Source organism: Rhipicephalus sanguineus, chromosome 7 (genome assembly GCF_013339695.2).
Source record: "Rhipicephalus sanguineus isolate Rsan-2018 chromosome 7, BIME_Rsan_1.4, whole genome shotgun sequence".
NCBI lineage: Eukaryota > Metazoa > Arthropoda > Arachnida > Ixodida > Ixodidae > Rhipicephalus > Rhipicephalus sanguineus.
The window spans coordinates 75,023,364-75,167,542 of record NC_051182.1 but is presented as its reverse complement, the minus strand read 5'-3'; the positions used below and the strand labels follow the sequence as shown (position 1 = coordinate 75,167,542).

The window sequence follows — 144,179 nt, the reverse complement described above, 5'->3', positions numbered from 1 at the left end:
TACTTCTAAAAAATTACAATGATTTATAGCGAAGTGGGTTCCTCGCAAGTGCACTTGTAGTGGTTGCCAAGGAAGCCCATAAGCGCATGATCCATTGCCTCGGGGTCTCAGTAAAGTTCTTCGCCCCCCCCCCCCCCCCCTTCCGTCTCTCTCCCACGACCATGTGTGTTATACATCATGACGGGAGAGGGAAATAGCGACCGGGCGTCACCCAATGCAAATTACGTAACTGGTGGGCCGTTGAAAGATTCCAACGCATTACAAAGGGCTGAGCCATAATTCTTCATCGTCATCAGTCGTCGCGTCAACAAAGTGCACAGAGTGCCTTACAGACGTGTAGCTGTTGCTTGGCTTCTCCGCAGAATGACGAATAATGGCTTAGTAGGTGCTTCCCAACTTCACAAAAATTGTGATTTATGGTGTAGTGGGTACCTTTCTAGTGTACTTGTATTATAGCCCCAAGAGAGCTTAACGGGCTCTAGAAACGCCGCTCTTCCAGCTTTCGCTGTGACTGTGCTGCGGTTTCAGCGCAGGCCTCGCGTTTTTTTCGAATACGAATCCAATACGAATATCCACCTTCGAATATCGAATCTAATATCGAATATCAAAGGGAAAATGCCTCCACAGTGACAATATTTTATTTAACATGTAGCTATTTGAAAAAAAACGTTAACAGCCTGACTGGCCACATAACATACACTGCTATCTCCAGAACACAATGTCCAGGCTAGCACAATGCCCATCACAACACAAGCAAATATCACGGCACAATGAAAGTAATGACTAGATGTTATGATGAAGAAATATGAGTTGCTCCACATGATCAGGCAGCAGGCGCTCCCTTCCAACAGAGACACCCCCCCCCTGCCACTGGAAAGGCACGCTTGCTTGGAACAGAAGTGGCTGGTATAGGGAGGTACATGGGGCAAAGCTTTGCCAGACCGGGGTATCTGAACGTGCCTACAGTCCGCCACCAATCACATGGGTCACTGTCTTTCTTCAGAAGTGGTCCCGCATAGTGAACGAGTGGTAGTGCAGCACGTTACGGCCGCATAATATTGAAAATGTACGGTTACATATCGCCAACAGCGCTGCACGTCCTAGATGCACCAGCAATAAATCATACGTATTGGGGCGCTCGTCGCAGGCAGATATCGTGCATCCGTGTACTTACGATGTTTATCGCTCCTCTCGGCAACGTTTTTAGCTATACGAACACAGCAGAAATGTGGAAGACGAGTTATTTTCCGCATGATAATCGAATCGCATGTTCGAATGTTTTGAATATTCGAATACACGATTTTCGAATCGAATACAAATAATTCGAATGTAATATTCGACGAATATTCGCAACTTTCGAATATTCGCACACCCTTACTGCTTAGCCTTGCTTCAAAGCTTCATAATAGTCTTATGGGAGTAACATTTTTTTAATGATTGTCCCTCTGCCATCAGTATTGCATTGAGTTGACATGCACTGATGTGACTGAATAAGCCTGGCACAGCTCACACATCTTCAGCTGGATGAGAATATGAATATAAAATCCAGGAAAGTTCAAAATGTCACTAATTATGCGACAAAATTGTCACTAATTAATTGACAATATCGTAAAATGCACTGACTTCACCATAAACGCTGTCACTTAGCAGACAACTTTCACATAATATGGTCATAATAATACGTCTGCAACATAATTTATTCGCTCTAGTCCAACCTAATGACGTAATTACCCTATGGTATACTGTTTCTTCTTTTGTCTTAGAGACGAACAAAGTGCGCAATGCAAAATAGTTATCGAAAAGTATTCCCACTTATATTAGGGTGTTTTGGAATAGCGTACGCCAGACCCGTAGCCATAGGGGCAGGGAGGGAGCGAAATTCTGATGGAGGAGGGTGTTTTACCGAAAATGAATTATGAAAAAGATTGGCCGCGTATCTGCGTGCTTCGCTGCAAATGTCGTCTAAAGACGATAGAAGAGGCGCTGCGTGAGATATGGACGCCATCTGGCAATACGTCGGGAAATACGAGTGCTGTGTTGCGGGCTGGTAGTCCCGGCGAGGCGGCAGGCGAAGACCGGCGGTGACCAACGCGACAGGTGCGGTCGCCGGCCAGCCCGAACACGCTGTTTGGCGCGATGCGCCGAAGGAGAAGAAACGTCCGCACTCAACGAGTACTCTCCACAAACTCTCTTACTTACACGTCGCCTGGGTAAAACAGGAATGCCAGAGCGGCGCACCCTGTCATCCGTACAATGCAATACTGAACCGAAACCGAAACACAACATGAGCTTGTGCAGAGGGCACGGAGGAAGACAAGTTTCAGCGCAGTCGCATTTTCAGCGCACCTTAAGAAACTAGGGTTGTAACATTGTAGGGCTAGAAGGACCGTCACGACGAAAACCTGCCTCCTCAGTCGTATTCGCCTAGAACGTTGGTGTGGCTTCGCGTTCCCTCCTCCACTCCTGGCCTTTCCACAAAGCTACTGCCTAAGTACGAAGGCCCCTACCATGTCCTACGTCAATCATCCCCAGTTAACTATATGATTGAGCCTGTTCAATCATCTACGGACCGCCGTCGTCGCGGCCACGAGACTGTTCACGTCGATCGACTGAAGCCGCATTATGACCCACCAGTTGTACCTGTTCCTTAGGTCGCCAGGATGGCTCCTTTTCCGCGGGGGAGTGATTTGTAACATGGTAGGGCGCAGACAAGAACGCCTGCGAAAGAAGTAGACGAAGACGGTTGTTGTTGGCGCTCGCGCTTGCTCGGCTTGGACCGCTGATCGCTTCAGCTGTGGCAATCTTTTAATAAACGCGTTACTGTCTCAACATTAAACGCATACCATCAAGGTCTTTAAAATTGCGTATCTATGTATTTTCTGTTAAAGGAACACACCGCCTAATACTTACCTAGTGATGTTGCGCCTCAGATATGCGTAATGTTTGCATTTTAATCAACAATGTACACAAGTATGAACCTAGTAAGCCGTTCACGATGGCTGGCCCTTGGGCAAGTGGTTCAACTTTGGCCGAGTGGCTGAATCGAGGGACGTGCCGACAAACAGAAAGACAGACAGAAAGAAACAAGTTACCTGACTCCCCGTGCTACACCCCCCCCATTTCCTTTTTCTCCCCTCTTCTTTCTTTATTTTTTTCCTCATCTATTTGGGAAGTAAGATGCTTTAGTCAATTTGGTTGTTGTTTTATAGTTGCTCGGTAGCGTACAGTGTATTACCCCAGCCAGTAATTGCGTCTAGCGTTTGTATAAGTTACACTGACGCAATTTATAAGTATCTAGTTTATAAGTGTCTCTCGCGCTTGCGTGTACAGGTTCAATAAACTTTCCTTTGTGAAAGACAGACCAAAATCTCTGCGTTTAAGTTCCCCAAGAAAGACTATCGTCTTTAATACACCATCTCCCGCTAAAGGAGACCATGAGGCGATGCGAAGCCAGAGCACTTGCACGATCGCGTTCCGTTGGCGTTCGTTGGGCATGCTACCGACCTCGCGTCGTGCAACGCGAAGAGGGACGCTACGCGCGTCGTATCTTCCATCTAGCCTGGCCGTTAATTCTCACAGGGCGAGCGGGGAACGCGGTCGACAGGCGGGGAGAGGGGGGCAGCGTAGGAGAGGAGAGAGAAGGGGAGGGGACGCGCATGCGCTCGAGCTCATCGCGGCGTTGCGCAGGAGAGAATTTCGGCATTTCTAGCCCGCGTTTCAGAGGAAGAGTGGAAAGGGGGAGGGGAGAGGTGGAGGGTAGAGGGAAAGTTGAGATGCGAAGTGGACAGGGAAAGGGGAGAGGGAAGGGGAGAGGGACAGGAAAAGTGGAGAGGGGTAGGGGAGAGGGAGAGTGGAGAGGGTGAGTGGAGAGGAGGTGTGTGGAGAGGGTATGCGCATGCGCAGTAAGGGTGGTCACGCCGCACACCACCGGATTGAGCTCGGCCTTAAGATACTTCGCATCTAAAATAGGCGTTTTTCTAAAAATTACACCATCTCCCTCTAAAGGGGACCATGAGGCGATGCGAAGCCGGAGCGCTTGCACGATCGCGTTCCGTTGGCGTTCGTTGGACATGCTACCGACCTCGTGTCGTGGAACGCGAAGAGGGGCGCTACGCGCGTCGTGTCTTCCATCTAGCCTGGCCGTTAATTCTCAAGGGCGAGCGGGGAACGGCGTCGACAGGCGGGCGAGAGGGGGGCAGCGTAGGAGAGGAGAGAGAAGGGGAGAGGACGCGCATGCGCTCGAGCTCATCGCGGCGTTGTGCAGGAGAGAATTTCGGCATGTCTAGCCCGCGTTTCAGAGGAAGAGTGGAAAGGGGGATGGGAGAGGGGAAGTGGAGAGGGGAGGGAAAGTGGAAAGGGAAAGTGGGGAGAGGAATGGGGGAGGGTGAGTGAAGAGGAGAAAGGGGATAGAGGTAGAGGGCAAGGGGAATGGTGAGGGGGAGTGGAGAGGAGGTATGTGGAGAGGGTATGCGCATGCGCAGTGAGGGTGGTCACACCGCACACCACCACCACCACCACCGCCGGATTGAGCTCGACCTTAAGATACTTCGCATCTAAAAAAGTGAAGGGCGCAACGAAGGGCTCCGGAAGTTTCGCCTATCTGTTTTTCTTTAACCTGCACTGACACCGCAGAGTGCACAGGCGTTTAGCGTTTCGTCTCCACCGAAATGGTACCGCCGCGGCCGAGATCGAAGCCGCGACTTTCGGGTCGGGAGCCGAGCACCGCAACCATCGTACAACCGAGGCTCACAACTACAACTGAATCAAATGAAAACAAAAGTTAGCCTTAATGCACACATGACGGAGTGATGACCGCGGCCTCTCGCTTGTTTATATTTTCTGAAAGCATGCCGCCGCAGTCACGCTTTATGGCAAGCAATGAAATTGTATAGCACAAATTGTCTTCATTGAGGCGTACCCGCTCTTCCATAGACTGGCCGTGCGAAGCGTGTGCCTTCACAAAAGCTTTTTAAACGCGTGTCAGGCATCACACGTATGTGCGCATAATGATTTTCCATTCTGATTTTTATTGTACTTTCCACGCGACACACTGTGCAGCACTACACACGTGAGCGACGCGAAACTCAGAACACAGAAGCACCACTTACCGTTCGCATTTCCGACTGTGCCTAACCAGGTGCTGGCCGAACACGCACACACGAAGGTGCAAGAACGCTTGAGTCTCCAGACCATCATGAAACCAACACGAACACGCTCACAGTACGGGATGTTGCACTGCCGTCACTAAATGCCGTTCACGTCCAGCGTTGAGATCACAGTCGCGCACACAAAGGACACGGGCATGCACAGCCGACACAGCTGAGCAATTCGGAAACTACGATGACCGGGCAACGGGAGAAAATGCCGAAGGTAGCGACGGGCGACGGCGAGACCTCGACTTTAGCACGCACGCGCACGCTTCTGCTCTCCTGGTGTGCGTGCGTGTGTGCGTGTGTGTGTGTTTTATTTTGTCTTTATTCGCTCGCGCATGCGTAGTAAGGTTGCGTAATCGTGTTTCTCTCTCGGCGGTGCATGTAACAGCCCTCCCGTTTAGCGACCGCTTGAAGGAAATCGCGTTTATATATATATATATATATTATATATATATATATATATATATATATATATATACACATATATATATATATATCTTTTTTTACGCAATTGCGTTAAAGAGCTCGTTTCGCAGAAATTCCGGTGTCGGCGGCGTCGGCGTCATTGGTTCTGAGCGAAAGAGCCGCGTTGGAACTTGGTCGTGAGCGAAAATTCGAGGTAGATGCAAAGAGAGAGAGGGCGTTTGCGCTTTGGCTTTCCTTGCGGCACTATGTATATACGTCTCCATCGAGAAGCGAAGGCAAGATACCGATTCAGAAGGCGATAGTGTGTGTGCGTGCGTGTGTGTGTGTGTGTGTGTGTGTGTGTGTGTGTGCGTGCGTGCGTGTGTGTGTGTGTGTGTGCGGGCGCGCGCGCGCGCGCATGCGTGTGTACGAATATCGCTGTCGCGTTTTAAAGGCGAAACGTAAGAGTCCCCCCCCTTTTTTTTTCCTTTCTTTCCTCGGGCTTTCTGTCCACAGCATTTTATTGCGTACGCTGCGGCGTGCCGCCTCTAGTCAGTTTATAACTAGGACCTGACTCAGAGTGTGCGTACGTGTGAGTATAATCGCGTACATTTATGATCGCATATTCTTTGTGCAAGTCAGCGGTCTTCGTCGCGATAAGTTGACGGGGAATGTATCGCCGTCTCTTCATCGATTGAGCTACTGCCAAAGATATTAGACTGCATGAACTTTTATTTACAGCTCCATATATCTGGAGAGTTGCAAGACTAAAACAAGCTCTGAAACAATCTCTTATATGGCAAGATAGTAAAACGACCTTTTACTCTCTCGTGTAATGCGGGAGTGAAACAGGCACTTTACTCTCTTTCGCATGAAGGAGTGAAATGCCTTTTCACTCCTGGCAAAAGAGAGTAAAGTGCCTCCCTGAGAGGGAGAGTATAATGAGATCTGCGGGAGTAACACAGCTCTTTACCTCTCACTGCAGGAGTTTCAGTTTTTAGAGTGCGGAGAATACACATACGCAAGTTTCGCCACCTGAAGATACTTGTCGCACTGGTATCTGTGAATTTTCGGAGAGCGAAACATGCGTCATGTATGGCGGAACACTAAGAAGCACACACGTCTATCAATTTACGCGATAGACGTGTGTGCTTTAGAGGTGCGGCGCGACACACGACAAAACGAAGTCGGATTCGAAAGTGTCTACGGTCGTCTCTGTGAGTTCGTGACGCGGCGCAACCTATTTATTGCGTAGTGCACGCGGAAACACACAGCGATGATACAACAACAGAAGTTTCAAGCTCTGCATACTGATTGTAAACCACTTTGTAAATATATAGGCCTGTGACAAACTAATCAAGCTTGCGGTGGCTCGTAGTGTGGTAGTTAAGTGTGTGCTGTGGGTGATTGTGCTCATGAGTTCGATTGCTGAGTCGCACGTACTTTGTATGCAGATGTCCCACTTGTGCGTAAATGAATTGACGTTCATCTTGTCATTATCCCCAGTGATGAGCATTACTGAAAATATTCCGTTAAACGGTGTTATTTTGCCAAAATGTCTTTTTTTTCCCGCAACCGCTTTAGGATTGCGTATGACAGGACGTCACGCGTAAGCGCTGCAGGGGGTACGTAGCCGGAAAACTTCAGACCTACAATCCGGCATAAGCTACCCCGAGGATGTCTATTCTGAGATCCGCCTACGGTGCCGCATTACGAATTGACTTGCAGCGGTCGTAACTTGAATGGATTGCCTGCCTGATGGCGTGGATTTTTGCGAGGATTTGACTAACAGTGTAATGAAACACTCCCAGCGCTCCGAAGCACCACACCTGCGTACACATCTCTCCCTAAGAGAGTGGTAAGTGTCTGTTTTAGTGTACGTGTTTTATTCGCGAGAGCTTTACGCGTTTGTGTGTGTGTGTGTGAATACGTGGACATGAGCTTGTGTGAATGTCGCATATTTTTGCGGTCGATTACAATTACACCAAAACTGTTTGAATGCGAATGAGATGTGCCGGATTTTCATTCATGTATTCATTCATTCATTCATTCTTTGTTGTGGGTATATTATTTGTATCAGTGGTTCGTTTCGTTGAACCTGTCCTATGCTTGCTGAGGGGACACGTTTAAACCGCAACATTCTAGGCATTTTCATTCTCTTGCAGTCGTTTGGTTAAGGGATTAAATTGAAATTTAAGGTTCTTTTCTGCAGTACTTTTTATTGGGTAGGTAACGAGTAAAGTTATTTGGAAATGCATCAGAGTTCAGCAGTCCAACCAGATCGAGCACGATGGCTTTTCTTGATGATTCAATCTCGATGTGCCCTTAACTATTCGGCTCCATCGGCAGTGCTTTGGTGAATTTCATGAAGCGTACCTTAAATCGTAACTCGTCAAGAGTCGTGTACTCTATACCGCGAGTACTATAGTTCACCACCGCCACGGTGGTCTAGTGGTTATGGTGCTCGACTCCTGACCCGCAGGTCGCGGGATCGAATTCCGGTCGCGGCGGCCGCATTTTCGATGGAGGCGAAAATGCTTGAGACCCGTGTGCTTAGATTTAGGTGCACGTTAAAGAACCCCAGGTGGTCAAACTTTCAGGAGACCTCCACTACGGCGTCTCTCACAATCAGATCGTGGTTTTCGGACGTTAAACCCCAACAATCAATAAACTATAGTTCGCCAGTGAGCCAGAAAATAGTGGTCTAAATTATGTACATATTTTCATGCGAGACCCGCATTTCTGGGCTCATTTCGTGCTGTCGCCAATAATCCGTGAGAGAAGATCACGCCATCTTCGAAGTCGCGCTCGTGGTTGTTCCGAAACGCCGACCACGCCAAAGGCAGAGTAAGCGCGGCGCTCTGCAGCGAGCAAGCGTTCTGGCCTAAGGATGGTCCATTATCTCTCGTGTTGCACACATCAGCTGCAACACTGTGGAGGCTAGGGAGGCTTCTTGCAGTAGATGCGTACACCTTAACACTTTCGTGACTTAAATACATAATATAGCGGAACAAAACAAGAACAGAGAAAGAAGCACACAGGACGACCGCTAGATTTCAACTGGAAATTTTACTCTGGACACGTGACATATAAAGTGTAAAAAACAACATATAAACTGATGGAAACGTCACCATCCTGTCTTCGCATCAAGCTGCACGTGCCAAGCTACGCGTCGCGCATGCGCGCTTCCAAGAAGCCAATCTCCTTTTTCGTTAGGGCAATTGAGCGCACACATACACACCTTTCTGCCTCCCTGTTTATATACATGGCCTCACAGATCTCACGTCGTATCTGGTCATGACCCCTTCCCAACACCCGAGTTGCACCAAATGCTGGGGCGCACCCACGCCGCTTACAATGATCGGCCAAATGGCCCCCCGCGGCAAGCGATGAAACCGCTGTTCGATGCTCTCTTAGCCGGTCATTGAAATAGCGCCCCGTCTGTATCACGTAACATTTTCCGCAGGACAAAGGGATACTGTAGACGACGCCTTCAACACAGGACACGAAACTGGTAGCGTGTTTTTTCGTGCATCCTTGCCTTCTATTCTCATTCACAGCAGGACACAGCCGCATCAGCTTACCCGGTGCAGTGCATAGCACATCAACACCGCATTTCTTGGCCACTTTTTTCAAACGATGCGTAAGCTGATGAATGTAGGGCACCCCTACCCGCCGAATACCAAGTCGGCTTCGGTCTTCTTTTGTGGAAGAACGTGCTTCATTCCTTACTTCTTTGAGAAGGCTTTCTGCAACAGAGGCCACCAGTTCACGGGGGAACCCTGCGTCTGCCCAGCGAGACACTTGCGCCTGCACGCTTTCCGCGACCCTGTGTCGGCAAGACTTTTGTAGAGAGCCGCGCAGACAGTTCATCGCTATGCCACGTTTGACCAACTTCGAAAGCGCCGAGCTATAACTCAAAAGCCGCTTTTTAGAGCGGGGCTGATACGCCCAGCAAACATGGTCATCAGTAAATCGCATATGCACCTCTAAAAACTGAATACAACCATCCAATGGCAACTCATAGGTGAAGTTGAGTCCTCTTATGACTGGGGTAGGGCCCCTCGGGTGCACAGCGTAGGATGCGAGGTCGTGGCATCCCACCGCTGCCACCACTGTTAGGAATGAGGTTGCGTGGCCCATCGCTACCGCCACCGTTATGTTCCGATGTCGTCCCTCAGGCTCGCTGCTGGGAATACGCTTCGTTGCATCCCTCCTCTGGAACCACTGTTGGGACTCGGGTTGCGTGGCCGGTGCGAACACGGGTGTGTATCGTGCTCGGAGTAGTCAGTAATGGCAAGGTGAAGAAGGAAAATATTTTATGTACAAACTATTTACATATTTTTGCTACCAGGCAACATGACTGCCAGCCCGACCACGTCGGCTGGTTCGACTCCGTTCGAGTCGTTCTCCTTCTCCCATCCCCCCCCCCATTGGCGGACCGGCACGGCCTTAAATCGTCTAGCCGTCCATTGTCCTGTTGACCGTCCGCCGGTCGCAGGTGTTGGCTCCTATTCCAGTTCTCCCAGTTGCGGCGCGCTGCTAGAAGTCTCAATTGCGACGCGCTGCCAGAAGTCTCAGTTGCGACGCACTGCCAGAAGCCGCACGCAGGTGTTGGCTCCTATTCAAGTTCTCCCAGTTGCGGTGCGCTGCTAGAAGTCTCAGTTGCAGTTGGTGGAAGCGCCTTTGTCTGTCCCTTCCATCACCCCCAGGAATGCTGCTCTCAGTCGTTAAGCAGCGTGAAGGCATGACGACTGGTTTCAGATATCGGGGCCAGCTGGGCAAAGACGCCGTTTTCCCGGGATTGCAGACAAAGCATGCAGGGGTTGATCCCTGCTTCCACGTTCGTTCAGGTGCTCTGGCACAACAGCACCCCCGCCACAAAACAATGCATCAGGAGGACGAGCTGCTCCACGTAGCTCGGTTGAATTGATGCGGCCGGACACCAGGCTCATCCACGGCTCGAGGCGAAGCTCCCAGGATCACTGCTCTCGTGACATTCCACACGAACACTCAGCTGGCACGGACTCGAGGTTCCTGTGGATAAGACGAACTCGACAGGGCAACCATTGTCAAACTACACCCAAGGCTGTAAGTGCCCTCCGCACTCCCTCCAATTGCCAGACATGAATGAAACAAATCCTACTGACAACTAACGTTCCCGCTTTAAATAAAACAAGGAGAAGTGCGTATCTCATGGTGACAAGCTCAACCACAGACCTCAATTTCAGGTGTTGTTAAAGAAACAACTCCGAGGTAATGCAAGAATTGTAATTGTACTAAAGCTGCTCAGGCATGGAAGGTAAACAACCAAGGAAGCCAACGGAAGCTCAAAGGCTTCGCTAAATTCTCACTAAACGCTCTCAGCGTAAGCGTAACACACTAAGAACACAACATGGTTCTACTAACTATGAACTGAAATTGAAAATAAAGCTTACACCCTTCACATAAAACAATGTTGAACTACCCTTCGCCCTAAATGCTCATGCTAACTAGTGCAAAACAAAACAAAACTCAACCTACAGCAAGCTCTGTTGAAACAATTTTCAACTACAACGCTAGAAGATTACCCTCCAAAATAAAGACACTACATAGGTCAATATTACTGCCTCCACAGTAAACACAAACAAGTAAAATTAGGTTACGCTCGACAAACACCACTCTTTCACAATTAGCGGTCGTAGAAATCTTTACTCACGGCTAGCGTGTATTATTTTACGCCGTCCGCTCACTCCCATGCGGGTTACTGCTTCCGCATGTTATTCTTAATATTATGCCACTAAAGCTAGACATGTTCCCGTGAGCACTCTGTCACGCTGCACCCACATCAGGAACTGAATCCGCAAACGACATCCGTAATTGCACGTACTAGTGCCACTGCGAGCTTCTTCTCCGCGGATGTACGACTCACCTAGCTCTACTCTTGCGGTCACAATTCTTATAAACAACTAAGTGACTCTCGCGATAACCTTTCCCTCCCACATAGAACGCACGTGAAAAGAACAACAAACAAACAAACAAAACAAGCTTTCGCGTGGCTCTGCCAAAACTCGCACAAAGCCTAACCTTGCCTATTCTTCCCGCAAGCTCTCAGCTTAACGCCTAAGGTTCCGCTAACCACTCGTGGGACACCTTGACTTACTAGGGAGCTCCCGAACGGCGCACACAAAGCCCTGCGCCGGCCTTTCGTGTAACTGCGCACGTGTCATACGCCAACCGCTTGCGGGCTCCCGCTAAGTGACGGAAACAGCAGGCCTCAAACGCCAACGCTAACTCAGCGCACGCCACTCGAAAACTGCCCAATGTTTCCTTGCGTCCACGCATGACACGCAACGGAAACGCCACAAACTCTTTTCGTAGTCAGCTGTCGTAGCATTATTCAAGGCGCTCATCTCTTAAAGCCCTCGACTTGCTCTGATACGTGTCATTAACCTTCCGATAGCTAGCTGCACAACGCATATCGGCTAACAAACAAAACCACAGAGCGCTAAAGAAAACAAGGTTAAATAACAGTTAACTAAGCTATCAACACTCGCGGAAATAACAAGGAATACTAATTACTAACTAAAATTAACAGTCCAAAATTCCTTTCAACAAATCCAGGGTCGACATTCCTGAAAAGCTAACAGCTGTCCTCAACAACTTTTCAGGCGCACTCGCGGTGGTCGCGCCCAGAAGGCCATTCTCGTCAAGCGGGGTGTACGACACGCATGAAATTTAATCACCCCCTCGTCGAGCCCCACTACGTTCCTCGAAACGGACTTGCCTTTGTCGCCTCCTGCCATTTCGCGAACATCACCGACCACGCGGTTTCGCACCTGATCGAACGCTCCGCGAACAGAACAACGGGGAGTTCCTTTGCCCGCCGACCCTTTCCGCGAATCATGCGCTTCTCTTTTCTTTTTCTTTCGGCGGCTTGGACGCCTGCGATCTCGCACCTGATCCGACGCTCTTCGAAAAGAACAACGGGAAGTTCCTTTGCCCGCCGACTATTTCTGCGAATCATGCGCTTCTCTTTTCTTTTTCTTTCGGCGGTGCGAACGCCTGCGGTAGAAACCTGTCCATGATGGCAATCGCACTTCTCTTGCAATTTCGCGCCGACTATTGAACTTCTTTCTGAACCGCGTCGCGACCTTTGTCGCATTTCTTTCTTTCGGACGCTTGCTGCCTTTCGCACGCTTCTTGGTGCAGACTTTGGAGCATTCCGTCCGCCTCCGATGCTCATCAGCATCAACATGCTCCTCAGCTGTCTCGCGCTTACTGTCTTGATGATTGCGCATCAATTCATCCTCTGACCGATTCCACGTACAATGCGCAGCGCTCTTCTTTTCTTTCTGGCCTCTCGGACGCATGCGATACAGACCTGTCAGAGATGACAACGGCACTTTTCTCGCCTTTTCGTTGCGACGTTTGAAGCCTTTCTTCAAACGCATCGCGATCTCTGCCGCGTTTTTGTCCTTCGGACGCTTTCTTTTTGCACGACTCTTTGTGCATACTTTGGGGCCTTTGTCACTATACCTGTGTGCGCGACACCTCGTTGCGCTCCTGCCTCTACACGGCAGTGAAAAAGATGAGAACAGGCGGAAACCTCGGCGCCTGAATCTCATCGACATTCGCTTCCTCGCGATGCGCTTAGCGCACAATCTAGATCCCCGTGGGACTCTCAACTTGGGACGTTTCCTAGCACGCCCTTTTGGGAATTCTGGCCGGCCTTCAACTTGGCGTCTCGAGAGATACGGTCGTCGCGTTCTGCTAGCGCTTTAGCACGCTTACCGCTACTAGTCTCTTTTGCGTTCCCCTTTTTCTTTCGCCGGCGCCTTTTCCTCACTGAACGGCTCGGAATGCTGGCAGCTTCGACGCACGCGCGCGCAAGTACGCTGCCTTCGATATTCATCGCCAAAACCTCAGGCGGCTCAACTAGCCTATCCTCAATGTCGTCGCTAGGTGCCTGTACTCCTGACATAGCGACAGTCTCGACACTCTCTAACTCAGTTAGCTCGCCCTGAGATGTCTCTGTAGCTTCGGGTGATCTATCACTATCCTGGATAGCCCCTTTTCTCAGGCCTCCGAAGGCGGCCTCTGCGTCCTGCGCTTCGCGACGTTTCTCGACCTGTTGGTCTCCGCGGCGCGCCTCGTCTTGCGCCTTACGCAGTGCTTCATCCTCACGCGCCTCAGCTTCTCGCGCTATGTGAAGTGCCTCTTGTTCTCGCGCCTCCTTCGCTTTTCGAAGCGCCTCGTCCGCTCTCGCCCATCGAAGCGCCTCAGCCTCTCGTTCTCTCTGATGCGCCTCCTCCTCTAGCGCCTTGTGACGCGCCTCTGCGTCCTGAAGCGCCTCGCGACGGGCCTCAGCCTCCTGTGCCTCGCGACGCTTCCCGACCTCTTGGCCTCTGCGGCGCGCCTCATCCTTTTGCGCCTCGGAGCGGCTCACAATACTAGGCGCCTCGTCCCTCGTACTTGCATGTACGGAACTCTGTGGAGTCAAAGCTCCAAACGGCTGAACTGAGCTACCCTCGCGGTCTTCGTCAGTTATGTCCTGTGACTGAACGGCAGCCGTGACGCTCTCTAAGCTAGTCAGCTTGCTCTGAGGAGTCTCTTCCCTTACTTGGGCTTTATCACTGCCTTTCAGAGACCCCTCCCTTTGGCCTTTGCATTCGGCCGAACCTACATTACCGCACTGGCTGAACAACGTATCCTTAACCTCAGTTAGTTCCTGCAGGCCATCTGACACTAAGGCCAACACCGAGTCTTTCCCACGTCCGAGGCACTCTGCGTGCCTGTTGGCCATCTTTCCCCTTCCCCCATGCGTGCCCTCGTCCGATGTCCTAGCTTTGCGCGCATGACTCAAACGCTGTCGGAATCCTTTTGCTGACAAGCGACATTTGCGCAACAGCGCCTCTTTGACCTTGTCATACGTTTCCGCGTCCTTCCTACTGAGTCTAGCAATAACATCGGCGGCCTCGCACGGAAGAAGAGTTAGCAACTCTTGCGGCCAACTTTCGAGGGAGAATCCTGCCTTCTCGCACGTTCGCTCAAAATTAACAAGAAAGAGTGCGATGTCCTGGCCAATTTCGAACGGCTGCAAAAGGTCTTCCATCTTTACCGCCTCCCTCACTATGGAAACCTGTCTTGCGGCGGATATACGAAGTTCCAGCTCCCTTAGGTTCAACTCATGTTCCTGCTCGGCAGCTTTCTCTTTATCCCTTTCCTCCTTTCTAGCTCGAATCTCCTCATGAGCTTCCTGGGCCTCCTCGAGAGTCACCTTTTCTGCCTCCATAATCGGGAGGATCTGTCATTTCCGCTTGGCCGAGCCAACCGAAATGCCCAACCCCTGGCAAATTTCAAGGAGGTCCTGTACACTGAACTTGTCCATACTGACACTCCGCCTCGTTTACCCTCTACAAAACAAAGTGGTCAGGCCATCCAATTCTTGGCTGACCGAACAAAGTTACATGCCAACAACAAAACGTCAAAACCTGCTAACAAAGACTTGGGCTAGCTAGGTCTGGCAATAAGAGAGGTAAACTTCAGGCACTCACCACACCAGGGCAGCTGACGCTGGCCGATCCCACCGAGCTGCCATCCACTGTTAGGTATGGGGTAGCGTGGCCCATCGCTACCGCCACCGTTATGTTCCGATGTCGTCCCTCAGGCTCGCTGCTGGGAATACGCGTCGTTGCATCCCTCCTCTGGAACCGCTGTTGGGACTCGGGTTGCGTGGCCGGTGCAAACACGGGTGTGTATCGTGCTCGGAGTAGTCAGTAATGGCAAGGTGAAGAAGGAAAAGATTTTATGTACAAACTATTTACATATTTTTGCTACCAGGCAACATGACTGCCAGCCCGACCACGTCGGCTGGTTCGACTCCGTTCGAGTCGTTCTCCTTCTCCCATCCCCCCCCCCGATCGACGGACCGGCACGGCCTTAAATCGTCTAGCCGTCCATTGTCCTGTTGACCCTCCGCCGGTCGCAGGTGTTGGCTCCTATTCCAGTTCTCCCAGTTGCGGCGCGCTGCTAGAAGTCTTAATTGCGACGCGCTGCCAGAAGTCTCAGTTGCGACGCACTGCCAGAAGCCGCACGCAGGTGTTGGCTCCTATTCAAGTTCTCCCAGTTGCGGTGCGCTGCTAGAAGTCTCAGTTGCAGTTGGTGGAAGCGCCTTTGTCTGTCCCTTCCATCACCCCCAGGAATGCTGCTCTCAGTCGTTAAGCAGCGTGAAGGGATGACGACTGGTTTCAGATATCGGGGCCAGCTGGGCGAAGACGCCGTTTTCCCGGGATTGCAGACAAAGCATGCAGGGGTTGATCCCTGCTTCCACGTTCGGTCAGGTGCTCTGGCACAACAGTCCTTTAGAACAGTTTTTAAAAACATTTAAAACCCTATCGACAACACTGCCTCTGTCCTCGAGGTCGTCCAGTTCGATAAAAACTAAAAAATCATCATTGTATCAAGACTGCGCGCAGCGGACTTTGACCCAACGCTCCGGTGTGCTGCGCGGCGTCGTCTTCGTGTTGTTTTTTACCGCAGAAGTCGTCAGAGAGATATGCAACCACACAGATAAGTATGCGTGGATGCATACTTTCGAAAAGCCAACATAGAGTGAGAGGGACGCATCCATGGAGAGAGGTTACTGAAGAGAAGATGAGCAAGTTCGTCTCACTCCATTGTTACATGGAAATCGTTGAAGTCCCGCGCTTGCATTGGTGTTGGTGTCGACGACACATATTTTCAGGCCTTCGTCCACCGTCAGTGATGCCACGGAAAATGTTCAAGGCTTCTTGAATGTCTCTGATCCGAAGAAGACGACCGTCGTATCCCACGAGATTCTTCACCACGTGTTTTCTCTATTGCAACACATGATCGATTTTTCTACGCTATCTTTTAAACCCGTCGGAACCTTTCAGTGGATGAGAAAATGTTGAAAAGTGAACATCGGTATGGTATTCGGCAGTATATGAGCGAGAAAGGTCAAATCAGGGTACAATTATGGATTTGTGCTGATTTGGAGCAGGCTACACTGTCCATTTCAACAAATACACAGGAAAATTGAAAAATACCAGAACTGCAAACTATGCTAGGAAAGATGAACAAAAAAAAAATTTTCTCCGCAACATGCGCAGCCAGCCCTTGTTTCACTGCGTCAAGAACCTGCATCGCGCGGTGGCATGATAGGCACTAGTGCCTATATTCTTGTATTTATGTAAATAATCTTTGTACTTACAGAGCTTATATTTCCACTATTATTCTGCGAGGGCTTTGCGCTCAAAACGTATATTTCGATTTTTTTAATGTTTAACGTTTGCAGAGTAGCATTGATGTTGTTATGAATCTTTCTTTCTTTTTGATGCATTTTTCTTTGTTTGATATTTTTTATTATATTCGGAACGAATCCGTTGTTTGGAATTAATACTGTAGAAAAGACCAAATCTTCCTCTATCGTTTAATACCTTACACTTTAGGATCAATTATTTTCTGTGGCAGGAAAAAAAATCACAGATATCCACGGAGTGAATGATGATGAGTGGGCGAAGCTGCGGAGGTTCATCGGTAAACCGTGAGTCTTCCGTGAATTCTGCCCAGTACATCATCACCGACGTGAGATCGGGCGCGTTTATACTAAAGGTTCGATGAGAGTTATGACGACTAGCAGCTCACTTTAATTTTACAAGTACGCTGTGAATTTTCATTGTTTAGAAAACCAGTGCTTTAGAAAACATCTGGCGTCTTTCGTTAAGCAGCTGGCGTCTTTTCGTTTTGCTTTAGAAACATCTGGCGTCTTTTCGTTTTGCTTTTTAGAAAACATCTGGCGTCTTTCGTTGGTTTATTTCATCAATCAACGGCGTTTTGAACAAAATTTTTATTGTTTAATCACGCACCGGAGATATCCCACCAGGCACTACCTTGGAGGTAAACAATGGCTGCTAATGGGAATGAGAGACAGAAGAAGTCGGCTTTTAGACACTTCTACTTCTAACGTTTCCTGCTGGAACATGCCAATGGCTGCTAATGGGGAATGAGAGACAGAAGAATTCGGCTTTTAGTTAACGCGCAGGCTGCGAATTTTTTATTGTTCAACAACGCACAGGTGAAATCTCCCACCGGCACCACCTTGGAGGTCAAGATCTCGTACTAGCGTTACGACTGGTTAAGCATTACGAGGGACGAACGGGTGCCGCTTTAAGGAGCTTCGCCCCTAAAAAATCTTTTCTGGACTAGCCAAAAACAACCGATTTCTCCGCGGTCACGAAAGCGTTAAGAAATAGTTAAATGCACTGGCTAACCAGAATACTAATTCCTCCTTTGTTTGTACGGTGAGTATAGAGTAATGGAAGATGCTTGGTGCCGTACAAATGAAGAAACGCCTTTATGCGTTTGTTACTATGCGGCTGCATCGATTAGCGTCCAATCGCTTTCCTTTTCACTTTTTTTGCTCTTTAATAGGAAGCCCGACACGACGTATCTCACACAGGCTCCTGCTCATATCGCGCGAGCGTTTACAGCGACACAGCCGACCACAAGACGCGCGGAGTTATACATCTCGTTGACAGAACTTTTGCATAGCTTCGACAGCGTTGCACCCTATGTGTGAAAGGAGTGTGGCGACATTAGGATCCCTGCGCATTCACCACCGAGTGGGGTTATCCTTAAATTTGAAAGAAAAATACCACAGAAAAGGGCCAAATAACTGTAAGGACAACTAATTAAAACTAATTATGCTGACGCAAACGCTGGTCAGTTGACATCTGTGTGCGAAGCCTGCACTGAATTCTGGTGTTAATCAACAAGGAGTGCTTATTCTTTTACAAGCGATGCTGGTAATGAATGACCTGTCTAGCTATTGGTGTTCCAAAAAACCCTTCTCACCAAAAAAAAAACCTGCTCAGGATCCAATAAAGTTCGTTGTCTGCCTGCCTGCCTGTCTGTCTGTCTGTCTGTCTGTCTGTCTGTCTGTCTGTCTGTCTGTCTGTCTGTCTGTCCGTCCATCCGTCCTGATCCACTGGTGGCGCCCATACACGAAATAATAAACAGAACCACTTAAATGCGCTTTCCTGGTTGCGATCTTAAAGGGACTGTCTACCGTCTTTCATCGCGTTTCTGTTTTGTACCGCAATAGAAAGCATACCGTCTTAAGTGTAACATTACAGCGGTTTCTCTAGAAAGTGAGTAGAAATTATTAAAACAGAATTTTTCGATCTGCGTTCGGTCTTCTTCCATTGGCGTGAAACACGCCCACAACACAGGACGATTGACGATTGACGCCAAAATGGTGCGCCCTGTGGCTGTGCCGTACGTGCATGACCTCTACATTCGCCTCAAGAAGGTTGCCGGGAAGTGCGGCATTTCTGTTGTTTTTTCGGCACCTGGCAAGCTCGCACGCATGTCTAGTCGTGTGAATGGGGCTGAGAAGGCTGGCTGCACAAACAAGCACGCACAAATTTCATTCATTGCCATGTGGGTGTGGTGTATAGGATCTCACTCACCTGTGGAATGTGCTATGTATGCCAAAGTGGCCGATGCATAAGTGAAAGGCTGGGAGAGCATCGCGCAGCCGTCAATTCATTGGCGGGGAAGAAGAACGGCTGTTTGGGCTAGCTGGTTGAAATGCATATTGAAAGCAAAGAGACACGTAGATAGGACGGGCGCTAGACGTCAGCTGAAAATTTGCTAACACAAAAACGATGAAATTGTACAGACATGCGCAACAAATTCAGTAATGGGGGTGGACATTTGGCAGATCACTGCCGTAGGTGTTCCTGCACGCCTGCCTTTGAGGGCACCCGTATCTTGCACGACTTTGCTGATCAGCAAGCGCGCGAAAGCTATGAAGCATATTGTATCAGTTTAGAAGTGGACGAGTGCGTGAGTTCGCCGTTACTGGCGTTGCATGCAAAATAGATAGTGCATCTGAAGCGACATTGCAGATATCAGTGTTAGAGCGCCGTCTGCTCCTTATTGATGGTATTGCGCATGTCTGTACAATTTCATCGTTTTTGTGTTAGTAAATTATCAGTTGACGTCTAGCGCCCGTCCTGTCTACATGTCTCTTTCTCTTGTGTTTGTTCCGCTGCGCTTGCTAAGATGCACAGGCTCTGTCTTTCTTCTGTCTCTTTTTCGTGTCTGCTTACTTTTTCTATATCTTTCACCCTTTGTCCATTTCTTTCGCATGTTTTTCTGTCTTTTTCTGTTCTCGTTCTTTTTCTTGATTTCTATTTCTCTATTTCTCTCTCTGTATTTGTTCTGTCACCTGCCATAGTTATTGCATCCCACGCTGGACAAAACAGTGCAGTAACCCTGCATATTAAAAACGACGTGAAATGTCAGACAGAATAAAGGTACGGCGCAGAATTTACGTCCGCCTTTCGATAAATATGGGGCAAGGGGCGGTCGCCCCTCCTGGCCCCCCCCCCCCTCCCGTGCGCACGCCTACGCTTGGGAGCATACAACACACCATGCGGCCACCGCACGTGTATACATCATAACTGCTTTGCATTAGTTAATTACTTAATTTATGCATTTACTCATTTATTCCTACGTATATCAGCACAGAGTTTCTTGAAGGCCCCTAAGCAGGTTGCACAAGACATTTTAAGTAGACCCTGTAAGTTGTTGCGTGCCCAATTAAGAGCGTTATGCCACAAGAATGTTTCAATACAGCTCATTACGAGCCGACAAAACCAGTATATTGAAGCGGCGCGAAGCGATGATGCGAAGAAGCGAGATTGAAGTCCTTGCCGCTCGCTCCATGTAGCCTTCGCAAGCCAAGTCTATTCCCTGTCCTCTTCGGCATTGTAGCCGGAGGATCACATGACGCATACGCATGAGCACATCATGCGCACGCAACGTCACGTTCGCATGACTTGTCGAGCCAACCTGAGCCCCCGAGCACGCGTGCGGTGTTCGTTGTCTGTCATCTACTGCCTGGTTCTGCAGGGATGGACCCTTCGGTGCGCGCACGTTTGGACAGGCTGGCACGGATCATGGATCCTTACCGTGGCAGATAGCGTCGAATCGCTGGAACTGCTGTCCCAGACGATGCACCAAAAACGCGCCAAGCTTTATCATAGGCTGGCGCCTGCACGATGCGGAGGGGCGAGAACACGAACGCATGCGAAACGGAGGCAGATTAGCTTCGCATCTCGCTGTCATTCGAAGTAAAAAAACGCACACATTCCGCTTGTGTGTTTTATATTTCTCTCAGCTTTCATTCATCGAATCAAGCAACAGATTACACATACTACACATGTCGCCTCGAATAATTATCGCAGTGTCGCGTGCTGTCGCGACGTCAGAGCACCAATCTATATGTAGAGGAGTTACGTCATAGCACACAGAACTACGTAGGGCACAGTCATTTTTGCACGTGATCACCTCTATCTCGGGGCGCGCGCCCTCGAACGCAAGGGCAAGCTGCGTTCAGCTTTAAATTTGACCGACTTCCGCGGCGCGTAGCCACGGCCGCTAGCATAGCGTTGCAAATTTTTGCAGCCGTGAGCACTAACGCCCAGTGTATGCATTGCGCTCGTCAGCTCAAAATGCTCAGTCCTGGAGAGGGAGCCTTTAAGAAAATGGGTAAATAAATAAATTATAAATAACCTGCTCGCTGCACTTCTGACCAACAGAAATTGAGATGAAAGCGCTGTACGGCACACATGCTAAAGCAAAACATTTCTGCGCATTCCTCCACTTTGATCAAATTGATGTGCAGCCTTCTGTGCCATGTGCCACATAGCTTCACAGCTCATCCAACTTCACAGAGTGGAATGGCTCATGATTATTTTTTTTGGAGACGGGGATATGGATGCGGAACTCCTGAAAAGGACATCTTAGATGGCAGCATTGACATGACGCTTTTTCGCTCTTGTGAAACAAATACGGTCAGAGGTATTTCACCTTACAAGGATAGAGAAGCCAGTGCAGAAGCTGTGAACAACCTCATCCAATAAACCCACGCTCGAATTGTTGTTCGGGCGTCGCGGAAACAATGCATTTGAGACTGCGATGGCTTGGATTTGGTTTTTATTTCTTTTTCAAAAATATTCGTCTATTGTAGAAGAAAATCTCATATGGTCCATTTGGCTCGAGAGAACCGCGATTTCTTATCAAACGCTCGCCAGCCAATGACCTTGGCACAAGACAGTAATGGTGGTGATAAGATATAGGGAAAGTTCTGAAGACACACCTTAGAGCGGCAAACGTATATTACATGTGCGCCAGAGACACGAGGACGACCTATGAGCAGAAAAAGACCTTGCGCTTGGCCATTATAAACTCTTATTATATGGTGGATCACAGCTCCCACATTAACGATGCACGTGCTAAAATTAATGATCCCAAATACCGTATTGCGCGCCATCTAGTGAAAAATGTGTTTCCCTGTCAGCTATCACGATAATCCCGTCTTTAAACCTAAAAGAATTTTTTTGGTCTGTTCTTGATGACATTTTGTGAAAACGTCCCCTGTACTAGTGCTTATTTGCGCAATAAATCCACTGCCTTAACGTTTGCGTACATCAAGTATTGCGTCCTTACTTTGCTTCGCTGAAGTGAAGATGCGCTGTCTCGCGTTTTGGAATAATTGTCAAGAAATAGGTTACCAATTTTTAAACAGTTAAGTGTTTGCAACGTTCGTTCTAACTGAAAACAACGCACGTTAAATTTGGGAGCAGAAACCGCAGGAAGCAGATCCAGGTGACCGCGAAAAGAATAGTGAGACTTCGCCTGGCTGAGGAGTGTGTTTCTACATTCAGCGAAACGATATTCAGCGGCATCACTGGGTGACGCACTTGCGTTGGCATACAACAGGCATGCGCGCATTGCTCATAAAGTGCACGAGAGAGCAGTACGACGGTTATTCATCGGGCAGGAGCATTGATGAATGAACGTGCGTGGGTTCTCATCTGGGGCAAATTATTTTTATCTAATTATTTTTTTGGCTAGCCACTTCGAGGACTCGACTGATCCGTCTGTAAGGGCCAAGACGTGAAGCCGGATCCTGCAGATAGTGACACACCATGCTAACCAGCAGTGGAAGTTAATTAGTTTTCCCAACTTATATGAGTATTGAATGACTTCGGGGAGGGTGAAATGCCGGGTTGTCTATGATGACGATCGAGCAGACATTAGATGGTGAAATACCGGACTCATTCACTTCGTCGTACGGGCACCTTTTGCAACGTATCGGTTGAATGCGCAGTCAAAAGAGGAACTGACACGATTATGAAGCGTCGCATACAGGACATTTTTTTTATTAACACGAAAGTGTTTTACGCCGGGGTCCACCACGACTCCACTGACGTATTTCCGTCACGGATATGACGTTGTAAAATATAAAGACTAACAGTGGGCAAAGAAAAAAACCTCAATAAAAAGTTCTGTCACCGGGAATCGAACTTACGACCCCTCGCTCCGCAGCGCGCAGCGCGAAACGATTCGGCCACGGTCGGCACGCGTTCTTCGCAATGTTAACGCGAGCTATTTATATACGCCATTTATCGGTGGCTGTACTCGGATATCGGCGTCACAGCGAGTTTTCGTTATCACTAGCGAGATGGCGCGAAGGGCTCGAAGAGCGTAAGAAGAGCGCGCTTTAAACGTCGTCGCCGCTGCGACGAGCGCCCGCCTCTACAGGGCGTGCTCGCTCGTGCGTGCATTTATCTCGTGATCGCGGTGGTTCGTACGTCATGCGTTGAGAGCACGAAGGTCACTTGGCTCACTGCAGCGGCCGCTTTTGCGAAAGGAGCGCGGTGCTCACGCAGAAATAAGTTACAAAGGTGGCAGTTCGCTCTCGTCCTGGGCATGTTCGTTCCGTGCGTCCTTTCTCTTGAGCAGCGCCTTGCAATTTCGAGCTGCTTGCCGTTCTTCGCCTGACATTACGATTTGTTGATCTAGCATTCATTTCTTCGACCTTGGGGCGAAAGAATGCACAAGAAACGCTCAACTTCGTCTGTGGAGACACGTTTCGCTTTTGTGTTAACCGATTCCTATGACAGAGGGATCAGCCATGTTTTTTTTCGCAGCCGTGCTAGCACTCTCCACACACCAGAACCAAGAAACCTGTATATTTACACTGTAAAACATATGTGTAAAAGTACAGACATCTTTACAGAAAAAGTCTGTGGTCACACAGAAAATTTCTGTTATTCGTCGTTAACAGAAATATGTGCCTGAAAAAAAACAGAGAATTTCTGTCTTTCAAGTCGGCTCCTTACAGATGATTGATCACGTGTCTATTAGTACTTGAAAAACAAGTACAAAAATACACTGCACCAAGAAATAAATTGCTTATATTTCAGGAAGCAAGCCAACGGTAGCAATTATTCAGGGGCGTAGCCAGAATTTTTTTTTTTTTGGGGGGGGGGGGCTTCAACCATACTTTATGTATGTTCGTGCGTGCGTTTGTATGTGTGCGTGTATATATACGCAAGCAAAATTGAAAAATTTCGGGGGGGTTTGAACCCCCCGAACCCTTGGCTACGCCCCTGCAATTATTATTGTTTCAAGTAATATGCGTATTTGTATATGTTGCGGTCCTTGCTTTCGGCGCGCTTCAATGCACAGATTCAAATTTCATGCTGCATATGCCTAGTTTCTTTGTGGACTGGACCAACTGATGCCCCTCGTTCTTTGCTCGTCGACGGTCTGCTGCCATTGAACCAGAGCGCGTTGTTACAGTTCGTCCATTAGGTGAGTAAAAGTTCCCTTGCTGCTTTATGTGATTACTGAACTCTATTCTGTATTACTGAAGTGCTATAGATGCCTTGCACGTGACGTCATGGACGCCGCTTTTGAATGTGTTGGTATTCCACAATGGTGGTTTTGATGACAAATTGCGACAATTTGAAAACGACGTGGCAGGAGCGTCTCTGCGCGTGCGTAATGAAATAACCTGAGTGTGATGTTTTGATAGCATTAATGTGGCATCGCTAGCGTCGCGTCTCCACATGCTGCTGCTCCAACATACGGGGTTAGCCATCTATTACGTGATTATGCTGTTTCTATAGCGCTCGATGACACCGGCTCGTGTAGCCATACACAGTTAGCAAAGTTTTTTGAACTAGTGGTTCTAGAAATGCTGGTTGCTAGTGCTTGTGTCTCTTCTTTCGTATCCTTTGTAAAAGTTGTGCGCTTCCTACCAAGATGGACCCATGCCAACTGGCCCGATATAATTGTTTATTATGCTAGTGCACGTCGTATTTAGCGGTGCTACGGCGCTTAGCCGTGCGGCAGGTGGTTTAAATATTGGCAGGAGGTGTACGCACAACAGTACTGCCATTTGAAATGTGCCAAGCAGCTGCCCCGGTCGGCGCCGTATGCTTCGTTGTTACCGCGCAGAGCGTACTATCGTGCACGCCCAGTTCAGGCGTTGAGTGCGCTAGATTGCGTCACAGTGCAATGTCTTCGACCGTTGTCTTATCTGTGAGGGGCTAGTTTAGGCGCACCGAAGCAGGTGCTCCGCTAATGCTGCGATCAAAGAACGTGTTCGTGTCATGTGGCGTTTGTGGAATGAGTCCCATTTATGCGGATCGCGTGCGTCCTTAGCTTGCTATGATGCGTGATTTTTTGTTCTGATTCGTCTGCCTCGTAATAAATGGCCCTTTATAGTCCAGCGCAGCGTTCGCGCCAACCAGCGTCAGCAGAAGTTGGCGACGCCAGGTTCGTTGGTTTGTCACGTAACGTTGACGCGAAAACCTGGCACTCATACTCCCACTTGCGCGCCGCGCCGGCCGCGCTACGTCTTCTTGACGCATGCGCAGTTGAGCACGTCCGCCATCCCTTCGTCACGAAGAACGAAGCGCAGACACTGTGAAGTCAGGGTCTTTAGGTACACTGTTCTTTGGGTAACGCCGCCGGCGCGGAATGCAGCATGTCGCATCTCGCGCCGGCTGCAGCAGGGGCGCGGCGCGCCGACGGGGGCGGTGGTCGCGCCGGCCCTTGTGGTGTACTGTACGTTTGAATAGCGTAGCGTCGCTGTGCTGAGCGTGCGCAAGCATCCACGTGACGTCGAAATATAGAGTGTCTTTGACACTGGAGCGCTAATGTCCGCTTTATTTAATTGTATCGTTCGAGATTCCGTTTGATAATATAGGGCACTTTTAGCTGGGCATTGACGATCCGCTCCGGTCAGACCGGCGAATGCACACGAACGCGTAGAAGGAACTGTAGTGCGCCTGACACAGATAACACGCTAACACGTTGAAAGAACTGCAGTGGGCGTGCGCAGAACGATCGCGCGACCGGCGGAACGTAGAACGCATCTCTCGCTCCGCTCGTGAAGCAAACTGACCGGAACATGAAGGTGCGTCCACTTGGTTTCGCCGTCGTTTTGCAGCCAAGCTGACCGCGTCTCGGCAAAACGCTCTCGTAAAAAACACAAAATCTATGCAGTTCCCTGCACTCTCTCGGGACGCTACATCTGCGAGGGGCTGAGCGTAAGTGACGCTCAGCTAAAAGAGCCTATTATCATTTAAAAAGAGTTACGCGCCGCAACGCTGCAACCCGCTTCATATTTAATAGATTGAGAATTGGGGACGCAAGACGCTGGGCCCCCAAGCTGCATTGAGCAGCCTGTACTTGCGTTCGGATGATCGGCAGAGTTTGAGAATTGGACCAACGCAGGCGGCGTTGGGTCGAGCGCACGGAGCGCCATGCGTGACGAAATTAATATCATGCGAGATGCGGGCCATACTGCGCCGGGGCCCGCGCTGCGTCTGTCTCTTTTCGCCGGTGACCCAAGACGCCTTGGGGACCATAGTTTTCGATTTTTGCGTCTTGGGTCAACGCGAGCGCAAGAGCACAAGGGTGGCTTGGATTCTGCGCATGCGCCCTGGCGGCTCGCAAGCTCCTTTGGTCCCCAAGCTCCTTGCGGCCCCAATTCTCAAACTCTCTATTACCGCAACAATTCTGTGCCCTCTTCTATATGAACAGTACTTATCGAAAAAATGCAGTCGAACACGCATACATCGAACCACACGAATTGTTGTGCATGTCAAACAGCTGTAAAATCCCATGCAAATATGTTGGGCTAGTGCACGCAAATATAGTGCTCCTCTTCATTGCACGTGTTGTGCAGTGCACAACACGTGCAGAAAGTCCGCGCACGCGTAGCGTAGGGAGTGTAGCGCCTGTCTGTTGTTCCTCTCTTTTCTGTTTCCTGTATTCATTTATTTTTTTGAACTTTGCGTTCCTACATTATATGCGTGCGTGGCCACAGATAAGAATTTTTCAGTGCCACAGTCTGATAGAGTGTTTTTGCTCTCTTCTGGCTCACTGGCTTCTTTGATGACTGGCCTACCCACGCGCCTCTACGCGCTTATTGGTTCGCGCCTGGGTTCGGGAGAGTTGGACATGACTCCTCTGTTCCCAGTACAGTAGCGGCTCGGTAAAGATGTTCAGCTAGTTCGGCGTCGTCGGCAGACGCGCCAGTGAAAGCAGTGTCGTTTGAGACGGCGTCAGGCCTCAGCTTCTCGAACTTTAAATGCTATGCACAAGCGCTTTGTTCGAAGCCCGCTGGCTGTTCTTGTACGCGTTTCTCCGGCAGGGGGGAAGGGTGGGTGCTTTCAAGAAGTGACGGCTTTTGATGAATGCGCGCTCCGTCGAAGGTGTCGGTGACGCTGGATCTTGAATGTCGATTAAGCGCTTACTTGCTCGAAACACGCTGGCTCTTCTTGGACGCGTTTCGCTGGCGTGGGGGAGAGAGGGGTGCTCTGAAGAAGTGGCGGCCTTTGATGAATGCGCGCTCCGTGGAAGGTATCGGCTCTGTGATTTGACGGTGGATCTTGAATGTGGTTTACGCGCTTACTTGCTCGAAACACGCTGGTTGTTCCTGCACGCGTTTCTCTGGCGTGTGGGTAGGGTGGGTGCTTCGGAGAAGTGGCGGCTGTTGATGAATTTGCACTCGGTCGAAGCTATCGGTGCCGTGATTTGACATGTGGATTTCGAATGTGGTGGTCGAAGCTATCGGTGCCGTGATTTGACGGTGGATTTTGAATGTGGTGTAAGCGCTTACTTGTTTGAAACACGCTGGCTGCTCTTGCGCGCGTTTCTCCGGTGTGTGGGTAGGGTGGGTGCTTTGGAGAATTGGCGGCTTTTGATGAATTCGCACTTGGTCGAAGGTATCGGTGCCGTGATATGACATGTGGATTTTGATTGTGGTGTAAGCGCTTACTTGTTTGAAACACGCTGGCTGTACTTGCACGCGTTTCTCCGGCGTTTCGGCAGGGTGGGTGCTTTGAACAATTGGCGGCTTTAGATGAATTTGCACTCGGTCGATAGTATCGGCGCCGTGACTTGATGCTGGATCTTGAATGTGGTTTAAGCGCTTGTTTGAAACACGCTGGTTGTTCTTGTGCGCGTTTCTTTGGCGTGTGGGTAGGGTGGGTGCTTTGAAGAATTGGCGGCTTTTGATGAATTCGCACTTGGTCGAAGGTATCGGTGCCGTGATTTGACATGTGGATTTTGATTGTGGTGTAAGCGCTTACTTGTTTGAAACACGCTGGCTGTACTTGCACGCGTTTCTCCGGCGCGTGGGTAGGGTGGGTGCTTTGGAGAATTGGCGGCTTTTGTTGCATTTGCACTCGGTGGAAGGTATCGGCGCCGTGATATGACATGTGGATTTCGAATGTGGTGGTCGAAGCTATCGGTGCCGTGATTTGACGGTGGATTTTGAATGTGGTGTAAGCGCTTACTTGTTTGAAACACGCTAGCTGTACTTGCACGCATTTCTCCGACGCGTGGGTAGGGTGGGTGCTTTGGAGAATTGGCGGCTTTTGATGAATTTGCACTCGGTGGAAGGTATCGGCGCCGTGATATGACATGTGGATTTCGAATGTGGTGGTCGAAGCTATCGGTGCCGTGATTTGACGGTGGATTTTGAATGTGGTGTAAGCGCTTACTTGTTTGAAACACGCTAGCTGTACTTGCACGCATTTCTCCGACGCGTGGGTAGGGTGGGTGCTTTGGAGAATTGGCGGCTTTTGATGAATTTGCACTCGGTCGAAGCTATCGGTGCCGTGATTTGACATGTGGATTTCGAATGTGGTGGTCGAAGCTGTCGGTGCCGTGATTTGACGGTGGATTTTGAATGTGGTGTAAGCGCTTACTTGTTTGAAACACGCTGGCTGTTCTTGCGCGCGTTTCTCCGGTGTGTGGGTAGGGTGGGTGCTTTGGAGAATTGACGGCTTTTGATGAATTCGCACTTGGTCGAAGGTATCGGTGCCGTGATTTGACATGTGGATTTTGATTGTGGTGTAAGCTCTTACTTGTTTGAAACACGCTGGCTGTACTTGCACGCGTTTCTCCGGCGTTTGGGCAGGGTGGGTGCTTTGAACAATTGGCGGCTTTAGATGAATTGGCGCTGGCTGTCCTTGCACGCGTTTCTCCGGCGTGTGGGTAGGGTGAGTGCTTTGAAGAAGTGGCGGCTTTTGATGAATTTGCACTCGGTCGAATGTATCGGCGGCGTGATTTGACGCTAGACTTGAAATGTGGTGTAAGCGCTTACTTATTTGAAACACGCTGGCTGTTCTTTCACGCGTTTCTTTGGCGTGTGGGTAGGGTGGGTGCCTTGAAGAAGTGGCGGCTTTTGATGAATTTGCACTCGGTCGAATGTATCGGTGCCGTGATTTGACGCTGGATGTTGAATGTGGTGTAAGCGCTTACTTGTTTAAAACACGCTGGATGTTCTTGCACGCGTTTCTCCGGCGCGTGGGTAGGGTGGGTGCTTTGGAGAATTGGCCGCTGCTACCTCAGCCTTCGCTGCTACCTCAGCGAAGGCTGAGGTAGCAGCGGTGCTGGTGGCGTTCCCCTCCTCCTCACCTCTCTTTCTCGGTATTTCTACATTTATTTCTCTATCTTCCATTTCTTTCACCTTATCTTTGTTATTCTGGCTTCGTAGTTGTATCTCTTTCTCTCGCTCTCTAATCTTTCTGTCTTTCTTTGAGTATCCCTCTTTCTCTCCATCTTTTCCTTTCTGCCTCTTGTTATTCTCTCCCTTTCTTTTTACAGTACGTTTTGCTTTCTCCTCTTTTCCCTCCTCCTCAACACCGACATCTATCCTCCTCTCCATCACTTCCCTTTCCCACACGCTTGCTATTTGTGATCCGCTATAGCCGCTCGCCTTCGGATGGTGTGTACGCGGGTTCGAATCTCGCCTCGCGAAAAGCATTGTCCTCTAGAATTTCTTTCTCTGTCTATGTTTATTTGTCTTTCCATTTTTTTCCCTCGCTCTGTACTCGACGTCTCGCCGATCAGAGTTATTGCATCCCGCGATGGAGAAATCGGCACTTGTGTTTTTGGAGCGAAGCAGAAGATGAAGACGACGACGATGAAGAAGAAGAGGACGGAGAGAGTGTGTGCCGGTTCATGACGATGTTTTTCTCGAGACAGCGCACAAACAACGGCGAGCTAAAACAGCTTTGCTGTGAAAAGAAAGTAACACGGTCCTTTTTACGCATTTGCCTAAGACGACCCGATGGCAAAAGCCATCTTCTTCTCAGTCGATTGTGTTGACCCCTCCCCTTCTACTTCGCCGAACGCTATATGCACCTAATGTGGGTTGGACCAAGCAATGATGTCATGTGATGACGTCACAAATTTTGACGCCCCGTGACGCCATCACATGATCATTTCCTGCATCACTTGCGTTAACGCCGAGGCCAATTGTCACTTTTCGCGTTTTATGAGGCATCAAGGGCTGCCTTAATAACATCGTTTACCCCAGTGATGTGGTGATGTGACGTCATCTTAGCCAGGACTAGACTGTCTGCGATGCAAATGAGAATACGCGAGCTTTCTTCGGAGTTGCAGCAAGATTCTAGCAGTAAATAGGATGAAACAATGAAATGACTCAGGGAAAAATCTGGGGTTTAAAGCTGAACATTTTGACAGAGTTGCCTGCCTCGTTGGGTTAATTAAAACTTTCAAAAGGCTCGAACCCCCCAAAAATTGCAAAGCTTGCACGAAGCCACGCAGTGCTTGAAATAGTGAAACTTGACGATTCTGAAGACTAATCTGGTTTCTTCTAGGTTGTTTCTAGGCCTTAGCTAGGTGATGTAGGCTGTTTGTACGTTGATTCTCAGCGCAGAGAGGTTCGAGTTAAACCACAGGCAGTCACTAACACAACACGGATTTCCAAACTCAAGAGAAAGGAGCTCGCGCTGAAACCAAGCGTTCGGCACGGGCAAGTCGTCTTTGGCGTAGGCCTTCCATCGCTACGGGGTCTTCTCGCAGCCGCCGTTTCCTTTCCCGTTACCTGGTACTTCGCAGTCATTTATTTTTGGGCTAACTGCTGTCTTCCTCATTTATAGTGGCCGGGCCAGCGGTGGGTAGTGGGATTTACCCAATTTTAGTGGCACATTTATTGGGCTAACTATTCCCTTTTTGATCTTTAGTGAACGAGTGGTGAGTTCAATGGGATTTAAGGAGTTTCTGTGGCACATACCCATTTATGATAATTTTTTCGTTCTTCGGGCAAGGAACGACTTGCTAAGCAGCTTCGCTGTTTAGAAATGGGTTTATTTTCCGGCGTTTCGGAATCTACTCGATTCCTTCTTCATGGGGAGCGACAGCAGAGGTGTCGAGGTGCAACTTTTAACTTCTTTCACGCACCAGCTGAGGAGGAGGAGGGAAGGTCGGCGCGTCTTCTTGCGTGATTAACGGGGTTGTGGTTGCTGTGTTTGCGTGGGATCGGTATTCATGTACTATATAAAGTCCTTGAAATGAATATCCACCTTCGAGACCCACCTTGCTTTTACCAGAAATGGCAAGGAAAACATCGTGCCACAAAGCCTACGCCTACGCCGACCTGTGATTACCCCAGAAGGTCGGGAAGTCGTCTACAAGGCCGAGCGAAGACTGGCGACCGCTCGGACACATGAGTACCACGCTGTGCTCCGGAGAGAAGAGATGGACGCGTTCATCGCTCCACGGCAACTGCAACACCAGGTACCGAATCTTCTCTCTTCATTAAAATCTTATACATAAGCGACCGCCTCCTCAGAAGCCGCAAGACACCGCGCAGCCCAGGAGAAGAAACTCGCCTTTATTTCCAAAGAAACAAACAAACAAGATAATATTATTAATAATATCTGGGTTTTAACGTCCCAACACCACGATATGATTATTAGGGACGCCACAAACAAACAAGACATAATTGGCCAGCATCTTGTAACCAACCTATCAGCAAAGATTCTCACAAGCGAAGAAACTTCAATACTCTCTAAATGGCCAAAATTCAGTGCTACCACGCACAAATCCCCCATTCCGAAGGTGGTCGCCACCCTGGAGAACGGCATCCGAAAACTAGAACTCCGTGTTCGAGATCAAGTGCGACTCAAAGGAATTAGAATGATCAGCTCGACGCAGAACCACAAAAAATAAAGCAACTTGTCTTCGGATGAAATGAGCGCACTAAGAAACCTACAAAAAGACATTCTTGAAATACGAGCGCGTAACATAGACAAGGACTTAATAACACACGGACAAGCGCGGACGTAACCCACGGACGTATTTCAAGCAAGCAGAATGAATCACCAACTCCCCAGTCAGCCATTTCTACAAACAGACAACCATAGTAATCCTGCCGACGGACAAGGGCGTTCTCCTGAACACACGCGACTACGAGGACAATGCATCGATGTTGTTAAGCTCCCGTGAATACGAGAAGCTAAAAAAAGAACCCCACGACAGGAACACAAGAAGTACTCAAAAGAAGATAGCAGAAATATTCCGAGACAAACGAAACTTTCGGAACCTTTACTTCCAACTAATATGCTGAAACGGGTCAGCACCAGCATCCTACAACCTCCCGAATATTCACATATCCGGAGTCCCCCTACGCCCAATAGAAGACTTCTTACGCTCACCAGTGCGATCACTGTCCACTCACCGGAAAGACAAAGCCCCATATGCACAACGCGGAGGAATTTTTCGCGCTGACATCAAAGCTACGTCTATAGGACTATGATTGCCAAGTTTCATTTGAGTGGTATCTCTATTCACCAGCACACCCATACAACTTGCCGTTGCCGTGACCCGAGACGCCCTAGAACGCGACACTGCTCTGAGAGAAATAAGTCTTTTGTGTGTGGACAAGACCTGTCACCTCCTGAAATTCTGTCTATCAAATACGTATTATTCATTGAAAGGCGCATACTACAGGCAGATAAAAAGGAGCACAAATGGGGGCCTCAATCTAAGTGACCATCGCCAACATCACCGTGCCAAACGGCGGAGAGAGCCCTCACAACTTTTGCAACAAAACCCAGTCTTCCTCAAGCAGGGCTGGGCAGTATCGCGATATTATTTCAGAGATACTTTTGAGTATCTGTATTGCTGTATCGAGATACATTTGAAAAATGTATTTGTATCTCAGCAGTGAAATACATTTACGATGTATCGCCTGTATCGCGATACTATGCATGACACGGGGAAATGGGGAAATGGCGTTTTCCTTTTCTTTTTTGTGCCAAGACAAGCAGAGGTGCGCCGCCGGTCGCCGACAGATAGGGCGGGGATAGTTTCCCCTCAAGCACAGAATGGTCCACGTGGTAATGCGCGCGACGCCGCAGACGGCAGAATCGCGGGGGCAGTGTTGTCGGCCTCTGCCGACGAAAGTCGCTGTCTCTCGAGGTCAGTGCAGCACGCCTAATTTTTTTCGGGTGGCAAGCCATTACTTCGCGACCCCTCGCGCGGATACCCCTTGGAACAGGCTTTGCAATGCTTCGCGTATGTTCAGTTCTCAAAGCGGCAGCACTTCCAAAAGCAGTTCCCGTAGTCGCGGCGGAAGTGACTAGAAGATGGCTATCTTTGACGCGCTTTCAGCCATCTCTCCAATGTCAGGGTGCGTTCCTAAGTGATTACATGCGTGAAACGGTCTTTTGTGGTAGCAGGCTCCTCAACCGCCGGAGCCGACTTCGCCTGTTGCGGCTTTCTGAAATGGGTGCTGGTAGCGTCGGTGGTGGTGACAGCTTCATTGAAGCCGACAGGGTCAGACGGCTGAGGATTCCGAAAATGGGGACAGACTTCGGATTCCGAACAGTCAGAACAACCCAAGTGAGGGCGGAAGTGTTTCGGTATCTAGATGACCCGAGAAGAGATATCGCCGCGCTGCAGGGCAATACGGCTATGAAGGCGATATTTATTCACTATAACACGAATTTGTGCTCGCCTTTAGCGGTAGACAGACTTTTTTTCTTTCGTGAGTCTTGTGCAGAGGCTGAGCCGACGCTGTTAGAAGACAGCCTATTTGAGAAGCCTACACAGCAACCTTCTCAGCAAAGCAGATCTTCAAAATAAAAGTGTGCTTTTTCTCAATTCACTGGTGTTCATTAGTGATTCCAGTGATTTGCTTAAAGTGTGCCATTTCTTGCATAGCTTAGTTTGTTCGCCAAGTATGTCGATTTCGGTGTCCAATCCTTGTTGCTGTTGCTGTAAAATAGTGTATTTTTGTTGCAATTGATACTTGTAATTATGTCATTATTAGTAATTATGTACTTTGTCCACCCCCCTCCCCTGCAATGTCTTAATGCGCTGAGGGAATTGTAATAAATAAATAAATGAACTGAACGTTTCGATGCGCTGTAACTTTAATTACAACATCATGCAGCACTAATAAGTGTCTTTGCGTAGTATGAGCATCCTTGAAATAAAAAAAGTATTCCAGTATCAGTATCGCTGTAATTGCATTCCGCAATACTTTTTTCGTGTTATTGCAAAAGTATCTCCGAAATATCTCGTTACGTTAAAGGCAAATGTATCTCAGTACCTGTATTTTAGGCTTCCAGTTCATGTATTTCGATATCTGTATTCCGGAATACTCTTCTGAGTATCTCTGCCCAGCCCTGTCCTCAAGTACCTGGACGATTGTTTCGGCATTATAAAGGTATCGCAAGTCACCGACCCACTCAGCCATCTAGACTCCATAGAACCAGACATTCAGTTCACTATTGAGCGCGGGAAAGGTGTCACCCTTCCATTCGTTGAATTACTAGTCAAGTTAACCGGAGAATATTGAGTTTCTCAGTCTACCGCAAACCTACGCACACACGCCGCTACCTGCACTTTAATTCAAGTCACCCTGCAGGCCACAAAGCGTCGGTAGTGAACTCTTCAATACGAAGAACGGAAAGACGCTGCACATCGGAATCGGACAGAGGGGAAGAAACACCGCTTTCACCGAACTCCAAAGAAACGGCTACCCGCACCTATTCACGCGAGCTATTTATACACCATTTACCGATGGCGGTACTCAGAGCTAAGTGGCATTTAGCGTGTTCTCGTTACCACCAGCGAGATGGCGCGAAGGGCGCGCTTTTAAAAAGGTCGTATCCCCGCTTTTTGCGATGCGCCCGCGCCTCCTTTTTATACCTCCTCTTACCATCAGTACTTTTCCCTACAGGGCATGGTCGCCCGTGCGCGCACGCTTATCTGGTGATGGGAGTGGTTTGTACGTCCTGTGCGTTCACCGCAAATGTTGCGATCAAGTCGCAGAGTGCACGAAAGACACTTCGTTCGCTGCAGCAGCCGAGTTCGCGAAAGGAGCGCGTTGCTTAAACACAAAAAGTAAGAACTATGACAGTTGTTAGTTCGCGGTCGTCCTGAGAATGATTATGCATTGGTTTGGCGCGTCCTTCTTTATGTTTGACAGTGCTATAGCTCCCAAACACGAATATGCATTGTACGACTGATATATTATTGCACAATAGACGCTCAACTACCTCTGAGAAGACACGTTTAACCTTTGTGTTACACCGGTTCTGATAACGGAGGGATCAGCCATGTTTTTATTCCTCATTGCTAAATTGCTGTAATGGGCACCGCCAGCGGCGACCAACTAAGCCACCCACATTGGCTGTTGTGATCTCACAACAGCTTCTTCTGTGAAAACTGGTACCTGGTTTCAGCAGCATGATGTTCTCGTTGTGCTGAAACAACAAACACACATAAAGGAAGTAAAGCTGCTATAGGGGCTAGTTTGTGGATAGGGTTCATCGCCAGCTGCACACTAGCCTGACGGCTACTTCAAGTCACAGTTGGGTAGAGGCGCTACCCTGGTTTTACTGGGAATTAGGACGGCTCTGAATGCGGACATTGGCTGGTGCTCGCGGCTGTACTCGTATACGGCACTAAACCTCGCCTTCCGGGGAAGCTTGTCGCTGACAGTAAAAACGCAAACGCCCAGGCCAACAACGATTACGCCCTGCGGCTGCGGGATACTGTGAGCAAGCTACGCGCTCTCCCTCCGCGTCTTCCAGCACCACGGCTTGTCCATGTTCATAGTGATCTCCCCTCCCGCTCTTACGTGTTTGTAAGGCACGACGCCGTACAGCGTCAATTCCAGCCCCCGTATGATGGGCCGTTCAAGGTGGTGAAACAGGAGAAAAGCACATCACGATCGACAGAGGTAGCCGTCACGACGTGGTTTCGCTTGACCGCGTAAAACCAGCGCACGTGGACAGCAGCAGTGAAGTGCGGGCATCATCGCGAGTTCAACAGCCACAAGGACTACTGAAGAGGCCTAACCAGTCGTGAAAAGGTTCACACAGAGTGGATGGCGTACAATACCTCCGTTACGAATGAACTTACGAACCGCAGCTCATTGTTGACCCATTCACTAGTGGGGGAGTACTGTAGCGCCGCGAAACGGCGCTTCCGTGCGCAGTGCCCACAGCGCATGCACAAAGAACGACGTGAGAGAGAGAGAGGGAAAACAACTTTATTGAGAGTCCAGTGCAGACGCTGGGGTTGCCCCGCGCCACCCAGCCACTCCCCCGTTGGGACCGACAGGTCTTGCCTAACGGCCGTGTCGCGGGCGCACTGGACGGCCAGGATTTGGCCTTGAAGGTATGGGCTGCGCAAAAGTGGATCCCACTTGGCCCTGGTGTAACTCGGGCCAAGTGTAGCGGCCTGCCCGCAAGCGGTGCAGGCCTTTAAGTATTCTAACGACGGGTACGAATGGGTTTGAAGTGTAAGTGCATAAATGCTCTGTCTGTTCTCTATTGAGGTTTCAATGTGGGATCGGGAATGCCGGCCTTGCCGTGTAATAATACTTGGTAATCTCATTGTTTGTGGTTGGAGTGCCCTTATATGCCGCGTCGTCGGCGCTGGAGTCATCGCCCATGCCGAGAGCAGCGCGGTCGGTGAGCGTGCGCGCTGCTGTGTGGGCCGAATCATTCGGGTTCATGGCAACGCCCATTTCTGAGCCGATATGCGAGGGGAACCAGTATATGGTGTGAGGGACGATCCCATCTCTGGTGGAGGTGTTCCAGATCCTGGCGGCCTGTGTTGATATGCGGCCCTTTTCGGAGGCCCCGACTGCCACCTTTGAGTCGCTGGACAGCTCTTCGCACCGACCATATAGCAGAGCGAGTGCGATGGCCACTTGTTCGGCCACCTGCGGATTTGTTGTGCGTACAGTGGAGCAGCTCGTAGTCGAGCCTGTCTAGCCGACGCCCACCGCTGCGAACTTTTTGCCGTCTCGACATGCTGCAGCGTCGACGAAACTTGCACCTGTACCACCCTTTCCTAGTTGCTTCAGTCGAGCTGTCGCCCCCGCCCGACGACTGCTCTCATTGTGCACAGGGTGAGTGTTGCGGGGAATTGGGGCAACAGTGATGTTTTCTTATACATATTTCGATACACGCACGCTATTTGTTTCCACCTGCATTTGGTTGAAATCTAGTTGTTAAGTATGCGCCGACCGGCCGTCGTCTTGGACAATCTAGCTAACTGCAAGCGTTCCAGCGCTTCCGCTATCTCGGCCGCAGAGTTGTGCACACCGAGCGCGAGCAGGTTCTCGGTGTGTGTGCGTACAGGAAGCCCCAATGCTTTCTTGAAGATCTTCCTGATAAAAACATCGCCCACTCCGGGCTGTCCAGAAGGCCCGCGAAGAAGCCACCCGTCGCAGACTGGTGGTGCCGACGTGGACGCGGCCCGCCTCGGCCTAAAATCCGAGCTTCAGGGTTGTTTTCAATAAAGTTATTCCATCAATCAATCAATATCCCACTCCGACCTTAGCCAGTTGTGCATGGCAACGGTGTAGGTAAAGTGGCAGAGCACGAACGCATTAATGAGCCTTAACAAATTGGCCTCTGTGTCTCCCGGAGGTCCTTTTAACGAGTCGAAAAGCGTTGTCAGTCTTGGCGACGATCTTCCGGACAGCGGTGCCGTTGCCGCCCTTCGCTTCGATAAACATGTCGAGAATCCTGATGATGCCTACCCTCGGGTTTTCGTCCCCATCACTGGTGTAAATGTGTATGTCACTTTTTTCGACGGGTTTCTATCCGTTGTGTCGGGAGCCCCGTTCCTTCCTGTAGAGCACGAGCGGGTGACTTGGTGGGTGGGCATCTAGGTCCCATTGGGCGCAGGTATGATTCCACCTCGACGGCTGCCTTTTGCATGGCATCTTGCACCCGGCCTGCGCTGTAGCCGACGCACCAAATCGTGATGTCGTCGACGTAGATGGTACGCTTGATGCCATCCACGCTCGCCAGTCTTTTGGCTTTTGGACAGTCCACTCATGTAGAGATTGAACAGCACCAGAGAAATCATCGATCCCTGGGGTGTGCCTCGATATCCGAGCGGTACGTCTTCGGAGAAGAAGTTCCCGATGCGCAGCCTCGCTTTTCTTCCACACAGGAAAGACTTGATGTAGTTGTATAGCCTGGATCCAAGCTCGAGGTTCGTCAATCGTCTTCAGGATGAATTCGTGCTTGATGTTGTCAAAGGCATTCTTCAGGTTTAGGCCAAGAAGGGCCTTGGTATCTCTGGAGTAACCATCGATCACGTGGTGCCTAATGAGCATCAGTGAATCCTGCGTTGAAAGGCCCGCGCGAAAATCGATCATATTATACCTATAAATGTCGCTTCCCTCCAGGTAGTCCTTAAGTCTGTTGAGAATCGCGTGCTCTTCAATCTTACCTACACAGGACGTGAGGGAGATGGCGCGAGGGTTCTCGACACTAGGTGACTTTCCTGGCTTGCGGATCAGTACGGTCTCGGCTAGCTTGCATTCCTCAGGGACCTTACCCGTTTTCCATGCTTCGTTGATGAAAGCAGTTACACGTTCTATGGATGCGTCGTCGAGGTTTCTGAGGGCTCAGTTTGTGATCCTGTCCGGCCCTGGGGCCGACATGCGATTTAGCGTTTGAATCGCTCACCTAATTTCGATCTCTTAAAAGTCTTCGTCCAGTCCACGTGACTTTTCTTCGTGGGCTTCGGAGTGAATAAATGTTCAGTTGTTGTTTGGGACGCGTGTGGCTTATACTCGTTTGGCTCGACCTAGCCTCGCGTTCCACAGATATATTTCTGACTGGTGACTTCACTTCAAACGCCGTGTCTTGGGGTTTCGGAAAAGATATAGGTGGAAAACGCTTGCGCGAATAAACTCTTGACAATAACTTATCTCGTTTGAATTCACGCGTTGCTACATTTGTTAGAGGTCAATCTAAGTCGGCTAAAGATAAGACTTTTTGCAGTGCCTCCTTAAAGGGACACTAAAGACAATCAATCAATTGGTTTAGATCGATAAAGTGTGCTCTGACAACTCTAATGTCGTTAATTTGGCCATCATTGGTTTTTGAATAGAGGAGAAAATCGAGGTCACAGTTTCATTTTTAAATTTCGCGCCGAAATCACCCCGCGTGACGTCACGGATTTCAAAGTGTATTTATTGTATTTTGGCGCCATTGGCTCAACAAAATTACCCCAAACTTGGTACCGTAATCCTATGGCCCCCTCAGAGGACAATGTACTTGATTTTTACCGATTAGGAGCTACGTATTCCCTAGTAGGCGCCGTCAAAACATGTGACGTCCCGGCGGATGGTGCGGAAACTTCAAGGTGGCGTCGACACCCACATTTCGTTTTTACGTGTGTTCTCGCTTACTAAGAGTATTCTCGCAGCAAGCGTGGCGTTTTTGGTATCATGAAAGAGTACTAATATGAGAAAAATCGTTTTGCTCTTTAGTGTCCCTTTAATATCCTCGTGGAATACTTTACACAGAGCTACAAACACTGATCACCTTTCTATTAGTTTCAAAATTACCTTCCCGAGGATATTTTTAGCCGAAAATGTTCGCTTATTCGTAAATTATGTTAAATTACAAAGAGACTTAAATTTGGCTTTTATTCCTCGCAAGGACATGCAGGGCTATGAGCATGTGCGCGGTATTGAAAAGTTCAATAAAAAATTCAACTTTTGCATTAAACTCGGGCACAGGAGGATCTTTTAGCCCATGGTGGACTGCAGAATGTATGAGGGGTTATAGAAAACGAAAAGGAGCGTGGAAACTACTACTCAATCAATGCCCAAAAAATTGGTATGACTATACATGGCAGCAGATTTTAAACGCACAGTACGCAAAGCAAAAATGACTATGATAATAACGAATTTAATTGTCTTTCAACGTCTAAATAAAAAAGCGCTTTTTAGATTTTCACTTTCTAGAAAAATGATACCACCATCAGAAAATATTGATTCTTCAATTCTCTCATCTCGCGAACTCTCTCTATTATTAGGAAATGTTGCTAAAGAATTAGAAGATAGGTTCATGCCAGTTTTGCCAAAGCACATTGTACAATCACTTGCAAGTGCGGATTTCAATGACGTTACATTAGCAGAACTGGCTGGTGTAATAGGGCATTTACCTTCTAGAGCACCCGGACCAGATGGGGTGACCTCTTCACTGATGAATTGATATACGAAATATCCCCTCATGAAATCCGTAATGTGGTTAAATATACTTCGAAAAATTCTTGGATACCTGCAGACTAGAAGCTTTCCAAAATAGTTCCTATACGTAAAAAAACAGAGAATCGGGTTTGCTCTTGACAATATCAGACCAATTTCACTCACGTCTAACCTGGTTAAACTGATAGAAAGAGCTTTGAATGCACGAATAATGGAAATTATCCATGAAACTCAATACCAAACTCCTGTCGAATTGGCCTTATATATGGATGCTCCATATGGTGTGCGCATGGGGATTTGGAAAGTCGCATACAGCTGGCTGGGCGTCGGCGAGAATATTGTGCGTTAGTTACTCCAGACTTAGCTAATGTGTAGGATAAGATGGAGCATGCAATTCTAATACAACAGATGGAAGGTTATCGCTTTCCAAACTAAATAACCGCATGGGTTGAAGAGTTTTAAGGGAAAGAGAATTTCATTGCTTTCAAGGGCGTTGTGTATGTAGATGATATTACTTTATTCGCAACAAGTAGTGATTTGCATTCACTTTATCAGGCATTACAAAATTATATAAATACGATATAAGCATTACTTGAAAATATTAATATGACGTTAAGTGTCAACAAAAGCCTGCTTCTCGCGTTTTCGCTTATGGATCCTGTCAACATGTCACTGATGTATGGCCAAGAGATCATTCCCCAGGTAGGTTCGCTTAAATACTGAGGCATCATATATAATGGAACGTTAAATTTGAGAAGTCACATTGAACAGGTGCGTTCTAAGGCGACACGCGCCATGGGGTGGCTGCGAAAGCTCGGAATTAGGAAGACGGGGTTGCGAATAAATGCATTGATAATGACTTATAAAATGTATGTGCGGCCTATCACGGAACTGGGATGCTTATTATTTTCTGGCAGCGCGACTTAAAAATGAGACCCTTAATACTATCGGAAAGGGAAGCTTTGCGCTTGCGCCTTGAACTTCTCAAATTTGTTACAATGTGTTGTATATGGAAGTGCGAATACCATCTTTGTTAAGTACATCAAAAATGCTTACCGTTCAAACATTCTTAAATATAGACATTTCACCTCAGAGCCAATCACTTAACGATTTCATTAAGGAACCGAGCTTATTTTCTGAAACACAATGGTCGCGATTACACACTCCTCACATTATATTCATTCAAACGCTGCTAGAACCACTGAACGTAAAAATCAAACATATTGGCTCAACAAGTACTTTTCATTTAGGCCTTCACATAAAATTTGGTAACATTTTTCCTTCTTATGCGAAACAAATGCCATTTCGGTATCTAAATAATCAGTTAGGAGATTACTTTGCTCACCTCACAATAAAATTGGGACTGATGCATCCGTATCAAACGAAAAGGTTGGGGTAGGCATCTTCTCTCCTTTTCTTGACTGGTATTTTTTCGTTCGACTTCCAGATTATACACCTATATTCATTGCAGAATTATTTGCTATTGTTCTAGCAATACGCACACTTTCATCAAGGAAATCGGAAGCAGTTATAATTTATATTGGTTGCTATTTAACCAACAGATCCATGCTTGCGAAACTGTCCCGTCTCTGGGTCGCACCACTCGCTAGAGGAGTGTCCGTCACTCACTACTAGCACTACGCAGCAGCCCCATCAGTTAGAACTGGACCTAATCCGTGGACCTAACCCGTGGACCTAAGCCGTGGACCTAACCCATGCATCTAACCACGGCGGGTTTCAGGCCAGACGTAACAGAGACGAGTTCTTTGCTTGACACAGTTTATTGTGTCAAGCAAAGAACTCGTCTCTGTTACCCCTGGTCTGAACTCGTCTCTGTTACCCCTGGCCTTGACACAGTTTGTTGTGCCAATGCAAAAATATAAAGGTAGGAACGAAGCGGCGGAGAAGTTCCGCACGACAACGTTAAAACAACAACAAAATGGGAAGCACACGAGACTGAGAGTGATAAGGCTCGTATTCACCTCTCGTGGCTTTGCAAAGTCACCCACGGAAGGCCGGGCGGTGCGCAGGGGGTGATGGCGGCTGGGTGGAGCTGTGTTCGTCACGGCTCCCCAAGTCGAAAGGCAACAAGGCCCCCAAGAAAGCGACGCGCGTTCTTGGGGTCTGTAGAGGAGTCTCCCAAGAAAAGGGCAAGGAGGGAAACGGGGCATCTCGACTTCGGCCAGAGAGCAAAGGCGCGAAAGGCTGCGGGAGCGGCTCAATGCCCTCTCTCACGCAACCCCTCTCGCCGCTGCGCGTGCAAACGTTGCGTGAAGCCAAGGCGCGGCAGCGTTGAAGACAATGGGTTGCGCGTGCCATCCCACAAATTAGAGATTCTCTTTCCGTATGCTGTGCACGCTCTTCGGCAACAAATTTACCACTCATTAGTGTGTTTCATTTTCTAATACCGGCAAACTTGCAAAGAATTCAGTTGGTATAGATAACAAGCCACCGCGGGATATATCTGAATGAGATGGCGGACTCATTAGCCACACTTTCCAAGCGGATCCGTTATACCAGTTTTACCTTATACGGCCTACGCGACAGCAATAAGGTTTAGAAATGCTTGTTTCTGCAATGAAATAGTCAAATTATCGCTGGATAAATTCAGAGACTTCGCGCATCTAACATTTTGCTGGAATGAACAGTGGTGTGTATCATGGAATTTAGAAGTTACTTACACCGGATTTCACTCTGGAATTCCGTGGTTAAATTATTATTTAAATAAAGCTGGAATCAAGGCGTCATCCTTATGTCCCTTTTGAGAAGAAATAGAAACAATAACCATTACTTTTTATTCTGTCGACGATATTATAATCAGAGAAAAAGATACCTGGTCCCTCCACTTCAAAAGTTGGGATTAGGAATAAATGTTGCAGTAATTTTATCATTTGGCGCCACTACACAGCCACAGGAATGTCTGCTCTGCGGTGTTTGATTACCTAAACGAAACAAAATTATTACCATGACAGTAGATATTTATTTACTTATATTATTGGTTCCGAACCCGTCAATATGTTCGTCAAAATCTCATGTGATAGTCTGACCGCTTACTATTTTAGCATTTTAATGTATTAGCTATGTTTTATTTTCAGTCTAAACTTTAGAGTTTGTTTTTAGCTTCATAGGTATTTAACTTAAAGATCCTGCCGCCCGGTTCCTGAGGCGTGTCCTATCGACGGGATGCAGAAAATAGCGTTTTTTTATTTATTTCATTTTTTTCTTGAACCACTCTCTCTCTCCCGGTTCTTGGCCCATCCCCCTTTGCGGGTGAGTGCCATCACAGTGAGGACATAATCGTCATGAAACACGAGAGCTTCATAGTCGTTCAGCGAGGCCGGTTGATCGCAGAAACTTGAGCAGCGCTTTCGTCGCTTTCTGGTTGGAAGCTTGAAGCTTCCGGCATTCCGAAATTCAATGCTCGCAAAGCGGCAGGTCATTGAGGCGTCTTAACGTTGTTGAGAGGTGTTGTATCTGAGAGTTCTGTGAGAATGAAGATGGACGTGTGCAGCGGTTTCCTCGCTGCCACGGTGATCACAGGTAGCACCGTCTGCCATTCCAATTCCGTAAGCAAGGCTCTCAGTTAATGACCACAAGCCGCAGGCGAGATTTAACTATGCAAGCTTTTGGGCCAAAATCGTTATCCTCGACGTTTCTGGCCCGCCGTCTTAAACTGGTTCGGACGTGCCATCGCAAATCTAGCAAAAGTGACTGTGCCGCCTAAAGCGATCGGCTCAAAATACGGCCCCGACCCCGACCCGTCATGGTGGTCTACTGCTTGTGGTGCTCGACTGCTGACCCGCAGGTCGCGGGATCGAATCCTGGCCACGCGGCGGCATTTTCGATGGCAGCGAAAATGCTCGAGGCCCGTGAACTTCGATTTAGGTGCACGGTTAAGGATCCGATGTGGTCGAAATTTGCGGAGCCCTCCACTACGGCGTCCCTCGTAATCATATTGTGGTTTTGGGACGGTAAACCCAAACAAGAATAATGCGGTCCTGGAGGGCTTTACGCAGTCTTCGTTTGACGATCTTCTGCTGCGGAAGCTAGAAAGACGTGTTTGTAGCTTCGTTCGCCCTGACAAGATGCAAATCAACTAGGATTAGCGTTTAGCGGTAACGTGCCCCACAAGCTAATGCCTCCAAGATGTATCCATACGGAAACTGCGATCTAATAGACTAATTTTATTTAACTGCGACAGCCATACCGCTCTCTCCACGAAACCATTGACTATAGCATAAATTATCGTAGTGTCAAGATAAGCACAATGAGACTTCTTAGTACTGAACTGGTGCTCTTGGACTCCTTGCTGTCGCACATAATTGTATGTTTTCTCTCCATGTCGCAAATTAGTTCGAGTTGTGCGTTAAGTTAGTTCTTTTAACAGCGAAGCTGTTTAATAGCTGTGATATCTGTGTGCGGCCTATAAGAAAACTATCATCATCATAAACGGGAATGTGCCTCATAAATTGGGTAAATCCCACTACTCACCACTTGCGCACTAAATATGATGAAGGCAACAGCTAGCCCAACTAATGGCTGTGAAGCTAGGGTGGTGAGCCGAAGACCCCGAATACGTACAACGAGAGTATACTAGGGAACGGCAAAGGCAACGGCTGCTGCGAGAAGACCCCGAAGCGATGGAAGGCCTACGCCAACGACTCCGCGCCCGAAGATCTATGAGAGGTGCGAACGCTTGGTTTCAGCGCCAGTTTCTGTCTCTGGCGTTTGGTCATCCCTGTCGTGTCTATGACTGTCTGCGGTTAAACTCGAACCTCTCTGCGCTGAGAGTCAACGTAGAAACAACCTAGCATCATTTAGCTAAACCTCGCAACGACCAAGAAGCAACCTACAAACAACCTGCTTCACCGAGCTAAGGCCTAGAAACAAACTAGAATCAACCAGATTATTCTTCAGAGTTATCCAGTTTGGCTGTTTCAAGTCTTGCGCGGCTTACTGCAAGCTTCGCCAATTTTCTTCTGTGCCCTATAAGTTTTTCGTGATGCATTCACGTTTTCGATGCAGGATTCGTAGTTTTCTATTCGACTTTTGAAAAATCTGTTCTGCACTGTGCACTTTGGACCCTCGTGTCTTTGCAAAACAAACACAATAGATAATGCTTTGATTCCATCGTTGTAAAGCGCTCCCGCAGGCAGCGATTATTTATATTTGCGGGTCAAGGCCGGCAGGAAAATGGCACAGAATTTTAGACTACAGATTTCGCCGTGATTATACTTATTGCTATACGCACGAAATACGTACATGTAAAGCAAAACTCTTATCACTACAATAGCCAATGACCTCAAATGGTATTTCAGGGTCTAGAGATGGACAACGTTTACAATGCCGGGCTCCGAGGAACCACAACCTCAACTGCGTGCAAACAGTAACAAAATATGCCAGCGCAAGGCCATCAACACGTGTCCTTCCTTTTTCGCAGCAGGACGAAAAATGAAGGACACCTATTGTATGCTCCCTTTTCGCCATTGTGTAACCTTGTACTAAATATCGTTCGCTACATTAGCAGCTATATCTGGCACAAAAACGTCCACACGTTTCTGTGGGCTTGAACGTACACGACGGAAATCACGAACCATGCTTGGAACGTTACTTCTGAGCTTTATCATTGCATTTTCGACATGGTTCATTATGTAAGTGTGATTGCTCTTATCGCTTGGCCAGTGCCCTTATCGCTTAAACAGAAGGGGAAGAATAAGAGCTTTCGGGTCGGTCGCTATGCTCGAGATCAACTTTCGTTCTTTGACTGGTGCTAACCTCGATTTTTGAATACTCTAGTGCCCAAGAATAAATCGTTGTGAAACTGGTGAAGGTGCTGGTTATATTTGGTTACGTAGCCAACAACCTTATGCGCATATGCGCTCTATGGAACAGAAAGCTGCAGTATTTGTGCTTTTTTACGATAAAATAGAAACACTAACTCTACCTCTGAAGTAACAACCTATACAAGAGAGCTCCTTTCGTTTAGTGCAGGCGCCTGAAGCTCACCTCACATAGCGGGCCACACTCATGAAATTTAGTCCCCCAAGGGGCGGGACAATGAAGAAAGTAGAAGCGGGAGAGAGGTCTTAGGTTTTGAAGAAAATGCGAGCTAACTTTGCCATTTGAAGAAGGCTTTTCCCAAATCTCATAACCGGGTCATCTCTCTAGGGGATTTGGCGTCGGGACTCGGAAAACGCATCGATACCGATCTTCCGAATGACAAAAACTTGGACGCCGACTCTAAAATGTGGTTCTTGTTCCACAATTTTATTTTAACACATTGTGACCGCATGGCGTACCTCACAAAAAACTTGCTTGAGACCGGTCACGTCTGTGTAGCCTACCCAAGTAAAGCAATATCAACTGCAACGTGGCCCTCGGCAACCTCGGGCCACTAGCAAGTCATTTCTTGAGCCAGACACATTCGAAGAGGAGCTGGTCCGTTGGTCTTGCCTGTTAAGTTTCTTTCTTGTAAGGTTAGCTGTCCATTGCACCTTTAAGGATAACGGACACACTTATTAGTAAAAAAATATACATGGAAAGAAGGCAGTCATGTTCGCGCCGGGCCACTAGGAAAAGTCCGCGGGCCGCGTGTTTGAGTCCTCTGGTTTGGTATATCTTTATACAGTAAAACCTCGTTAGTAGAGAAAATCGGATAATTCGGACGTGTTCGCTGGTCCCGACCACCATGTGCGTTGTTTAATGGCATCAAACTTTCGTTAATATGGTCACGTTTGATTGCAGCTTTGTTTTGACCTGATGCAATGCGTGCGCAATGTCACAAAACTCAAACAGGCGGAAGCTGTTGAAGATGAAGAGCTTTGAGCCGCGGTCACTATGGTGGCATAAAACTCATTTGCTACATCGTGATGAACGAATGATCATATGCCGGCCACGTTACCTGCGAAAGAACTACCGTCACGTGCGCGTAGTGGTACGCAATGAGGGAGGTGTGTTGCGCAGGATGACGAAAATTCCGGCCTTTACACTGCTCTTATGCAAAAGAAGTAGAAGATTCATTATTCGTTAAGAAAATGAACGTTTATTGATTTATGAGACATTTGTTTATTGTTTTCTTGGTACTTTCGATAATTCGGCATTCGGTTAATTGCTATATTCTTCCGGTCCGGCGGAAATTTAATTAACGAGCTTAAGCTGCATATCTCTCTGTCCACTTTCCGACACTCATTTTCACACACCTGACAAGGTAGCAAAGAGTCTACTATTAATTAGCAGGTTAAACTCCCTGTCTTTCCTTTCCATCTCTCTCTCTCCTACTGCAATTACTAAGGTTGAAGATTCGCTCCGTGGATTTCATGAGCAACGGTTGCGTCGTCCGCGATGCCGAGCACCGCTCACCCATTAAGATTCGCCTTTCCGTGGTGTCCTCCGACACTCGCCGATAGTGGCTCCGTCCCTCACCTTCTCTGACTGGATCCCCCATTCTTTCCTACCATTCTTTTAATCTCTCCTTATCTCTCCCCCCTGAGAGCTACCGCTGAGGTGTCATCCACTGAGGTATACAGTTGCGGGGCTCCCCTTTTTCTTCCCTTCCTGTTTTTTTTCTTATTCGGAATCGCTCGAAAAAAGGGGGTTGAAGTATGGGTTAGTTGGTACAAAACGCTGGAAGAATGAATTAGTCAAAAGGACGAAGGGCAAGCAAGAGAAGTGGCACGCACAACGACTGGACTATCAACTGTCATTCATTCTTCCAGAACTGCAGTGATATTCTTTGAAATAATCCGCACAATTTGTGTAAGTCCTAGGAATAATGTCCTTTATTTATTGGTAGCGTTTGTCCCTATTAGAGCAATTATTCCGAGATAACTAGGGAACCACAAGTAAAGCACCGTCACTATATTCTACGTAATGTGTTTTTCAGACAACGCAAGAGACGGCTGTCGTTCTTCAAGAACCTCGGAATCCCAGGACCTACTCCAAGCTTTCTTTCAGGCAACCTGTCTGAACTGGTACATCAGGTAAAGCTTAATTTGGAAATAAGTTATTAAGGCGGAAGCTTTATATGCCTCACGCGACCGTGGCCTTGAACGAAAACCGCGGCAACGACACGAAAAGGTCCGAAAAATATCACGTGACCCTTTAGGCGAGTATCTGCAAAGTGGAAAAAAATATCGTATACATAAATATCCATAACCATACGGGACGGTGCAGCATGACAATGCAATTAGAAAATCGGAAATGTTCATTAGCAGCAGATACTTAGCGAAAGTTAGTGACATCTGATTAGTGAAATTGATTACGTAATTCATTTGGTGCAGTTAACTAGTCACTGTGAATCAGTCACAATGTGATGTCGTCCAGCAAAAATTTATAGCACGTTTGTTAGTGAGATTTATTTAATGAAATTTAATTAGTGAGAGTGAAGTTGCTTTGTGACTGGAAGGTGAAAGCTTTCGAATCACTAATGAAGAGTCATAAGAATGCATGAGAGACCCGGAAAAATTGTTAATAAATACGGGATTGGTTCATCATTTCAATTTGAAAAGGCAGGCTGTGCATCTGTGTTCCTTCGTAGTCCTGGCCGATTTCGCGCTATCCAATTTTGAAGATTATGAACCAACTAGCCCAGCAACGTATTCTATTAGGGCAGGCTTGAGTTCGTCATATTTGAAATGTAGGGCGCGACGACGACAACGGACACAAGGAAGTGTACACACACACGGAGCGCCTTTTCTTTTTTTGGCGCTCCGTGTGTGTACTCTCCATTTTGTACGTTGTCGTCGTTACGCCCTACACTTCATATATGCTGAACCAACATTCCCAATCTGCCATTCTTACTTGAGTTCTTGCCTTACTTGTTACTTGAGTACTTTTTTTCTTGAGGCCCTCCACCTCAAACAAAAATTTTGCTGAAGAGGGATGTTTTACCGTGAATAAATAATGAATAAGTTGTTTCATTCAAAAAATCAAGGCCTTCACCATGTGCCCCCCCCCCCCCGAAAAAAAGTCGATGCTACGGGCCTGCTTCAGTTCGTGTGTGCACGTTCCTAAGCCGCGCAGGTACTTTGGCCACGCAACTTTGAAGCATTAAGCAGCTTGCTGCGTCTAATCTGTTCGACAAAAATCGGGTACGAGAAATGATTTTCGAATGTAAGCGACTTTGCACCAATGTAACTATAGTAACGCCTCCTACGAAATTTGTATTAGCTGACACCATGCGTGATAAAAACCGAGATAGAAGACCGCAGATTGATTCAAACCATGAGTCTGGCCGCTTGGTAAGCCAGAAAACACACAAAACAAAACTTTAGGGGCCGAGGCCCTGAGGTTGCCGCGCCAAGTAGATGTGACGTCATAAAATTTTTCGGCATCTTCTAGGCTAATATTAATCACGTTATGTTCTGAAGGTGCCATGGAGTTAACAAACTTCAAAAGATTTCTTGAGCCAGTGCAGCGCCTCCTCTATCTTTCTGTGTCTGGGCGAAGGAGGTGAGAGCAATGAGAACCGGACGTTGGCGTTACTACGGCTTATAGCCGCCACGCGCCGCCACCGGAGTAGAACCGCCGTCACGCCGTCGCTCACGGAAACGCAGGCCGTGGCTGCACTCGCAGCTGTTATACCGGTCAGTTTTCGGCTGTATTTGCGCTGTTTGAAGTATATTAAAAACTTTTGTTAACGGGAGTCCTGAAGCACTTATTGCTCTGGGCAACCATTACATTTTCAAGGGATGTGTCGTTCGCAGCCATTTCATCGAACATTTGCCGCCATGGCTGCGATCGGCGCTGACTAACACTCCTAGGTTTACATTAACATATATACCCCATAATGTGGACGGGAAGATGACCGCCACCGTAGCTCAGTGGTAGAGCATCGGACGCGTTATTCGAAGGCCGCAGGTTCGGTCCCTGCCGGCGGCAAGTTATCTTTTCGTCCACTTTAGTTTCCTCACATTTATATTCTAATTACTGCAAATATATCCCCTCTACTTTCCTTGGCATTATTGTCTGCTAGTTCTCATTAATACACGCAAGCGTGAAGTTCATGCACTAAATAGCATGAAATGTCACAATGATGAACGTGATCACCCGTTCCCTTCGCAAAGTTTTTGAGAAATACATATTGTTGCACCGAGAGCAATCAACAGCTGGTGCCAGAAAATCAGGAATTATGCCGTGTGATCCCATTTTCAGAGCTTAAACAGGTAAATCGTGATGGTACGAAGCACTAACGAGAACAGCTGCATATGCCGCGCGCTTCCTGCAACACTGACCGATGTGTGTCAAGGGAACGCTGTTGTTCAAGTGAAAAGTCGTAGTGCTGATAAGCGTGACAAATGCGGCTTGTTGTCAGTTTTCATATATACGAAGTATGTGCACCGCAAAGAAATGAGGACAAGAGAAGACACATAAACGACACAGACTGGCGCTGACTTCCGACGGATTTTTATTGAAAAGCACGCAGCCAGTTTTTTATAAATGTGCGCGTGCTATCAAACAATCGAAAACGCGTCACAGGTGACCAAACGATCGATGTGTTTTCGATTGGTTGAGAGCACGCGCACATTTATGAAAACTGGCTTCGTGCTTCTCAATAAAATTCAGTTGGAAGGAACAGCGCCACTCTGTGTCGTTTATGTGTCTTCTCTTGTCCTCGTTTCTTTGCGCTGCACATAGTATATATCAAGACATGGACCATCTAGCCCATCAGCGTATTATTGTTGTCAGTTCTTGGGCTTCTCTTTGTATTGGTCGATGGTCTGTTCTATTCCTAGTAGCTGACTTCTCAGGTCCCTTTCTTCACTCTTCCATTTGACCTTCTCGGTAGTGAGCAAAGTATAGGCCGAATGTTTGTCAACCTGGACACTTTTGTCGCATGGGGCAGCCTGCTCAACCTTGTGCACGCATTGATTGTGACACTGCACAGGCTTATTATCGGTTGTTTCGCCGACAGCGCATCTGGTATCCATGGGATCCGATTCTTAAGCTTCGGGACGTAATGTCAGCGTTGCACATGGCGGCGATCGTGAGGCCGCGTTGGTATTGCTACAGTGGCGGTGAAAATTTTAGAGACCACGGCAGCGCATGGCATACAGCACCGCCGCGCCTTCTGGCGACTGGCTGCGAAACTCGAGAGCGCGCACTGGGCATGCGCGTCCTTTTTTTTTCCTGCCGGCCTGCTGATTCGCTCCCTTCAAGTGCGCGCACACCGGAAAGCCAGAAAAGGCGCAAGGTGTCACTTCCATAGCCGTCGCGGAAGCACCAAGTGATGATATATCTTGACAAAAAATACGTACATTGCAGTGCTAGGTGCGCGCCGTATTCTACGCCTTAGTCTCTGACGTTCCGCGCGCCGAAAACACGCATATGGAGTGTTTGGTCGATATAGAGACATCGCTGCTCAGTAATCTTAACACACATGTCAATTTTAGAAAAACTGACGCCATATATGCGTGTTTTCTACACCGCGGAACGTTTTGGACCAAGGCGTAGAAGGCGGCGCGCACTGAGCACTGCCAGTACAAATTACGTATTTTTTTCACGATATCATCCCTCGGTGTTTCCGCGGCGACTGCAGGAGTGACACCTGCCGCTTTTTCTGGCGTTCAGGTATGCGCGACTTGAAGGGAGCGAAAGGGCAGGCTGCCAGGTAAAAAAGGACGCGCGTGCGCAGTACGCGCTCTCGAGCTTCGCAGCCAGTCGCCAGAAGGCGTCGCGGTGCTGTTTGCCACGTGCTCCCGCGGTCTCTAAAATTTTGACCGCCACTGTACCATGTATAGTATTCTAGATAATATTCTAGTACAATATAGGTACATGCATTCGTTGACTGTTCGATCGCAGATAGTCACATTTAGCCATGCTTCGTTCACTTGTTAGCTTGGGCTGCAAACGTGAAAGGTAGTATTCAATGACTGAGGGTACTGCATCCTTCTTGATACACCGCTTAATACATTCTATGAAATATTCTGGTCGGAAATGGCGGCTACATAGTCTAGTGTAGTTTGAAGATGTATTAGGAAACCAATTATCCCGCCTAATTACTCCAAGTCACCTCTTTCTTACACCAGCGACAGCTGGAATTTCATGGAACGACAGCCCAATAGGCAAAAGCCTTACATGCCGCTTCAAACGCGAAAATTGAACGTCGGAGGTGTCCGGCGGCGCCAACACGAGTGATGCAGAAATCAGCATCACGAGATGACGTCACCATATGACGTCATAATGACGTCACATATTGCAGATATTTTTGACGTCATCGTGACGTCACAACGTGCCGTCGTATGATGACGTCATCACATTACATCTTCGCTTGGTCAAAGAAGGGCCGATCAACGTTACTAGAACAAACTCAGTTTAAAAGCTCCGCCGGAGAGGCGGTCCGCGTGGCGGTCGTGAGAACTAGTGGCGCTGCAGTCACGTCTAGCTCCCGCGGCTGGCGCTTGTTGTGATCGGCGCCGCCGATGTACGAGCGCACGTGGGTTACAGCGTCGTCTGCGCTTTGTTACCTCGTCATTTTTGCGACTGTTCTTGACCAGGCTTAGCGTCTTGTACGAAGACACGTGCATGATGTACGAAGCGTAACGAGGGCGAACAGATTCACAGTGCGGTATGCCGACTTGCTTTGCGCCGGGCTGCAAGAGCGGATACCGCAACGACGACTCCGCTTCACGACACTTCTTCGGACCTGCAAAAGACCCTACGCCATTCTAGCTTTGCATCGCAAAGATAGAAAGCTTACTGCGAAATGCAAGGTCTGTGACGTTCATTTTGAGAGTGACGGCATTGTAAAGCACTATCGTCGTGTCGTTGCGGGACAAGAAGTTTTGATCCCACGTGGAAAATGGGAACTCGCGCCAGGTGCCGTGCCGCGCTTGTCCCCAGTACTTCCACACCACATTTCAAAGCCAAAATGTTCGGGATTTAGGCGCAAATCCCCCCCCAAAACGCACGGCGTCCCGCGAAAGCCCAGTGCCCAATTTGGAGGAGCCGCCAGAAATAGAACAGCAAAACGAAAGGCAGGCGATTACCTATATACGCTACCGAGACTGAGAGTTGCATCACACTGACATTCGATTAGTTGTCAGCTGTCGCTATGCCCTCGAAGCAGTGGATTTTTGAGAGGTTTTACGACGAGGTATTGAACAAAATGTGCGGAATATTTTACACTCGCCGGCTCGGGAACGGGCTGCTCAGCGGAAAAATTTGACACGGTACACATAGAAAAGACGAGGACCAGCGCTGGTCCTCGTCATTTCTATGTGTACCGTGTCAAATTTTTTTGCGCTGAGCAGTTTAATAATGGAATACCAACTAGCCCAATCCCACACTTTGCTTCGGGAACGGAGACTTATTGTGTAAAAGATAATTGTAGTTGACGAGCAGTTTAACTGCGAAGTGAACGGCTACAGCACGAAACGCAAACGGCTGTCGTACAGTGTAAAGTGCTGCGGGCATGTAACATCTGCTCGGTACGGTACGGTACGGAGAACTTTATTTAAAGATCCGGAGAAGTGCCACCACTTAGGGTGACACCGCGGGCCTCTCCCACGTGGGGGCAGGTAGACCTAGCCTAACCGCCGCATCGCAAGCTCTCTGGACAGCCCAAAGTTGATGCTGATATTCCGAGCTCTTGAGGGCGAAGTTGAATACTGACGACTCTTCTAGCGACAGAGTACGCGCGAATAACTGCTCGATGCCCACATCACGGCCGATCTGTTCGAATTGTTTAAGGCACCGTAGAAGGATGCGACGTAGAAAGATGAGACACCGAAAATACAACTATCCGCTGAAAAAATTGCTCAGAGACGACATCTATTCGATGTAATTGCACACAGCGATTTCATTTGCCGAGTTCTCGCAAAATTTTCCGATTTTGGGTCAGTATTCCTTCAACAGTCGCGAAAACGTGTCTTGTAAACATTCCAAAGCATTGGTGATGCTTTTCGAGAAAGTTTTTTTCAATAAATTGTAGAAACATATGAGCACTGTTTTTCTAGAACCTTTTTGTATCTCGAGTAAGTACGCTTCTTTGTGCACTATAAAGGGTTTTACAAACGTGTTGGGTTGTTCTTGGTCTAGATAAGACGGCAGCGGCTAAAATTGTGGTGGTAGTTATAAAAATTACTCTGAAAACCCTCATTCGCTTAGAAACTCCTATGCTTGGAAGTTAAGCGCAATGTAGGCAGCTCAAATATTGTCACAGGGTCGTGACGTCGACGAAGGCAGCAGTCAGCAGGTCCGAGATGAAACTCTTTATTTGGCCGAACCTGTGGCCGGGAAACTGAAAGTCAAACTACAGCAATACACTGATAGCGGCGAACAGAGCGTCGACCGTCGATCAACTGACAAGCGGTCAAGCGCGTCGGCTTTTATACAGGCGCTATCGAACTTTCCAGCAGTATCGCTGGTGGCGGCGTTATCTCTCGGCAAAGCTGGAACATTCGCGTGCAGCGCGCAATCTTACCAAAACGATCTATTACAATCGCGAAGCTTCTCGAACACTGTTTCGCGGACAGCGTCGAGCGTTGATAACCGTCCTTGCTGGTCAAACCCGAATACATCAAAATAAAACAAGAAGTGGGCGTGGCAATATAAACCGAACATCGATTCTTAGCCAATCAATGAACAACGCACGCGGGCCAATGCATGCAGACGACCTTATGCATATCCACCTAAGTATCCATCTAACTAGTACAATAACAAAGTTGCCGCGCAGTTGCCGCGAGCGGCTGCGCGGCGGACCGCAGCCGTGGTAGCAGACGACGCGCCGATAGTGGCGCAAGACGGAACTGCAGCGCCGCTAGTTCTCGCGACCGCCGTTCGGACCACCCTCCTCCGCTGGCGGAGATACGGAGCTTTGAAACTGAGTTTGTTCTAGTAACGTTGGGGCCGATCGCAGAGGCAATGCATAACCAGCAAGCTTGCAATACCTCCGACCTTTGAGGCTGTAAGAAAACCACTTTAGGTGTAGAAATATCACGAAGGGGGGGCAGATGTTTAATACATTGAGTTGGAAGGAAAAAAAGAAGATGGCTATCGCCTGCCAGACGTCTTAGGCGAATGCATATGGGCCCTGTGAGCTTCTTTTCTTTATGTAGTAATGGTGAATGAAAAAAAGAAATACAATTGTTATTTCTTTCCGTTCGATTTGCTCAGAAGTGCACAACAGTACGACATATTGAGGCATGCGGATCACGTTGTTGCAAAAGCCTGAAATAGAATATAAAACTCGTATACTATCAAATGCGAGCCCCGTCACGGTGGTCTAGAGGTTATGGCGCTCGACTCCTCACCCGAAGGTCGCGGGATCGAATCCCGGGCGCGGCGGTTACATTTTTCGATGGAGGCGAAAATGTTTCAGGACCGTGTACTTAGATTTTTATTAGGTGCACGGTAAAGAACTAAAGGTAGCCGAAATTTCCGGAGCCCTCCACTACCGCGGCTCTCATAATCATAACGTTTTTTTTGGGTCGTTAAACCCCAGATATTGTTATTACTATCGAATTCAAATGAAAGTATCGCACCGACATCACGACCAGACACACTGCATGCGGATTACGTACCTGTGAAAGCTCGTGAGAAGCACGAATGCAATTAAATTCGGATGCAAACACAAATTCGTGAGTTTCTTAATACGCGAGGCGGTTCAGCGCCAGCATCCCATAATCTACTCGCACAGCGCCACCACGCCACAGTGGCGAGCGCCGAGCGGCGGTGCAGCGCGCGCTCGGCGGCCTAAGGAGAGCACACTCCCAGGCACTGAAAAAATAACGGAGGCGCTGGTCAGTGCAAGTCACCCTATAGAAAAGTACTTTAATTTCCGTACAATCACATTGTTTTATTGTGCAGAGCCTTTGCCGGGAAACTAAAAAAAGTCACAGTTTCGCCGCAAGTGCGAAGCAATGAATGAAATAGCAACAACGAGAATGTCACACTAAGAACGGCAAGCAGTTCGAAACGTTCAACGCGCTGCACAAACACAAAAAAATGAAGCATGAAAAGAACGCACATGTACACACAGGCAGAGCGCGCACTAACAACTGTCACAGTTGGAGCAGCGCGGTGCAAGTGTCGACTGTGCACAACCAACTAGCCCCGACTTTGGCTCTTCTACCTAGCAGCTCAATCCTTTCGCAAACGCTGCTGCTGCAGCGAGCGCGCGAGCATGGGTGACCACACCCCGTCGGTCAAAGTAGAGGTAGGAGGCGCGCACGCATCCAAACTCCAGCGAAACACTAGCGGGGCAGCGCCCCTAAAAGGCAACCTTCGCGCAATCTCACGGGTGACAGGGAACACGCTAAAGTACATTTGAGCTCGGCGTACCACCAGCGGAAAATGGTGTATATAAGTAGCTCGCCGTTAGTATGTTGAAGGGCGTAATCTGCGTGGTGGAGCTGTCTAACGAGCGTGCGGCGGAGTGAGGGATCGCAGGCTCCAATCCCCAGCCAGGCGCTTCGGAAAATACTTCTCAGTTATTTTCTTTGTTGCATATATATATATATATATATATATATATATATATATATATATATATATATATATATATATATATATATATGTATATATATATATATATATATATATATATATATATATATATATATATATATATATATATATATATATATATATATATATATATATATATATATATATATATATATATATATATATATATATATATATATATATATAGCCCTTCGCATGCTCCGAAAGTGGCCAAAATACTCATGAAACACCACAATATCTTGATTCAAAGTGACCGCCTGAAAGAAATTTTTACGGAACCACCCAGGGTAGTGTACCGCCGATCACGTACTCTACGTGATGCCCTAACATCATCGAAAATAAACAGCCGATCCAACTATGGTGGCTGTCAACCTTGCGGTAAAGCCCGCTGCAAAGTCTGCCCACGCATGACAAGTTCACATTCCGTAACTAGCAGCGCCTCAAACTTTTCTCTGAGAATCAACGGAGACTTTACTTGCGACAGTGCAAATGTTATCGACATGCTTGAGTGCTCCACGTGCCGCAAGCAATACTTCGGTCAATCCGAAACGTCATTCAGATTAAGCTTTAACAACCAGAGATCCCACGCTTCTAACCTACGTCATCTTCCCCTGTTTAAGCATGTCCGTCCAGATGCCAGGTCACTCCTTTGAAAAAATCAAAGCCATATTAGTACAGTATGGGATGAAAACTCATCATGACCGAGAAGTTCACGAATCTTGCCTCATTAACAAATTCAACTGTCTTGCCTCCGGCATAAACGAAAGCATCGGACGCGTTGTCTTTCTTTCTGTGTAATATTGTTCATCATACTGATGCGCTAACCTCACCTCCCCCACCCCCCCGCCCCTACAAACACACACATACCTTTTTGCATATTTTTAATTGCAGTGCCTTTTGTTCAAATACTGTATTGAAATCGTCTACTCCATTGGAAGTATAGCAACCAAAGGGACTGTTTAAATGTTGTGTATTTATGTTTTAGTACCGTAATGTGGCCTAACACGTGCGCATGACATTTGTTTTGCCACGGATGTTGCCCTAATCTCTCGTGTTTCTCTGTCCCCGCTTAATCGGTGTTGCTCTGCTTTTAATATATCCCGTGCGACGGCTCCTTGTTTCTACTTTGAGTTACAGCACTTATCTTGTCACTCGAGGTGGCATATGAAATATATTGTCACTACGGTTTGTTTTGAGTCTTCTGGCGTTTTTCTTGTAATGACCCTTCGGATTGATACCGCGATTTTCGTGGCACTTAAAAGCGGCATATTCCTTGTATGTTTATCATTCTCTGACGAAGGCCGTGCCACGGCCGAAACGTTAGGCATAAAGTATTGCAATAAAGTTGTTTCCATCCATTCTCGTACGTGCACCCTCTGCACCCCCGTATATATAGATATATATATTGTCACAAGGTAGCAGTGGGCCAGTGGCTCAAGGTGGTAGTGGGACCCACTCTGAAAGGGGGACAACAACGAAGTGCTGAAAGGACAGGCTCCGGTCCGCCATTGTCTCAGCGTCTATTTCTGCTTGTATATATTTGTAAATATACGTTTTCTTGTAACATTATTGGTGGAGGTGCTGGGTACACCTGCGTGCCTGCGTTTCCTCTCGGAAAACCAACACGGAACTTCGGAGCGGTCGTCGCCTCCCTTTCCCTGCAATGACTGACCGAGGATCACCGGCGCAGCAGCAGCAGCAGCAGCAGCAGCAGCAGCAGCCCCATGTGGTTCTCCTGCCTCCTCGAGACCCAGGAACCTTTTCGGGCACTGACAAAGACAAGGTGAATGTGGAGGACTGGGTCGCATTGTACGAGCGCGTCAGCGAGTATTACAGGTGGGACCCCACGTTGATGCTCGCCAACCTGGTCTTCTACCTCAGGGATACCGCACTCGTTTGGTACGAGACGCACGAGTCGGAATTAAGCACCTGGGACACCTGCAAGTCGAAGCTCATCGAGTTGTTCAGCAGGCCATTTGGTCGCCAGCAGGCCGCAAGAAAAGATCTCGAGTCCCGCGTTCAGACGTCGACAGAGTCTTACGTCTGCTACATACAGGACGTACTGGGTCTTTGTCGAAAAGCTGACGGGAACATGACGGAGGCTGACAAGATTGCCCATATCTTGAAGGGGATTGCCGACGACGCGTTCAATCTACTGATCGTGAAGGATTGCACCACCGTCGACGCCGTGGTCAAGGAATGTCAGCGTTTTGAGCAGGCCAAGAGTCGTCGCATCAGCCGCCATTTCGTTCGACTACCTAATACTGCAGCCACATCGACCTGCCAAGACCCCCCCACGTTCACGCAGGCTACGTCGTCAGAAAATGTCACCCGAATCGTCCGTCGTGAACTGGAAGCAATGGTTCCTGCTGACGTTCCACAGGCTAACGCGTCCACCGTATCGCTCATACAAGCAGTCGTACGCCAAGAGATTGCGAATCTCGGCATAGCACCTGTTTGCTCTATTCGCACTCCCGAGAGCACTCCTGCCGTCGTCAACCAGATCCCAGTGTACCCTTCACGCTACCGAAACCCTGCTGAATGGAGGACAACTGATGATCGGCCAATCTGCTTCCACTGCTCTCGCGTAGGACACATTGCGCGCCACTGTCGCAATCGGTGGTCGTCGACTTCCTGGAACACCGGGACATGGCGCCGATTTGAAGGCAACTCGCGCAGGCTTTCTCCTCGTTCCGATCTCCAGGCTACTGATGTCCACGTTCCAAGCAGGAGGTTCAGCCGATCCCCGTCCCCCCAAGGCCGTCGATCTCTATCGCCGCTTGTTCGTCGATCAACGTCCCCTACACGGTTTGGCCCCTCGACCTCGGGAAACTAGTCCATGCAGCTCCCGGAGGTGACGCTGCGACAACGACCCGGACTTCAAATCCTCTGTTGACGATTCCTACACGCCGAAACATTTTAGAAATCTTGGTGGATAACGTTACCGTTACAGCCCTAATAGACACTGGTGCACAGATTTCAGTGATGAGTGCTGCTCTCCGGGAAAAACTGCGCAAAGTGCTCACGCCTCCTGTTCAGTGTGCAGTAATAGTTGCCGATGGGAGCACATCTACAGTTCTTGGTATGTGCACCTCTCGCGTGTGTATTGCTGGCCGTCAGACCATCGTATTGTTCACCGTGCTTGCGCAGTGCCCACATGACGTGATCCTCGGTCTCGACTTTCTTTCGACGCACTCCGCTCTTATTGACTGCTCGACGGGCCTTCTTCAGCTGGAACTCCCTCTAGACGCCTACGTTGACCATGACGCTCCCAGTCGCCTATGTGCCATGGAGTTTGTGCATCTTCCGCCTCAAGCCGCGACGTACGTCCAGCTTATCCTTGATCCACCTGTGCGCGATGGTGAATATGTTGTTTCACCGATTACCGACGTCGTCTTGAAGTATTCTGTTGCCGTACCGCACACTGTGGTCACAGTATGCCGCAACCAGACTTGTTTACCTCTCTTGAACTTCGGTCTAACCACCAATGTGCTGCCTGCAGGTATTACGCTCGGCGTCGTGTCGTCACTGCAAGATTGCCATATCTCTCAGTTATCAGCAGGTGTTCCTAGTCACCATGCCAACTCGCTCACTGCACTCGACCTTGCACGCACTGACATTGAGAAAATGATAGCGCCCGATCTTCCGCCCACTGAAGCACAAGACCTGCGTGGTCTCTTGACATCCTATGCCGATATCTTCGATCTTGACAACCGCCCTTTAGGCCAGACATCGGTTGTGACCCACCACATTAACACCGGCGATGCCAACCCAATTCACCGGCGCCCTTACCGTGTGTCCGCTGCCGAACGCGCTGTCATCCAGAAAGAAGTCGAAAAGATGCTCGCCAAAGGTGTCGTCGAACAATCGGCTAGTCCGTGGGCATCTCCTGTCGTGCTTGTAAAGAAGAAGGACAATACATGGCGATTTTGCGTTGACTACAGGCACCTCAACAAGGTCACTAAGAAGGACGTTTACCCCTTGCCACGCATCGATGACGCACTCGACTGCCTTCATGGCGCCAAGTTCTTCTCATCCATTGACCTTCGATCTGGTTATTGGCAGATCGCTGTTGATCCGCAAGACCGAGAAAAAAACCGCATTTGTAACCCCAGATGGCCTGTACCAATTTAAGGTCATGCCGTTTGGGCTTTGCAATGCTCCCGCCACCTTTGAGCGGATGATGGATTCCCTTCTACGCGGCTTCAAGTGGTCAACATGCTTGTGCTACCTGGACGATGTCATCGTTTTTTCACCAACATTCGCAAGCCATCTTGAGCGGCTCTCCACTGTTCTCGAGGTATTCCGCAAAGCTGGTCTACAGTTGAACTCCTCCAAATGCCGTTTTGGCCGTCGTGAAATAACTGTACTGGGTCACCTCGTTAACGCAGCTGGCGTCCAGCCTGATCCCGAAAAAATTCGCGCAGTGACACAATTTCCCGTACCCTGTTCGGCTAAAGATGTCCGCAGCTTTCTCGGGTTGTGTTCCTATTTCCGCCGCTTCATCCGGAATTTTGCCGATATTGCGCGTCCTCTCACAGAACTACTCAAGAAAGACGTCAACTTTATTTGGGGTTCGCCTCAAGCTGCTGCGTTTTCGGCGCTCGTTACAGCCCTCACAACTTCTCCAGTATTAGCCCACTTTGATCCCACCGCCCCGACAGAGGTTCGCACCGACGCGAGTGGCCATGGGATTGGTGCTGTTCTCGCTCAGCGTCAACACGGACGAGACTGCGTCATCGCCTACGCCAGCCGACTGTTGTCCACGGCGGAGAAGAACTATTCAATCACCGAAAGAGAGTGCCTTGCTCTAGTTTGGGCAGTTGCTAAGTTTCGCCCATACCTGTACGGCCGCAGCTTTACTGTTGTAACTGACCATCACGCCCTGTGCTGGCTCTCTTCGCTCAAAGATCCCACGGGCCGCCTCGGTCGTTGGTCTCTCCGCCTTCAAGAATACACCTTCTCGGTGGTTTACAAATCCGGCCAACTCCATCAGGACGCCGATTGTCTGTCACGGTACCCAGTGGATCCACCCGACACCGCAGAGGGACCCGCTGAGTCTGGGGTATTCTCAATATCAGACTTCCTCGATATAGGTTGTGAGCAACGCCGCGACTCGGTTTTACGTCCCATCATTGACAGTCTGAGTTCCGGAACTCCAAGCAGTTCTCTACACTTGTACTGCCTTCACGACGGTGTTCTATACCGCCACAATATGCGCCCCCACGGCCCTGAACGCCTTCTCGTCGTGCCTTCCCATTTGCGGGCAGATGTTCTTCGCCAGCTCCATGATGAACCTACCGCCGGTCACCTTGGAGTTACACGCACTTACGATCGCGTCCGGCGCTGTTTCTTCTGGCCAGGCCTTTATCGCTCCGTGCAAAAGTACGTCAGCAGCTGCGACCTCTGTCAACGTCGAAAACGACCAACAATGCTTCCAGCCGGACACCTTCAGCCTATTGACATCCCCGCCGAACCATTCTACCGCGTCGGGCTCGACCTCCTCGGACCATTCCCCACTTCTGCATCCGGGAACAAGTGGGTCGCCGTAGCGACTGACTACGCCACACGTTACGCCATTACCCGCGCTCTTCCCACCAGCTGCGCAACTGATGTCGCCGACTTTCTACTGCATGACATCATCTTGCATCACGGCGCTCCTCGCCAGCTTCTCACCGACCAAGGCCGATACTTCTTGTCCCGCGTCATCCAGGACATTGTTCGTTCCTGTTCTACGACCCACAAGTTCACAACGGCATACCACCCGCAAACTAATGGGCTTACGGAGCGCCTGAACCGCACTATCACCGACATGTTGTCGATGTACGCTTCTGCCGACCACCGCGACTGGGACGCAACGTTACCCTAAGTCACATTCGCTTACAACTCCTCCAGGCATGACACCACAGGTTATTCCCCGTTTTATCTTCTGTATGGACGTGAGCCATCCCTCCCTCTTGACACGCTGCTTCCCACTGGCTCGAACTCGCCTGTCACATACGTTCTCGATGCCATTGCCCGAGCCGACACAGCACGACAGATTGCCCGAGAGCGCCTCACAGCATCTCAGGCCTCTCAAAAAGACCTGTATGATCGCCGACACCGAGATGTCTCTTATGACCCGGTTCCCTTGTCCTATTGTGGACCCCATGTCGTCGCATCGGTCTCTCAGAAAAGTTGTTATTTCGCTATGACGGACCATACAAAGTCCTGCGGAAGGTCACTTACCTCACATATGAAATACAGCGAGTCGCCGATTCAGTGCAGTCAACGCCAACGCCATCCACTGTTGTGCACGTCGCAAGACTGAAACCATATGTGCCGTCCACCTCACTACTTCCGTGACCAGCGCCGGGTCGGCGCTTTTACGCCGCGGGGTAGTGTCACAAGGTAGCAGTGGGCCAGTGGCTCAAGGTGGTAGTGGGACCCACTCTGAAAGGGGGACAACAACGAAGTGCTGAAAGGACAGGCTCCGGTCCGCCATTGTCTCAGCGTCTATTTCTGCTTGTATATATTTGTAAATATACGTTTTCTTGTAACAATATATATATATATATATATATATATATATATATATTCAGTGGGAAAGTTCAGTGGGTCCCGTACGTATAGGAAAACAAGAGGGTGCACTTACGAGAGAGCTATACTTTATGCCTAAATTCTCGGCCGTGCCACGGCCGAAGCGTTAGGCATAAAGTATTGGTTTCTCGTACGTGCACCCTCTTGTTATATATATATATATATATATATATATATATATATATATATATATATATATATATCTATATATATATATGTGTGTGTGTGTGTGTGTGTGTGTGTGTGTGCGTGTGTGTGTGCGTGCGTGTGTGTGTGTTTGTGTGTGTGTCGGTTCACAGGTTAATGGGGGAGATGAAGAAGAGGAAGCTGAGGACACAACAACCAGCCAACCAACCAACCGACCAATAAACAGTTGTTCTGACTGACGCCATGTCTCCTTCGTCACAGTGAGTCGACAGGATCTACCTCACCAGCATCATGAGCACATCAAAGAAACCGATCAGCCTGCCGAAATACACAGCGCCGAAGACGACGTCCCCGTGGTCAAATGGTTGCGCTTCTTCGAAGCGACAGCGAGCAACGTTGCCTGGTCCGAACGAGATCGCATGAACTGCATCAGCGAGTACCTGGAAGGTGATGCATTCCGCTGGTACCTCACCGAGATTTTCGACGTCGAAGGCTCGTGGGAAGGCATCAAGGAAAGCATGAAAGAGCGATTTGCTGAGCCCATCGGAGACCCATTCCGCGAATTCATGCTCTGCGGACTCAAAAAAGGGCAACGCGTCAGGCACTACTACGAGGAAATGAAGCGCCTTGGTCGCCTCGCGGAATTGAAGGACGCTCATTAATATCAGGCTTGACCGACAATGTGCCTGAAGAGATCGAAAGGCGCCTCGCTGGATTGACGCTATCTACCCCGGCCAAGTGGCTTGCTGCTGCACTCCTAGCGGAAGTCTCTATCCAAATTGATGTTTCCCCACGCTCGTCGAAGCAGCAACCCGTGCAACGGGAGCCTCATCCTACACGATGATGGAACCCTGCAGGATCAGTGCTCACCCGTCGCAGTGAGTGCCGATAGTGGGCATCTGCTGGTTTGTCAAATCAGTTTCACTGGCACAATGAGTGCCCTCGCCGTGAAATGGTGTCTGTTCTTGCTGTCAACCAGGGAAACGAAGAGGGCGGCCCAAAGGTTCACTAAGACGTTTTGGTGCACTTGTGAACGGGCACTAGGTGAACGCAACTTTGGATACAGGAGCCACCATTACCTGTATTAGTGACGTTGTGTTCAAAGAGCTCAAGCAGCAATTGGTCAAGGTTCCATGCATCAGTGTCCAACAAGTCACCTCAACAAAAAAACTTTGGGCCGCGTACACATACAATTGGAAATAAGGAAGATAAAGCAAGCAGTCCAAACACACGTTCTTCAAGGAATGAAGACTGAATTCTTGCTAGGCCTGGACAATGCCTCCTTGTTCAACCTTTCACTAAACTTGAACACCATGACTTTGCTTCAAGACAACGAAGTTCTGCAAACCCCCTTCGGAAATAAATGGTACGACTTCAGTGCGGATACATCCCAACTTCAGTCCGTTGATGTCACGCACCTTCCGACGTCGCAGCAAGTTGCTTTGAGAGTTGTGCTTCACAGTTACGAGGACATTTTCTCAAACTCTCAGATGGGCATCGGATGTATTGCGGATGAACGACATCGCATCGTCCTCAGCAACAACGTCCCGATTCACAGACCACCGTATCGATGCTCCCCGGCAGACAAAGTGGAAATTGTCAGGCAAGTGGACTTACCCGGAAGCAAGGTGTAGTGCGTTCCCTTTTTTTCACCATACACAACTCCTGTTACTCTTGTGGAGAAAAAAGGCGAAGGACCTACTCGCTGATGCTTTGATTACCGGAACCTTAATGCTGTCACTATGTCTGACTGCCAACCTACTCCCCGCATCGACGATGTGCTGGAATACCTGGGAAAATCGAAATATTTTTCAATATTGGATATTACATCAGGCTATTGGCCTGTCAAAATGAACCCAGAAGACATACCAAAAACAGCTTTCGTCACGCCGAACAGCCATTATGAATGGCTTGTTATGCCTTTCGATTTGAGGAATGCTCCTGATACATTCGAAAGAGCTACCAAGTCAGTGATAAGAAACATACCTTGGAGAATGTGGTTAATTACATTGATTATATCGTAGTTTTCTCCGACAAATTTTCTGAGCACCTACATCATTTCCAAGCTCTACTGCAAGCTCTAAACAACGAGAACATCAGACTAAATTTGAAGAAGTGTCACTTTACCCAAGATTGCGTTCAATATTTGGGTCACAGGGTGTCCCACGGTACCGTATCGCCTAAACGGAGCAATATAGAAGCAGTATTGCGATTCCCAAGACCAATATCTCCGAAAGAGCTGCAACGTTTTCTTGGCACCACCAACGTTTACCACCAGTTTATACCGCATTTCAGTGACATAGTTTTCATAATGACAAAATTGTTGAAGAAGTACACACCGTGGGAATGGGACGCTTCTTGCGGACAAGCTTTCGAGGAAATGAAAAATCATGTGACCGAAGAGCTAATTTTAAGAATATTTTCTTGCGAGAAACCACGCGTACTTTATTGCGACGCATCTAACGTCCGCATCGGTGCAGTCCTGAAGCAACGTGATGATGATGGCAAAGAGCACCCTGTCGATTATCACTCGCGCAAGCTACTAACGGACGAATTAAACTATGCCATAACAGAGCTTGAATGCCTAGCTATACTCGACGCTGTTGAGAAGTGGCACTGCTACCTTTATGGAAGACCATTCACTGTTGTCACCGATCACGCTGCGCTACAACGACTGAAAAACATCAAAGGTCCCCAGGGCCGTCTGTTTCGATGGCCTCTGAAGCTGTCTATGTATGACGTCAACATTGGGTACCAAAAAGGCAGCGAAAACATCGAGGCCGACGCATTTTCCCGGAGTCCTGTGGCTCAACTCCTGTCGTTACCAGAACTCCAAGGTTACCAGGATGATCAGCCTCGCTGCAAGTATACTACTGAAAATGGGTAACTATCGTGACACGCAAAGGAATTTGCAAAGTGTACGTTCCTCACAAGCTTCGACTGGAACTTCTGCAGAAAGCACACCACGCGTTTGGACATGTCGGAGTAAAGGCAACATTGGGGTTGTCGTCACCTCACTATTACTGGCCGGAAATCATCGCAGACGTTTCATCCTACGTCCGACACTGCGACATATGCCAGCGATGCAAGAAACATAAAACCAAAAGATTCGGATCCCTCGAGTCGCTACCACCCGCAGAACAGCCCTTCAATCTTTTGGCGATGGACATTACAGGTGGTTTTTCTCGATACGACTCTGCGAAGAAATTTATTCACTTGGCGATAGACCACGCTACGCGGTATGTCTGGTCGTTTCCCCACAAAAATGAAACATGTGACGCATACATTTCGTGCCTAACCACCATCTTCGCCGCAAGGAAGCCAAAGAAGTTAATTTCTGATCGTGGACCAGCTTTCACTGCAGGCAAGCTCAAACAGTTCTCTTGTGCTCGTTCTTAGTCTTTCCAAAGACAATAATGTCGTCGATATAAAACAACACGCCCTTGCAGCCCTTCAATATTTTCTGCATCATTCGCTGAAACGCGGCTGGTGCTGATGCGAGGCCAAAACAAACTCTGCGGAACCTAAATAAGCCTTCGTGCGTAATAAACGTCGTTATTTCGCGACTCTCTTTGGCTAATTCCACTTGATGGCAGGCTGCAACAAGATCCAGTTTTGAGAACCATGCTGCTCCGCTCAGCGCATGCAACAGTTCCTCCGTGTGCGGCAAAGGGAATCCATCAATGACTACTGCTTTGTTTGGCTCGCGCAAATCGACGCATAGGCGAATAGTTCCACACTACTTCTGCACAACCACTATAGGACACACCCATTCCGCAGTACTAACCCTTTCTATAATGCCTGCATCCAATAATCTTGTCAGTTCAGCCGCTAGTTTATCTCGCAGCGTCAGGGGTGTTGTCTTGTTAAATTTTTATGAGGGGGGAGTGTGTTGTGTAGAGTATAGGGGGCACTGTCAATGCTAAGAGCTGTATATAGGTGATTGCCATCAACATAAAGGGCAGTGCTTCCCCGTCCTTGGATCGGCTTGACTTATCACTCGGCACATCGCGACTCGGCGATATCACAAGTTCCTAAAGCGCAACAATGTCCACCAGTTGTTCACGTCCTCCCACCACCCTCAATGCAATGGCATGAACGAACGCACGAATCAGACCATCATGACACGACTAAAGTGCAAAATGAAGGAACAGCGGCAGAAGTCTTCGGTCAAACATTTTTTTTGGGCGTTGTTCAAGAATACAACAGAACCCCACACGAAGTAACCCGATAGCCACCATATTACCTAATGTACGGAATACCTTCTTACGAGACCTTCTTAGACACGACAAAGGAAATTGTGCAAGATGCAAGGAAGCATGCAGTGAAGAACACGCTCGCCTACCATGAGAAGAACAAGATCATTTATGACAAGAAGTTCCTGACACAAGATCTTCAAGATGGTGTGCTGGTGCTGTACGGAACACCTTGGCACCCAAACAAAGGAAAGCTCAGCTCAGTCATGCAACGGCCTTACACGATCCTTCGCAGAGTGTTTCCAGTCAACTATGAGGTCTACCGATGCGTGGCACCGTTAAGCAGAGATACCGACATTGTGCACGCCAGCCAACTACGCCGTTATTATTGTCCCAATAAGTTCACCCTCTCTCGGGGGAAGCGTGTGACGGTTCACCGGGTGAATGGGGGAAATGACCAAGAGGAAGATGAGGACAGTTAGAATAAACAGTTGTTCTGACATATATATATATATATATATATATATATATATATATATATATATATATATATATATATATATACATATATATATGTATATATATGTATATATATATATATATATATATATATATATATATATATATGTGTATATATATATATATATATATATATATATATATATATATATACGTATATATATATATATATGTATATATATATATATATATATATATATATATATATATATATATATATATATATATATATGGGTCATTCCATGCCAAGTGTCCCAGAGGTGGCGCTCGCACATCGCCGAATTTGCTCATAAAATTTGTGCCCTTTTCCTGTGCCACATAGAGTATTGTGGCAAAACAGTTTTGCTCGTAAAAAATTTTGACGATCATGGCGCCCCCTCGAAGTTCGCTTGTATTTGTTAAACTGTTAAACAAAAAATGATTTGATTAGATTTTTTTCACTACTTAACGATGTAGTATACTATCAAACGCCGCATGACGAGGATTTTTACTTGGACCGCATCAGTTTGAAAAATACGGTAAAACATGCGACAAATCGCACATTTTCTCTATTTCACAATTTTTTTCGGGAAGATTTGAAGTCTATTTGGTCCCTAAACCTTTTTGTACTAAAATACACTTTCTTGAAAATCTTACTATTATTAAGATTGGTTAGGGAGAACTCCACATAGCTCAAGAAAAAATCACGAACTTTGAAGATTTTCGTAGATTTTGAAGATACGCAGCTCGTTGTGAAACATAAAAATGTCGGAATTAATGAATAGGACAACTAAACAGAACCTCTGCGATAGTGTAAGCGTGGTTTCGAAGCTCAACACACAAAAATAGATTTTATACACATTTTTCCATTAGGCACAGTTTAACAAATACAAGCGCACTTCGAGGGGGTGCCATGATGGTCAAAATTTTTTTCGAGCAAAAATAATTTGCCACAATACCCCACGTGGCACAGGAAAAAGGCACAAATTTTATCAGCAAAATCTGCGATCGACGAGCGCCACCTCTGGGACACTTGGCATGGAATGACCCATATATGTATATATCAGAAGCGTGCTTGCTTTTTTTTAGCTAATAAAGAAAGCACACGAAATATAAAGAATAACACGTGACTACGCTCCCACCCGCAAAAGGTGGTAGCGCTGTCTTGACTTGTTACCTCACAGTGATCCTCTTTGCGGGTGCTGCTTCCTGATGCGCGCTGCAGTCTATTTACGTGTCATTTTTCAGGATCTCGCGGGCTTTTTTTTATTAGCCAAAAAAACAAGCACGCAATTAGTACGTTATTGAAAATAGTGCAGTTAGATGTCATTTGAACATGCCTGCATATTCCTCATCAACATTTTAATGATTAAGTGAGTATTTGTCGGGTTAGCAACAAAAGTAGGACTAATTATCCAAACCTAATTAGGGAAAAATTAGTAGTATCTACTACAGCATACTGGGTACAAAATGCACCTGGTCTGCTTCGCATAACGACGTTTGTCTTTTTTATCGTGCTGCGTAACACTTGGGACACCCTGTACATACATACATACATACATACATACATGCATGCATGCATACATACATACATACATACATACATACATACATACACACACACACATACATACATACATACATACATACATACATACATACATACATACATACATACATACATACATACATACATACATACATGTAAATATACGAAACATGACGGCAACGGCGACGCCGACGGCAAAAACCAGCCGAGATTGTCCATATAATTGCTATCGCAATAAAAAGAACTCTGACATTCAAATACTCTTCTCGTAGTGAATATTTGATGGCGAAATTAACGACTGTCGAGTTCCCAAACGATAATTTTTTTATTAAGTGCATCTAAGGAAAGGTTTGTTCCAAGGCGTGGCGCCGGCTACTCCCCACTTTCGCACAATAGCTGCCGTCGCAGAGTAGAGTACAAGCACAAAATGATACAAAGGCACATAGAACACTCACGCATTCAGTCCCAGGTGTTCTATCACTACGTGAAAACCATAAACTGATTTTGTGTTTCATTGCAGTATCCCTTTAAATGTTCTATCCGTCTTTACGACTATATTACGGCTGCCTATATCGTACCTCCATATTGAGCTCCCACCGTTGTTGGTTTGTGCGTGCAACATCTAAATGAACAATACCATATTTGACTCATACATGTAAGAGTGGCTGTGTAGATGCATTAGAAATTCCGTAAACCTTTTAATTCGACGTCATAACATGCGAAATGACAAATCATTGGTGTGCAAAGCCTGAGATCCCGGAACCAGCGTATCGGGAATAAGGTCGTCCATACTGTAATTCAGTTTTCAGAAATCGCTTCTAGTCTTTGAAATCCTGTATTTCCAGTTTGATGTTTGAGGTTTAAAGATGTACAGTACTCACGGACTGAAACGCGTGAATTTAGGGACAAGTAACGCGCATACTTTTGTTTCCACCGCCTTCACTTCTGGTCATATCGGCGTAGTTTCAACTCGAACTCGTAGATCAGAGCCAACACTATATTTAGAGACGAGAGTCTTCGCGACATGATATGGTTATCTCGAGCAATTGCGCATACCAGTCGTTATACTAAAAAATTTGATGTCGCGTTTGAATCCGTGAGCACTGTACATGATAATCTCTCTGCGTAGCGATCACGACTGTTACCGATTCTATTCTTAAACTCAGTCTGACTAATATAAACTCAGACTCACACTTTGCGCCAGCAAACCTGACACAATGCTATTTGCAGAGCGGTTTTTTTACCACACCACGCATGTAGTGAATCTCCAATAATAATAGTATATTTTGATTGCCTTTTTTTAGGGGCCACTGGTTATATGCAAGGAATGGTTGGAGAAATACGGAGACATCGTAGGGTACGTGTTATTCTTGAATTTATTTATTTTTGGTTGGGTAGGGAAATCTTCCTATCTAAAAAAGACCGAAATATGCGCAAAATAAGTAATATGCTCTTCTTAAAAATATCTGAATAGAAGGGGTGCATGTTTTTTGAGTGGCATTCTTGCCCAGTTCAAAGACTGTGCCCCCCTTTCCTATTTATTACAGTTATTGGTTCGTTGACTATTATAATATGCGTCGTCCGGAAGCATAAGTATTATTCTGCAGTACATATTAGCGCGATAGCGTTAGAGAGCTCGTTTCGCAGAAATTCCGGCGTCGACGTCGGTGACGGCGTCGTTGGTTGTGAGCGAAAAATCGTCCATGACTGAACATTCAAGTTAACGGTGAGCCATAACGTGCTCATATTTAATGGAACCCGAATCGGTCTGGTAATACATGCGAACTATCGGTTATATGTCAGCTTACAATATTTAACACCTAAGCTGTTCATGGTCGACCATTTGCGGGCCGAGTCGGCGTATCGCAGCTCCTAGCGGGTATGTGCCACAGAAATTGGGCAAGCCCCACTATTCTGAAGCTGCCCTAAAATGAAGCTCTCTATAACTAGATGAGAGCGCCCGCCGAGAGCAAGTGTGCGGGGTGTCCAGCAGAGTGGTGGTTGCTTGATTGCACAATGGCGAAGTTCAAGTTGAGAAGCCTTTCTGAGCTCTACCATAGTCAGAGGAACCCATCCCTACCATAACACCCTACCACAATCAGAGGAACGTGCGTTGACATTGTCCTTGCAAAACATGTGAGCCCAGAGCTAATAGGCGTGCGTAAGGTGGGGGGGGGGGGCAGGGGGGTGACCCCCCCCATGGTCACCTATGGGGGGAGGGGTGCAAAGTCTGTCCCAAACCGTGACGCGGTCGGACCCGTCCTGTCATTGTTTAGAGAGCACGGTTATGGCCATGCAGATTGTTCACGATAATAGCGGCCGAAGTACCCTGATGTTGCATTCCTAGAACTGTTTACTTACTATCTTTACTATCGGAAAGCCAGGGATGAAAGGTAGGTCAATGAGGGAGGCACGTCATCGCTTGATTTTCATTTTTATCAGCCATTGTGAAGCATGTTGGACTCGACTAATGAGGGGAAGGTGGGGGGAGCTGCGATGTAACATTGCCTCCCCCCCTAATGGGGAACGCTTATGCCTCTGACTGTACACTGACCACAAGGTTGTCATTTTGAAGTGTAAAGGCATCGGGAACCTATGCAAGCCGTTTAAGAGACCCTCAGTACGTGATACATCGGTGGGTTCAGCTCGAGTTTGCTAAGCAATATATCAACTCGACGTGGTATCGGCACTGGGAAGGACATCCAAGCACCGTTTATTAAAAGCAACTCCATTACTTTAAATAACAGCTATGTTATGGCACTGCGATACCGGAAGAATTGTTAAACGAGGGAAAATGAACCGAGAAACATTGGGAAGGCACTTGCATTACATGGGAAAACAATAGCGCTTCAAAGGAGATGCAATACCAATGCATCAGGGGCGTAGCCAGACATTTTTTTCGGGGGGGGGGGGTGTAACCATAATAAATGTATGTTTGTGCGTGCGTTTGTATGCGTGTGTGTATATTTGCGCAAGCAAAATAGAAAATTTTCGGGTAGGGGGGGGGAGGGTTGAACGCTTTCAACCCCTCGCGCCTTCGCTACGCCCTTGCAATGCATAGAAAAGCAGTGGCATGACGGAGGGAATCACCACCATCGCTATTCAGCCTGCCTTCACGAAGTAGAGTGGGAGCAATTTTTCCACACAACTTGCAAAAATGCAGCCGTGCGACATTGTTCTTTAAACAGTAGAAACTACAATGACATTAGCTGTTTGCCGAGTCGTAATGCCAGTCTATGCCTTCATACCTTGAATGCAGTCTTTTTTTAAACCAAGTTATTTTTTTTTTCTTTAGCGTGACATTACGTTGTGTTTGGCTTTTCAGTTTCTACAACGGTGCTCACCCGTTCCTTATCGTGAAGGACCGTGAGCTAATCAAGAAGATCCAGATAAAGGACTTCAACCATTTTCATTCCCGAGGGGTAAGCATTAAGTGTTTACACTTCGCGCTTATCTGATCAGGCCCATCAATAAACCCCCGTCCAGAATTTGTGTTACATTCATTCGGCGGATTGTTTAAAGAAAATGGCGGCAAGTACTTCGTCGCAACATTTTCTTTTCTTTTCAGAAATGTTGCACATCCCAAGCAGTACAAAAATCGGTGTGAGATAAGCACCACTTGATGCCACGCTTGCACTAGTGCTTTATCACTTCAATTAGCAGCTAAAATTAGCGTTTTATTGAATATATGTCTCATGTTACTAGTTACCACGGTTCAAGAATGTCGTTTCTCAGAGCGATTACCTGCTGTGAAAATGAGTTCTGCGGAATCCCGCAAGGTGGCGGAAGGGTAAAGAAAGGAAAACTGACAACCACCCGTATGCAGCACGAAGCCACAAGAAAATCCATGTGGATTTGTCAAAAAAGGAAGCTTCTTAGTTGCCGAAAAATTCGTCCTGGTCCGGGGATGGAACATGAGAGCAACGCCTTTCATTTTTAGAGCGCACCTCTTAGGCGCCCGTTCCTGCGTTGAGCGGCGTCGCCGTTGGCGTCGGCAGCGTAACCGATAGAGCGAACGAGGACGAAAGAGAGCGAACGCGGAGTATGTCGATCGATATCCCGAGCCACTGGCCTCTAACCGCGCTTTCTTCCGCCGTCACGCGCGCTGGCCCCTCGGTCGGAGCTCGTGCGCATGCAGGGCTGGCACGTGCAGTGCGGCTGGCTTCGCTTATCGTGACTGGGCTGTCGGCTTTTTTCTTGGATCGCGACACCTGCAATGGACAGAATGTTGTCCGTAGCACTCGAGCGCTGTCGGCGTTTCACTTGATTCGCGACGCCTGCAGTGCACACAGTGATGTGCTTAGCGCTCGAGCGCTGGCAGTTTTTGTGGTAATCTGTAACGAATATTACAGTGTTACAACTGCGGATAGCCAAAACTTCAAACACAGTTGGCGTTGTCCCAACACGAAGCTGCGCTCAGTATTCGCATTAGGCAGTATTGTAATCGTCGCTGCATTTTTTTTTGCAACTACGAAGCTTTCTTTCTGAGAAATACGTATAGATTTTCTTGTGGCTTCGTGCTGAATGCGCGTGGTTGTCAGCTTACATTTCTGCTGCTCTTTCGTCGTGCTCTCCTTTTCATGGGCTTCTGCGAGCGCTGCAATGGTGCTAACGTGGTAGTTGATGCATCCTAAATTGCATGATAAACCTGCGAATCGGTCCTGAGCTAATAAAATATTCTGCGCAACGTGAACACCTCTGTTATCCCACGTGGTACCGCACACAACAGTTTTCAAATTTATGGTGCACACTGACAAGTCCATATTATGTTAGACTTCATTGCGCCTTATAAAGTGTCGATAAGGCTTGTCTCAACACACACAAAAAAAAGCTGGGCGAGTCGGTTTTGATTCATATGCGAAAAGGCGTGACGTTTTGAAAAGGGCACACAGAATGAAGTTGCACATGTTTCGCTGATTCACCATGAAACTGGGGTGGCCTTTCTCGGACTTCACGTGAAGTGATTGTGCTGTGCGTTAGTGTATCTCTTAAGGGCATAGTCCTTTGGGGTTTAAATTCGTTGGCTTTCGGTCGCACTCGCAACAGATTTTTCAGGCAACAAAATTGTAGGAAGTTCGGAGCAGTGGGAGGCACAACTTGCGAGCTCCGACCCAGGGGTGCACTTAACGCTTCTGAGTCAGGTTATGCGAGCGGCGCAAGCCAGTGGGGCCCTGGACTTGGGGCCCCAACCAACATGCTCCTGAGTACCCCCTTTTCTACCCCTTCCCTCAAAATAAAGTTTTGTTCTTCTTCTTTTGGGGGCTCGGCTTGTGGTCCGTGTATCTCATGTGGCGTGATCACGCTTACAACCAAGTGCTCAATACAGGCCTAAAACAAGGCTAGCAATGCTCAAAACCGGGTTACAACAAACGAACAAGGTCTAAAATAAAATAACAGAAAAAAACAACTTAACTGCAATAATTAATCTAAAATTGCTAAAAGCGCTTTAGAAACAGGCGGCTGACACCCGCGACACGCAATAGAGGGCGCCACCGTTTTGCCGAACGCGAGATATAGCTCCGATATCGCGCGCTCCATGCCAATAGCGGCGTTCCATGCCGCTAAAGCAATAGCGCTTCTCCATGCACTTCGTTGCTACACCTGAAGGGTGAGACAACCTGACGGAACTCGCTGCAGACCACACGTATATCGACTGCCGTAACGAGCAGGAAGTCGATAAAGCTCAGCAAAAACATTGGGGGACCCTTAAGCTTCGCCTTTAAGAGATGAACGCGATAGCGAAATCCGGACCCTAGTGCGCACTTCAACCACTAAGCGCATACTTATTAACCTGTGTTGTTACACAAAAACGCACACGACACACACACACGCGCACCTCACTCATGCCTGGCCTCCCTCGTCGTCGAGCATCAATTGACACAGATGCCGCATGAAGTGTCGCAGGTAAGGTAGACTGTGTAGTGCATCCAGTTGCATGTGCTTGAAAGTCCGCGTCGTTCTGGCTTGTTCGTTCACTAGTTCACGAGAATGTCTCACCAGTAGCCGCCGATGAGCAGAACTGGGTAGTTTGGCCACTTGCCACTGCCGATGAGGTAGTCTTGGTTGTGCACCCAGTTGCTCGTGCTTCAAGGTTAGCATCGTTCTGGCTCGGTAGTTGTGGAACACTACTTGACATGCAGTGGCGTACCAACTCGTTCGCGAGTGGGGGGCTGGCGCCGTTCATTCTGTCCGCCGTATACAGGGTGTTTCAAGAAATATGTCCAGTATTTTTTTGAAAATCACAGAAAGGAGGTATCTGCGTGCTACCTGCAGCCTTACCTTTACTGTGGGAGAGGGCATTTTGAGATGCGTAGAAACATTAATTACGGCAGTGTATATAGAAATGAAGAAAATTAACTTTTTAACCAGTGGAAATGAGTGGTCGAGTCCAATGGGCGAATGGAAGCCCTTTCTGAGAATAGCCCATAGCCGCTCTGAAATTTCTGAAAGGCCGCCACTGGTAATCATGGAGGAAGGAAAAACTAAGGAGAGGCCATATCGTATCCCAATGCATTGCGAAAAGTGTGGCGGAAGTGACGTCAGATTAATGGGGCAAACAAACCGGTATGGGGCAAACAAAACAGCAGACGCCCCGCGGCGTGCTCTCCGCGGTGGTTCGCTTCTGCTCGGATTTGTAGTCGCGGTTCGCACGCAGTAAGATGTTTCAAGCAGACGTTTACAAGGCTGTTCGTGCGTGGCAGGCATGAGCGCTGCGTGCTGAAATTCTTCGTGGAGCGTTTTTGTGCAGCAGTACAGAAAGTACCGGTACGTGCCGTAATCAAAAGCATTCAGCCCCTACCTCACCGTATTCGAACTCACCTAGCAGTGACTTACGCGTTCTGCTGGGCGTTAGGCCTTTCTTTTCCTTTCTCGTAGCCCAATTTCCAGATCTATTGCCCGATTAGCGGTTCTTTGCTCGTGTATATGGAGTGAGCGCAGCAGCTATTCGGCGCAACGCCAACCTATAGTTGACGTAACTTCACGTCGAAAAGAGGACACCGCTGTATTGTATACGCGATCGTGCACGTAAAGTTTGTAATTCCAGTGCGCACACAGCACAAGCACGCAGCGAGCGCACAGCACATATTACATACATTACGTAGTCCGATAACGAAAACAAAAGTTTATTGTCCTTTCGTTTTAACGACACAGCCTCTAAAACGTACGATGCCTTCAGCGCATGGTATGTACGGCGCGTCAGACACTAAAAACAAAATTTCACGTGTGTTCCGAGTTGACACAACGAGTAAGGAGCAACAGAGCGCGCATCTGAGAGCTCCGCATGCAAATACCATGCCTTAGTGATCACTAATGAAGCGAACGTACACGTACACATGAAAAGTGACACCCGGTACTGCCCGCAGTGCACTCGATTTGCACAGGGTATACGCAACAGCTGGGCATTGCGTAGCTTTCCTAACGAACACACAGAAGGAGCAGCACGCGTGAATCGACGAATCGACTACGCCGCGTGCACGGCGAAAAACAAACAAACAAAAGGCTGCAAAGTTTCGCGATGTGCGCATGCGCTTGCAAACATCGCGACGGAAATTGCGAAATGTTTCGCTGCTCCTTCGCTAGGAGGCGATGCGGGTGTTTGCGATGTGGAGGCTTCACGAATGTGACGTCAGGGCCTCTCCTTAGTATTCCTTCCTCCATGCTGGTAATCACCGCCGAGCGATGAAATGTGGCTTGTTCTGCTGGCGATACCGAAACCTACGCACCAAAAAGCGCGTCTGCCATTCACTGCGGAAACGCCCTCCGTCACGACACTGTTTCCCTCGCACGAGGGGGGGGGGGATGACTATAAGCTAGAGCCGTTATAATTCGTTGATCTAGATACTTCGTTTCTTGGCAACGCTCTCCTGCCGCATGGTCGATCGACGCGAAAATTGTGTTTCTGCTAGGATTCTAAGCAGCACGGATTGCGATTGCGGGTTCACGAAACGAGTTTTTTGAGAAGAGGAGAAAAGCCGGACATGAAGGTTGCTTCATGACCAGCTGCCGTCAAGGTTAGTTTTTTTTCGCGCCCGTGAGTTACATTAGAAAGGAAAATGCTGTGAATCAAAGTGAATAGGTTTTCCGAAAATGTCCTTCGTCATTTTCTGCGCTATGGTGCATATGGCACTTCAGGATATTTGGTCCTGGAAGCTTTGGCGTAATGAGTGCATAAAGGTTGTTTATTTTTTCATCGCTGCTCATTGATGCAAGAACGTAAATTTACTATTAACAAGTGTGGCTCAGCTCTACATTGCACAGGAAGGAACAAAGCTTACATTAAGTGCTCGAAGTGTTTTCTTTCGGCAACAATACACAATTCTGCACGACGATGCACATCATCATTTATGGTATAGAAATGCTTGTTTGCGGAGCGGTCCTGGCACACTATCGCAGGATAAAATTAAAGACTTGATACATGTAAGTTATTGCTCAAATAAACAGCGGTGTGCTTCTTGACAAATAGAAGTTTCTTACAGCAGATTACACTGTCGAATTCCACGAGAGAATTTTAAATAACACTAAAGTGTTTTATGCCGGGGTCCACCACGGCTCCACTGACGTATTTCCGTCACGGATATGACGTTGCAAAATATAAAGACTAATAGTAGGCAAAGAAAAAAAAACAGAAGAAAAAGTTCCGTCACCGGGAATCGAACTTACGACCCCTCGCTCCACAGCGCGAAAGGATTTGGCCACGGACGGCATGCTCTTCGCAATGCTAACAGCGAGCTATTTATATTCACCATTTGCCGGTGGCGATACTCGGAGATCCGTGTTACAGCGTGTTTTCGTTATCAGTAGCTAGATGGCGCGAAGGGCTCGAAGAGCGCGCTTTAAAAGTCGCCGCCGTTGAGACGAGCGCCCGCCTCTACAGGGTGGGGTCGCTCTTGCGTGCGTTTATCTCCTGATCGCGGTGGTTCGCACGTCTTGCGTTGAGAGCACGAAGGTCACTTGGCCCTCTGCAGCGGTCGCTTTTGCGAAAGGAGCGCGGTGCTCACTCACAAATAAGTTACAAATGTGACACTTAGTTCGCTCTCATCCTGTGTATGTTCGTTCCGTGCGTCATTTCTGCTTGAGCAGCGCACTGCAAGTTTCGAGCTGCTTGCTGTTCTTCGCGTGACATTACAATTTGTTGCTGTAGCATTCATTCCATCGCCCTTGGGGAGAAAGAATGCGCAACAAACGCTCAACTACGTCTGTGAAGACACGTTTCACTTTTGTGTAATACCGATTCCTATGACAGAGGGATCAGCCATGTTTTTTATATAATGCTGGTCTCACGGCGTCCCCGTTGTGCAAAGTTTGCAATCAATTGAAACAACACACCACTTCCTTTTATTATGTCGCCGGTATTCCAATTACAAAAAAAGGTACCTCGTAGCTCCATTTCAGAAGATAGTATTAGCAATGAGCTACTGCTTTTATAGTCAGAGGGATGTCTGTTATGCTGCATTCCGCTATATAAGTATGACGAAAAGATTACCGCGATTTTTCTTTCTCTTTTCTTTGTTCCAAATTCATTTTGTATAGATCGATTCTTTGCATTACTTCATATCTAGATGTTTACTACCACCAGGGGTTCTCTCTTTCATAAATTCCATCTGACAGTATGACCGCTTGCTCATTTAGCATTTCCATTTACTCGATGTTTTAGTTTTAATCTAACTTTCCAGTTGCCCTTAGCTTTATATGTCTTTTCTTAACATACCCACACTGTCTTTACAAGGAAGTAGTTACACCAATCGACATTTGCTGGTTGGTGCGCAGCGCATCTCAATCCGATATATTCCTTCTCGCGGGCAATCCTTCGCGAACGTCAGTAAAAAAGACGCTAGAGTGCGCTAGGAAAAAGACTAACGCAGCAAACTGCTGCAAGCTACATAGCGCGAGACAGGTTTGCCGGACATGAGCAGCGAGCGCTACGCGGCACGTCGTCTGCTCGACTCTCCGCGCCCCTGCGTACATCGCCCCTTGCGGCATTGGCGCAATTTGGGGACCGGTTTTCGCGGCCGCTTTTCACACGTCCCCATTCTAGCCACCCTAGTATAGACGTCACCATAACGCCTTTAAGATTTTTAAGACACACACGGTTGGCATAGCGAGGACTAACCCTCCCAAAACACGCCGTAAAACACACCTTAACCCTGCAAGAGAGAAAAAAATGGGACGCTGTACCAAGCGAGTGAAGGCATGTATACACACGCGACGGAGCCCAGATGTACTTGAAAGCGGAAGCAAGCATATCACGTGCTGTATCTGCACAGTATATAACTGAGAGCACGAAAGTTGCTCTGTTATTTGTTACCTTTCTATGTTTCTTTAAATCTATTATTTTAGAGCAAATCAAAGCTAATGCAGTGATTATAACTTCCGTTACCGTGACGTCACGATAAGAGAAGTTAGTGCCTAAGGCGGCCGGTAGTTCGGCACAGTCCTTTGGGAGCTCAATTCAACTACGATTTCAAACGGGCGTCATTAATTACTGACTGAATATTGCGCCGACATATTTCGGATTCGGCATGTCTGATCCTTGTTGAAGCAGGGAAAATTACAACCGGGCAGCTTCATTTTCTTTTCACGACCCCTTTAAGCATTTCGTTGTGCCGGGTGGTGCGAACGGAAACTATCATCATCATGAATCGGCATGCGCTAACTTCGTCCTCTTCTTCATCTTCTGCTTCGCCCCCAAAACACGTACGCCGATTTCTCCGGCGCTGTATGGAATGACCCTGATGGGTGAGAGACCGAGTACATAGAGAAAGAAAGGAAGAGAAAGAAAGAGAGAGAGAAAGAGAGAAATTCTTGACAAACAAAATTCCTGGTAAGACAGCATTCAAACCTGCGTACCCCCGATCCGTAGGCGAGCGTCCCAACCACTCGGCTATCCAGGCACACTACCAGAACATAACATAGCCTTGTATAGTATAGTATAGCAAAGTGGCTGGAAAGGGTAGTGTGGGTGAGGAGGCGGGAAAGAGGAGTGGAGAGAGTAAACCATAGCATAGAAAGAAAGAGAAATCAAGACGAAGAAAAGGAAGAAAGACAGAGAGAGAATCAAAGAAGTGTACCATAGGAAAAAGGGAGAAATAGAAAGAAATAAAGAGAGAGGCAGAAGGAGATAGAAAAAAGAGGAAGTAAGAAATAGACCGAGAGAGAAAAGGGAAAGATAGAAAGAGCGAGAAAGACAAAGAAATAATGTGAGAGAGAGAGAGAAAGATATAGAAATAAGCAGAGACAAAAAAGACCAGGGAGAAACACATAGATGAAAGAGAAAGAAAGAAACAGAGGAAGAAAGAAAATAAAATAAAGACAAACGAAGAAGGCCGCCCAGCTCCGTACTTTCTTCATGCTTGGCACCCCTAGTGCCAAGCTGGCTTAATTTCTTTTACTTTCTTTGATTGTACTCGGTTAATAGCTCAACACCTCGACTACTCTTTCACCGCACTACAAGATATGCAGATCTATTTGAGTAACTTGCAGTGCTTCAAAGAATGCGGTTGAGTGCGAACATTTTACAGATGTCGTCAGGCTTCGAGCGGAGCCATCAGATTCACAAGCAAAACCTCGCAAACGTGGAGGGTGATCGCTGGAAGAGAACCCGCAGCCTTCTCACGCCAGCGTTCACGACGAGCAACATGAAGAAGGTAAGCGGCAGCGATGTGCTTAGTAGGGTGGCGAAACACACTACTACATATTAGAATTTATTGGGTTGCACTAAAATATAGTAGCAAATATTACTTGGCCGTGGCTTGAAAACCATCTTCAGCAAAAGGCGAACATCTTAAAAGACATCTTAGTGGACATTGGATTACGCGCTTGTGATGAGCAGCTATGTGTAGCTATACGAAGTTATATGTCAGTCCGTATACTGTGCGTAGAACTTCGACAAGTATTTGTGCGTGTGAACGTTCTACCGAAATGTCAACACCTGCTAGTGAACTGTCCATTGCCATGTTATCTTCTTTATTAATTTTAGTTTGCTATATGTATTGTTGTTCAGTTTCTTATTTTTCGAGTATCCACTTACTTTTCGCTGCGTAACTTATAGAAATGGAGTAGCCGAGACGATGTAAACATCAACCTATTCACAGCAAGCCGCTTAGAGCGGAACATAACAGGACAGTCTGAGAGGCTCGGAAAACTACTTAAGTGCATTGATTGTGAACCCACGCACTTTGTGGGTGTGTGGACTATGTCAGCATTCATACTACTTCGATACCATATGAATGATAATTATCACACATTTCACCTAAACCGCAAGGACAAACGGGGTGGGGGAGTGTTACTAAATATCAAAAAGTGCGTTACTTGTGACCTACTTCCTGCATTTTTCTTTTATAACGTGTTATGCAGAGTGCCTTGCAATTGTGTCACAGAACTATATCATAGCTGTAATGTACGGCGCTCCAGATGGAGTCGTCGATGCATTCATTGCATTTTTGGAAGGTTTATTCAACTATGTCAGTGAAAATGACTTAGTACTAATTATAAGTGGTAAATTTAACATAGACATGTTAAATTCATCAAATGCTCAATACAAGTTATGCACAATGCCATTTTCATGCTGTTCAACTAATGTGATTAGAGAATGTACTGCAGTGACAAAGACAAGGAAAACATGAATTGACTCATTTATAAAAGCCTACCATTGCACGAAGTTATTAGTGGTGCATTGGCACGAAGTACTAGTGATCACTTAACCATTTTTTTGTATACAAAAATGTCTAATTCTGACCGCACCTTTACACCAAGAAAAAAATTCAAGATGTCAGCGAAAAAACCTTGCAGAACTTTAGCGAGAGCCTTTGAAAAATAAAATGGGATACTGTATACATGCGTACCACCTATGATAATGCATATGAGGAATTTCTGCGCCTATTTTTCGAAACATATTCGATGTCATTTCCATTAATCATACATAAAAAAGTAAAAAAAAAGGCACGTAAGTCTTGGGTAAATAAAGCGGGCCTTAGGACGATTAAAAAGAAAGATAAGCTTTTTAATATATTTCTCAAAACGAGTAGCGCTGCTCACTGGGATACATTTCTGATACATGGAAACAAAACTAATGCATTATTGCGTAATACAAAACGAAACTATCTGTGCAGTATTCCCAGCATTTGGGGACATCTCTACGTAGCGCCATCTCTCGGTGGCAGCGACAGCGTCCTGCCGTAAGTGAATGCGAAGTAGGCAAAAAAAGCATATCTCTTGAAAAAAGCTGGTTATAAAGACGACTCTGGGTTCTATGCAGCAGAGACCTACTGGAACATTTTGGCAAAATTGCAGTATCGCACTACAAAACGCGTGGTTTTCCAGGACAATTGAACACCGCCCATTAGAAACACATGGGGCCCTGTTGTTCAATGTTAAACGCTCTGAGAAGCCACGCGGTTTGTAATGCGATACTGTAATTTTACCAGACTATTCAAAAAGGTCTCTACTGTATAAAACAGAAAGTCATTTTTGATAACTAGCTTCTTTCGTCAGGTATGGTTTTTTTCGCCTATTGCCTATTTAGTTACGGCAGGCCAACGCTGTCATCGACCAGAGATGGCGCTACGTGCACATGTCCCCAAATCCTGGTAATGTCGAAATCAGGAACAAACAGAAGTTGGACGTAATGTGGAGGTAAATTAATAAGCTACTAAATCGAGGAGGTAGAAATGCAGAATTCATGAATTAACACTGAACAATCAAGTTAAACAACGAGCAGAATTAGCTGTAGATTTTAATAATTTCTTCGTCAATATAGTTTCTAGCTCTCATTCCCCGGAGGTAATTAATGAGATCTGCAGAAACTCGGCTAGCATATATATGAATCCTACAACTGCCAGTGAAATAGCTAACGTGTATAAATCTCTCAAGAACAGCTTGTCATGCGATATTGACAACATTCAACTCGGGCCAGTCAAGTATGTTTCTGACATAATACAGCCACATGTCATGCATATCTATAATCTTGCTCTCTCAGTAGGTGTCTTTCCGAAGAAAATGCAAATAGCAAAAGTTATTTCAATATTTAAATGTGAAGAAAAAAACAATGTATAAAATTACAGGCCAATTTCCATATGGCCTGTGTTTTCCAAAGGCTTAGAAAATATCATTTACACCAGAATAAGTGGGTTAGCAAACAAGTACAATTTATTAAACCCTACCCAATACAGAATCAGCAGAGGGAGATCAAGAGAACTTTCCCTTGTTATGCAGAAATAAATCATTCTAAAAGCCTTCGATGAAAGGAGTAATAGCTGGTATATACATTGATTTTTCCAGGGCATTCCACCGTCTAAACGAATTAACACTTACTAAAAACTTGGATTATATGGAGATTGAGGCACACCGCTCGCGCTTATAACGTCCTACCTGCAACAAAAATGCAGTATGTTTGCATTCAAGGCAACTGACATCGGCACAAAGCAATTAGCTCAGGTGTGCCTCAAGGAAGAATACTTGGACCACTGTTATTTACCTCTGATATGAATTTCATTGCCCAAATTAACCATGTAGCAATGAACATACCTTATGCAAATGATACAACCATTTCCTTTCGCAGCAGTTCTTACGAAACTCTTCAAAGTAACATTAACTTAGCTCTCGGCCATTTAACACAAGTGGTGCGTAATCAATTCTCTTGAAATCAACACAACCAAAACAAAAGCCATTATCTTCACCCCCCGACAATCACCTGCAGCATCCATTTTGAGTCTTACTTTAGGAAACTGACGTATAGAGATTCTTGACTCATTAAACTCACTTGGTGTATTTTTAGATGCGTAGCAGCTCTTTGACTAGCCTGTGTAACGCTGTCCTTCCACACAATCGCGAGGCAACGCGCTTCCCTCGGCGCAGGTGTTGGAGCGGTGCCAAGTAGGTCAAGCCGCAGGTGGGCGTTGACGTCACGCACCCCTCACACGCTTCCCTCGCAGGTGCGCGCGTACGTCACTCTCTCCCTCACCCGCCGGAGTGCCCCAGCTGCCGGCTCCTACGCCCGCTCGCCTCCCGTGTCTGCGTTTCAAACAAAAGTTTACACCAGTAAACGCTACACCGAGTTTCGCTTCAAACGAATCTTCCAGCGCTCACCGCAGCACCCGCGTTAGCGCCGTTCAACCCATGACGCCACTTGTGCGCAACGCTGCTGCTTCGCATCCCATCAGCGTTCCCTTCGGGGAGATGGTCCACTTTTTTTTAACACGAAAGTGTTTTATGCTGGGGTCCACCACGGCTCCACTGACGCATTTCCGTCACAGATATGACGTTGCAAAATATAAACACTAACATATGGCAAAGAAAAAACTATAGGAAAAAGTTCCGTCACCGGGAGTCGAACCTACAACCTCTCGATCGCCAGCGCGCAGCGCGAAACGACTCCGCCATAGACGGCATGTTCTCTGCAATGTACACCATTTGCCGGTGGCGGTACTCGGAGATCGGCGGTACAGTGTGTTTTCGTTATCACTAGCGAAATGGCGCGAAAAGCTCGAAGAGCGCGCTTTAAAAGTCGTCCCCCACGCGTATTAGCGCGCGCCTCGACAGGGCGTGGTCGCTCGTGCGGGCGCTTATCTCGCGATCTCGGTGGTTTGTACGTCTTGCGCTCTGCCTGCAAGTTTCCGTTGAGAGCAGGAAGGTCACCTCGCTCACTGCAGCGGTCGCTTTTGCGAAAGGAGCGCGCTGCTCACACAGAAATGAGTTACAACAGAGACAGTTCGCGCTCATCTGTGTATGTTCGTTGCGCGCGTCCTTTCTGCTTGAGCAACGCAATGCAAGTTTCGAGCGGCTTGCCGTTCTTCGCGTTCAGTATTATTCTTTTTTTTCGCTTGCCGTTCTTCGCGTTCAGTATTATTCTTTTTTTTTTTCGCTGCATAACTTCGTGATATGGATTAGCCGAGGCAATATGGACCTCAACCTCTCCACAGCAAATCAGAACAGAACAATTTGATGCTGTAACATTCATTCCTTCGCGCTTGGGGCGAAAGAATGCACAACAAACGCTCAACTACGTCTGTGAAGACACGTTTCACTTTCGTGATATACCGACTCCTATGACAGAGGTATCAGCCGTGTTTTTTCAAAAGCATGTGTCTTGGGACATTAATGTTAATCATGTTGTCCCAAAGGCACCAAAAGGAAGTAGGAATTTTGGCGAAATTCAAATTCAACTTGCCAACAGCTGTCAAACTTCATATTTATAATGCACTATTTCGTTCCTATTTAAATTATTGCTGTCTAGTCTGGGCCACAACCACATTAACAAACCTGAACCAGCTGCTTATATTACAAAAGAAAGCACTTGGTCACATTGCGTGCGTTGAAAAAACTGCGCACACAAATCCCCCGTATATCAAATGCAATGTCATCCCCGTGCACAACTTGTACCCATGAAATCTAGCCAGAAAGCGTAAGCATGATGCAGAAGGACTACTTTCTACATTTTCCGAGCAACGCGGCCAGGCGGCGAGTGCGCGCACCTGCTCAGACCACACGGTCGCCGGGCTCCCCGCGCAGCGGAGGAGTTGAAGGCCAACTCCGGTGATTTTTTGGCCATGTCAAAGTAATGGTGCTTTTATGTTCCTGAGACGCTCCTGTTACGGGCCCGATGGCAGAAATACCCTGCAAATTGTAGAATAATGTTAAATAAGCAAAAAAGCGCAACACCGAAATCGAAACCTAACCGAGCGTACTGTCTTCGCGTGACGTATCAGTCGGCAAAAACCGGAAATCATGCAAGGCATGCCGGTGCCGCCAGCGCGTAGTATGAAAGCTGCGAAAGAGGCGAAGAGCAGACGCTCAGGAAAAAGGTGACTCCGTCGGAAAAATATCTCGCTTGTGAGTGACCGTGCTACGTGCTCAAGCTCCTCGGAGCTGTTGGAAAATGACAACTGCGATTCCGACGCACTTGGAGGCCAACTAAGACCGCCATTCCATTCCTCTTCGATGATGTGGAACACACCTGTTTAGTTGTTTGCTTGCCTGGTCGAGCATTCCACCGCCAGATGGCGCCACCTGTCCAGGCAGCTCAGGTTTGTGAGGCCGCGATCGGGTAAAATGCTGTCACTGAGCAGCTTGCGGACTGACCAGAGCTTCTTAATATTGCTATGGGAAGAGTGCATAAGTTTGGCAATAGAAGCGTTCAACATCGCGTTGGCAGGGCCGATGGAATTTAATAGAAGCAAAGTACGAGCCACCTTTCGCACCAACGTTACTAGATTAGGCTACGTTGTCTCGCACGACGCGCAACTCACTCTATACCGATAGGCCCGCTCACGGTGCAGCCTATATATGTTACGGAAAGTGTTTCCGTACGGTAATCTTCACGCATGTGCAATCTTTAGCTGGTACGGTGTTACCGCACTTTCCGTGCGGTAAACCGGCATTGCTAGCTGAAACACTCTAATATAAAGACGCAGGGTAATCGTTAGGTGGGAGTGTTTCGTGACTGCCAACGGTGAGTCGTGCGCAGCCCACAACGCAACACCACTTGCCACCCATCGCACGCATTACCACAAGGAACTGAAATTAACACGCCCAGCCAACGAAGCGCTGGCCAAACACACACGATTGTTGTGTTGCGGATAGCAGACGCCCTAGTGGCCTCTAGGTTGTGTCACTTCCGCTTTGCCAAAAATGACGTAACGCACACAATGTTGCCAATAATTTTAGCCAGCGAGGTGGGGAGAGTCGGGGCAATCAATAAAATTCATTTGTAATGAATCTGCTTATCTCTCGAGCTTGTAATTTGGCATAAATAACGGGAACGTGAAAAGTAACGTACCCAGTGCATTTTACTGAGATCCGTTGACCTCAGAAAATCGCCAGAGTTGGCCTTTAAAGGGGTGCTGACACCTTTCCTCGAAGGCGAGTTTAGTCTGCCATACATATCTCCTGTATGCAGAGACGGCTCTGAGCAAGTGTGAAGCTTAGCAAATGCTGATAAGATATTTAATTTTGATATTAAAATCAATTTTTCCATGGCGCACCCACTGACATCGACACTAGCGCGAGGTCAGGCTACAGGGAGGAAAGCCATGTGGAGCTATGCTGAGCGCTCGGCTCTGCATGACGCTCCGCGTTTTTCCATCTTTTCAGCAGTTTTCCTACGATGGGCTGAGTTTCGTGTGTAATACGAGATTCGGGAACATCTAAGGACTCTGCGGACACCACTGTTCCCGGTGAGCCCTTCGCCTTCTCGTAAATACGGGCCAGGACGTGCCCGCCACACGAGTACGGAGTGCTAACACTGACTACGGCAGCGCCGTTGGCTGCTGCGCGGGAGACGCCGGGTGCGTTGCCGCGACAGATGGCGACGCTGGCTGCGGCCGAAGCTGCGACGTCGATGAGGGCGAATGCTTCGCCTAAACAAAGCTCCACTGAAGCTACAATCTCGCAGGAACCACTCAATGAACGCGCCACGCTCTTGGACTTGGACCCCGAACAAATGGAGTTCCATGAGAACGACGAAGGGGGTGACATCAGCCTACACGACACCGATTTGCCTGCCTCACGCGTCGAGGGGGAGGAGGACAGAGAAGGAGACTGGCAAACTGTGTTAACCATTCGCCAGAAGAAGGCTCCCGCAAGAGCTGGAAGAAAAGGCATGGCAGCAGCGAGCGGCTACAACTCGTCCAGCCAGCAGCTGGCACCCACCAAGACACCGCCGATGAAGAAAAATTCAAGAGCCGCTAGACTAACTCCGTTGACAAAGGACGACTTCAAAACAATACTCCGACCACATCAAGGGCTGTCAATCAAAGACTTGATGGCGCCGCAGGTCTCCGAAGCGGTCATCATGGCCACACAAAGGAAGGCGAGAGGCGAACACCTCCTTTTGTACCTGAAGCCTGGCTCAAATATTATTATTATATCTACACCCAACCAAGAGGTAGCAGACATCGTTGGAAAGATAACGACGCTCGTTATCAATGGCAAACAACACGCAGTGAACGCTTATGTCATGGCTGGCGAAGATACAAAAAATTCGGCAGATCCCACGCACTGTGGGAATCGATGTAATGCGAAGCAGCCAGCAAAGAGCTGCATACATCGCCTTGTTTGTCTTTGAGCCAAATGAAATCATTCATGCCATGGCATCTAGTCCACCATATATCGCATGTTTGCCATGCACGCATGCATGCACAATCTAGTATACACCATGCCAATGAAACGCATATTCTGGTATATACACTGCATTACCTGTTGTTTATGTTCATCACGCACTCGTGTCGTGCCATACCAATAGTGGTATATATCCAGTTAACAAAACGGCCGGAAGCACACCATGACAGTGGCATGTAAATCATACCGCAGATGACATGCATAACATGTTCGCATGTTAAGACCTCTCATTTATGTTCGTCACACAGTCACAACGCGCAATACCAATTTTGGTGTATATCAAACGAGCGAAATGGCCGCGAGTGCACCACGAGTATAGCATTTAAATCATGTCATACATGACATGCATGTCATGATTTTTATGTTAACACCTTTCATATACGTTCGTCATACAGTCCCATCGCGCAATACCAATTTTGGTGTATATCAAGCTAGCGAAACGGCCGCGAATGCACCATGAGCGCGGCATGTAAATCATGACATACATGACATCATGTCACGGTTTTCATGTTACCACCTGTTATTCATGTTCGTCATACAGTCGCGTCGCGCAATACCAATTTTGGTATATATCAAGCTAGGAAAACGGCCGCGAATGTATCATGTGTGTGGCTTGCAAATCATGTCGTACATGACCAGCATGTCACAATTTCCATGTTACCACCCCTCATTTACGTTAGTCATGCAGTCGCGTCGCGCAATACCAATTTTGGTGTATATCATGCAAGCGAAACGGGCACGAATGCGCCATGAGCATGACATGTAAATCGTGTCGTACATGTCATGCATGTCATGATTTTAATGTTACCAAGTCTCATTTACGTTCGGCATACAGTCGCTGTGCGCAATACCAATTTTGGTGCACATCAAGCTGGCGTAGCGGCCTCGAATGCATCATGAGCGTGGCATGTAAATCATGACATACATGACATGGATATCATGGTTTTCATCTTACCAAGTGTTATTCATGTTCTTCATACAGTCACTTCGCACCAGGGCTGGGCAGTATCGCGATACAAGAGTATCGCGATAGTATTTCAGAGATACTTTTGAGTATCTGTATTTCTGTATCGAGATACATTTGAAAAATGTATTTGTATCTCAGTAGTGAAATATATTTACGATGTATCGCCTGTATCGCGATACTATGCAGGACACGGGTATCTCGTTACATTGTTTTTTTGTGTCGGAAATGAGTTGAGGCGTGTTTGCAATGGGGGAATGGCGTATTTTTTTCTTTTTTGTGCCAAGACAAGCAAAGGCGCGCCGCCGGTCACCGACAGATAAGGCGGCGATGGTTTCCGCTCAAGCACAGAATGGTCCATGTGGTAAAGCGCGCGACGCCCCAGACGGCAGAATCGCGGGGGCAGTGTTGTCGGCCTCGGCCGACGAAAGTCGCTCTCTCTAAAGGTTATTGCAGCATGCGTAATTTTTGGTGGTGGCAAGCCATTACTTGGCGACCCACCGCGCGGATACCGCCTTGGAACAGGCTTTGCAATGCTTCGCGTGCGTTCAGTTCTCAAAGCGGTGGCACTTCGAAAAGCAGTTCCCGTAGTCGCGGCGGAAGTGACTAGAAGATGGCTATCTTTGACGCGCTTTCAGCCACCTCTCCAATGTCAGGGTGCGTTCCTAATTGATTACATGCGTGAAACGGTCTTTGTGGTAGCAGGTTCCCCCACCGCCGGAGCCGACTTCGCCTGTTGCGGCTTTCTGAAATTGGTGCTGGTAGCGTCGGTAGTGGTGACAGCTTCATTGAAGCCGACAGGGTCAGACGGCTTAGGATTCCGAAGATGGGGAGAGACTTCGGATTCTGAACAGTGAGAACAACCCAAGTGAGGGTGGAGGCGTTTCGGTATCTAGATGACCCGAGAAGAGAAATCGCCACGCTGCAGGGCGATCCGGCTGTGAAGGCGATATCTATTCACTTTAAAACACGAATTTGTGCTCGCCTTCAGCGATAGGCAGACTTTTTCTTTCGTGAGTCTTGTGCTGAGGCTGAACCGACGCTGTTAGACGACAGCCTATTTGAGAAGCCTACACAACAACCTTCTTAGCAAAGCGGATCTTCACTCTAAATGTGTGCTTTTCCTCAATTCACTGGTGTTCATTAGTGATTCGAGTGATTTGCTTAAAGTGCTGTTTCTAGCATAGCTTAGTTTGTTCGCCAAGTATGTCGCTTTCGGTGTCCAATCCTTCTTACCGTTGCTGTGAAATGGTGTATTTTTATTGCAATTGATACTTGTAATTATGTCATTATTACTAATTATGTACTTTGCCCACCCCCCTCCCCTGCAATGTCTTAATGGCGTTGAGGGTACTGTAATTATTAAATAAATGGACTGAACGTTTCGATGCGCTGTAACTTTATTTACAACATTATGCTGCCCTAATAAGTGTATTGCGTAGTATGAGCATCCTTGAAATAAAAAAAAAAGTATTCCAGTATCTGTATCGCTGTAACTGTATTCTGGAATACTTTTTTCTTCTTATTGCGAAAGTATCTCCGAAATATCCCGTTACGTTAAATGCAAATGTATCTCAGTATCTGTATTTTAGGCTTCCAGTTCATGTATTTCGATATCTGTATTCCGGAATACTTTTCTGAGTATCTCTGCCCAGCCCTGCTTCGCACAATACCAATTTTGGTGTATATCAATCTACTGAAACGGCCGCTAGCGCACCATGAGCGTGGCATGTAAATCAGGTTGTACATGACTTGCATGTCATGATTTTCATGTTACCACCTCTCACGTTCGTCATACGGTCGTGTCGCGCAATACCAATTTTGGTGTATATCATGCAAGCGAAACGGCCGCAAATGCACCATGAGCGTGGCATGTAAATCATGACATACATGTCATGGATGTCATGGTTTTCATGCTACCACCTGTTATTCATGTTCTTCATACATTCACATAGCACAATGCCATTTTGGCGGATATCAAGCAAGCGAAACGGCCACGAGTCCGCCATGAGCATGACATGTAAGTCATGTCGTACATGTCATGCATATCATGATTTTCATGTTACCACGTCTCATTTACGTTCGTCATACAGTCGCTGCGCGCAATACCAATTTTGGTGTCCATCAAGCTAGCGAAGCGGCCGCGAATGCATCATGAGCGTGGCATGTAAATCATGACATACATGACATGCATGTCATGGTTTTCATCTTACAAAGTGTTATTCATGTTCTTCATACAGTCACTTCGCGCAGTACCAATTTTGGTGTATATCAATCTACTGAAACGGCGGCTAGCGCACCATGAGCGTGGCATGTAAATCAGGTTGTACATGACTTGCATGTCATGATCGTAGCATGTCTGCCATACATATCTCCTGTATGCAGAGACGGCTCTGAGCAAGTGTGACGCTTAGTGTTCTACCACCTCTCACTTACGTTCGTCATACGGTCGTGTCGCGCAATACCAATTTTGGTGTATATCATGCAAGCGAAACGGCCGCAAATGCACCATGAGCGTGGCATCTAAATCATGACATACATGTCATCGATGTCATGGTTTTCATGCTACCACCTGTTATTCATGTTCTTCATACAGTCACATAGCACAATACCAATTTTGGTGTATATCAATCTAGCGAAACGACCGCGAGTGCGCCATGAGCGTGGCATGTAAATCATGTCATACATGACATGCATCTCATGATTTTCATGTTACCACGTGTGAGTTATGTTCGTCATACAGAAATGTCTCGTCATACCAGTTTTCGTATATATCCCTTCATTTAAACGGCCGCGAGCGCCCAGAGAACATGTCATGTAAATCATGCTGCACATGACATGCGCGTCACGATTTGCATGTTAGGACCCGTCATTATGTTCGTCATGAATTCTTGTCACGCCGTACCAATTTTGGTGTATATGAAATAAACGGAACGGCCGCAAGAGCCTAAGGTCGTGGAATGTAAATCATGCTGTTCGTGATATGCGTGTCATGATTTTCATGATCTGACCTGTCATGTATGTTCGTAATAAGGCCATGTTATGACGAACCAATTTTGGTATACATCCGATTAACGAAACGGCCAGGAGAGCACAAAGTCGTAGGCGGATAGATAGATAGATAGATAGATAGATAGATAGATAGATAGATAGATAGATAGATAGATAGATAGATAGATAGATAGATAGATAGATAGATAGATAGATAGATAGATAGATAGATAGATAGATAGATAGATAGATAGATAGATAGATAGATAGATAGATAGATAGATAGATAGATACGCTCGAAGTCGCAGAAGTTCGCTAAGAAATGCTTCGCATTTAAAAAAAGCGTAGTGCATGGTCTTGCACCGCACACGAGTCCGGAAACGCTCCTAGCCAACCTGCGGATCAGACGCAGGGGGTTGAGATCCTACGAGCGCGCATGCGCGGAGAAACAATGACAGCGGCCATTACTTTCTATGGCGCAATAATATCATGCTTTGTGTTCTACATGGGGGGAGAAATGCCCTGTTACCGATTCAAGCATACAGTGCAGTTCTGCAACGCATGCGTACGAACAGGCCACAGGAGGTACGTGTGCCCTCAACCACATTCCTCAGTGTGCAACAGGTGCGGCACTAATGAACCAGCGATGGAGCATGAATGTAAGCCAACCCACCACCTGTGGGGAAGAGCATCTTGACGGCTCGAAGGACTGCAAGAAGCGATACAAAGAGGTGCGGCAGAACAAGAAAACCAATATGAAGTCACCCGGACTATGCAAAGCTCCCATCAAGGAATCTCCAACGAAGCCGCGTTGGTACGACACGGACGACGACGCCTGTCCACCAATAATACATCAGGAAGATCTACAAGCGGCGTCGCCACGACGACAGCGATCGAGATCATGACGACGAAGTCAAGATAAGGATTCCCACTCTTCAAACCACCGCCCGTCCAAGCAACCCCAACAGGGTCCAAGCAAAGATCTGCCACCCCAACAAGGAAGAAGGCACCCATCAACAACAAGGTGAGCTGGGCGGAGGAGGTTTATACCACGGCTCCCATAACATCTAATCCAGAATACCAAAAGGAATGTGTACGAAAACAAGCAACTTAAACAAAGCTTAGAAGAGGTTAAGTTGGAAATCGCTGCACTCAAAAGCCAACTCACAGCTATTGTCGCTTGTACAGCTATTGCCGTACAAGCGAAACCCACACAAGCGATACCCACGCATGCAACACAACAAGTACGCACGCAAGATGCGCAATCTACAGACAAAACTGTAGAAGTCCTAGTACAACAGATGCAAAGCATCCACAACATTCAGCAACACATATATGCTGATTTACAAGGACTTAAAGGGTACGTGGAAGAGACGCTTGCCCGACAAAGGCCACTCCATAAAAAGCGAACAGCAATCTTGCGCACCATCAGCGAGCAAGGCTAAAAATGGCGCATTCTCGGACTCGACGGGTTTTTCTCCCCTCTTGAAGCGAGCGGCCATGTGCTGTGTTTGTCTTTGAAGTGCCGCCGAAGCAGCGTCCTTTCCCCACATATGTCCCGACTGGGGGGCCTCTTCTTATCTTCAAACCCTTCTTCTTTTTTACCCACTTTAAACGGGCGACACGTGCGACCATCAGAGTGCAGTTCGGCGTCGTCTTTGGCGGCTCATGGAGAGAGGGAAAACGCTGCCGACGAAAGAAGAAACGCAAGGTTGCGGCAGTCTCACCCCAGCAGCCCGAGCATCAGCACTGCTTTTTATGGGGACTTACTGAGTGCTTGTGGATGTTTCAAATGAAATGTAACAACAATTCCTGCTCATTAAAGTTTTGACCCTTCAAATGCGAGCTGCGAGATCAGCATAGTAAAAAAGCGACACACCTGCCATCGGCCGCCAACTCAACGTCCACCGGCAATCGGATCCATCGCCACGGCAAGACCCCCGGTTTGGCTCAGACATTCACCCACTGCAAGGATTACATCGCCCAGGAGTTGAGGAGTTGACAGCACAAGGGCAGCAACAAGGTGGGCTCGTTTCATCTTTCAACGCGCAGCTTAGCACCATTTGCTTCACATACGTCCGCCTCGATACAAAACGTGAAACACGCAAGAATGAATCAGGACAAGCAGGCGCATGAGCGTCGAAATGTCACATCAGAGGATGAAGCTTCCACATCAAACATTCGACCGCAAAGAACAGCAACACTTTCGATGAAGGCTAAAGAAATTTATGAAACATGCCGCGAAGAGCACTGCCGCGAACTAGACGCTGTTTGGAAGAACGTGGAGATCGCTCTTCATAGGCTGTCATGCGCTAAGGAAGGACAGTTTACCAGTTTCGCAACGCCGCTTCGTACAAGTTATGAGCGCTACGAGCATGTCACCGCAAGATACGCTTTCTTTCTCGACAAGGCGAACACGTCTGAAGCCAGGCAGGAATTACAGCTCCAAAAGGCAATCGATGCAGACCGTGAGGCGATCGTGAGCGAAAAGTTACGTGAGGCTACGCAACGAGAACGCGACAACACACAGGAAACAGCGTCCGCAGTTCTCTATACCGGCCCACTCAAGAGCTTCCTCGCGATCACGACGATCGGGTTCCTCCACGAGTAGCCTAGCCGCTGTGCAGGCACACGCGCAAGCCGAGGCCGTCAAAGCCAGAGCTGAGTTTGGTCGTAAAGAGGCCGCGATGCGCCTAGAGAAAGCAAGAATTGAGGTCGAACTTGAAGTCTTACAGCATGAGAAAGAAGCAGCTGCAGCAGACGCGCAGGGAAGTGCACTCGAGAACAGGATGACGGGGAGTGTGTGCGCCCGCACCCACCTGTAAACCGAACACAACGGGATTCGAGCTACATCACTGAGCAAGCAACCATACGTGACGCCGAGCTTGCGTCCCTTCGGGCGACTGTTGTGCACGAAGGGACGCAAGCATACCGAAGCAACAAATCGCCACACGGACCTGCGTCATTATCAGCAGCCGCCTGCGTACACGCCGCTACGCAACAGTTCCAGCTCAGAGCTTGTCGGCGTCCTTAAGTTCATGTGCCGCAAGGACCTTGTCTCTACTGGACTGACGAAGTTTGATGATCGACCTGAGAACTTTTGTGTTTGGAAGTCATCTTTCAAGGGCGTCATCAGAGATGTAGATCTTTCTGCGCGGGAAGAGCTCGACCTTCTTATCAAATGGCTTGGTCCTGAATCATCACGTCAGGTTCGAAGGTTGAAATCTGTGCATGTCGATGACTTTTAGAAGGCCTTAAACGTCGTGTGGAAACGGCCAGACGACACCTTCGGACGTCCCGAGGGAATTGAAGATGCGTTGCTGAAGAGGTTGGAGGACTTCCCAAAAATACCGTACCGGCACAAAGCCAAGTTGCAAGAGCTCGGCGATCTTCTGCTGGAACTCGAGGCTGCAATGACTGATCCGTACCTCACCGGTCTTAGCTATTTGGATACTGCAAGAGGTATAAACAAAATTGTTTCGAAGTTACCATCCGGGATTCAAGAGAATTGGATGTCAGTGGGAACGAAAAACAAACAACAGCACAACACTGCATTCCCACCTTTTGCAGTTTTCTCCAAGTTCGTTCAAGTGCAAGCAAGCATGAGGAGTGATCCTAGTTTATCTTGCAACCGCAAAATGTGTCGTCTTCGTTCACACAACGAAAAGAAGAACTTACGACCAACGCTCCTCGGCAGAAATCATTCGTGTCAGCAAGAAAAACAAACGTGGATCACGCCTTCGAACAGTTCCAAGAAACCACTGCAAAGGATCTGCTTGAGTCGAAGAGCTTTGAAAAATGGTGCCTGCATCACAAGAAACCTCAACCCCTTGAAAGGTGTCGCGCTTTCCGTGAAAGAACATTGGAAGAGCGGATGACCTTCCTCAGAGCGCAGGGTATCTGCCAACGATGTTTTTTATCCAGAAAGCACACGCAGTGACAATGAAAGTTGGTCGTTGAGTGTCATATATGCAGAAGTGGTGACCATGCAACAGTGCTCCACCCATCATCTCCGTGCTCAGGGTCGCCGAAGCCTGCTGACAGCGCCAACAGCTCTGCACATCATTCGAAAGGAAGAGTCACATCTACGCGTACCGAAGTAGCAACGCGAACGATAGCTACAGATCATGTGCTAAAATCTGCCTCGTGGATATAATTCATCAGTCTCAGCCTAAAACGACACTCAGAGCATACGCTTACTCGTTGAGCAGAGCAACCGTTCGTTGGTTAGGCCAGAACTTCCCGACGAGTTCACTGTGGGGGGGACACCCACCAGGTACACACTACGTACTTGTTCCGGCAGCACTGAAGTTCCGGCAGCACCGAACAACGTGCCGACTGGAGAGGAGAACATCGTGGTGGCGTTGGACCTAAAGAGCGCATTCGACACTATGTCCCATAAGCTTATCATGGAGGAACTACAACAAATGGGCTCTGGAAAAAGAATTTTTGACTATGTGAAATCTTTCCTCACTGGCAGGAGTGCCACGATAGGATTAGATGACATACGATCGCCGAAGATAAACCTCGCTAACAAAGGAACTCCACAGGCAGCTATAGTCTCGCCATTATTGTTCAACATTGGCATGAACAATCTAGCAAGAAGGTTAAATCAAATCCGCGACCTCAAATTTGCAATATATGCGGACGATATCACTTTATGGATAAACAATGGCTCGTTAGGCCACAAAGATAGTATGCTGCAAGAGGCCATCAGCACTGTTGAACATTTTGCGGCAGAACACAGCATGACCTGTGCGCCAGAAAAGTCCGAATGGATCAGTGTTCACGGAAGAAGCTACCGCAACAGGCCGAACCTGCATTTCCAATTAGAAAACAGCACGCTTCCAGAAAGAACCAAGATGCGTGTATTAGGCCTCTGGATCCAAAGTAACAGGCGAACGGATTACACTATCGCAACCCCGAAAACGACAATGAAGCAAATAGTGAGGCTAATTGGAAGAATCACAAAGAAAGGGCGAGGCCTGCACGAAAGCGAAACGATACGACTTGTTCAAGCTTTCATTATTAGCAGAATAACATACGCTCTGCTATCAAAACTTAATTTGTTCAGAAAACAAGATAGTGGATCAAATAATACGGGGCGCCTAAAAAGCGGCACTAGGATTGCCGGTGAACACAGCGAATGAAAGACTCCACGACACAGGAATTTACAACACATTTGAAGAGCTGAAGGCTGCTGTTCTGATAACTCAGAGGGAACGACTATGTCTAACACAAGCCCGACAACAAGAATTATTTGAACTAAGGTACCTGGTCACACCACAATACTGCAGTGACAAAATTCATCAAATTCCAAGCCAGATCAGGAAGCAAATACAAGCTACACCAATACCAAAAAAGATGAATGCCAAATACCACAAAAGCAGAAGGCACGCCCGAACCAAGCACCTCATCAAAAGCTTCGGAAACAATCAAGCAGTGCTGTACACGGACGCCGCTCGGACCGTCAGAGGACACGTCATAGTAGCCATTCGCGTAATAACAGTGACATAACGGCCTCAGTACACAGAAAACGCACAGCCACTGCCGAAGCCTCAGCAATCGCGATGGCAATCAAACATTGCGACAACGCTGGGAAGTCGGCACTGATTATCTTAGACTCCCAAGCAGCGTGCAGACTGTACGTACAAGGTAGATTGCCACGAATCGCTCTAAGAATATTCGGCGACTCACTCCAACAATACCATGCGATCATATGGTGTCCAGGTCATCAGGGCATCCCAGGTAACGAGAGGGCGCACTCCTTAGCTCGAGAACTTACAAACCGAGCTGGGAGCCACAGCCCGTGCCAAGATAGTCTGCTTAAGGCCCAAGACACCCTCGAGCACCAACGTCGCACGAGAGAACGTCTCACCCCGCCGCATCAGCAGCTGGGAGTACCAGAAGCTCGCGCATATAGAAGAATCCAAACGCACACCTATCCCCACTTGGAAAGGGGCCATCACATAAATCCACATTACATGACGGCGCTTGTCCATGGTGTGGCGCACGGTCGTCACTGCCACATGTGACGTGGGAATGCGCAGCAAGACCACAGGAGGCAAATTCGCCGATGTTGCGTATTTACTGTAGGGAGCCGTGGGAGATCCTCCTCGCTCGGCCAGGGCTGGAGGTCCAGAGAGGCCTCTTGGACCAGGCGGAGCGTGTCGCCAGGATCACTGGAGTCCTGGAATAGGGACCCACCTGCTCGCTCTTTCCCATTCTACCCCTTTCTCTGAACAATCAATAAAGTTTTTCCACCACCGCCAGGCTAGAGTACAAATTCTGGTGAATTCACGCAGCAGTCTGGCTAGTTGTGATGACGTTACGTACCAAAACTTCCAAGATAAGCGCTTGTGCGTCATTAAAACATCCAAAAATGGCCGCTTGTGCGCCACCCACGGAGCCACGGTGCGGAGTGGCCGTAGAAACGTCACTATATATTGTGCGCGCACGTGACGAGAAGCCCATACCGTGTTGTGACGTCAGGGTACAGTAGGAACCGAAACTAGCTTTTAAGAACATACTGTAATTACTTTTTCAGGGCGCACTCGCGCTTAGCACTACCTTTTCTAGACTCTTCAAGGCTTGACATTTCATTTGACGCAAAGAAACGACAACTGAAAATATTCGTGTCAGTACCACTTTAAGGCCTGAACACACGTACGCGTTGCAGCGTGTCAGCGCGTGACCTTCTGACGCGGCGCCGCGCCCTCTCCCTATGAAGAGAGAGAGCGCACGCGCGACGCGTACTTGTGTTCAGGCCTTACTGTGGACGTGTTGCCACCACGTGGCACTTCTTGTCCATCCTCGCCATCCGAGCCGGCTGCGCAGATCTCGCGCCATTTCTGGCTCAACCGGATTTTTACACCAGCGCCACTGCCACATGGCGTTCTGATTGCGGCGGCAAGGCGGAGACCTTCGGCGGGCGGAAAAAACATCGTTGATCCCTCCATCCTAGGAATCAGAATAATACGAAAGTAAAGCGTGCCCTTACAGAAGTAACTGAATGTTTACTGTACATTGATATAAGAGAGTTTGCACAATGTATATATTGATGTCTGGCAGCTATAGCACCTTTTAACGTGGATGCACCCCCTTTATGATTGGTGGTACATCTCCATCCCGACGACTAACGTCCCTGCTAAATGATTAAACAAACCCTTGTGGTAGCTGTAGTAGTTAATGGTGAAAGTGTAATCAGAGAACGAGGTGTGATAGCCAGAAGAGCGTCGCATATTGGACGCAGAACTTGGTCACCATTCCGCGGCATGTTAAAATGTGATTCAACACCACGGCCGGACAAGAGGGAAACGCAAAGCGCGTCGTGCCGCCCCGGTAGCCCGGCCGCGATTTTTCTAGGGGAGAGCGCGTGAGCGGGGAACGCGGTGTAACAGTCAGGTGAGGCAGGCGCGCGTCGCAGAGCTATGAGCGAGGCTGACGCTTTTACGACGCTTGCGCTAAGGTCGCCACCTCTCGGTGTGTTAAGGCATTGACAAAATTGAACTTCAATTGAAAACACGCCGAATGGAAGGGACGTGTAACGCGTTGCAGGTGTTAATCATGGAGGCCACAGTTATGACGAATTTATTTTACTGCTCCCAGAGGGCAACACCTCCCCGCCGACCGGGAGAGTGGTAGATATAAAAGACACGTTTGTAAAGCATCTAGAGGCTGTGACCGTGGCGCAGTGTATAGCGTGCCCGGCATCTGTTGTTGCTGACCGTGCGGTCGTGGGTTCGATGTCCGTTGACGGAGCTTTTTTTCTTTGCCATCTGATCGTGTACATTTTTTCTACGTCATTTCCGTGACCGAAATACGTCAGTGAAGTCTTGGTGGACCGCGGCATAAAACACTTTCGTGTGAAAGCAAATTGGTCCCCGAAAGATCCGGCTCACCGCCTCGTTTTCCGCCCGCTTTCGCGGCCTGGAAAGGAGGTTTCCTCCGCTTTTCACTTTCCCGCTCGTCTGCTCTGGCAACTTCGCCTTCGGTGTGAACGAGCCTTTAAGGCTCGTTCACACCGAAGGCCGACACCGGTTCACACCGGGCGAAGCAGAGCGGCCAAGCGGGCTCTTCGAAGCGGCGAGGCGGCGAGACGGTGAACGCGCTTACGTGTTCAGACCGCATGGCTCTCTTGGCTGCCTGCGCGGCCGAGGAGGCGGGGCATCTCGCGCTTTTGCGCAAGTGTCGCTATCACGTGGCACTGCTTCTCCCAAATAGCGTGCCTTGATGCCCGCGCGCTCCGCTGAGGGTGAGGACAGGCGCGTCGTTTGCTACGACGGCCGCCATTGCGAATCCCGCCGCAGCTCGGCAGCATGCGAAACGCGCTACACAAAGCGCTTGCGGTGCGCGGATACGTCCGGAAATAAGTGCACGCTAGTGAGCTTTCTCTTTTTCTTTTCTTTTTGAAGCTTGGGCAGCTTTTGTTGCTGTTGTTGCCTAAATGCTTATTAAGGAAGCATGTAATTCATGTAAGCTGACGGCCTGTACATGTGTTATGCGCTAGAGGTAGACGTAGACTCTGTTATGTTGAAAACGAATCCTCTTCCTTACGCCGGAAACAACAAAGTCTAAAGCCTCACCTAATTTTCTCGTATGCTCTGCATTCCAAATACACAAATAATCGTTTAAAGTATTTGTATACATGTCAGCAGCAGCAGTATACGTATCTGAACACACACAATTTAGTGTTGCGAAGCTACCTAAGCGTGATTAAGGTGGCTCATTTTTGCTAAGTTTGCGAACCATTTACTCGTTCATTATAAATGGCATCGTACATATTGAACAGAGAATAAAGGGCCGAGGGGCAGTATGGTGCGAATATCCTGCTAAAATGAAACGAAAGCATCTTTATCATTATTAATGCTGACATTTCTTGCTCACAATCTGTAGCCGCTACTGTATTGGCACTCGAGTTGCACCTTGAATCCTTATGAAAACGATGAATACGTTGTTGAGTAGTATGCCGTAAAACTATGCATGCACGCAGTATCAGTGCGTTTTAAATGCGAAGCATTTCTTAGCGAACCTCTGGCACTTGGAGCGTTTCTATCTACGTATCTATCTATCTATCTATCTATCTAGCCGCCTACGTCTGGATGCTCTCATGATCGCCTCCTTAACTTGGTGTAGACCAACATTTGCATGGGAGGGTAAGAGGATTTGACGAATATGATTGCCGGGTCTTGACATGAATAACGCTGAAATCCTGTCGCGTACCTCGTCAAACCCTTTCCACTAGACACGTGTGGCACATACCCGTTTACCACGGGCCGCGGTGTACGGTTATGCGTCACAGGTGATTGACAGTTTATATCTACCCAGGAACGGCGCGAACCGACATTGGTAACTTAAATGCTAGAGCGGTAAGGAAAACCAACATCGGCAGCGTTGACTCAACGAATGGAAAGAATGAAAATTAGGGTCCCAGCAGGAATCGAACCCAAGCATTCTGCGTGGCAATCAGGTATTCTACCACTGAGCCACGCCAGGTCTATAAAGTGGTTTGGAAAAACAGCCTACGCAGGTGTAATATCGGTGCAACGTCAATTGTGCTTGTGGTGCTGGCTATCTAATCTTACAAGAAAGCAATAAACACTACATGATACTCTCTACGATGTGTACTCCAACGATACAGGCGTCATATCAGATTAACGTCTGTAGTCCCAGTGTTGGCTCCGCTTTTATAGCAGTCTAATAAACATTACGTTTATTTTCCTATGATTCATCAAGCTATATTGAAGCATTGCTCGACCCCGGAGGAATACATTAACGAAAGTTACATATGATATCCACATCACCGCACCGTAAAGTGCACTTCGTCCACCAGAACGACGCAGTATCCTCTTCATTTCTTACGAGGCTGGGCGATGGCCTCATGCTGACCGAGGATGATGCCAGATTGATTGACAGCCGCTTTGTAGACTAGGCTACGTAGGCCACATACGCCCAGGTAGTCTACGAATACGACAAACACCATCCACTGATGTTGGTCTACGTAGCACTATCCAGGCCTACCAGCCTCGACTGCCTATGCCTCACCAACGCGAAGGGTGGCTTCAGCTTCCGACATGTCACCGGCTCTGTCGACAGACAATTTGTCGATGAAATGACCGAGGCATCCACGACTTCCAACAGCTCTAATATACCACATACTTCACTACACATGGACCCCTCGTCACCACGATCACGACCGTATCCTATAACAAGTCATGACCAGCTGCTGGTGCTCACTGATCACGGTGATGATGCCCTTGTTCAAGAACTGTCAAGAACTTCTTGCACACATGCACATGGGTTCGGGAAACCTGCGTGCGTTCTCGGGACACGTATAAGCACTACATATCAGCTTACCGCTTGTGGTGTTGGTAACACCCACGTTGCCATTGGCAGCGTTACCCAACCGTAAACAACTGGAACACATATGCGGCTCTTCAACTTATATATGTGTGCGTATAAAATATATACAAATCTTTAGCGTCATTTTGTAACGTGTCGCTCAGTAAAAAAAGTTACGCCACAGTCACCTTCCCGCCGCATGCTTCGCATAACATCGACTCCAACGGTACGTGGGACTTGCCGAATTTTTTTCCTTCTTCTTTTTATCTGCAGTTTCTTTTTCTGTATCTGCAAGTTTTCTCGCATGCCCAAATTATTGAGTGTTTCGAATAATGTTTTACACTTTGTGCGGTAAATGCACGGCGTCGTTTATTTGTTTCTTTTATTAATATTAATATCTGGGGTTTTACTTGCCAGAACCCTGATATCATTATGTGGCACGTCGTAGTGGAGGGCTCCATGAATTTTGACCACCTGGTGTTCTTTAACCTGCGCTGACATCGCACAGTACACGGGCCTCTAGTATTTCGCCTCCACCTAAAGGTGACCGCCGCGGCCGGGATCGAACCCGTGACTTTCGGGTCAGCAGCTGAGCTGTAGCCGAGCTCCGTCACCACTAGCATACCACCGTGGCGGACGTATTTTTAAAGGCACAAGCCTAAAATGCCTCATCAAACGCGAAATTTGACCGTCGGCGTCCCGCGTCTACGGCGTCAGCGTACCACGACGTTGGGGACGAGGGATGCAAAAAATCAGTCACGTGATCAGGTCATCATGGCTTCACAAATTTTGACGTGACGTCATATGATGCCGTTATCACATGACATCGTAGCTTGGTCAAAAGTGGGCAGATCACGGAGGCAGTGCAAAACCAGATAAGGTGCATCCAATCTTGGAGGCAATGCAAAACCGCGCTTTCTGCGCAAAAGAAGAAGATGGCTTTCGCTTTCGAGCCGTCTTAAGCGAACACATAAGGGAGCCTGTGAGTTTTTATTTCATTATCTGGTTTTCCATGACGTACACATTGTACAACTTGACATTGTTTCTTGTATTTTTTTACTGACATAGCGTGTCTACTGTACACAGTGCTTCCCCGTCTTCTTGTTGTTTTCATGCGTCTTTGTATAAACGCTTCGCGAGAACTGTTTGTATGCGCATTCCTGTATGAGCCTTGAGGGCTTACATTATTAATAAATAAATTATGCTTGCTCAAAGAAATAAAATACTGAATGTGTGTGTGTTAATATCCAGTGTACAGGCCATTTATTTGTGCGCATTAATGCTGCGCTGACAGAAGCAATTACACAAATAAAACGCAAATTAGACAATAAAACATAACCGTCACAAGTCGATTCACTGTGATCGTAAGTGATTAAAAAACAGGAACTGCATAATTATTTAAGACAGGACGAAAATGTAACCTTGACACACAGAAACAGGGAAGGATAAAAAACATTTACCTGCACACATACATACATGGGCATCAGACCAGCACAGAAGGCGTACTTGAAACACGGAAAGGAATATAAATAACAAGAACCCGGCGTGGTTTTAGTTATGGTGCTTGACTGGTGACCTGAAGGCTGCGGGATGGAATCCCGGCCGCAGCGGCCCCATTTCCATGGAGGTCAAATGATGGAGGCCCGCGTACTTAGATTTAGGTGTACGTTAAAGAACAACAGATGGTCAAAATTTCGGGAGCATTCCACTATATACGGCGCCTCTCATAATCATATCGGGGTTCTTGGGAAATAAATTCTGACAAATAATTATTATTAGGAAAAAAGAAGGATCTAATCTGCAGACAAACACGCATAATATATTCCATGATACATTTCAAATCACAAAAATATCGAAATCAAAAATCAAAGGCAGATACAGGACCAACCAAGTGCAGTAAAGAATGTTTGCGAAGAAAAATGCAGGATTCATGCACACGTGAACCAAAGCATTTTCAACATGTAGCTGATATCAGTTTGTCAATTTATTACGCAAGTTTAACACCGGCAGAAGTTATCCTTGCATGTGCATTCGAAATACGAGCCGGAAACACGCAGCAAGTGCATAATGTATTCTTCGGATGCCGCTTGTCACGTTTGATTTTTACTGTCCAAAGAAACCGCGTATTTTCTAAAACGATACAGCTCCCAGCGTTTCTGGAATGACTGGTGCACTGCGGCACGCAACACCCGGCCATGGTGACGGTAGCGAGCGCATAAAAGTGGAGGGAAACGAGCACCGACCTAAAAACAGCACACGCGCGACGCACAAGTGACCGGGCGGGGGATTAAAAATGGCGGCCACGCTGCCGCCAAGGCCGAGGAGGCGGCATCTGCCCTTTCAAAAGCTGACACCACTCTAAGCGGGGGCGCGCGCACCGAGGCACTCTACTCCCAAATAGAGTCACTGGAAAATTTCAGAGTACCGCAAAGGTAGGCTGCACGCGGGCAACATTGAGCGGCGGCGGCCATTTCCCTTCCGGACCGTCCGGCGCGTTGGTAGCGTGTGTTGAGAAGTGACCGATCTTTTCGCCTCGATGCCGTGTTACGCTCGGTGTAACTTCAATATATGTGTGTGTGTGTTTCTTCAAAAGGATATCAGAAGTGATTTCGAGTCATGGACAGTCATGAATCGACTGCGCGGTAAGCGGTGTAGCTAATGAAACGTGCGGTGAACGTTGCCATGTGCTCGCGAACTCTCTTCGTGGCTTCATCAGTCTCTTTTCGTTTCACCGCCGGGTGTGTTCGCAAGGTCCGAAGCTGTATAGTTGCATTAGCGTAATGACCGTGCGAGATGTCATTTACTTTGACGCTTGGTGAATGTTGACTGTTTGCGCTAGCTTTGCAGTCGGTGTTCAGGTTCACTTCATAACGCATTCGAGAACGTTATCGAACATCGCGAACATTCAGCATTGCGTCCTTCGACTGATCGCTGACGCATACCTTACTTGCGCACCATGCTTGCTGTTCAGCTGGGTGTTATCTGTAATAGAAGTGGTGTGTGTACGGTAAGTGGAAGTTGTGCGTGAAGTATTTGTCTCGGTTCGGTACGCCAGCAGCCGAACGCACGGGCGAATCGGTGTGCGGTAGGTAAGCTGCATCTTCTTTGGTGAATACGTTGTCATTTCCTAACAGATAGGGAGAAAATAGGCCATCGAAAATGATTGACGTCAGTACTCAGTTGTTTCATTTCCTATTTTTTGACTCCTTAATACTCCCAACATTGCAGTGCATTTGCAAATATTTTGCTGTGTTCCGACAGTTTTTTTTTTCGTTGCCAGCGCGTAAACAGCAGGGGTTCGGTTTCTGCACTGCTTTTAATTTCAACTTTTTTTTAAAGACAACAGTCTTTCTTAGGATACTTAAACGGAGAAATTTTGGTCTGTCCTTCTGTCTGTCTTTCTGTTTGTCGGCACGTCCCTCGATTCAGCCACTCGGCCAAAGTTGAACCACTTGCCCAAGGGCCAGCCGTCTTGAACTGGTACGGCTGTTCATACTTGTGAACGTTGTCGATCAAAAAGTAAATATCATTCATATCTGAGGTGCAACATCACTAGGTAAGTATTAGATGGCGTATTCCTTTAAGAGAAAATGCATACATACGTAATTTTAAGGACCTTAGTTTCTTAAGCTGCGCTGAAATTTGCCTTCCTCCGTGCCCTCCGCTCGAGCTCATTGTTGTGTTTCGGTTTCGGTTCTGTATTGCACTGTACGAATGCCATGGGTTGGTGTTGAGAAACTTTAGTTTTGAGAAGGCCAAGAAGGTGAAAAAAATATCTAAAAAATGAAAAAGCAGCGTCGTGGGCGGCCTTCATGCTGCCGGTTGTGGGTGCCGCTCTGGCATTCCTGTTTTACCCAGGCGACGTGTAAATAAAAGAGTGTGTGGAGAGTACTCGTTGAGTGCGGACGTTTCTTCTGCTTCAGCGCTTCGCGCCAAACCGCGTGTTCGGGCTGGCTGGCGTCCCCGCCGGTTGCGTTGGTCACCGCCGGTCTTCGCCTGCTGCTGCGCCGGGACTACCAGCACGCAACACAGCACTCATGTTTCCCGACGTATTGCCAGATGGCGTCCATATCTCACACAGCGCCTCTTCTATCGTCTTTACACGACATTTGCAGCGAAGCACGCAGATATGCGGCCAATTTTTTTCTTATTGCACTCTTGTTAAAACTTCCTCGGCGCAGTGCTCCGTGTTATTTTGATCAGAAATAGCACATCCCGAAACTTTTAACGCGCATGCTGCTTCAACACAGTATGTATATAGATCTGGGGCTCGCATGAAATCAATTCCATCGATGCGTGGGAGCATAAGCCGATTTTTTTCTTTTTTTTTTTTTGCTGTGACCATTTCTCACCCACTAAACAGTACTTATTGTAAGGGAACGCTCGGCGCAACGCAGCATTAGCAACATTTTTAAAAAATAAAATGCGCTTAATAACCTTGCCTGTTACCAAGTTTATCAACAGAGTTCCACGCTTCAGTTTTGCGCAGTGGCAAATGATCATTCGACAATTGCCTTCAAGGTACGTATGCAGTAAACAGTTATTATTTTAAGTGTTCGATTTCGCTCTCGTGCGCGACACGCTCATAACTCGAAATGCATGCACAATCTGTTCAACAGATCGCAATATAAACAGCCGAGCAAATAGAAAGGTATGTAGTTTTCAATATCGCTGAACATAGCGAACAGAAAAGATGAAGTATCCTGTTGCATGAGAGCTTTTCCAGCAAAGTTTGTGTAGTTCACTACGGAAAGGAGTGCTTTTCGAGGGGGGCGAATTCATTCCACGGCCAACTATGCAGCCACGTACAGCGACGCTCTTTGACGTTAATGTTTCCCTCACAGAATGCAAAAATATACGAAATTCCCGGAGTAGCTCACAGCAACGTTTGCTTACTGGTGAGCTACTCTCTGGCATCTGCATGACGCGTTTAAAAAAGCGACGAAGTACTTCTAGGGACCATGGTACTACTAAATGTCCGGCCGCGCTCTGCATTTAACGCGCCTGCACCCAAAGCGCTTGGAAGGGATATGGCGGCGAGAGGTCACGTGATACGAGTAAGCCAATCGCGTCGGCGGCGGCGCGCGGAAAACAGATGCGATACTCTGAAGTTTTTCTAGTGACTCTACTCCCAAAGATACACCAGCGCCACCGCTGCACCACCGCCGCAGCACGTTTTGATTGGCTGCGGCAAAGCGGCGAGCTTGCGCGGGGGGCGAAAAATCGGTCCGGGAGCGATCGGACTAGCCGCCTCGTTTTCCGCCCGCTTTCGCCGCCTGGAGAAGAGGTTTTCCCCGCTTTCCGCGAGCCCGCTTTACCACTTTTGCCTTCTTTGTGAACAAGTCTTTAGTATTGCCTAAAGGGGTTGTGACTCTTCTCCTGTGAGTAAGGTGCGCTCCAATAGTCGCCTTCTTTTCGCAGATGGTCAGCCTAATGAATGACAGCGCCAACGAGTTCATCAGTGTCATTGGATCGATGCGGACCAAACACGAAACACTCGAATGTCGCGAGCTCTTTGAAAGGATGACGGCTGACGTCTTCATTCGATCAGCCTTCGGTCTCAAATCCCATCTACAGCGGTTGGATCGAACGAAGAGCATTACGGAGTCATTGTTTCAGCAGAGCTTCAACGTCTTCCAACAATTTCGTCGATCGTGGATACATTTTCTTACGGGTATGTACGCAACTTCAGTAAAATGGCGAAAGCAATACGTGTGTAGGCGTGCACAAAGAGAGGGCAGGCGGGGGGGGGGGAAGCGGCTGCACGTCCCCTCTTTCTAGGCGGGGGTGGGGGTGCAAAGTCCGCCCCATTCATTTGCTTAATCAGACCAATCCCGTCATTGTTTAAAGCGTAGGGTTATGCTCATACGAATTTTCGACAATAGTGGCAGCTGAGGACTCCTGACGTTGCATTTTAAGGACTGTTTACTTGCCAACCTAACCACCGGAAAGCCGGGGACCAAAGGTAGGCCGGTATGAGAACCACGTCTTCACTTTAATTTAATTTTTGTATCCATTGCGAAGCATGTTTTCCTTCAGACTCGCCCAAAGACGATTGGGTAGGGGGGGAGGTGCGGTAAATCTTGGTACGCCCCTCCCCTTGACCGAGTAGCCTGCGCACGTCTATGTATACGAGTGCGCTAATCCAGTCGTTAGGACGAAAAAAATATATATATTCAATCGATTACTGCCTTTGCATTTTAACAAGACATTGTATTGAGCAACGACCACAACTATTTACCAGTTTCATGTCTTTTCGTAAACCATGGCCTCTTCACATGCATAGCTCTAGTTAGAACTCAGACACGTTTGCAGCAACAAATAAATGTTCGAGTGAATATGAATTGGTTAGTTATATTTGAATGTGTAGAAAGTTCCCTTTTGCAATGAGGATAAGAAACGAGATTTTGAGACATACGTTGCCACGTAGCTTCGAAAATTTGCCTGTTCCCACTCTCAAAGTGAGTGCGTGATTGTAAACGCTATGAAATCGGTTTCCTTCCTATAGCAGCCAGTTTATCTTTGTTTGTTTCTTCCAGCTTGTTTTCCAGAGTTTACCCCCGTTTGGAAACTGATTATATCGTACCATTCACGGCATAACAAGGCTCCGATAGACAAGGTTATTCACGCAATCACATCCGTCGTACAGTTCCGTCGTGTAAACCCCGAGGTAAGTATGTATGGTTGTGTCAACCTGGAATTTCAGTGGTCAACCGCTCCCCGCAAGTTACACCATTGGTGGAGTTATACCGTTGGTATATCCCTGAAGGCTCGAAGAAAATATTCACTGACGATTACGATACTGCCTAATGCGAATTCTGAGTGCAGCTCTTTAAGTGTTTTCATACTGCAATAAATTCAGACGCGACTGACTCGCGAAGCGGGAGCCCGCGGATAGCAGCGCGTGGGCGCGTTCCATAACAACCGCCGCTAACAGGCCTCCGTTCATGCAGCGCTTTATTTCCACGCCCTCGCCGCATACCTTAGTGATGACGTCATCGGCGATCACACGATGGCGCGTACTACTGTTGCGCCGCAGGTGGCCGCCGTGGAACTGGTCGTCTCGCCAGTGTCGTTCCCTCCTCCTCGAGCTCTCCTTCCTACTGCTGTCTTTCATCCTCCGCTGCGCTCCGTGTTTTCTCTTTCTTCCTCGTTCGCTCTGCCCGTTACGACGACGCCGACGCCGTTCAACGCAGGCACGGGCGCCTAAAATTTGCGCTCTAAAACTTGTTTATTATGGGCGTACTTTTGCCCTGAAAACAAGATGTAAAATCTAACAGTCCGTTAGAGCGTTCCACACACAAAGTGTCCCTTCGACCAACGCACGTCTTCTTCTCCCAAGCCTCGCAGGTAACCCACTTACTCGTGCCCGTGTGCGAGAGGCATGCGTTGCGCTCAGGGCATAGCTTCCCTTCATCGGAGGGGGGCGTCATAGAGCGGCGACACACACACACACCTGTGTGTGTGTGTGTGTGTGTGTGTGTGTGTGTGTGTGTGTGTGTGTGTGTGTGTGTGTGTGTGTGTGTGTGTGTGTGTGTGTGTGTGTGTGTGTGTGTGTGTGTGTGTGTGTGTGTGTGTGTGTGTGTGTGTGTGTGTGTGTGTGTGTGTGTGTGTGTGTGTGTGGTTTCGTCCCAACTCTCGCAGGCTACAGAATTAGGTTGTGTTTGGTACAATCCCAGTGTAGTGAAGCCAACTGGCTCTAAAATTGAAGGAATGCTTACGAACGTTACACAAAGAATTATGTCATTCAGAGTCTATTTTGCGTGTTTGCTCAATGTGCCGATTCAGTCACCCACTCAAAAGAGGGAATTTTATAAATAATTTTTCAAAAATAACTTTGGGTGTCAAAGGATAATGATATGCGCACTGAAACCAAATAAATTGAGCTGCAAAGCAGCACTTTAGTTCGCTCACTGCACTGAGAATTTCAGGCACGACATTGGTATATTTTATTTTTACACGTACTTTCCTTTAAAATTAGGCAAAATACATGCGTCTTTCGCATTGCAACAGAGTCGTAATACACAACTAAACGAATGAATATTGATTGTTGACCTAAAGAGACGAAGGTGAACCTGCACTGATTGACGAACAGGTAGCCTCATGCACAGGTGCCTCGTTGAAAAGTGTGTTGTGCCAAGAAGCTCAGTCGAACATGGCGGTGACCCATAGTGTGCAGCGTCCCGGGCAGCTGCATCCAGCAGTACGATGAAACCTGTTTCTTTGTTTCTTTCTTTTTTGATGATGGCCCATCAGCCGAAAAATTTTGATTAAATGATTATTCAAAAGATTGGAGAGGTATAATTCACCTCCACAGAGCACTACTGCATAAAAAAAGCCGCCCGCATCTTCCCACGGAGGGAACTCGAGTAAATGCATCGCAGAGTGGTGGGGTATCGCGTCATTTTCATCAACGACGTGATATCGGGCAGGTTTATACTAAAGGGTCGATGAGAGTTATGGTGACTCCGCATTTAAAAAATCAACTCGAGTGCTTGTCAAGTGGGTGCCCCAGTGCTACAGTTGATCTGCCGAAGGGGGGCCGAGCTTGTCCTAAAATATTGAAGGAAACGCTGGGCCCCCCTAGGCCCCCCCCCTGACTTTAAGCCCTGGTTGCGCTGTCACAAGAAGCGCGAGCAGGGACGAGGCATTGCGGACGCTAACACAGACCTCCGCGTTCGCTCTCTTTCTTCCTCGTTCTTTCTATCCGTTACGATGACGACGGCGACGCCACTCAACACAGAAAGTGGCACCAAAGAGCTGCGCTCTAAAACGAGCTATTATGTGTACAAACGCGAACAAAGGCAGTTAGCCTGTCATATAAACTATGGGTTCCCCAGTAAATTAGTGCACAATATCCACTATGCCTCCATACAAGTTCGGTGGCACGAATAGGATCGAACCCGCGTCCCCGAGCTCAGCATTACAACGCCATAGTGGATGAGCACGAAGGGCCCTTGATTTGTCATCACAGCCAACATGGTAGCTTACAGAAGCACCTGCAATTGGAATAGGATCCAACAGTAAACGCTATAGCTACGCGCCAGATTCGCTCATGCGCGACCGACCAACAATGACTGAGGGTGCGAGCAATACTTGAAAGAGCTAAAACACTGCGAAAGTTTTGAAAAATTTTATAGAGTTGCACTCAACGTGAAAGCTGTAGGAAGTGCAAAGCAGTGATTCGCCCGTCCCTCGGTGAGGAACTCAAGGAGCGCGTCTTGAGGGACTAGTTGGAAAGACATTAGGGGAACTTGAACTGCTCTCGGGACGAGACACCAGGGTAGAAATAATGAACGCAGCCTATGAGCGTCGCAGAAGGATGTGCGTTCCTTCAGAGACGCTCCCGTAAAGCGCGCCCTGGCGTTCCTACCGTGCAGCCTCCTAGGCCTTCATGGTGGGAAACCTTCATTTGTAATGAACAGGTGCCCTCTCTCCTCCTCAACCTCATTTTCCTTTTCCGTATTATTGCAATACTATACTATACTATGCAAAGCTATAATATGTTTCACCCTCTCCCCTTCTCACACTCCCTTCCCTTTCCCGTACCCTTACTATACCATGCTATACATGACTACACTATACATGGTTTTGCCTGCGTGATGCTATACATCTCTATGCTATGCTCTACCCTCTCTCTTTCTCCTTTCCTTCCTCCTCACACTCAAATATCTTTCCCTCCCCCTTGCTCTAAATGGCTATGCTATACATGGTTTTGCCTGCGGGACGCCAAGCGACGACATGAAATCACTGCATACGATGGCAGCATACTACCTTCCTGCTCCCCTTTCCTTCCTCCTTTCCATCTTCCTCAGCCTCACATCGCTTCTCCTCAGCCTCACTTCCCTTACCCGCCCCCTTGCTATACATGGCTATGCTACAGATGGCCATTCTATACGTGGTTTTGCCTGCGGTACGCCAAGCGACGACAGCATACCATAGCGTACGACAGCCCGGGTCCCTAAAGTGATCCGTACTTAAAATCAACAGTACATAACGCGGAATCCCGATCCCATCTCACCTATATGCCGAATTTGCTACAGTGTTGACAAGGTAGAGGATTGGGCTTGTTGGAAATTCATGACAGTAAACTTACAACGCGAGGACACAAAAACAACAGAAAGGATGACACACTGCGCTGTTTTACAACATAGTGTTATTGCTGCAGCCATTTCATGTGCTTATATACACGAGGGTGCTTACGCAGAAAGGGGGGGGGGAGGAAATGACAAAAAATTGAATTAAAGAAGGCGTTCATACAGCACAAATGTCAAAGGTAAGTAAAAATTTGTAAAAAAAATTATCATGGTGTGTCCAGAAAGGTAACTTCACTAGGGTTGAGAGCAACGGAGGGGGAGCTCACGCAAACACTACCCAGTATTCTGATGCGATCCGCTTCAATGATTTCGCGCGTGAGCTGAAATCGATTCCTCGCCAACACTACTCATGAAAATGGGCAGGCAGCCGCAATCTCTGCAATAAACACCTAAATGTTTATGCTGATTGTGAAAGTTCTTCTGTTGCTCATTAAGCCGCTCATTGAGGCAGCTCCTAGTCTGCCTAACATATTTATCACCGCACGACAGGGGGATCTGATAGACCATGCATGTGGCACATGACACAGAAGAATTTTTGTGCTTCACAGTGCAGGAACTTAGATGCTTTGCTCGGTCATTGACTCACTTGCAAAGTTTTACCAGCTTCTCCGGAGCTGAAAAAAATACCGTGATACCTGCACGGTGGCCAATTTCCTTCAGTCAATGAGACACATTGTGAATACACGGGATCACAAGTGGACGCCTGACAAACAGACTGGCCGCGTGGAGAAGCAGCATCTTCACGCTTTGTGCACTTGAGCAGCTGTTCAGCAGTGGCATAGATAATGGTCAAGGTTTACTGTTCGTACAGTGTTGTCGATGGAACGCCTCTTGTTTTCGTTACAGAATGCCAGATGTGATCTTCTGCAGCTGCTGCTCAATGCTGAAGTGAAGGCAGAGGATCCTGTCAACGTGCATTCGCTCGCGGCATCCGATGGTGATGATAATGCGTCTGAAGGTAATAACACCTGCCTCCTTGTGATAACAAGCATCTTGATCAATATAGGGATTCAATCGTAACACAACAAATTATATCTCTCTTGTCTTTCAGAGAAGAAGCTTGTAGGTGTAAACAACAGTGACAAGAGAGTCCTGACAAACGAGGAAGTTGTGGCGAATGCCTTCAGTTTCTTCATAGCGGGGTGAGAAAAACTCACAGAATCTGTTATGCACTCGCCTAGGACGACTCAAAGGCGAAAGCCTTATTCTGTTTCTTCTAGTAGATTGTACTGACTCCCCGTCGCCGAAAGCTGTCTGCACCTAGCGTGGTTTCGCACTGCCTCCGGGATCAGACGCATTGCTAGCTTTCTGCACCTCACATGCCACCGGGATCGGCCCGCCTGTGACCAAGCGACGATGCCATGTGATGACGTCATAATATTACTTCACGTTATGTGACCCCATAGTGACGTCATGGGGACGTCACACGTTTCGGCTGTATGTGATGTTATGATGACGTCACCACGTGATGATTTTTTTCATCACTCAATTTGACGCCGACGGTCACTTTTTGAGGCATCTAACCCTTGCACCCTAATAAACTGCAGGCTGATGGTTACTTGTTCAATACCAGGCGCTACAACGGGGAGCGAACTCAGTAGCGAATGCTTCGAGCTGGCACCAGATAGTTCATAAGAGAGGGTTTTACAAACATGACGAATTGGTCCGTCGTGGTGGTATAGCGGTTAGGGGGCTCGGCTGCTGATCCGAAGTTCGCGGGTTCGATCCCGGCCGAGGTGGCAGCATTTTGATGGAGGCAAAATGCTGAAGACCCTTGTACTGCGCGATGTCAGTGCATGTTAAAGAACATAAGATGGTCCAAATTTCCCCAGCCCTCCACTACGGCGTGCCTCATATTATAGTTGTTGGGCACGTAAAACCCGAGATATTAATGTTACATGACGAATTACGTTTTCGCCGAGATATAAGGCCCAATAGACCACCTTTTTCACTTTCCTAAGGATGCTCACAGAATCTGAACACAATACCCACGGAACCTCAACATCGGCAATCTGGTATTGCGTGTTATGCGCTTTGTTTGTTACGACGCTCACATAAAACACGAATTTTACAGCGCCCTAAGAAGTTCTACTACCGCGTTGAACTTTCTTTTTATTGCGACAGCAACGAGTGGAATAACCTTCTAACGAAGCTGTAACCCAAAAATCTTTGGTATCCTTTGAAGAGCATTTGATCTGAAGGATTCTGTAACCTGTTCAGACTGCACTGACTTGTTTGTTGTTCTTTTTTGCCCAAATGTATGTTTCTTATGTTTATGTACCACTCTGCTATGGTCTAAGTTAGACCGCAGTATTTATAAATAAATAAAAAATAAATAAATTATATGGGCACTTAAGCCGCATTTATCCTGTGGTGGTCGCCGTCATGTTCCGTATAAAGTCCAAATCGACAACACCGACCCGCGCGCAGTAGGGTCTATGTTTGAGTGAAAGTGTGCGGAGGCTGCCGACTGGCACGGGTAAATCAGAGATGAAACACGTCGGCCAGATCCGTCCCGCGAAGGAGCATAATGGAGTGCCGGTTAAGGGCTGCGTCGCTCGAGTAGGAACTGCGAATGAAGGTCCAAGGGACGCAGTCGCGGGCGCTATTTCGACAGGGATCAGCAAACAGTTTATACCTTAGCACATGTTGTGCCCTCACCGCTGACTTCGCGTTGAGGCGACGGAGAGCCCGAAAACCACTTCCCTCGCTGGAGCGGCCGTATTCCCTTACGCCAGCGTTCTGTACGGTTACTCCAGGTCGGGTACTAAAGTAGTCAGCTGGTTGCTTTACTTCATATAACATTCAACTTTGTTGCTATCGCATTCATTGCTTCGCCCTTTAGGCAAAACTGTGCCTTTTATATTTTCCGACTTTATATGTTATTTCTCGACCTTTTGCGATGTGCGCACAGCTGGCTGCGAGCACTGCTGCATAGCACTGAAATGTGAAGCTCGGCGAGTTAGTGGGTGTTCATTTCTTGAAGAACAAGCTAAACAGAAAATATATGATAAAGCGTGCGTCTTGTTCTTAGTTACTCGTCGAGTCGCAACATATAATTTGGCACAAAATGTATTGCGATAAAGTATGTTACTTTTAGATAACGGAACATTCACTGTAAGGAAAATGCTTGGCCCCTAGCCAACAACGGGCCTCGAGAAAAGAGCGCTGGTCGCTTCGAAGATGTTTTTGAAGAAACAAATACTTTATGGAAATATTAACATATACTTTATACTTTAAAAGTAAACGCATAACATTACATTAGTGGTATGGGTGGCTGAATCGGGTGACATACATACAAACAGAAAGACAGACCAACATTTCGGCGTTTAAGATCCCCAAGAAAGACTATCGTCTTAAAAAAAAATTAACGCAGCTTCACACAGTGGTGCCAAGGCTGAAGGAAGTGCGGAGCTGGGCAGCCTTCTTTGTTTCTCTTAGGTTTTCTTTTTATTTCCTTCTCTCTTGCTTTCTTTTTGGCTTTCCTAATTTCTTCTGCCTTTTTTTTTTCTCTCTTATTTCTTTCTGTTTTTCCCTGTTTCTATTTCGCGCTTCTTTCCTACTTTGTTTCTATTTTATACGTGATTTTGCCTGCGTTACGCCAAGCGACGACAGCATACAACAGCATACGGCAGCCCGGGCCCCTAAGTGCTCAGCACTTGGTATAATCGTCAAGGCGCTCGAAGAACAAGAGAAAGAAGACTTCTCCTTGGCGCGAGCACGCGCTCAATATGCTACAGACGGCTATGCTATACGTGGTTTATCCAGCGTTACGCTTAGCTTCATGAGACGACGACAGCATACGACAGCCTAGGCCCCTAAGGTGCTCCGCACTTGATATCATCATCAAGGCACTCCAAGAACAAGAGAAAAAAGGCTTCGCCTTGGCGCGACCACGCGCTCAATATGCTACAGATGGCTATGCTATGCGTGGTTTTCCCAGCGTTATGCCAAGCTACATGAGACGACGACAGCATACGACAGCCTGGGCCCCTAAGATGCTCCGCACTTGGTATCATCATTAAGGCGCTCGAAGAATAAGAGAAAGAAGACTTCTCCTTGGCGCGAGCACGCGCTCAATATGCTACAGATGGCTACGCTATGCGTGGTTTTGCGAGCGTTATGCCAAGCTACATCAGATGACGACAGCATACGACAGCCTGGGCTCCTAGTACGCATGCCTATGGGTGTGTGCCTCAGGAATTGGGCAAGGCCGACTTCAGGGTACCGTAGCTGCGAGGAAGAGCGAAGACATTACAGCGAGAGTGATGGAGAGCGGTGGGGAACGAGGTTGGAGTCTGGAACGGGACAGAGTAAAGCCTAGTAAGAAGGGAGTGCTGAAGCAAGGAGCCGAGAAGGAGGAAAGAGACGAACATTAAGCGATAACTTTGCTCGGCGAAGTGGAGAGGAGGACGAAAAAGTGTAGGAGAGGAGAATAGTAGTAGTAGTAGAGAGTAGTGATAAGTGGAGAGGAAGGGAAGAAGAAGATATTAAAACAAAATAAAATTTCTTCGAATTGGTATTTACCGGAGCTAGTTGGTTGAGAGCTAACATTGATTCGAGCAACGAAACTTGAAACGAGGAACAAAGAGAATGCAGACGAGGACGTCGCTGCGACAAAGACAGCGGCATCCTTGTCTGTCTCTCCTTTTTGTTCCTCGTTTCAAGTTCCACTGCTCGAACCAGTGCTTCTTGCCGAGGCAGGATTCGAGCATGGGTACCCACTGTCCGAAGGCGAGCGTCGTAATCACTCGGCTATCCAGCTGCGGTAGCTGAACAAGCGTTCATGGGAGCCATATGATTGCGTTGTTATGAACGAGAGAACGAAAAAAAGATAGCGGAAAAGAGACAAAGATACAAAGAATCAAAGAGAGAAATAACGAGAAACAGAGAGAGAGGCAGAAAAAATAGAGGCAGAAAGTAGCTATAGCATAGCCCTGTATATAATGGGGTGCCAAGGGAAGTGACGGTGAGGAAAGGGAAAGGAGAATGGGAGACTGTAAAGCAGAGCATTACCATGTATGCTACATTATAGCAAGGGGTTGGGAAAGGGAAATGAGGTTGAGGCCAGTAGCTCCACTGTTCCCACAGTCTTCGCAGCCATATAGTGCGTGGCTGCCCCATTTTCTTTCTAGGCAGAGCTATTCTTCTTCCTATTTAGTGTTGTCTTCGTAGGACTTACATTCATCTCCTCGCTTCATTCGAGAGCTGCACTCTGTGAGGCGACGAAGTGAGAACTGAGACACTCACTTCTGAATTTTTGTTTCTCTTAAAGGAATACTAATCACGTCAACCTTTTGAACAGAGGCGGTGAATATGTGGCGGCGCATGTAGACTAAATAACAAACCATCATGACTTACAAGCTACTACTCTAGCGTCGCCAGCGCGAAGTCGGCGACGGGAATGACAGCAGGTTAGGTCGTTCCGTACGCAAGCAGACACAGCGAAGAGATCGGAGACATGTGTGAAAAAACAAAACACCAGCTTTTAATCTAGTGGTATGGCAGCACAAAAAATCTAATACAACACTTAAAACAAACTAACAAACACCTATAAAATCGATCGAGCAGTTTACACGAACAAGTATCACAAAATTACCAATGTACAGCGATGGAATAAATTAAATAGTAGCTAAAGATGTGACAGTTCGGAAGTAAAAACAGATGAAGGCATACGTGAGACGACCGGACGCGTTGAGTCTCTGACGATCGGGTGCGAGAAGTCGCAGAGTTCTGGCATGACTGCGATGTCGGCGGAGTTGCAACGCTGGTGTTTCGAGGAGGAAGGTGATCTCAGGCAGGTTGGACTAACTTGAGATTGAAGTTCCGATGGCTACGTAGACGTTATTTACACGTCTCAACTAGACGAATGGCTAAGTTTAGATGGCCAGCAGATACAGATCCACACTAAAAACTTCTAGAAGGGATACTTGTTTATATGCTTCTACACCATGTTGGACAAGCTTAGCAGGGCTATAGTGCCTAGAATATAGAATACGTAATTTTGCATAAAGGTAGCTACTAACGCTTTACAGAACTGGAACTAAATTGTGAGCGTACATCAAAAACTAGATTTGTTATGTTTTTTTACGTCTGTTTATTTATGAAAATTGCCACTTATGACGGAATTTTTATACTAAAAAATACGAATGCGCATAGCCTACTGGTTCTAGTGCCAGTTATGTAAATGCCATTAGTTAACACGTGGAAATTTTTGTTTTCTAAGCCCACTAGTTCTCGAGAAAAAAGTACAGAAATGACAAAAATGTTCTTTTGAGAAAAACGCAGAAATAACGTAGGGGTGCGCGCGCATTACATGTCAATGTGCCAAAAAAGCACCTAAAATTCATTTTGAAGCGGCGAGTGCCCAAATATGATATATTCGCTGAAAAATAATGAAATGCTGTGTCAGGTAATTTTGAAATCCCAGAATTTAATTTTTTTACCAAAAGAAGTCTCACCCTACCTTAAACTATTAGTTCATTGCGGTTAAAAACAAGAGCCCATAATCACAAAGGTGCCTTGCACTAGATTTTTTCGGACAATATTTCAGCCATTCACAATGCTAGACTCAAGTAATTATCTAATTATCTAATTGAGATGTCGATCTTGACTAGTGAACCCTGTTCAGTTTCTTTGTACTTACCTTTGATTCTGTTAAAATTACATTAAAGCTCCACATCTACCAGACACATTCGTAATTTTTTTTTGTGTGTGTGAGTGAGCCGTGCCTTTGAAACAAAATTCATGAGTAGTGAATCCTATTCAGACTGGCTTGTGTTCATAGCATGTGGTCTAGAAAATACGGATGCCATGCTGGCAAACGCAGAACAGTGAAAGTGACCCCATCTCACCCTACATTTGCGTATAAACGATGCCCTGTTAACTACAGAATTGCTTATGTAGTACAACAATGTAGTAAGCACAGATGAACTGCAGAAGCATCGAAACAACCGATCCGAAATTATGGGGCCTATGCTGATATCTGCAGCACTGGGTGAGCAAAATTCATACTGTTTCTGAAAGCGAACAAAGTGCAAGCGCTAGTGTTATAATGTCTGCAAGAAATATTAGTGTATTTGTGTAATACCGGCGTTACACGGGAATTTGCGATTGCTGTCGACTCACTCCGGGTCAAATATCTGCTCGCGAGAATTATCGTAGCCATGGACTCTCCAAGTCCATAATGTTGCATCATACCGAGTGTGATGCGCCGCTAATATAATAAATATGACCACGACTGAGAGGTGTGAATTGCAGTTGACTGGATCGACTTCGAGTAAAATCGCTGCATTGAAAACAGCGCGAAAACGGGATGACGGCTAAGGAACAAACAACGCAAGCGCTGTTCCTTAGCCTTCCTCCCGTCTTCGCGCTGTTTTCAACGAAATATGTAGTACTAACTGGTCCTTCAAGGCACCCTGCTGCGAGTAAAATTGCTAGCTAATGTTCAAGTGTAGCAGCGAAGAATCCGAGTCGGACTTGATCGCGATCGAAATTGCCGTGAGCCATCCTTACGACACGATTTCTTGCGTCTAACGTGTCAACCTTAGCTGATTGCTTTCAACTGGCAAATTGTGTGTGTCGTAGTAAATTAATTGCGACTGTTACTTCCCTTTGGTGGTGAAGCACAGAGTCGCGAAAACTAGCAGAAAACGTGAGGTACGCGTGAAACGCTTCGTCGTTTTGTAGTGCCCAACCAGTTGAGGATTCATTCTAAAAAGACAGGGCGTGCAAACAGCACACGTGAAAAAAGTCAGGACACCACAAACGCCGGCGTTTGTGGTGTCCTGACTTCTTTTTCTTCATCCTTGCTTGCACGCCCTGTCTTTTTAGAATGAACACTTACCAACTAGCTCAGCTCTCTGTTATTTTAAGCTTCAATTGAGGGTTCTCTGCGGGCAATAATTTGGCGCAAAAGTTTCCTTCTTACGATCGAGTGTTTAGGAACGAAGAACACTGTATCCGCCGCAGAAAGCGCCGTGCTACGCAGCTGCAAGCGCAGGAGCCGCTGACGCGCGATTGAGGCACCCTGGGCCTTAGAGGGGTCATGAACCACTTTTCCAAGTAATGCTCTAATGACCTCAGTGTCGGAGTGTACTGCCTCCCGAATCGATTGCCGCAAAAATTTCTCGAATCCGTCAAGAATCAGCGGAGTTACGGGGGTTTGGTGCACGCTCCCAGCGCTTTCTCTCTTTTCTCGTGCCGACGAGCGCACTGGAAGCTAGACAGGGAGGGATGACATGGGGAAAGAAGTTACGTCAGCGCGCGTCATGAAACGCGATCGCTCTCCCGCTGTGATTCGCTTGCGCGAGTGCCGCTACCGTGTACTGAGGAGTGCGGCGCCGGCAAGTGGCGGCACCCCGCGGCAAGAAGCGCATCTGATCCGAACGCCGCTCTCGATTTACGTCGGCTATCGGCCAATAAGCATGCTATGTCTCTTGCGACGTAAAGGGACAGATCCGCGACGTAAACGGACAGACGCCCCGCCCACCGACGAGAGTGAGAACCGGCCTCTGTTTGAAAAGAGGGTGCCTGGGGAAACGGCAACTTCGCGCTCCGCTTGTGGCCATTACGCGGCGCGCACGACTGTAATATTTGGCAGAGCAGTTCATAGCCGTGTCAGCTTTCCGCAGGATGTGTTTTTTCAACACGCCCAAGGGGTGCTTCATGACCCCTTTAGCGAGTCGCAGCGCCGCCATGCGGTGAGTGTAGGAAGGCATCAGCGCGGTGGCCACGCCAAAGCGCGCGCTCAGCACACTAGCCAGTATATTCTAGGCACTACAGCATGGCGATATCCTGCGCTTAAATCCCGCTTCGTGTCCCCCGATTTTCTTCCCAGGGAGAAATAGACCTCTGCCTGGGTCCAATCATCCGTGTTTCATTGTTTCCAACTCCGCCCTAAAAATATATTGACAACGGCCGTCATGAATTATGCGAGGATCCTCAACCGGACGAGAATGACAACCTATTAGGGTGCTCGCATACGGTTTGCCCACGTGTGGCTCTTCCCCGTGGGAATGGTCTGTTTCCTTGCAGGGCCGTACCCAGAATTTTTTTCCTGGGGTAGTTTGTGTGTAGAACGGCTAACTTTGGCAACTGGTGGTCGCTGTGAATGCGTGTAAGTATTTTAGTATCACCCGAAAAGTTAAAGCATGAAACAATTTCGGGGGGTCTCAGAACCCTCTCAACCCCCCATTAGTTACGGGCCTCTTTCCTTGGCTCTCATCCGGTGCGTCTTCCAGTCTACGGCTTGTTCGGGGTACATCGCGGCATTCCACGAACCTACCGTCGCCGCCGGTGCGGGTACAGAGGATCAAACGTCAGCGGCGAACGTACGAAAAACAATAACCCCTTCAACATTTTACGGCTCGAAAGGCAACCCTTTCACGGACATGCGGTCCGGCTGTTCAGCGGGGGAGCGCGGCGTTCGTTAATCGGCGTGACGCCGGGTCACAAAATGGCAGTCTGTGACAATGACTTTATATATAAACGTTAGAGGGCGATAAGTGTTAAAATGTTGCGTATTGCCCCATGTGACGTTTCGTGCCGCTCTCCCCTAATATAGCTTATGAACAACACAAAACGAACCTTTCTCTCCAAGCAATCCATGTGGATTTCCTTGTGGCTTCGTGCCACAAACGGGTGATTGTCAATTTCTGGATGAATGGAACGGATGCTATGAGCGTCCCCTTTATAACGGGGCGGTGACAAACAAATGTGCGACCAGGCTCGATTAAAAAAAGGCTTCCCTTTTCGCTTCTTTTTCTTTTTCTTTTTCTACTTCATGTTGGCCTACTCTACTTCAATTAACATTATCTTACTACAGGAAAAAAAAATGAAACGTAAATTCTCAGTCCAGTTCCCTGCCCTTTACGGCAGAATGTCCTTATTTTTTTTCGAATATTTATTTTTGTTCTTTCTTTCTAATTTTCTGCCACCAATACTATAACCGTCTCTTTTTTTTTCGAGTCTGCCCTTAGGCATAATATTTATTCAGAAATACACATATAAATTTGCTTCGTGTATGAAGTCCAGTAACGAGCGGTGGTGAGGTCCACTAATCCAGCGGTCAAGGTCGGGTGGTCGGCAGGCCTGGGGCCTGTTGCACGTAGGCGACGACGACGGCTTAATTGTAGACCCGTGCATGTCCACAATAAGTGTGTGACAGTTACATCGCTGATTGGGGCGTCGCAAAATGGACACTAATGTACCATACGGGCCGCGGTCTCTTACTTATTGAAATCGTGGGTGTGTTCAGCTTTCCGTTGTTGTCCCTAAAACCCAAGGCTACATGAAGGCTCGTGCCCAAATGTACACCTGGGTGGATATCTCCACATTCAATCAGAACATGGTCCACCGTTTCCTTATCTTCTCTGCAGCATGTGCATTGTTCTTCTTTAGTGAATCTCGCGAGGCGTCCTACAGTCCTTTGATTTGTATCCATTCCCGATTGCACGTCTGCCCTCATGCACACCACTGAGTTCCCAAAAGTAAGCCTCGGAACCTATACACCTCTCCACAGACCTCGAAGCACCTTGTACCTATTGTATCTCCACAACGCTCTGTGCTTCATTATTCCAGCATTCCTCTTTCGTTTTGCTGCCGAGGCTTTCTTGTGTACCTCCATGTACCTGTCACCCTCATTTATCCATACTCCGAGGTACTTGTATTCGCTCACCCTCGGTATTTCTTGGCCCTGTATTGACACCGCCTGATCACAATGACCACTGAATGCCATCAATCCACATTTTGTTACACTAAATCCTAGTCCTTGAGCTTCACCTTCCCTTCCGCATATATCCCCCAGCTGCTGTATATCATCTCGACTGTCAGCAAATAGGACAATATCATCAGCATAAAATAATCCTGGAAGCATCTGCTCAATCATCACGCCGCCCTGTTTGTGTGACAGATTAAAACCAATGTTGCTATCTTCTAGCGCTTTTTCCATATTCATCATGTACAGCATGACTACCAGCGGGGATAAAGGACCTCCCTGTCTCAAGCCCTTACTAATCTCAACGTTCTCTTTGCTACTCATTCTTTGCCATTCTATGCAAACTATATTTTCTCGGTATATGTCCTTCAAAAGCTGTATGCAGTCGTTGATTGTGCCCATTTCTTTCAATATATCCCACAAAATTTCCTGATTAACGTTGTCATACGTCCCAGTGATGTCTAGAAAATCCACGTACAAGAACCTATTTTCTATTCTAGATATTTCTACACACTGAGTCAGAATAAACAAGTTATCGTCTAACCGCCTCTCGACTCGAAATCCATTCTGGTGTTCTCACGAAATATCGTTGTGTTCTGCCCACTTTTCTATTTTCATTTTTACTGCTTGCATCGCCAACCTGTATAGTACCGATGTAATGGTTAGTGGTCTATACGAGCGAATGTTATCCTTTTCTCCCTTGCCTTTAAAGATTAAGTTCATTCTACTTTCTCGCCAACTGTCCGATATTTGCCTGTCCTGTAAGCATTTTTCTACGGCTTTCAGCAGTGCTTTGTTAATGTTATGTCCTAGTTCGTTAATTAGGCTAACGGGAATCCCATCTAAACCCGCGGCAGTGCGCTTTGGAATTTTTCCTTCGGCCTTTTTGCAGTTCAAATTCTCCAGTACTAGGTCTTCCTCGGTTGCTGTCCCCGCCTTACTTCTACTCACCGGGGAAATCCCCTGGACGCTCTTTTTAAACGAATCGGTCGTAACCTCTCGGATGTAACCTAGCGCTTCGTAACCTTCCAATTGATTTCCTACTTCATCTACAATATGTTGTTGCATTGTGACAGACTTCCTACCTAGCGCCTTTATGTGTCTCCAAAATATCCTAGGTGCGGCCTCCTTTTTTTCATGTATCTCTGTCACCCAGCGTTCACTTTCACCTTTAACTTTTGCCTCGACCAATTTTTGTACAATGGATTTCTTCCCTAAAAATTTTTCCCATATTTTGTTGGACGATTTTTTACCCCGTGCGGCATCTTTCGGGATTCTGCAAGGTATAATTTGCAATATGTGTTAAAGTATTGCGACGTTCCTCTGCAGATATGCTTTTCAATATTTACGGCGAGGGAGACCAGCATGATGTAAAATATATTTGGTTTTGTATGCCTGTGACACATTCTTTTTAATCTCCAAGACCGTCTCACGGTCCCGCCGCTCCCCAAAAACATGCACCCGACGCACCACGTCGGGCGCCGCAACAAAAAGCGAGCCACCTGCAAAGAATGTATGGCAACTGCGACGAGGCGGTATACGTGGACGCCGCGAGATAGCCAGAGGGAGGATGTGCTCACGCGATCGCAGTTGTGAATCACACGGGCAAATGGATCGCGAGCGCCACGGTGCGTACGGAACACATAGAGGCTGCGAAGAAGCGGCGATCGCTCTGGCACTGGTCGCGGCACCGGAAGATGCGGTCGCGATCAGCGACTCGCAGACTGCCGTGCGTGAATTCGCGCGCTGCCGCATCTCGTAGCAGGGCGGCCCTCATACTTCAAACTCGCTATGGCAGCAGGGACGGCGGCGACCTTCGAGGAGCGATGACGTCGACGTCATCGTCCCCGCATTTCAAAACCGAAAATACGACGGTCTTCCTCCTGTGGTACCCGGCTCGCACCAGCGTCCCGCTTGCAGGCAACCAGGCGCCTTACACCGCGGCTCGAGGTCTCACTCACCGAGCCGCGGCCGATTCCGTGGCCGCGTCCACCTCCGACAGTGGGGCGATGACGACATCAATAAGAGCGCAACAGCAACCGGAATGGTCGTGGGGCGATCGCCTGACCACATTCAGTGACATCACACAACACTACAGACTAAACAGACGCAAATACCGACCACCACACGACAAATTAAACAAAAGGCAGGCCGTAACTTGGAGGTTACTGCAAACAGACACTTACACCAGCCCGGCGATCCTACGCCTCTGTTATCCGAGCATATACCCGACGGACGCGTGTAAAGCGTGCGGGGAAAGAGCCACACTGCGGCACATGCTTGGCAATGTGCCGGAAGAGTTACTGTCGCTTCCGCCGCTCACTCCGCGACGCATGTTAGGCAGGCACGAACTCCGAGAGCAATCGTTGCTGCTACCACCTCGTGAGAGCAGGGGCCGGACGCCGCCGCGGCTGTGGTCACTACTGCGGATGGGCTGCGTCGGCGTCGCTGCTGCTGGTAGGCGGCACTCACCAGCGAAAAGCTGACCGACCAAGTTTGGGCCGTACGGCAAGCCGAAGATGCTGCCCAGGTCCAAGGACTTCGAGCCGTCACCTGACGCCATCATCATCGACGGAGGGCGGGACGGGACAGGGGTTAATCCCCTCTTCCCCCGCCTCGCCCGAAGGAAACTGGTGGACTTAATAAAGTTTTTTCATTCATTCCAATTTGCAAACTTGCGTCGCATTTTGCCCTCCTCGGCCCTACACTATAACCAATGTGACGCAAATAGTTACTGAAATGTTTACTTTCGCCCCAAGGAAAAGCATTTGTAATAGTAGCATATATTGTACCTTAATGACACCGCTTTGTTTGGGTGCATCTGCTCGTAATCGCACATTGACCCCGTCCATCTATCATTGTCGGCATTACACAGCGTGTATGTTTAATAGGCTGCAGTATACTATGTGTATAGCAGCACTCATTTCTTGAAGAAGAGGACGCACAGAAAATGACGACAGGAGAAAGTGAAGACACCTACCACTATATCTTATCCTCGTTGACTGTGCTGCACTGTTTCCTTCAAGAAATGTCCACGCGTCCGTGTATGTCCATGTGTGTGACCACGTGCTTCGGGTTGTCGATTAATTCGCCCTCGCGCTGCCAGTTGCTAGCTTCCTGGTTAGATCAATTGGTAGAGCGAGCGGCCCGGAAAGGCGTTGGTCCCGGTTTCGATCCCCGGACCAGGACAAATTTTTCGGCAAGTGAAAAGCTTTCTTTCTGAAAATCCCTACGTATTTCTTTGTGATTTTGTGCTATAAACGTGAGGTTGTTAATTTCGTTTTTTGAACCCAGTACGATTTTTATCACTCAAACAATACCTATAGTTCCTGTTGTTTCAACTTGTGCACACTGAATGCGAATGAAATATCGCTGATGTTTCAATCTTCGCTCTTGCACTGACCATGATTCATCAGACTTGACTGCAATGTTCATTTCTTCCTATAACAGCACCGATGAGGCGTGTCATGATATCAGATTTTCCTTTGATTGTGTCTTGTTTGTAACTACAATCATCGCCGCACTTATACTCCACAAACATTACAGGTTCGAGACCACGGGCTCATCTTTGGCTTTTCTATCATATCTTCTGGCGAAACACCAAGACATTCAAGACCGACTGAGAGAAGAAGTCGTTGCTGTCTTAAAGAAAGATGTATTTCTTTTTGTTGATTGTCGATTACCAGTTCTTTTTCTTTATACATTTGATCTCGACACCATGTAACTATCTGGTTTTTCAGGGGGACTTCACGTACGACAACTTCAGCAGCATGAATTACATGGACCAAGTGATGTCTGAGTCCATCCGCCTATTCACGCCGATTATTGGGTGAGTCATGCTGTTAGGTAGTAATATTGTTAGCGCTTCAAGATAGTCTACCCATGGTATGTCATATGAGTCCGCGATAGCGTTTATATAGGACAAATACCTTATTTCCACGCACTCTTCTTTTTATAGCTTTTATGTGACCGGTCCGTTACACGTATGACCAGCTATCTCGCGAAAACCGCGCACGAGTGTTTTGAAACCTTCCAGATTATTTTAGAATTTTCTGATAAGCTTGAGTGCGCAGCAAGAACAGCATAGTTTATTCTGGAGCTAACGCGGCCACCAACGAGAAGGCTGAAATATTCGATGTCACATGTATAAATGCCGACGCGCCTTCCCGCAGATCAGATTACCGACGACAGTGTTTGCCGCTATCAATGTACAGGGCGCATTGCTTGTACTATAGCTTTTCATTTCCTGGGCGTCAGTTCGCCCGAATAAATAGTTTCTTCTTGAACACTCCGCTTGACACCTCCTTAAACGTCACTGCCACGTGACATTATAGCTAACTGCTACTGGAATTTACCGTTTAAATTACTACAAGTGACTAGCGCAAAAATTGCAGGTACACAAGAAAGAAACACAACAGACTAAGCGGAGCGCTTCCTGTTGCGCTTCTATCTTGCTGTATGAGTAATGTTAGCGCTAGTTACTTACTTGTAGTAAAAACGCCAGGCCTGCGCTGAAACCACAGCACAGTCACAGCGAAAGCTGGAAGAGCGGCGTTTCTAGAGCCCGTTAACCTCTCAAGGGGCTACAATACAAGTACACTAGAAAGGTACCCACTACGCCATAAATCGCAATTTTCGTGAAGTTGGGAAGCACCTACTAAGCCGTTATTCGTCATTCTGCGAAGAAGCGAAGCACCAGCTACACGTCTGTCAGACATTATGTGCACTTTGTTGAGGCGACGACTGATGACGATGAAAAATTATGGCTCAGCCCTTTGTAATGGGTTGGAATCTTTAAACGGCCCGCCACTTATCTAATTTGCATTGGGTGACGCCCGGTCCTATTTGCCTCTCCCGTCATGCTCTATAACATACGTTGACTTGCGAGAGAGACGGGGGGGGGGGCGAAGAACTTTACTGAGACCCAGAGGAAATAGATCCTGCGCTTATGGGCTTCCTTGGCAACCAATACAAGAGCACTTTCGAGGAACCCACTACGCTGTAAATCATTGTAATTTTACTGAGACCCCGAGGAAGTGGATCATGCGCTTATGGGCTTCCTTGGCAACGAATACAAGTGCACTTGCGAGGAACCCACTGCGCTATAAACCATTGTAACTTTTGAGAAGTAGGGCAGCAGGCACTGTGCCATTTTTCGTCATTCTACGGAGAGCGTTGGTACATGCTAAACGCATGTAGGGCATTATGCGCACTTTGTTGATGCTCTGCCTGATGACGATGAAGAATTATGGCAGAGCCCTTTGTAATGGGTTGGAAGCATTCAACAACCTAGTCGTTGCGCAATTCGCATTGTGTGACGCCTGGTTACAGAATTCGCGTTGTGTGACGCTTGGTTGTTGTTTTACACTTCTACAACGCTACATTACATATGTTAACGTGGTTCCTTCCCGACATGAAGCCGGTATAGGGTGTTTTTGCGAAGCAGTTTCAAGCACCGGCATGGCTCAGAGGTTCAATTCTGGGCTCCCACGCAGAGGGCCCAGGTTCGAAGCTCGTTCCATCCTGGGAATTTTTTCTTATGTCGTTTTTTTTTTCTTATTTCGAGCGATACTGGTTACGGCCACCGGCGGCGGCGGCGGACAACTACGGCGCCAAAAACGGCCGGTGAAATGCTCTCATAACAGCTTTCGCTGTAATAACGTCATACCACCTAGCCTAACGAGCAGTCCTTCTTAACACTTGAAGACTCTTCTTCCGCTGCTCCCGCGTTTTACCTTCTAATATTAGGACTGAAAACCATACCTGAGTGTTGGACATGTACATAATCAGTTACATATAAGAAGTGATTACTTGTGACAGTTGCATTTTTGTGTGTTTTTCTAAACGATGCATTACTTTCGTACCCGATAACGGTCACTGTAATTCAATTACCTTTTTTGGCAATCAGTTAGAGGACTTCGTAACTTTATTGACAAGACAAGTTTCAACAGGAAAGGCAGCTTTCAGTATTTGCATTTGGTGTGAACTACAGTAGCACAACTGTATAATCGTGAAACGCGGCAGCCTCACGAATGCACGCATGTTTTGACTGCAACACCAGGGCTCCTTTTGTTTCTTTCCTTATCCTAATGACAGCTCACGCGGTTTGTATTTTCGGCACCGCATCTCGCTATCCGTTCGCTTTTCCGTTTTCGTTCAATCACTCCTGGCCTTTCATTTACGAACCTCCCTGTCCTTCAGTTTTTTTTTTTTATTTTCCTCTTCCTACCGCCATTTTGAGTGCATTACTTGCAACCTAGGCGAAAGTTCGGCGTGAAGGAAGAGGCGCAGAGATTCCACACATCCGTGCAACTCTCGTCACTCTCATAAGCAACTCTGCATATTTTGCGAAAAATATATGTGTGGTTCAAAGTAAGTGCAACTGAATTTGGGTCTCTTTTACCAAGAAAGCATTTTATGCCGAGCGCTCTCAAACGTTATTCGAGCGAAATAACCGGTGCGCGGACAGTCATCCTGTCACTTCTCAGGGACAATGGCGTTTGCTTGCCGTGTGCGGCAGCCAGAAATGTGGACGCACTGCGGAGACGATGCCTAAACTAGCGGCCGCCAATTTCTCCTTGATCCACGTGCCAGTTGTTGCGCTCGAAGCACGTTTGAGAGCGTTGCACTACGGTAGCGCACCAAGGCCGTAACGTGGTCATATTTCTCCGGCTTTCTTTAAACGCCAAGAATTATCACTACGCAGCACGTACATTTCCACAAGAAATAGGATCGGTCGTTTTGTAATGCCTTGTACAAAGTAACGAAAGGCACTTGGGCCTAAAGTGAATATCAGGAATGTTGCATAATTAATCTTAGTTAATTAACAAATTAATCGATATATAACAATACCTTAACGAGAGCCACGTGGCGGTAAACCATGTCGTCCATTTTATTCAGTTGAGGTTAGCCACTTATTTGTAAATATTTCGTTCCAGTTACATGAAACACCCTGTATAAACACGATACAGGCGGCACCTCTAAAAGATATCACAATACAGCATGATGTGTCTTCAACATACAAGTTAGATGTTAAGGTCAGACATTAAAAAACTCAGCGCCTATGGAAAATAGCGTAAAAGGGAGCGTGGAGAAGCTCATGAGAAAAACGGAGCATTTGGTGTTAGTTTTCTCAAATCCTCTTCCTAACATCTTTAATTTTCTTTTCTGATAATTTCCATTATTGCAATGGAAACTCAATTTGCTGATTTTACTAAATCGTAAGCCGAATTTTTGTTACGGCATACCCTAGGCACGCTGAGATTATTTAACCTTTGTCCTCAACATCGCCTTGACAAAACAGTAAACTCACATGGAATGTGGATATGTAAATAGTAGCACTGACGCAGATACTTAAAAAGTATGAATAAAGCAGAGAAGGAATGTGGCAGCTGGTTACAAAAGGGATATTACAGTAAGCAAATGAAAAACGGCGGCAAGTGGAAGATGGAAGCTGCGATGAAAAAATCCGTAAACAGGGGGTGGGTGCTCGACCCGACGTTTCGACAAGTGGACTTGTCTTCTTCAAGGCTGGAAATGATTTCCTTAGCTATCGTGTGTATATGCTCCGTGCCCTCTCCACCAGAAGGGAGAAGGGGTTGGGGAGGGGGGAGAGGCCACGGTGACGTCTGGGTGAGTCATAATGAACGCGAAAGAAAGGAACAAAAAGCGGGGGGCTGGGGGGCGGGAGACAGGATGGTAAACGTTTCGCTCAATGATTGTTAGTAGAAGCACGTGGCAGTTTAACAATAGTAGGTTCGAAATTCTTAGAAGAAGGACTTAACTTTCATTGGTTTTCGTTGTGTATGTACCATACCGAATAATTAAAGAGCCCCCTTAGAAACGTTAATACCTGCTGCCTGGAGTGTACTGAACTTGTGAATAAGGTATGACTCTGTATATTTTCTGTATCTTGGGGACCGGAAGTTTGACTGAAGTATGTAAAGCTTGAGATCTTCGAAGTTGTTACCTGCTACATTAAAATGCTGTGCCACTGCTTTGGGTAACTTCTTCGCCGTGTCCGCGCGACGCCCGTTTAATCTAACGTTAACAGGCTGTCCCGTTTCGCCAATGTACCGTTTTTGACAATATGAACATTCGATCATGTAGATAACGTTTGAACTAGTGCAGGTAAAACTAGGTTTTATATGATGGACGTAATCACTTCCCGTGCTTTTAACTATAACGTCATCTTGAAGGTGCTTACAGGTCTTACATCTTGAAGGAGAACAAGGTGTTATGTGGGCAGTAGAATGGGGGTTTACTTTTGCATGCACTAACATGTCCTTAAAATTTCTATCGCGGCGATACACGACCTTTGGTACTCCGGGAAACGCTTTTCTAAGGCGGTCGTTGCTTGCCAGTATTGGGTAATACTTATGGAGAATATTATTTATGTTTGGTAGCGCATTTGAGCATTTGGTTGTAAATGCTGGCGGCTGGTTGGGTGTGCTATGGGGGCCCTTTGAGCTAGTGATGATTTCCTATCTAGTTGACAGGCTTCGTTGAAGACCTTGTTTAGAGCATCTTGCGGGTAATTTCTTTTTACTAATGTTTCCTTTAGGTTGCTTAACTGGACAACGTAGTCACTGTCGTCGCTACAGATCCTTCTTATACGCCTCGCCTGTCCTACAAATATCCCTTTTTTGCAGTGTCGCGGGTGACGAGTAGAGTAATCTAGGTAATGCTGGCTGTCTGTCCGTTTTCTGTAAAGCGTCGTCTTTAATTTTCCAGCTTCAATAGATACCGTCGTGTCCAGGAAGTTAATTTCACTGGAAGAATGGTGCATGGTGAAGTAAGCAAATTAGTAACACGTGTAGAGAAACACGTATAGAGAAGCCCAGGTAATGTGTGGGATGCAAAAGGATAACAGCGTAGAGAGCACATGTGCTTACAATCAAATTGTTATTAAAAAAACTACTAGAATAATTTAGCAGGAAGAACAAATACACAGTACGCCAGAACATCTTCTGTTACGTAAATGCTTGTTCTGTTTCATCTAGCATCGGCGCCGACGGTGCGGCGGTCGTGAGAATCTCATTTGCATATAAGCGAGTCTCCTCGTATATAAGTGAGGCTTACACCCACAAGGTCTTTCAAATCGCTGATCTGTGAAAGCAGCGAGATGCAAAGCAACCCCATTTTTTGCATTCTTGAGAGTGCAACGAAGCACTGCGCGAGACAAACTTCGATAACGACTCTATAGTGGCATCAGAATTTGAGGGGAAGACAACAAAGTGCCGTTGGTGCGAACAAATGTCATCACACCGACACAACTAAAAAGAAAAAAAAAAAGATCGAGAAAGCAAAAGGTAGTCTGTGCGCAGACGTTCGCGCGCTTGTTTTCGTCGAGATGGTTCGGCAGCCCTCAAGTTACTCTGCTCCACCGATGCGGACGCGTTTACCTAATTACCTGTGCTTGCTAAAGCAGTCTCGCGGAATGATAAAAGAAAGTCGCAATTGTTTTGTTTATTCTGGTCGCTTACTGGCAGCAGTACCATCTTAAGAAGCGGGGCTCACTCGTCGTTTATTCGCACGGTGCTGTTTCTATAGCAGTATCTTGTATCTTAAGATACACGATCCAATGTATCGGAAATACAGATACAGATAATCGTTTTGCGAGCCCTATCGCGATACAGATACAAGACTCTCAAAGAGTAACTAAGATAGTATCTAAGATACATGTACCTTCGATAGTGCCCAGCACTATCTACATATCATGTCGAGGTGACCACCACTATAAAACACGTCCGCAATTTCGCCGTGCTTAGTTGTATCATGACTTTTCTGCTGTGTGCCATGGCCCAATGCTAAATAAAACCACCTCCCCACTTCCCTTACCGCCATCGTTGATGCTGTAGACTACAGACTGAATTATTAGAGTGTATAGGTCCGCACAGGGCTCCACCCTGAGGCGTTTTTTTTTCTAAAAATCAAGACGGCGGGCCTTCACCTGACGGTTACCATGGTTACCATTGGTGTTGCCATGGGTACGGTAAAATGACTTTAGGTTATGGCGGCGCGAGGCGGCCGATAGCGGCAGCCTGGCCGTCGCGCATCAGTTGCGTCTCAAGCGTATCCCGCAGCGTTGCAGCAGCGTTCGTGCAAAGCCGTGGACATCATCGCACCACGTCTCGCGAATAATTCAACTAAAGGGAGGCACTACGTTTATTTCGTTAAATACCCTGCTCGTAGTTCTTAACAACAGCGTTACCTTCATTTCATTCAATTCTTCTTTCGCTCCAACAAGGTTGAAAGAAAGAAACTAGCGAAGGAATGGCAAACACATTCGGCAGATCCCACGCACTGTGGCAATCGATGTAATGCGAAGCAGCCAGCAAAGAGCTGCATAGATCGCTTTGTTTGTCTTTGAGGAACATGAAGTCATTCATGTCATGACATCTAGTTCACTATATATCACATGTTTGCTATGCATGCATGTACACTCTGGTATATACCACTCTAATGAAAGGTATATCCTGGTATATAAAATGGATGACCTGTCATTGATGTTCGTCACACACTCTTGTGAGGCTATACGAACTTTGGTATAAATCCAGTTAACGAAACGGCCGCTAGAGCACCAAGATCGCGGCATGTAAATAATGCCGTTATGAGATGAATGTCATCATTTTCTTATTATGATCTCCCATTTATGTTCGTCATATAGCCATGGTATGCCATACAAGTTTTGGCATTCATCCCGTTAACGAAGCGGCCAGGAGAGTACAAAGTCGTAGGCGGCTAGATAGATAGATAGATAGATAGATAGATAGATAGATAGATAGATAGATAGATAGATAGATAGATAGATAGATAGATAGATAGATAGATAGATAGATAGATAGATAGATAGATAGATAGATAGATAGATAGATAGATAGATAGATAGATAGATACTCTCAAACTCGCAGAAGTTCGCTAAGGAATGCTTCGCACTTAAAACTCTGCGCGAGCGGCGGTACGTCAAGCAGACGACAGCTCGGCGTTCTCGCAGTCACCACTGCCGGCCGCTGCTCCACTGCTCGACCGGCCCAACCGCCGGAGCAGGCGGACCTTCAAGTGAAAGTGACTGCAGCGCCATCGCAAATTTTCATCGCTTTTTGCTTCACCCGCGCCGCTTGCCGCCCTATGCCCGCTCCAGTTGGCCCACTCCCCCATTCTAGTACACTCTAGCCTTATTTTACGAGATGTCGTGGTCATCATATTTGTTCCATATTTCTTGAAGATCACGCCACTCACTTGTGCAGTGCTTTCAGGCCCTGAAAACATACTTAATAAACAAATTGATATTTCCCTGCAATATCCGACCACTATCTGAAGACGAGAAGATGCCAACCTTTGACAACTTGCTTTGTTCATATTCCTTCCAGTAATATATTATTATCCGTTCTCTCACCTTACAGTGTGCTGTTGTTAGAAGCGGCGGCTAACTAGCTTCAGTGTCAATTTCAGCTTCGTGAAGCTCAATTTATCGCAAAAGTTTGTTCTCTTTGGCAGTTTCCTTACGAGGAGATGCGCAGCGGACTACATCCACAAGGGTATAGTCATACCTGCTGGAACCAGCATCCTTATTCCAAATCTTCTCATGAGCCGTGACCCAGCCTTCTGGAAGGAACCAGAAAAATTTGACCCTGAAAGGTAGTCGTGCCTTTTTCTTAACGTCGGCATCACCTTCCTTCGTACTCAACCGGTCCAAGCACAGAAAAATTCAACAGAATGCCGACTGTATATTGTCTGATGACTTTATGATGAAATTGCACGACTTGCATACGAATCACGCGGAATTTAAGATAGACAATCTTGAGTCAGTCCAACCTGGCAAACGTTTCTAGCAAAATTGAAGTGAAATATTGTGGTTCGATGGGTCGTTGGTGATGCAGTGGAAACATTGAATCACTATCAACCTTTCGTGACGTGATAGAAAATAATAAGCACTAACAATTAAAAAAAAAAGAGTTTCATGTTTATGCAAAATTGTTCTTACGTTGTTTATGTGAATTTGTTATGTTGTATCAGATTGTATTTATTAGGTTGTGAGGTTGTAAATACTAATGTTGTTTAGAGATAACTGCGTATGATATGCATACTACAGATTTTTAGGCATATTTACCGCATATCATTTCTACATATGGTATACTATTGTAACCTGAAATGTGCTGTATCCCGTTCCATGCTCACGTTGCATCAGTATGCCCACCTGCTATGGTCTCGATGTAGAGGCTGGCAGTATTGAAAATAAATAAATATAGAAATAAATAAAGTAATAATGTCTGTTGCATGCAAAGTGAATCAAGTAGTGCGGTGTTTATGTGAAACATAAGTGAGGATGTAGTTTTCAAATTACTTCGTGCGTATTTTTACCTCGCACTTTTTTTTTACAGATTCAGCCCCGAAAACAAAGCTCAGATAGATCCCTCGGTGTACCAACCTTTTGGTCAAGGCCCTCGAAACTGCGTCGGTATGCGATTCGCTCAGCTCGAGATGAAACTTACCATGGCCAAGCTACTGGCGAAATACAAGCTTTTTCTGGACGACCGTCATATTAAGGTTCGCGAGCCCCTAAATAATCCTCCGTTGTAGTTTTTCAGAAACCTTTTATGTTGTTTTGACAGAGGAACTGTTCTAGGGCTAGGCCTGATGACAGATGAGTGTCCGCGTCGCATGTAACGCTACGGTTCCCAGATACACTAATAGATGGCGTAACTACCTCGGTCGCGGTAGAGTCTCTATATGCATGTAACGCTGTGGTTCCCACACACACTAATAGATGGCGTAACTGCCTCGGTCGCGGTAAAGTTTCTCTATATGCATGTAACGCTGTGGTTCCCAAACACACTAATAGATGGCGTAACTGCCTCGGTCGCGGTAGAGTTTCTCTATATGCATGTAACGCTGTGGTTCCCACACACACTAATAGATGGCGTAACTGCCTCGGTCGCGGTAAAGTTTCTCTATATGCATGTAACGCTGTGGTTCCCACACACACTAATAGATGGCGTAACTGCCTCAGTCACGGTAGAGTTTCTCTATATGCATGTAACGCTGTAGTTCCCACACACACTAATAGATGGCGTAACTGCCTCGGTCGCGGTAAAGTTTCTCTATATGCATGTAACGCTGTGGTCCCAAACACACTAATAGATGGCGTAACTGCCTCGGTCGCGGTAGAGTTTCTCTATATGCATGTAACGCTGTGGTTCCCACACACACTAATAGATGGCGTAACTGCCTCGGTCGCGGTAAAGTTTCTCTATATGCATGTAACGCTGTGGTCCCAAACACACTAATAGATGGCGTAACTGCCTCGGTCGCGGTAGAGTTTCTCTATATGCATGTGACGCTGTGGTTCCCACACACACTAATAGATGGCGTAACTGCCTCGGTCGCGGTAAAGTTTCTCTATATGCATGTAACGCTGTGGTTCCCAAACACACTAATAGATGGCGTAACTGCCTCGGTCGCGGTAGAGTTTCTCTATATGCATGTAACGCTGTGGTTCCCACACACACTAATAGATGGCGTAACTGCCTCGGTTGCGGTAGAGTTACTGCATTTGCATGTATAACGCTGCGGTTCCCAGGCACACTATTAGATGGCGTAACTGCCTCGGTCGCGGTAGAGTTACTGTATTTGCATGTATAACGCTGCGGTTCCCAGGTACACTATTAGATGGCGTAACTGCCTCAGTCGCGGTAGAGTTACTGTATTTGCATGTATAACGCTGCGGTTCCCAGGCACACTATTAGATGGCGTAACTGCCTCGGTCGCGGTAGAGTTACTGTATTTGCATGTATAACGCTGCGGTTCCCAGGCACACTATTAGATGGCGTAACTGCCTCGGTCGCGGTAGAGTTACTGTATTTGCATGTATAACGCTGCGGTTCCCAGGCACACTATTAGATGGCGTAACTGCCTCGGTTGTGGTAGAGTTACTGTATTTGCATGTATAACGCTGCGGTTCCGAGGCACACTATTAGATGGCGTAACTGCCTCGGTCGCGGTAGAGTTATTGTATATGCATGTAACGCTGTGGTTCCCACACACACTAATAGATGACGTAACTGCCTCGGTCGCGGTAGAGTTATTGTATAAGCATGTAACGCTGTGCTTCCCAGACACACTAATAAATGGCGTAACTGCCTTGGTCGTGGTAGAGTTACTGTATATGCATGTAACGCTGCGGTTCCCAGACACACTTATAGATTGCGTAACTGCCTCGGTCGCGGTAGAGTTACTGTATTTGCATGTATAATGCTGCGGTTCCCAGGCACACTATTAGATGGCGTAACTGCCTCGGTCGCGGTAGAGTTACTGTATATGCATGTAACGCTGTGGTTCCCACACACACTAATAGATGGCGTAACTGCCTCGGTCGCGGTAAAGTTTCTCTATATGCATGTAACGCTGTGGTTCCCACACACACTAATAGATGGCGTAACTGCCTCGGTCACGGTAGAGTTTCTCTATATGCATGTAACGCTGTGGTTCCCACACACACTAATAGATGGCGTAACTGCCTCGGTCGCGGTAAAGTTTCTCTATATGCATGTAACGCTGTGGCTCCCAAACACACTAATAGATGGCGTAACTGCCTCGGTCGCGGTAGAGTTTCTCTATATGCATGTGACGCTGTGGTTCCCACAAACACTAATAGATGGCGTAACTGCCTCGGTCGCGGTAAAGTTTCTTTATATGCATGTAACGCTGTGGTTCCCAAACACACTAATAGATGGCGTAACTGCCTCGGTCGCGGTAGAGTTTCTCTATATGCAGGTAACGCTGTGGTTCCCACACACACTAATAGATGGCGTAACTGCCTCGGTCGCGGTAAAGTTTCTCTATATGCATGTAACGCTGTGGTTCCCAAACACACTAATAGATGGCGTAACTGCCTCGGTCGCGGTAGAGTTTCTCTATATGCATGTGACGCTGTCGTTCCCACACACACTAATAAATGGCGTAACTGCCTCGGTCACGGTAGAGTTTCTCTATATGCATGTAACGCTGTGGTTCCCACACACACTAATAGATGGCGTAACTGCCTCGGTCGCGGTAGAGTTTCTCTATATGCATGTAACGCTGTGGTTCCCAAACACACTAATAGATGGCGTCACTGCCTCGGTCGCGGTAGAGTTGCTGCATATGCTACCTTTAGGTAGCAGAGTTGCGCATCTGTCTTCCAAACGACGCTAGCAATCATGCGTTGCGGAGAAGCTGACGTTGGGGCGAAGTTTTGTATTTTTCGATGGCGACGCTGCAGCGAAATGGGTTGATCTTAGTCATTCACATTAAAGTAAATCACCGGTCTTCGACACGCCAAACATGTCGACCGGTGACCCGGTAGGCATGTCGCCTGCAAAAACGGAGTAAGTCTTCGCGACATAGCCATGGTCGCTAGCCAGACCTATGCGCAACTCTGCTACCCAGAGGTAGCACATACAGTAACTCTAGGTCGCGGTAAAATTTCTCTATATGCATGTAACGCTGTGGTTCCCACACACACTAATAGATGGCGTAACTGACTCGGTCGCGGTAGAGTTACTGTATATGCATGTAACGCTGCGGTTCCCAGACACACTAATAGATGGCGTAACTGCCTCGGTCGCGGTAGAGTTACTGTATTTGCATGTATAACGCTGCGGTTCCCAGGCACACTATTAGATGGCGTAACTGCCTCGGTCGTGGTAGAGTTACTGTATTTGCATGTATAACGCTGCGGTTCCGAGGCACACTATTAGATGGCGTAACTGCCTCGGTCGCGATAGAGTTATTGTATATGCATGTAACGCTGTGGTTCCCACACACACTAATAGATGGCGTAACTGCCTCGGTTGCGGTAGAGTTATTGTATATGCATGTAACGCTGTGCTTCCCAGACACACTAATAAATGGCGTAACTGCCTCGGTCGCGGTAGAGTTACTGTATTTGCATGTATAACGCTGCGGTTCCCAGGCACACTATTAGATGGCGTAGCTGCCTCGGTCGTGGTGGAGTTACTGTATTTGCATGTATAACGCTGCGGTTCCCAGGTACACTATTAGATGGCGTAACTGCCTCGGTCGTGGTAGAGTTACTGTATTTGCATGTATAACGCTGCGGTTCCCAGGCACACTATTAGATGGCGTAACTGCCTCGGTCGTGGTAGAGTTACTGTATTTGCATGTATAACGCTGCGGTTCCCAGGTACACTATTAGATGGCGTAACTGCCTCGGTCGTGGTAGAGTTACTGTATTTGCATGTATAACGCTGCGGTTCCCAGGCACACTAATAAATGGCCTAACTGCCTCGGTCGCGGTAGAGTTACTGTATTTGCATGTATAACGCTGCGGTTCCCAGGCACACTATTAGATGGCGTAACTGCCTCGGTCGTGGTAGAGTTACTGTATTTGCATGTATAACGCTGCGGTTCCCAGGTACACTATTAGATGGCGTAACTGCCTCGGTCGTGGTAGAGTTACTGTATTTGCATGTATAACGCTGCGGTTCCCAGGCACACTATTAGATGGCGTAACTGCATCGGTCGTGGTAGAGTTACTGTATTTGCATGTATAACGCTGCGGTTCCCAGGTACACTATTAGATGGCGTAACTGCCTCGGTCGTGGTAGAGTTACTGTATTTACATGTATAACGCTGCGGTTCCCAGGCACACTATTAGATGGCGTAACTGCCTCGGTCGCGGTAGAGTTACTGTATATGCATGTAACGCTGCGGTTCCGAGACACACTAATAGATGGCGTAACTGCCTCGGTCGCGGTAGAGTTATTGTATATGCATGTAACGCTGTGCTTCCCAGACACACTAATAAATGGCGTAACTGCCTCGGTCGTGGTAGAGTTAATGTATATGCATGTAACGCTGCGGTTCCCACGCACACTAACAGATGGAGTAACTGCCTCGGTCGCGATAGCGTTACTGCATATGCATGCAACGCTGCGGTTCCCAGATACAGTAATAGATGGCGTAACCGTCTCGACTGCGGTAGAGTTACTGTATCTGCTACCTAAAGGTACCATATACAGTAACTATAGGTCGCGGACGAAGCGGTATTTCTAGGGGGCGTTGGCGGGAGAAGCGCTCACCAGGATGAGGCCGCGCTGGGCGCGAGGAGGAGAAGCGCGGTGGAGACAAGGCTACCGCCTATGGGAGGGGATTTATGCACGCCGCACCCTTTCCCAAGATGGGCAAGACTTCTCGTGCGCCTGAGGAAGAATCCGCTCGTTGCACGAGAGCGCTTCGCTGATTCGACACTTTTCACTGCATAGAACTCGCTTCACTTTTTTGAACAGGGCGAATTGAAATATCCCTATTGAAAGCGAAGAAAAGAGAGAGGGGAGAATGAAGAAAATGCACGGAATGCGCCTCTTTCATTTTCCTCTGCTGCTCTCTGCCGTTTTGGTAGGTGTTTGCTGGGGGGGGGGGGGAACAACCGGTATAGCCGGAAGCAAAGACTCCGAGATAATGAGACGTTTCGTGACTTTTCCGCTGTGGGAGAGCGCATGCGCCAGGGCGTAGTAAAAAAGGCGTACGGAACTACACGTTCTCTACTTTGCTTCCCATACGTGGAGAGGGGAACAAGGAGGTAAAATAGAGTAAAAGACCAAAGTATATTCAGAAGTGAAGCTTCTTAGTTCGGAATACTACTTCCATGAATAAGAAATCTCGTTCCTTCAGTTGACGCAACCTTGCCGACTTGTACTCGAGAAGACACCTAAGTCACGGATTAGGAACACCTCCATATTTTTTTACCAACTCTTTCTTGTATCTCTATATATTTCTCTCTCTGAATTTTTTAACAGCGAAGCTGTTAAAGCTAGCAGGAAGACGTCCGTTAACAAAGCCGCCGCGCTGAGGAGCAGCCACTGCCGAGCCGTCGCCATAGCAACCGCCGCAGCTGTGTACATTCACACTAGTGGAAAGCATGCCGCGGTGGTGTCGCACCCGTCGGCGCCTCCGCTTGGGAAGCAGCGGCACGCTGTCCACATTGCCGGAGCAGGAGTCACGTGACGAAAGCGTCTTTGTCAAGGCGCGCGCGCCCAACGGCTCGCTGCCGGATCGCTGCTTCTCCCCGATAGACGGGGAGAGGTGGCGCGGGAGAGAACAACGTCCGGTCGCTATGACGACGTCCGCGCGAGGAGGAAGAGTAGAATTGGTTTCGCTAGGTTTTTCTAGGCCCGAGCTTACCTATTTGCTTACTTTTTTTGCGGACCTCGGATCTACCACCTTCGATGTTGCTCTAGCTTTGCGCAGCAGTGCGAACCTATATTGTTTAATGCAATATCTAGGATGTATAAAAATCTTTAGTCGTAACTAAAATCACTTCTGCTAAAACACTACTTCAGTACAACCAGATACAAAAGAACCTCGAACAGATATATGTATCTGTCCTTTTTTATTGCAGGAAAAAGACTTGGAGCTCGAATCTACATTCAACATGGCTTTCCCCAAGTTCGGCGGCATATGGCTCAAGGTCGAAGAACTTTTATAATCACGTCCAGGTTTCATCACGGGCTCGCACAAACATTCCACACGAGCTGTTTTGCGACAGGTGGTTTCTACAACACTTTACTCCTTGTTTTAAGAAAATAAAGTGTCAGCTAATTTTGATTCAGGAGACGGTACTGTCTCTTCACGTCTCAATATTCTTGCGAATTTCATAATAAATGGCACTTTTTCAAAAATTTTACGCTTCTTTTTTTCTTATTTTCTTTTTTGCTATTGCGCAATTAACCGTGAACCAAGGGCGCACTGGGTTGTGTCAGTTGCCCTGCACGGGTCGTTCGTCGCTTGAGCTGACTCTCTTCGCTCTTATGCTCGCGATCTCAAAGCATTAACGTCGCGATTATGTCACTCATGCACGCGTCCAGGGGGGATGTTCGCTTATTCTAACAACACCTCCCCTCTCCACTGCTGAAGTAAAATTTGTGCGCGTAGCGCCAGCGTACCAGACTTGTACACGTTACAGAACATAAATAACCGATTACAGTTACAGTTACTTCCTTTAAAAAGTAATTGATTACAGGGGACAATTACAGTCTCAGAAAAGTAACTGATCAATTACAGAAATGTAATTGATTACTTTTGTGTTACTTTCCTTCAAAATTTTATTGCCGTAACAACAATAACGCAAGTTTGCTCAAACTACAACGAACTACTGTAGCTTCCATGGTTGAGAGAAGGCTGGAGGTTTTTGCGAAGGCTGGGAGGCTTACTGTGGCTTCTGTGTTATAGTGTTTCACATTGTTAACTTTCAACTGGAGTTGTTTTTCAAAGTTGTCGTCGCTGATTCTTCCATGTTTGCTGGTTAAGAGGTCAGCTGCTACACTGGACACACTTTCAGTGCATGCGCTGGAGGAAAGGGCGGTATTATAACGTAGGAACATCTTGTCCACCAGCTCGTCGTTGCGCAGTGCTTCGATGCTAGTGTGCATGTCCTGTATGAAGCATTCCTGTTGCTGGCGCTCGGGTAAGGCGTTAGTTGTAGGTCAAGGAAAAGCTGAAAAACGCATCTCCACGAAGACAATGATGACGAGTGGGTGAAACTACGCCCTAAGGTCCATAACGTCTACGCTGCAGTCGCCGACTTGTATAAAGTGTTTGTGATTGTAGGTGTTATATGTATATTGTCACAATTATGATTGATATTAGTATACTGCTCAACCTTTTTTTGTGTCTCACATATGTTACCGGAGCGTTGCCACCTGTAATGTAAATTGAGTGACATAAAACGACATAAAGAGTCGACGACAAAGCTCGGTCCTAAGGTCCATAATGTGTACTGAAGTCGCCGACTAGTATAAAGGGTTTGTGCTGTAGGTGGTTTATATTGTTTTGTCACAATTATGATTGTTGTTCGTCTGTTGTGAAACTTTTTAATCACACACACACACACACATGCGTTTCGACTATAGCAACTGTTTTCTAACCACCATGACAGCGGACAGTGAGCGTCGACGATAAAGCTAGCAGCTCACTCGGAAACGCGGCCGCTGCAGCGAGCAAAGTGACCTTCGTGCGGTTTATATCTTGAACGGAAACATTGCAGTGAAGGCAGAAGACCTACACACCTCACGCAACCCGAAATAAGCGCGAGCACGGGCGACCACGCCCTGCAGGTTGAAGTACAAGTAGGAGGCGCACGCGCATCCAAGCTACCGCAAAACATGAGCGGGGCGGATGAATAAACTTTATTGATAATAAATTGGAGTGGGAATGGGGGAGCCAGGCTGGACCGAGGGGCGGCGACCTTTAAAGCGGGCCCTTCGCACCATCTTGCGGG

General features: G+C 47.5%; 1 protein-coding gene across 1 annotated transcript; it reads left to right on the top strand.

Moving 5' to 3' along the window:
• Positions 1–45,831: 45,831 nt before the first annotated feature.
• Positions 45,832–142,388, top strand: LOC119399528 (cytochrome P450 3A29-like). The gene is made up of 14 exons (XM_037666339.2): positions 45,832–45,887; positions 48,119–48,215; positions 70,977–71,029; positions 72,998–73,094; positions 81,192–81,317; positions 108,503–108,755; positions 109,621–109,751; positions 114,025–114,156; positions 114,235–114,320; positions 127,445–127,553; positions 127,639–127,727; positions 135,398–135,538; positions 136,282–136,447; positions 142,302–142,388. Exons 1-14 carry the CDS (start codon positions 45,832–45,834, stop codon positions 142,386–142,388), a joined length of 1,623 nt encoding a protein of 540 aa, XP_037522267.1.
• Positions 142,389–144,179: the final 1,791 nt, after the last annotated feature.

Coding starts and splice junctions, on each gene's coding strand:
- LOC119399528 (XM_037666339.2), top strand. CDS start 45,832: ATGCTTGGAACGTTACTTCTGAGCTTTATCATTGCATTTTCGACATGG. Junction 73,095..81,191: donor ACCATTTTCATTCCCGAGGG/GTAAGCATTAAG, acceptor AACATTTTACAG/ATGTCGTCAGGCTTCGAGCG. Junction 114,321..127,444: donor TTCAGTTTCTTCATAGCGGG/GTGAGAAAAACT, acceptor CAAACATTACAG/GTTCGAGACCACGGGCTCAT.